Below are 131,352 nucleotides of genomic sequence, written 5' to 3' on the forward strand. Positions count from 1 at the left end.
GTCCACCTAAAAATTGATAAAATATTTATTTCCAACTTTAATGGTCCTAAGCCATCCGTTGCTCAAGTGAGCACACGTGCAAAAAATATATAATAACAACAACAATAATAAATAAATAAGTAAAACAAAATAATATTTTACATTTAAGACACATGAGTTGTCTAATCATGATGAAAATGACATTTGTAGGATATAAGATGTTTATGTGAAGTGGGGTCCGACCTGTTGGGTTAGGCCAGGTTGGGCTAAAATCCCTTGAGCCCATGTGTGCTCAAAAATTTGATTGAGCCATGAAAGTTTGGCCAAGCTTATAGGTTTAAACCTAGTCCAAAGCTTAATCAACTTGTGAGACCACTTGGCCCATTGTCACCCTTAACCCATAATATATAACTGAAAAAAAAAATTTCACTAAAATGATGGGGCCCACTTTGTATCAATTATAAACCAAATACATGTGTGATATATAACTCAAATTAATTACTAGAATAATGAGCCCCACCTATAATAAAAGTAGTGAATTGATATTTTAGCGGTAAATTTATGATGCTTTGTGGACGCTGCTTTATTTATATTATAACATCAATATTGGGAGACATTTTTTATACCGCAATTAGTTTCCAATGACAGATAGCCTTGTACGCTTAAGGATGTGAAAAGATATTTTAAATAAAGTTTTGGGCATTTTAAGAATTTGAAAATGTGCATGCTTAACAATGTTTAGTTAAAATTTCAATATCAACTGTTATTCTACTTAGGGAGTGTTTGGCGCATACAAGTAGATGGTCTTAAGTGGGATGAAACTTTAAATCCCTTGGTTTGAAAAATTATCCCTACTTAGTTCATCGTAGTTTTCTAACTTTAGATCATGTGCATGAGTAGGGAGGGTAAGGGAGGGCTTTCCACAATTTAATCGGGATTTACAAAATCTGTGTGATATCCTCCTAAAATCATGAGCTAGTAAGTTCTTACACTGGGAAGGGATGTGAGGCCCACCTTGATATTTGTGAGGAGCTAATCCCATTCATCTGTTTTATAAGATCATTTTAGGGTAAGTGACTAAAAATGAGGTTGATTTAAAACTTAAGTGGGCCACACAAGAGAAAAAAGTGGGAATTAAGTGACTACCATTGAAACATTTATATAACCACAAAAGTTTTGTATCACAATAAAGTTTTCTATGTTGTCAGTTCATTCCGGCGAGAATGAACTTATAAACAGTTGGGATGACATATAAATATTAAGGTAGAGCTCGAGAAGGTTTCAACAGTAGGAAATTCTTTCCCTACTCTTTCCTCTCGTTTGGCCCACTTGAGTTTCAGTTCCGCTTGAATTTTGGTAGCATGTCCTAAAAGATCTCACAGAATGGATGGACAGAGTGGATTACTCACAAACATCAAGGTGGACTCCACTTTACTTCTCACTCTAGTTTTCAAATACGATTTTTGAAATTGGTGGTTATTTTACATGTACAACCAAACGCTAAAATAATCAAAACATGTATTTAAGCCCTACATTCTACATGATCCAAACGCCAAAGTGAATAGCTCACTCCCATGGTATTAATAGAAAATCCACTGACGAGTGCATTTATTGCAAAAAAAACAATTCCATCTCACTAAATACCATTTAATTCCATGTGCTAAACATCCCATTAAGGTTTGTATTTTCTAAAACAACAAAGGCAAAAGCTATTGACACTAGCAAAGACTTTCTCTACAATGCTCAGTTTCCTAAGTGCTTATCATGGTTACTTTTGCAATTAGAAAAGCCACGTGAGTATAACTCTCATAGGATCCACCCTTCCATCAAAGTATGAGGCCCAAAAGTCATGATCATCTAAAACTTAGATGAACCACCCACGATATAAAACAGTTGAAGATGAACAATCACCATTAAGGTTATGGAGGGCCTACCATAGTATTTATGTGCCACCTAATCCATTCATCTGGTGCACCTCATCATGATGTAAGGATGACCCAAAAAAATGGTAGCATTCAAAGACTTGGGTTATACCATTTAAATTTAGAGATTTTAAATATAATTTGTTAGGGTAGCCCACTTAGAAGTTGCATAAGTCTCTTCTAAGAATCAAGGCCAAGCAAGGTGTGATTTACCCAACGGACGCCATAGATATTTTTGTGGATGTTAAGCCATTCTTAGTAAACAAAGGAAACTCCAATAGCTATCTACAGGATACCCGAGCCTTTTTAGATTTCAATCTTTTATCTCTTTCTTCATCATTCTCAAGTACTTCACCTTTAGCATATTTAATTTATATTTCATAATACCATATTATTTTTTAAACAGAGTTTAGAATTATTTTATATAAACATATGCATTTATAAACTGGGTTAATAATTTACGTAGAAGTAAGTTGAGATTTTTACTATAGAATTTCTCACAATTGAGGTAAAAATTTGCATAGAAGTTAAGATTTTTATGACAGAATTCCTCAAGAATTAGGATTTTACCAAATAATGTGCCTTTTTCAGCAGCAAAATTACAATAATACTTGCATAATTAAACTTTATTTTAAAAAAGTAGTAAAGTTAAGAAATGCGGGCTCACATGATATTTTTATAATATCCAACCTGTCTAATAAATATAATCAACCATAATGTTCAAAAGAATAGAAAATTTGGTCAATCTAAATATAAAATAAGTTACCAAATAAAAAGCAATATACACTACTTAAAGTATCAAAATGTATATATTTTGCATCTATGACATCCGTCCATTTTTTCAGATCATTATAGGGCATTATTTTAGAAATGAAGCAGATTTAGTAATCAGGCGGATCACGCCATGGGAAACCATGGTGATTGACTATTAATGGACCACAAAAGTTTTGGATCAAGCTGTGATTTGTCTTTTTTTTTTTTCCTCCCTTCGTCCACCTTATGTGACCTTATCACCATATTGGATGACAAATAAACACTACGGAGAGATTAAGGTGCCCCCTAACAAGTTTTTAATGGTATGATATTCAATCACAACTTTTTCCCAGATTATAGTCTACCCGGGATTTGGATCTTCTTTATTTTTGGGATCTACACCCTAAAATGAACAGGAAAAAAAAGATGGATGGTGTGGATACAGAATACATAAGTCAAGGTGGGCCCCACAGTAAGGGCCGCATGGGGGCCGATTGCGTACCGAGTAACTAAGTGTACTGAGGAAACTCTGTGGGGTCCACCGTGATTTGCATATTTTATGTACTCCATCCAACCATTTTAACAGATAATTTTATGGCTTGATTCAAAAAATGAGATATATCCAAATCTCAAGTAGACCTCACCATGGGAAATAGTGTGAATTGAAATTCCACCGCTGAAAATTTCTTGGGGCCGGCAAAAGTTTTGGATCAAGCTAATATTTGTGTTTTACCTTCACCATGTCTTTGCAATCTTATGAACATGTTGGATGACAAATAAACATCACTGTGGGCCCTAACAAGGTTTCAATGGTGAAAGTCATTATTCACATTGTTTCCTGTAGTGCGGTCCACTTGAACTTTGCGAATACTTATATTTTAGACTCAACCACTAGGGGCCGTTTGGCCGGTCGGATTGGATGGTATTGGAAGGGATTGGAAGTTAAATCCCGGGATTGGCCAGGCATGCCAAAGAGAGTCGGTGATCTGATCCCAATCCCATGGGTCTTAAGACAATCCACTGACAACACCATCATTACCTTTAAATCCCATCCAATACACCCTAATCCGTTCAAATTTGCCTGGGACGTGTTTGGTTCGGGGGATTGGAAAGGAGGGAAAGGTTTAATCCTGGGATTGGCCGGGCGTGCCAACAGACTGGATATAGCAATCCAGGGATATAGCAATCCCATGGATCTCAAGACAATCCACTGACAACACCATCGTTACCTAGAAATCCATGCCATCCACAATACCATTCAATCCCTTACGATCCACCCGGCCAAATGATATGGAAAACGGATGGACGGCGTGGATAACCCACATACATTCATAGTAGGCCCAACTGAGTTTACTCAGTACGATAAAAGCGTAACTCAGTACGCAATCCTATTTCCTTGGGTGAGTCCGGGTCTCATCTAATCCGCTCCAACACTGGCCAGGTAGCTGGTTGAAAAGCTCCGTGGGTCCCACCTTAATATACGTGTTTTATCAACGCAGTCAATCCATTCGGCCCGTTCATTTTATGGCATGAACCCCAAAATTGAGGCAGAAACAAAGCTCAAGTGGACCACACCACAGGAAACAGTGGGGATTAAACGCCGGCCGTTGAAAGCTTCTATGGCCACAGCAAATCAGTATTCGTCTGCCCTCGCAGCAAATCCCAAGTACTTTTCAGCAATAACCAGGGTCATATCTGTAATTTGAGTCGACAAATATAGCCTCGCTTCAAGCAAGTTCTTCTGCGATGGCCTACAGCTGAGAGGAACGGAGTAGAGGAAACAGACCCACCATCTTCACACACTACCCAAACCCTAAGTCTGCTTCCTTTCTTGCACAGATCGTTCGTCTGTGAATCGAAAGTAGTGTTTCTTTCTATGAAATCCAATGTCTCTGGTACGATCTCAGACGATTCGGCATCTGTGCCGTTCCATCCGACTCCGAGAAATCTCATCTCTGTAAGTGGCGGATTGCGACCTTCGTTTATATATATATATATATATAGTTCTGTTCTGCGATCGATTTTCGTTTGAAATGAAGTGGTGTAGGTTAGTAGATACGCTAATGGTGCCCATTTTTGTTGATGTTTCTTAAGCTGCAGTCGTTTGGTTTTCTTTCTTTCGCCATGATGGAGTCGTGGTCTGTGGCCACTTCACTGTATGGGTTGCGCGGTCGGTGAATCCGGACATTTCGCATGGTGGGGCCCACTATGGATGTGCTTTGGTATACAAAAAAAGCTTCGATTGGATATGTCTTATATCTGATCAGTATGAGATGTGGTTGTCAAGAGCTGGGCCCACCAGATGGACAGTTCATATTCACCAAACATGCCATTTTTGGTCCATTGTTTGATGGGTTAGAGTCGGCCGCCGAATAAGGAATTATATGATCCCTGGTGTGAGGATGTGTATGGGTTTTGGTCAGAACTAGTGGAGCCCATGATTTGGTTATCCAGGTGATTGGTCTGGTGGGCCCCATCATGGATTGGGGACAATCTGAACACTTTGATTACTGTTAGCGTATTGATATGGCTGATAAAAAAGTACATCAGCTATCCACATTTAGTGGAGAAAATGGCAAAGACATGATGGGTAGGATCTTCCACGCTTAGATTTTTGAGGGAATACTGTGTAGTCTATCACAGCGGGGCCTATCAGATCAATGGTTTAGATCGCTTAACCATGCACCCCACTTGTACAAATTCAAGGTGGAGGGTCTGAAATCAAATAATTCTGATTTTCTTTTACCATATGGTGTCATTTTATTCATATGGTGGATTTTTAGGTTTGGAAGCTTTGAAAGCTACTCGATTCCAGGTGTGATGGGTGGAAGCTCTCGAAGCTACTTGAGTCCAGGTGTGACGGCTACTCGAACTTCTACATATATATACATATCTTTTGTTCATTTTCTTTTCATTGGTTTTAGTTTTACCTTAGTTTTGTTGACTTCGAGTTAGTGAAAAAGCAATATAATACATCACAAAGCTTGAAAATGAGCCCAAATTGGCAGAAAATAATTTTCAATTTTACGTACCAAATATAGAATTGAGGAATCCACTCCATATAAAAAGAAACCATAGGAAGCTAGGTAAGAAGGAAAAAAGAGAAAGATAGGTTGGGTATTGTGCTAGCTTAAGGAGCATCGAACCTCTCAACATTAACCCATTATGGGTTAAAAAAATTATTTGCTTCAAATGCTAGTTCGACATGTAGGGCCTTGTAGTTGTATACATAGGCTATTGTTTTAAATAGCGGTAGTGTGTTGTGCAGCGTTCAACCCTCTGTAGCATGTAGCGTAAGCTACATGACACTTACATTTTTTAATTTAAAATAGAAAAAATATGATAAATAGTAAGAAAAAACTCTCTCTCTCTCTCTCTCTCTCTCTCTCTCTCTATATATATATATAAAAGATGATTCAATTGTTTTCAAGTATAAGCATATTCAAATAAGTTATTAATTATCATTTATCAAAAGCCAATCCACGTATATAAACCAAATCATATCAACAACTTTTGTAAGCAAACCACTTTAATTAATAATGTCTAATTGAAACCACAACTCACAAGTATGAAAAGAAATTAAAATCCCACAGGTTGAGAGTATTACGTACAAAATACAAAATATAAAATACAATTATCATTTATAAAAGAAAGTAGTGTACACTATGACACTACATACGCTATGTGTATGCTATGACCCCTGTAGCATACGCTACAGGGGTTTTACGCTATTTGCTGATGCTATGCAGCATTGAAGCTACGCTATGGATGCTATTCAAAACACTGATAGAGGCCTTCGTATATCCACTTTCCTAATTAAAGCATAACACAAAATGTTTGCTCACTTAGCAAGTCTTACTGGAAAAGGGAAGTAACTACTAGCCAAGAACAAAATCATGCTCAACCAGGTGTCTTGTCATCTAGGATGGCCACTTCAACCCATGGGCCCCTGCAGGTCAGGCCAATTGGACAACTTAAAAAGGGCATTTGCTTGGTCCTTTGGCTCCTTGTACCATTGGATCATTCATTGACCAACCAGATGCTCCCTTCTCTTGATTTATGGATCAGTGAGCAGGTCAGGCCGTATTTGTGCCTCCTTTGAATTCTTAATGGATATATGGCCTGAATGCATCAGAATACATCTTTTATCTGTTTTTTTTTCAATTCACTATATGAACGTTTGTTTGGATTAGAAAAAAAAAAGTTTGTTCAGTTTGATTGACTTCTTGATGATGTGATATACTCCAGGAATCAGGTGCCGCACAATTCTGACATACTCATGTAGTAAGGGCTATGACCATTTTCCTCCGAAGGTTGGACTTGCAAAGCCACTCCGTTCATCAAAGGTACTTGCTTATTATTGACAACTCCATTGTTTTATCACCTCTAATCTCTCTAGTGAAAGCATCTCTCTCTCTCTCTCTCTCAAGTTTATGCTTTGGGTAAATCTAACTTGTTTAGTGCACAAATTAAATTACTCCACCATCACCACCATCGTCATCATTTTAGTCATTGAAGCATTGTCCCTGCGATTTGGGTTGGCTTTACGAATCTTGTTTTGCCAGTCAACCTGATCTAAGGAAAGTGAACAAGCCTTCATATCCCTTCTCCCACCTTAACTTGAGTCCTTTTGGGTCGTCTTCTCATCATATTTTCAGGCCTTCAAACCTATTCAACATTCCCCTCATTGAAGCCTCCCCTGGTCGTCATTCAAATGATAGACTGTCTCACTATGCTCCCCATCATTCTAATTGCCGCATATGGTACAAAAATGGGTAAGCGGTAGAATATTCTCTGATCTGTATCATTCATCTGGTTGCCGCAGCTGTGAAATGCCCATTACCAGAAAACACAACGATCTACACATCTACAGATTAATTGTGGACAGGAATGTTGGAAACCTACCATTCTGATGGGTTGGATTGTCTATTCCTTGCGATATTTGCACAATGGCCCATCCATGTCATCTTTCACTCAATGATCAGTTTGGATTGCCAGAATATGGTGACATGTACCCTATTTTTGTGCAATGCAGGATATAATTTGTGTGCGACACACAAGGCACAAAAACCTTTTTGTGTGTGAGGTTGGAAGTATGCATATTGTTGCTGTTGTCTTCTTCTTCTTCCTTTTATGAAATCTTCATACTCGTTTTTATCATGGCTATTTCAACTTCCTTTCTGATTCATTTCAGGTTACTGAATTATCAATATTCTTGAATGATATGAGATCAATGTCAACAGTAGTCAAGGCACCTCCTCAAGCACAAGCAGCGGTATGTATCTTTTCCTTTATTTTACAACTATATATTAATAAATATAACAGGTGGGGTTGATCTTTCAAAATAAAGTAACAGGCGGGGTTGGGATTGATAATCCTTAAATCTGGTATGGCTTGGGCCTAGAGAACTTGCTCCTTTCTAGGCTTGAGCTGACCTAACCCTGGCTTGGTCCATTGGCATTCCTGCCTTGAAGGTTTGAATCGCCATTTCGTATTATAGTTAAGCAGTCAACATGTAGGAGAACGGTCACAACTTATGCTATTGTTCTTTTTACATTTAAAGAGTGTTATTTGAGATATTGCTCATGAAGAAAGTCAAGAATAGGTCGAAATGGTTACATTGGATGTAGATCTGATGTAACTTAGGAAAATGAATGAAGAGAAAGAAAGGGAATGTATCCTATGTTCACAAATAGTGTCCTTTTGTGTTCCTTAAGACAGTTTGTTGTTGCAATAAAGAATAAAAAAAGGGTAAGAGGATGTAGATCTGAGGTAGGAGAAAAGCAAAATAGATTAGGGAAGCATAATGAAAAATCTTGTTCTCAGTAATTTCCCGGGATATTTATAAAAAGGTTTTTACATATAGCACCCGCGCTATTGGCCCAAAGACAAATAACACCCTCTCTCATGCATTTGAAAACACCTTTTACTTTTTTAAATATGGTAAAAAACCACCCTGCCATTTATGTGTTGGATGGAAAAACTAATCATTATTAGATTAGGCTGGTTGGCAAAATCTTTTTTAAAAATGACAATATAACTCCTCCCAAACCCCCAAAGCCCAACCCTAACCCCTAAGTTTTTGAGATTTGGAGATTGGCTGAGTTGCTGAAAATTGAAAAAAAAAAACAAAATTTCTCAATTTCTCGCAACTCAGTTGCAGTCTTTGGGTCCAAACATAAAATCAAATATATATATAATCTGATCTAGTGATTCTTCTTTTGCTTTTGAATGTATTGGTTGTGTTTCCACACGTCTTCTTACACATATACATTATATGAATAGACTTTGAATATATTTGCATCAATTTAGTTAGATTACACATATATTAGGACCCCGTACAAAGAAAACCTATTATGCGCAATTGTTTTTTGTAATGTTTTGATTTATAAATGTGTATTGATGCCTTTTTTTAACAATAACTGAAGTTTCATTGAAAAATTTGACCAATTTTGATGCAGAACATGAAAATTAAATATGAAATGCGAGATTTCAGGCTTAGATCACGTTAGTTTAGAAACAATTACACAAATTCCATATCCCACATGAAAGTCCAAACATTCAATTAAGGGGAATCTATGCGGGTCTAGGCCTACACATGATAGGGTTGGATCAATAAAAATTATGAACCAAACGATACTCAAAGATGAGAAATAATCATCCACACATGCATAGTAATCAGTCCATAATCCAAGGGATTCACCAATTTCAAATCGAGGAACCCTAGGGTAATAAAAGGGGCATAAAATTGGAGATTTGAGTAATTTAGGGTTAGGTTTACAGATTTTGGGTAAAAGCGGAGTGAAAGAGACGAACCAGAGAAGTACCGTACGTGTGGACAACAACAATGGCCCAGACTTGATTTATAAATGTGTATTGATGCCTTTTTTTAACAATAACTGAAGTTTCATTGAAAAATTTGACCAATTTTGATGCAGAACATGAAAATTAAATATGAAATGCGAGATTTCAGGCTTAGATCACGTTAGTTCAGAAACAATTACACAAATTCCATATCCCACATGAAAGTCCAAACATTCAATTAAGGGGAATCTATGCGGGTCTAGGCCTACACATGATAGGGTTGGATCAATAAAAATTATGAACCAAACGATACTCAAAGATGAGAAATAATCATCCACACATGCATGGTAATCAGTCCCTAATCCAAGGGATTCACCAATTTCAAATCGAGGAGCCCTAGGGTAATAAAAGGGGCATAAAATTGGAGATTTGAGTAATTTAGGGTTAGGTTTACAAATTTTGGGTAAAAGCGGAGTGAAAGAGAGGAAAGAGACGAACCAGAGAAGTACTGTACGCGTGGACAACAATAATGGCCCAGACGCACATGTGTGTGATCTCGGCCGCACGTGTGTGGGGCCCACTGTTCAGAAAAGGCCACCTTGGCCTTGATCGGACAGGGATAGACTCTAAAACCCCCAAATCTCAACTCGATCCGATGTACGGTTTGTGGGTGGTGCTCCGCCGAAGTTTCAGCCCTCCTGTAGGGCCAGATTCTGAAATTCTGCTGTGGGGAGGAGAATTGCTATAATAGATGATTGATTCAAAGTGTAGATGATGGGGTAAGATGAGAAGAATGGATGGTAGAATATGGGTAGTAGAGATGACAATGGATGGGGGCGAATCGGGATAGATGTGGCTTCGCACCACGGTAGTTAACCCTTCGATGAAGGGAGGGCTTCGCACCCAAATAGGCTTTACAACTCATAGAGTAGGAAAACATAGAATTTTTATTAGTCTTCAATCAATGGAAAAAGCTACAAGAGGTGCCTATTTATAAGAAAACCCTATACCCCAAAAACTCGCACCATATGCGCAACCTATTATTTGGCGATGAAGTAAACTAAAATAAAAACCAAACAGAGAAATCCAAAGCGTTCACGATGTTCTAAATAATAACAATAAGCAAAACTTAAAATATGAAATCAATCCGACAAGTGGGCCATGATCATGAGATCCCATGATGGGCTTTTCTTGATTATCAGGTCCATTTTTTTAAACCAAAACTTGTCTTCTAGTTAGGAGGCCCTCCCTGGACGTCATCATCGAGCCAGATCGATGGTGGGGTCCTCCTGCGTATGTACGTGCGTAGGGGTGGTGGTGTGAGTGCGCGTGTGCGCGTGATGTCCCCATCAATTGTCCCCGGCTGCGAAGATTTCGCCACTGGCGAAATAAAACTCTTGAACCGCTCCAGGATGTCAGGATCAAGTCTCTGAAACTTCTTCTCAATGAGCCACGCGCTGTTTGAAGCTGAGTGTGACTTCCATTTAACCGGGTACTTCTGAAACCCGCCGTCCGACGTTGAAACTATCTGATGGTCAAGGATATCCTCTATTTCCTTTTTGGGTGTGTGAAGGTTAGGTATGGGAGGTAGAGGCTGGGAAAATAGGTTGGGAAGGATAGGTATGGGAGGTAGAGGTTGGGAAGATGGGTCGGGACAGGTAGGTATGGGAGGTAGAGGCTGGAAAAATGGGTTGGGAAGGGTAGGTATGGGATGTAGAGGCTGAGAAAATAGGTCGGGACGGGTGGTATGACAGGTAGAGGCTGGGAAAATGGGTCGGGACGCGTAGGTATGAGACGTAGAGGCTGGGTTGGGAAGGGGCCATGGTTCAAGGGATAAATACGGGAAATGAGGACGGGTAGGCGAAGGGCCAGACAAAGTATTAATGGTCCCCTGAAAAATAATTAGATCCTCTACGTTGAATGTGAAACTAATTCCCATAGAAGGTGAAAGATCTACCTCATACACATTGAGACTGTTTCGTTTTATAATTTTGAAGGGTCTAACGCTACGCTCGTGTAACTTACGAACGACCTCCGGAGGGTATCGTTCGGGCCAGATGCAGACTATCACAGAGTTCCCAATATTGAATTCTTTGAAACGTTTATGTTGGTTTGCATAAAATTTGAAATGTTTATTACTAGTAGTGATCTTTTGCCTGATTTCTTGATGCCATGAATGAATGTGATGCGCAAAAGACTTCGCAGGCTCTGACACCCTATGGGACAGTGACATAGGGACAAGATCAATAGGTTTCCCAGGTTTATAAACAGTAACGACTTCATAAGGACTGAGACCTGTGGACCTATCGACAGAACTATTAGGGCACGTTTGGCCACTTGCATTAAGTGGGAGTAGCTGGGATTGCATTCGTCGGCCTGCCATATCCACCATTCAGTCATGTTTGGAGACGATATTTCAACCCGGGATAATGAGCTTCGAGTCTTCCGCCAATACCGTCTGTCAAAAGGTAGGATTTGGCAATCCTGTGGGTGAGTTTGCCGTAACCCGCTTCGACTTCACCATCGGGTAAACCGCTTCCACTGCTGTCTGTTTGAGTGACGTCCACATGAATGAAGCCATTTGGGTATGACGCTTGATCGTGGGCCCCTTGTGGATATTGTGATTACATCTACTCCGTCCATGCATTTTAGAAGATAAGTTTTTATCATTAGCCTAAAACTGAAAAATTAAAAAAAGCTCAAATCGACCACACCACCGGAGACAGTGTGAATTGAACATCTACCATTGATAATTTCTTGGGGACTACAGAAGTTTTGTATCAATATGATATTTGTGTTTTCAGTTAATCAATGTCTTTGTGATATTATCAACAGGTTTGATGAAAAAAACATACATGTAGGCCATGGAAAGGTTTCAACGGTGGAAATCATTATTCCCTATGGTATGGTCCACTTGAGATTTATATATACCTCATTTTTTGTCTCAACCATTAAAATGATCTGAAAAATAGGATGGACGGAGTGGATAAGACAATACACTGACGGTGGGCCCAACTGAGTGTACTCAGTACGAAAGGTGGGTACTGAGTAAGTCAGTACGATATAAAGTGGGTAGCAATCCGATTTCATGTGGGTTCTGGACCAACGCGTTTAGCAGGATCTACGTGCGAAGGATAGTTAACTGGGGCCCACGGTGATATTTATGAGAAATCCACCACGTTCATCAGTTTTTCCACGGTTTGTTATGACATTGAACCAGAAATTACGAAAATCCTTTTCTCATATGGGCCACACGACTGATGATTGAATGTCCACCATTGAGACATACGTGGGGCCACACAAGATTTGAAACATGATAACTCGTAACTTTCACCAATATGTGTATAAAATTTACTTTGTGAATGGTATAGATGGTATAAAAAAAAACACGGTGGACCCAAGAAGTTTTCAATGGTAAGAATTTACCTACACACGTTTATCTTATGCATGGCGCACATGAGTTTTGGATTTAGATCATTTTCGGGCCCATCACCTAAATTGATATTGTAAACCTGTTGGGCGTGGTGGATTTCCTATATTCATCACGGTGGGTCCCACTGAACTTCACATTGCATGAAGTTCTTGCGAAAGTGGTTCGCGGGAAATCCGCATCCATATCCAGGAGATTTAGAACGATTCAACATGCTAGTACTGTGGCCTGTTTAATAATTGACCAGCCTGATTTTTGCAATCCTCTCTTTCCCAAACAGGATTTGGCTCCAATCCCTCTGGATAGAAGTTAGTCCCATATCTTCCAAACATGCCATTAAAAAGTATGGGATACACCCAATCCAGAGACAATACCTTACACATGCATTTAATGCTACTTTTTCAATTCCATCCAGCTTAATCCCACCTATTGCAGGTGGCCAAACGGGCCCTTAAACGCAAACTCGACTGTAGGTATTACGGTGTCCCATGTTCTGGTGTGCTCTACATCCCTCCTAGGGGGAGACTCATCCGGTAGATCATTAGGAAAGACATCACGTAACTCATCCATTATCGGAATGGCCTTAGTGGGTAACTCTACACTAGCGTCTGGTGCACTCTCTCCAGCCACAAGGCCGCACATGTCGTACCCCTCAAAATAGTGGTCTTGATGTCTCTCATGGGGTGGGTGCACGGATGCACACCCATAATTGATTCCTTCACCAACTCCATTCATTGGTCTATCCACCAGGCCACCTGCCTGAGATGGGACATCTACCCCAATGGTGGGGTTTGTCTTGGCAATGGTTTTTATTCAGGTAATGCGCACATCAAGTTGTTCTTAGTATTGGTCCATTTCCAAGCTCTTGATCATAAACTCCAACATTTGGGACAGCTTGTTTAGTGACTCTTGCAATTGTTCCATGTTTAGTGTAGGGTTCCAACCAAAATTCAGCAATATAGTTGTCAAAATATAAGATTTTATTTTATTTTATTTATTTATTTTTTAATTTTTAAAAGAAACAACCTAGTTTCTAAAAACGAAAAAGGAAAGTTTCTAAGAAAAACAAGTTAGGAAAGTTTCTATAAAAAACAAATTAGGAAAGTTTTTAAAAAAACAAATTAGGAAAGTTTCTAAAGAAAAGCAACCTAGTTTCTAAAAACGAAAAAGGAAAGTTTCTAAAAACAAATTAGGAAAGTTTTTAAAGAAACAAATTAGGAAAGCTTCTACAAAAAAACAAATTAGAAAAGTTTCTAAAAAAACAACCCAGTTTCTAAAGAAAAAGAAAAAGGAAAGTTTCTAAAATAGAAATTAAGTTAGTTTCTAAAAAAGAAAAAGGAAAGTAAACTAGTTTCTGAAAAAGAAAAAGGAAAGGAAATTAGTTTCTAAAAACAAATTAAGAAAGTTTCTAAAAAATTAGTTTTTAAAAAACAGAAAAAGAAAGTTTCTAAACCTAGAAATAGAAAACTAAGTTAATTTCTAAAATAATTCAAATAAGGGGATAACAGAAAATTTCAGCAGCTTATGTTAGGGTTTATGGACCTCTAAACAACCATATATGATGAGAATTGATGCGTAATGGACATAAACAACCAAACCCTACACATGTAATGAATTCCCTTACAAGAACCCTAGGCTTTGATACCAAATTTGATGTAGAACATGAAAATTAAATATGATATGCGAGATTTCAGGCTTAAGATCACGTTAGTTCAGAAACAATTACACAAATTCCATATCCCACATGAAAGTCCAAACATTCAATTAAGGGGAATCTATGCGGGTCTAGGCCTACACATGATAGGGCTGGATCAATAAAAATTATGAACCAAACAATACTCAAAGATGAGAAATAATCATCCACACATGCATAGTAATCAGTCCCTAATCGAAGGGATTCACCAATTTCAAATCGAAGAGCCCTAGGGTATGAAAAGGGGCATAAAATTGGAGATTTGAGTAATTTAGGGTTAGGTTTACAGATTTTGGGTAAAAGTGGAGTGAAAGAGAGGAGAGAGACGAACCAGGGAAGTACCGTACGCGTGGACAACAACAATGGCCCAGACGCACATGCGTGTGATCTCGGCCGCATGTGTGTGGGGCCCACTATTTAGAAAAGGCCACATTGGCCTTGATCGGCTAGGGATGGACTCTAAAACCCCCAAATCTCAACTCGATCGGATGTACGGTTTGTGCGTGGTGTTCCGCCGAAGTTTCAGCCCTCCTGTAGGGCCAGATTATGAAATTTTGCTGTGGGGAGGAGAATTGCTGCAATAGATGATTGATTCAAAGTGTAGATGATGGGGTAAGATGAGAAGAAGGGATGGTAGAATAGGGGTAGTAGAGATGACGATGGATGGGGGCGAATCGGGATAGATGTAGCTTCGCACCACGGTAGTTAACCCTTCGATGAAGGGAGAGCTTCGCACCCAATTAGGCTTTACAACTCAGAGAGTAGGAAAATGCAGAATTTTTATTAATCTTCAATCAATGAAAAAAGCTACAAGGGGTGCCTATTTATAAGAAAACTCTATACCCTAAAAACTCGCACCATATGCGCAACCTATTATTTGGCGATGAAGTAAACTAAAATAAAAACCAAACAGAGAAATCTAAAGCGTTCACGATGTTCTAAATAATAACAATAAGCAAAACCTAAAATATGAAATCAATCCGAAGAGTGGGCCACGATCATGAGATCCCATGATGGGCTTTTCTTGACTATCGGGTCCACTTTTTTTGAACCAAAACTTGTCTTCTAGCTAGGAGGCCCTCCCTGAACATCGTCATCGAGCCAGATCAATGGTGGGGTCCTCCTTCTGCGTATGTACGTGCGTAGGGGTGGTGGTGCGAGTGCGCGTGTGCACGTGATGTCCCCATCAAAATTCCCTATGTTTCCCCATGTTTCCAACAACAGTGATACATTACGCGATACAACCGATATATCCCATCCGATAACCGATACGTATCCGTATCCCAAGGCTGCGATACGTAATGCAAGACCGATATTTCGAACACTGCCCCTAACCTCTCTGCTCTCTCTTTTCCCAAATCCAAATCCTAACTCTACCCTCTCCCAAACCAAGGGTAAAAAGGTATTGTCCGTGGTAAACAGTTAACTATAATGGCTCTGACATGATTTCTACGTTTTGCCGATGGATGTTAACCACATGGTGGTTTTTTTTTACTGAATATGGAAACTGGAAGGTGTTAATTGGGAAAACACATGAGGGAGGGTGTTCTTTGTCTTTGAGCCAAAAGGCAGCAGGTTGCTATATGTCAAAACCTCATGTTTAAATTTTGAGGTTTTTCTCAAGCTATTATCAGCAAAATCTCGCTAAATAAAAATTAAAAATATATATTATAAATTAATAAATAATTTCCGAATGTTAATATATAATTATATAATGAGTTAAACTTTAAATAAATTTTATGTTAATGTCATAATAATTTCATGGAAATTTGAAATGCTGATATTTTGAAAATCTCGTGATATTCTCGTGACAATTTTGTTTAGTTTATTTCTTGCAAAAATATCATGAGATTTTCGAAATCTCAGCAATATTTGTCTTAATGATAAAAAGAAAAGACATTGTGGGAAGAAATGGACTTGATTTTAGAATAGAAGAGTTCAGATTCCCATTGCAGAGGCCTTTTTTTTTTGGAAGGATCCATTGAAGAGACCCCTTCTCTGCCGTATACAAAATTTCAACCTTACTGGAGTTGATATTGTAGGAAGATGAGAAGAGACAGATGGAGTTCAAGCCCAAAGTGATCTTATCATTCTAACATGCAAAAGTTATCTTCTGATCCTTTTATATAATTTATGCTGTTTTAGAAATAATAGGGAGAAAACAATGGAGAAGGAAAGAGATTTATAACTGACAAGCCCAATCAAAGATACTACCAATTCTAAAAGATAAACACCAATATATGGTGTATATAGAGCATGGAGGAACTGTGCACTCTCACGCATACCCACAAGACTGTACTCTAACACTCCCCCTCAAGCTAGTGCATAGATATTATACATGCCAAGCTGGCAATAATATCCTCTAAGCAAAGGAACGAAGTCCCCTTGGTGAGAATATTAGCATATTGCTCTTCTGAACGAACAAATGACACATGTAGAAAGTTTCAAATAGGGCTACTGGCACATCAGAGACTACAGGCGAGGTCTTCTGGTAGGGTTGAGGTTCTGCTGCTTCTTCCAGTGGCTGTTGGAATGGCTGATCACACTTCCAGTGGCTGCAGGATGTACTGGTGGCACTTCTGCTGGCTGCTTTATTATGCGGCAACACTTCCGGTGGCTCTTAACTGCTCTGGCAGCACTTTCGGTGGCTGCAGGACAAGCCAGCAGCACTTTTGGTGGCTCTAGAATATTCCTGCAGCACTTTTAGTGGCTGGAGGACAAATTAACGGCATTTTCGGTGGATTTGGGATGTGCCGACAACACTTCCGATGGCTGGAGGATGTTCTGGTAACACTTTCGGTGGTTCCCATTTTGGGCTTCCAACTAGATCTGTGTAAGCCATCAGATTTTCCAGAACTATGGGCCTCTTATATTGTCATGACAGATTTAAAGGGAAAGGGGTAAGGATAAAAAATGAAGGTGTCAAGGCTCTGAGGGAGGGTGCTTGGTGATTCTGTAGTTGAATATTGTCTTTAATTATCACAGTTGAGTGTGTCCATGATCACATCGGTGTAACTACAATACTAGTTGGTTCCTAGGTCAAACATATTGGCGGTGAACTCTACTTGAGGGGCATGAGTTTCTCATTTTTGTTGAGGGCCTTGAGGCACTTGGTTCTTATTTGCATTGTTTGGATGGCTGGCAAAATACTGATGTTCTACTTTGTCTTTACTGTAGTATAGGTGATCCTCCTGTGCTAATGTTTCCTTATGATTATTATATGTAGGGGGCTTTGAAAGTATCCATGGTGAGCCCTGGAATCGTCTATGAGCCATATGCACAACGTGAACCCATTTCATTCTTGCGAAGGTTTGTTACTTCCATATATTTCCATGTTTTCAATGCTTGGAGATCTTCTGTTTGGCATTGTTTTGAACGATTTATTACGTTTGGCATTTGATGTGTAAAGAAATGTCATTGAAAGCAATGGAACTTGATCGGAGTTTCTTAGCCATTTTTACCAGTCCATATTATGATATTTTTTGTTTAAACATTCATAGGCATGAGTTCTAATTGAATTTTTTTAGAAAGCCAGTAACTATATCAACGTGATGATTTAGTAGGCTCACAATCACTATTTACCTAGATCTCATTGGAACGATATCCCACCCTCAAACAACCAATTTTAGTGCAATTATACCATCACTAGTGCAGATATCCCTTCGAAACTCCTTTGTTAAGTTTGTTTGGGGTGAGAAACATGACGGGTGATCTCTTTGAAAGTCCTAATGTTGACTCTTCAGCGGCCTATTGTTGGAGGTTTAGGTTGTGATATGTTCATTATTTGAATGTTATGCCCTATGGTTTGTGTGTTCTTAATTCGAATGTTGTGCCTTACTGGTCGTTGGCTATCTCTGTGGAGATGCTCTTTTCCTCTCTCTCTCTCTCTCTCTCTCTAGTTTTTTGGAGAATGTTTCTGAACCAGGCAGAGTCCTCTACTCCTCTTTTTGGTTTCATTTATAATCTGTATGGGATGTTTTGTTTCTTCTAAATATTTTAATGATTGAAAGAAATAGTCGCAAAATTCTTCTGTTAAACATATGACAAGTACATTAAAATACCTACATAGAGTAAAAAAATTGCATGAATTTACAAATTATTAAATAAAAAACATCTATTTGTCATCTTTCAAACTTCTTTGGTCTACATTCTATGGATTGGCTCTTTCACAAAGTTATTTGTCTTTCAAGTCTCTCCACCAACAGATCCTATTAGACTTCAGATGGTTTTCTTGTAAAAAACAAGAGGCCAAAAGAGACAAAAAAGGATGCTTTGTCAGATCCGTCCTAGAGAGAGCAAGTCTTTCTACCAACGGTCCTATAAGATCTTAGGTGATTTCCTATACACAAAAAGATGTCCAACTAGAGGAGGCAGAAAGAGAAACCTTTTTCTAAGACAAGACACAATGTCATTCAACAAATATCCTCCAATCCCACATCCATAGCAGAAATTAACTGTCTAGACACACACACATGCACACACGTATGAGCTCCTGCTTTTACTTTACTCTCTTCCTTTGCTTTGGTTTCTTAATTCAGTTCACCTATGGCTATTAGCCTAAATTGTACAAAGCCAGGATGAAGTGTTTGCACACGCAGATGCACACTCACACTTCTTCAAAGCCCACTCAACCGTTGAGGAAGAGTCCCTTTAATGACCAAGAGCTTTGCATGGTTTGAACTGTTGACCACCGGTCTCGAGAAGATTAACTTGACATTTCACAGATCATCCCCTTGAACCACCACATCCTAAAAGCCATCAGATTCCTCAAAGAGTTTCCATCAACATCGAGCTTCCAAGTTCCAACATTCCCAAGGTGTTCCACTGATGGAAATCGTCAATCACTAAGGGTGTCAATGGGCCGGTTTGGCCATAAGGCTTTCGGGCTTGGCCTGGCCTGCCTCGGGCTGGGCTTGGGCTGAAGTATCAGGCTTGAGGGCAAGGCTCGGGCTTAAATTTCAAGCCTATTTTGAAATCGGGTTGGGCTTGGACTATAAGACATCCAAGAGCCTGTCAGCCTGGCCCAACCTGCTAGAGTTTTCAAATTTTGATGGCTTTGATGTTTGTAAAGGAGGGAAAAGTTACTTCACTTACGCAATAGGGGTTGCCGGCTTGAGTGGACCCCAACATGGTGGTATCGGTATCACTACAAGTTTCGTTGGCCAGGGATACAAAAACAATATTGATATTGCTGATAACCGGAAATGCGGGGAAACATGGGGAAAATGTTGGAATTTTCAGCAAAACTTCAGGAGACGTTAAAATGTACATACTTCATATTTAAAAATAAAAAAATTGCAATAGGGGCCTTAAAAGCATGTGTTGTTGTAAGAAATCAATCCAACCATCCCATCCGACCTATTTAACCATCCAACCTTCCATTCAAACATCCATCAATATTGCAAAATATCAACAACACATGATATTTCACCAAGAAATCATCAACAATTGGAAAGGAAATGGAAGATCGCGATTTCAATACTGCGCATGTCGCGATATTGATAATATCAAGATATTATCAATGACAAATTGAACACTACATACAACCATATGCCCATGCAAAAAAAAATGAAATAATTTTTTTTCTAATAAACAAAAGTTTGATGATATCAATATGTTGGCGATGCTATTGAAATATCATCGATACACTTATGATACAAGCATTACCTAGAATTTACATAGTTGAAAATATTGGCGATACATTGGCAATATTGATGCATTGGTAATACAAGTGTCACTTAGAATTTACATATTTGAAAATATTGGCGACTGCATTAGCGATATTGATACGTTGGCGATACTTAGCGATACATTGCTAACACTTGGAATTTCTGATACTACCAACGTTATTGGTATCGCTACCAACGTTATCAGTATTGCTACAAGTGTTATCGGTATCGTTGAGCTGGAGATAAAGATAATATCAGAGATATTTCGATAATATCGGGGATAATTCGAACACTGGTGGTTATAAAATCCACCCCGTCCACCAGGTGTGTCACCCCATGTTAGGCCCATTGCCCAAAAGTAAGTCCCGTCCGTGTTTTCGATGGACCACATGATTGGAAATAGCGTATAAGAAACCTTCACCCCCCAAATTGCTTTCGTCCATATGGTCCACCTGAATAATGGATGGGCTTGATGTTAGGGCCCAAGGCCTAAGTTTTGGTGTGGTATCTAATGGTTGGAGTGGATTTTATATAGCCATCACGGCGGGCCCTGTAAATATCACGGATGGATGTCTTTATCTCTACTGTTTCCCTTGGTGTGGCCCACCTGAATCATAAGTCAGCTTGATTTTTTGTCCATCGATGTAACATAGGATTACATATTTAATGCTCGGGGTAGATCTCACATACACAGCATGCTTGGTCCACTAAAAAATAAAGGGTGGGTCTCAAGAACAGTTATTGCGTATGCACACTTCACGAGGGTGGGTGTCCTATCATTCTTGGAAAACTGGGTCGCGACTTGTGTGGCTCCACCTTGGCATTGACATGAAATCCAACCTGACCATCACGTGTGTCATATCGTGTTAGTTCCACGGCCCAAAAATCAGCCCCATTCATAATTCCAGTGGGCCACATGATTATAAACAATATACATGAAAATGCTCACCCTCTGAACTACTTCCCTTGCGCCCCCCCCCCCCAAGATCACGGATGGGCCAAGTTTTTGGGCCCCATCCCTAAATATTGGCATCACATTTAATGGATTAAGTGGAGTTTATATAATCATCACGGTGGTTCCTGTAAGAATCAAGGGTAAACCCGAAATTGCGGTAAAGGGCCACAATGTGTTTAAGTGCGGAATATGGCGGAGCTATAGAATGTAGATTAAGTCCTAGAGGGGGAGTGATTAGGACCAATTAAAAATTATGACAATTAAAAACTTAATTGCCTAGTTTAAACTAGTTGCCAATTAAACTAAATTAAGCAATGTAATTCTAAGGCTTCCAAGCCAATAAGGGTCCAATCACATAGGTTACAATAGATATGCAAGTTAAGCAACTAGCCTATAACATAGTGTACATGTGTGTGTGAGATATGCTACCTATCAATCATAGCATTCATCTAATCATGCATACATAATTAAGCATTTAAACACATAAGCATAATTAAACAGATGCGCAAATGACAATCCCAAACACAACCATGTATAGTGGTTCGGTTACGTGCCTACTCTACTCCCGGCGGACTCACTCTCTCCTAGAGTTTATCAGATTTCACTATGAGAGGTTTTAAATCAGGCTCACCTCAAACCTTTACGGCCCTACACAAGGACTCTAAAGTTTATGCCCTACGTAAGAGCAATGGTCCTACTCAAGCACCCAAGTTTATGTCATACACAAGGACAAGGGTTCTACTAAAGCACCCAACTCTTTATGCCCTACACGAGCAAAGGTCCTACACGAGAATCTAAGTTTATGTCCTACACAAGGACAAGGGTCCTACCAAAGCACCTAACTCTTTATGCCCTACACAAGAGCAAAGATCCTACATAAGAACTTAAGTTTGTGTCTTACACGAGGACAATGGTCATACCAAAGCACCCAACTCTTTAGGCCCTACACAAGAGCCAAGGTCCTACACAAGAATTTAGGAATTTATGCCATACACAAGAGCAAAGGTCCTACATAAGAACCCGACATGTATTCTCCCGCCGAAGGCCTACATAAGGGCTTGAGTTGGTTTTTCTTTCGGCTAACTAACAACCTAGGTCCTACATAAGAACCATGGATTTAGGCCACACAGGACAAGGTTCTACAAAAGAACCTAGGTGAGTTTGAACACAAACTCTTGTACTCCAACCTACACAAGGAAGGAGCACAACAATGGACTCTAAAAATGACAACTCACTTGTCTGATTGAGCCCCGCTTGTTGCGCCTCTTGAGTTGCTTGATCTCTGCTCTCCCGTGTTTCAATCAACTCCCCAATACTCCCCCGATCATGTTGCTACAACTTTGCCATTGCTTCAGCTCCATGATCAATCTCCTTGCATTTGATGCTTCTTCAAGATGACTAAGGTGATGGGAGTGGGTTGAATCTCCTACAACTAGTGGCTAGTTGTTTATCATAGGGGATTCAACGAGATAGGTCTCCTAGATGATTTGGACAAAGGTTTACCAAGATTGCTTAAGTCCAAGATCTAGAAAATGGATGAGTTTAAGTATATCTCAATGTTGAGGTTGGAATCCTCATTAAAGTTGTAATTTCAAAGGAGATGATTTAGAACTCAATGGAATAGAAGCAATGAATGAGGGATATGCATATGGAAACACCATACCTTCTATTGCTCCAAAAACCCATGAAAATGCCCAAGAACCGAATGCCCTTTATAAAAAGTTCGAGCTCCAATGGAAAAACGGGTAGAAAATGGCTCTATCGATGTCATCGAATGCCTTTGATGTCATCGAAGAAACCAAACAAATATGGTATTTTCTTGCTGGACAGATCTGGACCAGTTTTTGATGTCATCGAGAATTTCAGGGAGAAATCCAGTTTAATTGATGGACATTCCTGACTCTCGATCGATGTCATCGAACACCTATCGAATTCTGTTGCTTGGGCTTATCTTGCACACAACAGATTCGCACCTCTTCCAGCCTTGTTTATCATTTTTTTCTTAGTCTCCTAAGGCTAAGGGATGATCAATTGTTTATTCCTATTGGGTCAAGATCATCTAAAGGTGAGAGAGTTGTTTTGGGTCAGGGTTAAGGTCACCAAGGTCACCTGTTTACCTGTTCTTGCTGCCTTGATGCTTCCGCTTCGCTTGTGTCTTCGGTCTTCGCTTTCCAAAGGCTCAACTGACTTCACGACCATGGTATGCCAAATCGGTTACGTATCGGCCGTATCGGCCGATACGTAACGGTAACGGTGCGAACCGTTACCCGTTTCGGGGCCGAAACGGCCGATTCGATTTTTTGTACCCGTATCGGCCGATACGGGACCGATACGGGCGTAACGGGCCGTTACGGGCCCGAAACGGTAACTTTTTTTTTTTTTTTTTAAGCTCTGTTTTTGCTGTTTTTTTGAAACCTCTTGCTTCCAAACTGTTTCTAACTCCTTCTACTACTAATTTCGACCAACCTTAGCTAGGTATTTGATAGAAAAACACATTATATTATAGATTTTTTTGAATCAAAGCTCGGTGGGCCATTTTTCAGAAATTCGTCAAAAATAGGTATTTATACTTTTTTAATATATTTTGTTGTTTTAATCATGTCATATGATGTGTTAATCATAGTAGAACATGTTAATGTGCATTTTACCGATTTGGGGTGCCATTTAATAATTTTTTAATATTTTTTTCTATTTACGCATGAATTTTGGCCCCTTTTTTTAAAATTCGAAAAATCAGTTTTTAATGGTTGTTTTGCTGTTTTAATCATGCCATTTGATGTATTAATTATAGTAGAACATGTTAATGTGCATTTTACAGATTTCGGGTGCCATTTTATATTTTTTTAATATTTTTTTCTATTTACGCATTTATTTTGGCCCTTTTTTTGAAAATTCGAAAAACCATTTTTAAATGATTCTTTTACTATTTTAATGATGTCATATGATGTGTTAATCATAGTAGAACATGTTAATGTGCATTTTACAGATTTGGGGTTCCATTTTATATATTTTTTATATTTTTTTCTATTTACGCATTTATTTTGGCCCTTTTTTTGAAAATTCGAAAAATCATTTTTTAATGATTCTTTTGCTGTTTTAATGATGCCATATGATGTGTTAATCATAGTAGAACATGTTAATATGCATTTTACAGATTTGGGGTGCCATTTTATATTTTTTTTATATTTTTTTCTATTTACGCATTTATTTCGGCCCTTTTTTTGAAAATTCGAAAAATCATTTTTTAATGATTCTTTTGCTGTTTTAATGATGCCATATGATGTGTTAATCATAGTAGAATATGTTAATGTGCATTTTACATATTTGGGGTGCCATTTTATATTTTTTTTTATTTTTTTCTATTTACGCATTTATTTATGAACTTTTTTTTAAAATTAGAAAAATAATTTTTTAATGATTCTTTTGCTGTTTTAATGATGCCATATGATGTGTTAATCATAGTAGAACATGTTAATGTGCATTTTACATATTTGGGGTGCCATTTTATATTTTTTTTCTATTTACGCATGAATTTTGGCCCTCAAAAATAATTGCAAACACCTAAATGTAAGATATTTTCATATTACATTCATTCTAATATATCTATCATTGATAGTAGATAGTTAGAAAATTAAATATATGAAATTTGTAGTCAAATTCAGGTTATCTGGTTCATAAATTCATCAGACAGTCTGATACAACTTCTCACTAAAGAGTGGACCGTTACACCACCATAAACATGTTCCAATTTATAAATGAATGCATATTTGGAATGCTTAGAATATTCCGGATTTAATCCATATTTTTTCATATTTTTTTGGCAAAAAAAATTTTTGCGCCGTTACGGGCCGTTACGCCCCCGTATCCGTATCCGTTTTGGAGGTCACCGTTACGCCAACCAATACCGATACGGGACACCTTGTTCACGACACAACGACTCACGTGATTGACAAACTAGGGTGCATAAATGTGCATCAACAAAACCTACCTTCGATTTTTATTTATTTTATTTTATTTTATTATTTTTTTTTTATGGTCTCCTTGTAATGTGGTAGGTAAAATCCCCACTCTGACCAGTAGATGTGTAAACCTACATTGTGCCCATGGCAAAAAAGAAAAAAGGCTGACTCATGATTCAGGTGGGCCACACCAAAGGAAACATTTGGGAGAGAGATGCCCACCCTTGTCTAGCAAGCGTTTAGACATGGGATTGTAAATAATACTTTATCGTTATCTTGTGATAGCATGGCTATCGAGACACATTTACCAACTACCATCATTCTTTCGCGCCAATAGTGCAAGCACCACCAAAGGGCAAAGGCTTTCACGAACGAAGCCTTTTGCCAATAATTCAACTAGACAAAGGCGAGTTCTTCCAAAATGTGGGAGTTAATGCAATCGGGCCTTGTTTATGAGGGAATTGCAAAAGGTCCCAAGTGGGCCCACCTGATCACACCTCACATGTGTGGACCCTACTTGGCAACACATGTGGATCTTATAATCGTATGGTTGATAGAGTTAGTACTTCTATTGTTTTGCTTTATAATACATGATTAATAGTTCTGTTCTTTTGCTTGTGTGGTATATTAAACAATTAGAGATGATGAAAATATCCTACTTATGGTGTGAATTAATAATATCAATGGCATTTTTGTCCTTTCACTAGCTTTTGGGCATCTCTTTTGTTTTTAGCCTACAAAGGCTAATATTACACGTGATATAATTATGCTATTTGGAGATTAAAGGATACAATTTGTGCTTTGTACCTTTATTTGGGAGAAAAGATAAGTGTTGCAACTTGTCAGTAATCTCTCGTGTTGATGGAGGATTGTTGGAATGCTCCTTTCATTTGATCAAAGAGAGGATTGTTAAAATCGATCTAATTTGCATTTAACTACCCTTTCTTAATTGTCGGTCGGGTGTACTATTCAATGAAATGTCCATGGGTTGTTTCTTTAGACTGGGGGAATTTGAATGCTCGAGTATTCTAATACTCACTACCCTTACAATTATGGTGTTTTGAGGATGATGGGATAAAAAAATCCCATCTATTTAAATTCCCACCGAACATTGCAATGCTATAAAAAATGGGTCCCTTTGATTTCTAAAAAGATATCGAATTTCACTCCAATACCCACCAAGGATTCCCCAAATCTTGCCTTAGAGTTATTGGACCAAAGTTGTTTTTTTGAGAGGGGGTGGGCAATGACATTGTGGGGCCCACATAATGGAGGTTCTGAATCCATGATGGCATTGTTTGTGGTATGGTCAATATATACCGTCCATTTCCCTTACTATTGATTGGAGGGCTAGGAGCACCAATCTAAAGTGATTTTTTTAAGAGGAATGGGCAATCAAAGGTGGGCCCCATTTGATGGACGTCTAGATCAATGATTGGATCGTTTTTAGGATGTCCAATATAGGCCATTCATTTTATTAGGCATTGAGTTGATTTTAGTATCATCCAACCAAAGTGATTTCTCGAGAGGGTGGGCAATCAAGCAAGGGACCCACATGATGGATGTCATAGATTAATGATTGAAACGTATGTAGCATAATTGATATGGACCATCAATTTCCTAAGCAAACCAACATGGTGGATGTCTAGATCAATGATTGGACCATTTTTAGTATGACCGAAATGGACCGATCATTTTACTAGACATTGATTGGACCTTAGGATCATCCAACCAAAATGATTTTTTGAGAGGGTGAGCAATCAAGGGTGGGACCTACATGGTGAATGTCATAGAGTAATGATCAAAACATTTATAGCATGATCGATATGGGCCATCAATTTCCCTAGGCATTAATTAGAAGATTGGGATCATTCTACCAAAATGATTTCTGAGAGAGGTGGGTAATCAAGGGTGGGAACCACATTATGGATGGTCTAGATCAATGATCAGACCATATGTAGTATGATCAATATGGACTGTTCATTTTCCTAGGCATTGATTGGAGATTATGATCATCCAACCAAACTGATTTTTGAGAGGGATGGGCAATCAAGGGCGGGAATCACATGATGGATGTCATAGATCAATCATTGGAACTTCCATAGCATGATCAATATGGAATATCAATTTCCCGAGGCATTAATCCAAAGTGATTTTTTGAGAGGGGTGGGGAGTTAAGGTTGGGACCCACATGATGGATGTCTAGACCAATGATTGGACCATTTTAGTATGATTAATATGGATCCTTCCATGTTCACATTGATTGGAGGTTAGGATCATTTGAATTGATTGGGACTCACATTTTGGATATCAAAGATTAATTATAGGAACATTTGTAGCATGATCAATATGGACCATCAATTTTCCTAGGCATGATTAGAAGATTAGTATCAGTCAACCAAGGTGATTTTTTGAGAGGGGTGGGCAATTAAGGGTGGGACCACATGCTGGATAGTCTAGATCAATGATAAGACCATTGTATTATGATTAGTGTGTTTTCAGTAATGCTCATAGCATGGCTAAAACCCCATGCAACGTATGCATGTAGCGCATTTCCCCAGTAGCGTATGCTACAGGTCATGTAGCGTAATGTGTAGCGCAGGTAGCGTATGCCACGTGAAATTTCCTTTTTAAAATTGTTTCTTCTATCTAAGTTCAACACCTATTTGAAAATGGTGGTGACTCATTCCCATCATACGTGGCACTACATTAGATCAATCTGGACCATCCAAACTATGGTCAATATTGTGGATAGAGCATATCTCTATTATCACACCATATAACATTTTTAGCCATTTGTATTTGCCCATGAAAATGTATGATTGAGGAGTTTTTCTTTGTTTTGAATGGTGTCAAACTCACACAAACATAACATGACAATAAAACTCATCCTTTGAAAGAGGGGTTTTCATTTCAAAACCTTACATCTGGCATTGACTCTTCCCCCTTAAAAATTCGTCCACTCGATTCTCCCAGCCCACTCAACCATGAGGGAAATTTTTTTAGGGGTTTGATCGGACCTGTGAGAGGATTATGTGGCTAGAATTTTACTAGCGGTGAACCCCAACAAAGGAGAAATCAGAATTCCCCCATTTCACGTCCGTATGACTGTGGAGCTTGAGATTTGCGATTTTGCTTGATTTGGAAGAGAAGTAAAGATACATTTCTAACTCTTAACCTCAAGTAATCAAATTTTATTTTATTTTGATTGATTTAGAGTATATATTGTCTTTTTTTCTTTTTCTTTTTTCCACTTTGTGATGTTGTTTTGTCTTTCCATTTTTTCCTCTTTGGGATGCCAGTTCTATGTTACGTTGTAGAATAAGCTTGTTTTATAAACATTTGTCGTGTGCAGCCTACTTTGGTGTGTGTGTGACATCGCATCCAACTTGTATGGCCTAGTTGCGGACCTATGTGTGCCACCTATTTTTTTCTTTTTGTTTTTGCTCTTTATATATATATATATATTATTTATCATATTTTCCTATTATTTTAATTTAAAATATTAAGTATCGTGTAGCTCAAGCTACACGCTATGGAGGGGTAAGGCTACACTACACTATTTAAAACACTAATGATGATTAATATGGACTATCCATTTCCTTACGAATTGAACGGACGGTTAGGATCATCTAATGGAGCAATTTTTTTGTGAGGGATGGGCAATAAAAAAGGGTGGGACCCACATAATGGACACTCTAGGTAAATGGCCGGATCATTTGCAATATGATCAATTTGGATCGTCCATTTCCTTAACCATTGAATGGGCAGTTAATCATTCGAGAAAAAAGTGATTTTTGACAATGATGGGTAATCAAAGGTGGATGATGGATAGTCTAGATCAATCATCAGACCATTTGTAGTTTGATCGATATGGGTGCACATTTCACTAACGATTGAATTGAATATTAGGATCTTCCAACAAAAGTGATTTTTTACAGTGTGGGTGATGAAGGGTGAGAACCACATGATGGACGGTCCAGATCAATGATCTAACCACGGTATAATCAATATGGGCCTTTCATTTCCCTAACCATTGTGGATCATACTTGTAAATTTGCTCAATTGGGCAACATCCAATCCACTTGTCGATTTGATCGCATGATATACAATTTATATATGAGAGTGTAGTTGATCAAGTGATAGAGTGGGCAAAACTTTGTTAATTTAATTTGAACACTTAATAAACAATACACCACACACAATTCCAAACTTGTAAGCCAACCGAACATGGGCATTATAGTTTCCAAGGAGCACAATGCCTCCTACAAGAGGTTGCTCAGACAAAGAAATTATAATTCGTAGCAATTACAATAACCAGGCATTGCAATACTTGGCAATTGAAATATTCAAGGTATCCAAATGCCCCCAGTCCAAACAAGGTATTCTGTAATGGTAACGGTGGCTGTAATAGCTACCACTGTTACCTTTACAATACAGGGTGTAATGGCCATTACGGGGGCTGTAACAGTTGTTACGGTTTCTTTTTTTATTGAAAAAAAACTCAAAAAACCTATATCGACCCTGTAACAGACTGTTACGGGGCCATTACAGCCTTTACAGGGGGCATGATGGGCCGTTACGGGGAATGTAACGGCCTTTACAGGTCATTTTTTCTGTAACGGACATTATGGACTTTACAACCCCATAACGTGTAACGGTTGCCACCGTTACCTTTATGTAACAGCCTTTATGGCCTCATAACGGCCTTTACGGTATACCAAGAGTCCAAATGACCCCTATGAGTTTGTTTTTGTTGATAAACATTGAAATTTTTTCATACTAGTTGTTCAACTTCCCCCACTTTCTTGTAGGAGATGAATTTTTGTAGCACTGAAAAGACGTTGAGATCAGAAGCCCAGGACAGATGATACCTCATATGCCATCTAAAGTATGATGTGCCTTCTAACATAAGGTTAAGCAAATGGTACGAGTTCCAGATTTTTGTGGTCAGTTCATCCTCGCAATTTGATGAAGAGTCTTGCACTCACATTTAAAAGTGTAGTTAAGCAATTTGCTAGATGAACCCAAGTCCTACTCTTATAACTTCAGTTCTAGTTGTTTGTTTGGGGTATAGCTGAATGCAAAATGCAGACTGCAAAAGGTAGAAGAGGGAAGGGAGCTCTGGAGATTGTTGAGACTGATATTGAGATGCTGTGCATTCTGAATTTCCTATGAATTGCAATAGCTATACTTCTTATTTTTCTAGTTTTAATCCATGCATAATGCAATACCTGGTAATTGCAGTAGCTTACTTCTTATTCTTTGGGTCATTTGGTTAGAAAGGAATAGTCTTTGTTTTGATAACAAGAAAGATTCTATCAGTGGGATCCTTTGTAAAATTTTTCAGTTTATCAAGGACTGGGCTCCTTTATTTCCTCTGGGTTCGGTCTTGAGGTTCAGGGGCTTTTTTGTTTCTACTTTCTTTTAGTTTTTTGTAGTTAGCTTTGTCTCTCATTCTTTGGATTTGCCTTTCAATAATATTCATCTTTCAAAAAAAAAATAAAAATCCATTACACATGTTCATGTGCATCTTGGTTTGTAGATAGATCTTACTTTCTATATTCTTTGCCTTGTGAACAGTTAACTTCATTCTCTGTACCTTACCATCAGTTCAATTTGTTGTGATTAGATGGTTCACTCGAAGTGGTTGGAGAAGAACAAAGGAGGACATCATTATGGAGGTATTATTTTTTCTCTTGCTGGTGTGAAACTAGTCCTTCCAAATTTCTTAGCTAAGATGATTCATGTACTTGAAATTTTCACCTTTTGTATGCTTTTTCTTTGCTAAGATAATTTATCTACTTGGATTTTTTTCATGCTTTAGATATATTATCAATAGTGTAGAAGTAAATGCATCAAAGAGCTTACGCGTTGAGAGATTTTGGCTTTGTTGTTCATGTGAATGGGATTTGTGTTTGGTTCATGCAGCCGCTCATAGCTTGTAATTTTTTTTTATATATATTTTGTTTTCTTTTATATCAAGGTATTCAACTGTAATTACTGCTATGATACAGGCTGTAATGGCCGTTACGCCCCCGGCCCCACCACCCCCCTTTTTTTTGAAAAAAATTTGTATCGGCCCCGTAACGGCCATTACAGGCCACTTTTTCTGTAATGGCCATTATGGCCCCCGTAACAGTTGCCACCACATACATGGGATGTAGCCGACGATTTCTCATTTCTCTACATGCATTTGTGGTGTGTGTATGCGTATTGCTATACTATGATTTGTGTGTGTGTATCAGTAACATTTTATTTTGTTTCCTTTCTCACAGCTCAAGAATGCTTACGCAATTGCCAAATTAAGGAAAAAATCTGGGTATTCAAAACACAAGTTCTATGAAGAGGCAGTGCAATTATACAAGGAGGTGTGCACCTTTTGTTAATCATTCTACCTTTAATGATAAGATTTAATGCATTTAATAGTAATACCATCTAATTCTGCCTTGTTTTTTTTCCAGATAAACATTCTCATGGCAAACGGGGATAAGACAGCATTAAGGAAAGCAGTTACAGAGAATATGTACTCTGTAAGTTGTTTTATAACTGGATTTTTTGTCTCTTTAATTTTCATCAATTCCCGTCCTGTCTTGCTTACGTTTCATGAATAAATTCAGTATTCAATGGCAGCTATTTGATGTTTATGTTGTAATATTTTGGTTCGATACTTGTAGGCCCTCAAGAACGAAATCAAACAAAGACAATCTGTATGGAGTTCTGTTTACTGGGAATTGGTTGAGCCGATTGTTAAAATACGAACATTGCGAGCTCGAATGGTAAGTGGGAGATTTGGGTCTTTTGATGATTGAATTGCATTCCGTGGACAAATAGTAGTAGTACTCCAGTGTCATAGGAAGCATTATGTTGAAAATGAAACATAGGTGTAGGCTACTGAGTAACCAGAGATTTTTTTTTTTTTTTGAAGAGCAACCAAACATGATAAATGTTTTGGCAGAGAACTCTCTCTCACATCATCAAGGTCGATGGGACATGCTTTATTGTTTCTTTTCTTTTTTGATAGTTAACTGAAACTCCATTATGTTAGTAATATCAAACTAAGTAGGAAGGATCCCTGATACAAGAACCAGTCTTAAAACGCACCTGGATTGTGTCACCTCTTTCATTCTTGTGTTGTCCATTTCCACCAAGCAAGGTTTTGGAGGCCATATTGGCCTGGCTTGAAACCGAAATGATACAGGGCTTCCCAATAAGCCTTTGCTGGCCCTTGGGCTCTTGTATCTCCCTCTTTTGTTTTAATGAAGTCTCAGTTATTCGTTAAAAAAAACTTATTTGTTAACTCCAGCCAGTTGGATATTAGCATTCCTCCTATGTGTGTGTCTATATATTTAGACACATGTGAGAAACGCTTTATAGTGCTCCTAGTTGCATTGTTCCCTTCCATGACTAAGCTTCTGTAGATGACGATTATCATGCACATCCCTTTCCCAATAAGCTTCACTTCTGCCTCATTGGCATTTCATAACTGGCTAGTAAGGAGAATGTTACTTGATTCATCCTTTGTCATCTCTAAGACGTGCTTTGTGTTTTGCAGATTGGGATTGATAAAAATGACCTCAATAAAGCATTCATACAGCTTACGATAGAGTTCCTAGCTAAGCAGGTTCGATGATTGCACTTGAATTTTCTATGCTTGTCTCTATCCCGAACAGTTATTTCTAAGCTAGTGTTTTGGAACTCTGCATATCTGATTTACAGCCACATAATTTAATTGTTGTATATGGTATTTACATGTGCTTGCCTTGTCCTTACGAAAACATCGTTTTGAAAAGAAAAAAAAACGGTGCTAGATTTTTATCATTTGTCACATCTTATGAGAGCTCATCACAATTATTACGTCCATGATGTTGCAGAAGTTTGAGGCATATGATTCGAAAGGTAAAGTTGTCTCTGGAGATAAAACAAAGGAGGTATGAGGCCTTAATTATTCTATGAATGGTTCCTCTATGCTTGTTCTAGCTCTATATTTTATTCTTCGTTTTATGTTCACAAGAAACAAATTTAGCTGCACCATGACCTCTGCAAAACTGAGGACGATATGTATTGCCTTCAGTTTTACGAGGCCAGAAATCAGTCATTTTTGTTTCCTCTGAAATTTGGCTTAAAGATAAGGGAGAAATAATGCTCGACCCTAATGATGTAATTTGATACATCGTTATCATCATCTTAACCTTTCTCCCAATTAATTGGGGTTGCCTTTTAAAGGTAGATTGGCCGAAGTTTTATGACTGCCAGACATCAACCTTCCTCTTTTACCTGGTTTCTAGAATCGACCATGGTTCCTAATCATTTTCTTGGACCTTATTTTGTTCTACACCTATAGATCATAATCTTTTTGAATGACCTGATTCTCATTCTAATTTCTTTAGGAGCCCCCTCGAAGTGCCAAACAAATTCCGTTGTCAACAGCTGACCTTTTTAACACCACCCACATTATTTCGTCTAACTATTGAAATGGCCCTATTCTTTTTTTTTTTTTTTGAAGAGCTATGAATGGTGATTTTTATTAATATATGGTCCAGCAACTAGCCAGCCAGAAACAAATAACAGAAGATTAAAGATACAAAATAGAGTGAGCTACATTCATGTCAATATGAAGTATAACCACAGCCCATTCTATGATGTCTCTCTCAATCTTCCAAAACTTCTGCTCCCACAACTTGGAGATATTGTCAAAGCAACGAGCATTGTGCTCTCCCCATATATTCCACGGGCATGCTAGCAGGCTCAACCTCCAAAGGGATAGCCTGTCCTTTGAGAGATGCACTTCCTGCTACACCCATAATAGTTGCTGCACTGACTTAGGGCTGCACCATTGCACTTCGAAAGCTCCCAATATCTGGGCCCAAATCTGACTTGTATAGGGATAGTGCATTAGAAGGTGATCTACCGGTTCGGCGTCATGCATGCAAAGGAGGCATATGTTGGGGAGGTACATTCCTCTCTTTTGAAGATTGTCCAAGGTTAGGATTTGTTTCCTTCCCGCCAACCATGTGAACGCTGCAATTTTAGAGGGAGCTCCATGAAGCCAGAAATCAATTGTGATCGGATTATTTGCCGCATTTCGAGAGGGGCGAGTTGTTGGAACATTTATTTGTTATGTAGGGGTTTGGCTGTAAATATGCAAACTAGTCTTATGTGTAATTTTATATTTATTAGGGGGTTATGATGTAATTTGTAAACAGGGGAAACCCTATATATAAACAGAATAAGAAAAAGAGGAGGCTCACGTTTTTTGAGCTCTCTCAACTTTTCCTTCTCTCTCATCTCTCTCTGTAACCTCTACAAAAGCTACTTGGTATCAGAGATTTGTTCGATCAGTTCTACGTGAGATTGAGGCTCTATACACAAGGAGCGTCGAAACCCGAAGGATTTCTGACGTAGGGGGCTGCTGACATTAGCCGTACAACCCCGTACGGATCGATTTGGGTCGAGATCCACACCACCAGGTGTGGCTACACATGAGAGGAATTATGGGCATTTATTTTCATAATTTTCTGGATTTGGTTGCTATTTATTATTATTATTATTATTTTTTTTTTAATGGATTTTACCTTCTTATTTTTCCCTTCCCCCCCTTAAAAACAGCTCTAAATCGTCAATTTCTCGGATTTCTTCTAAATCAATGGTTTTTAATCCTTAGGATCCACTCATTATGGACCATTTTTTGATGATCTATCAAGGAATGCTGCCCTTGTGCATATTCGCGACGTTTTTATGCATTTTTCTAAGCAAAAAGGTGGGCCGGTAGGACCCTTTTTTTTTAGGTCCAACATACACTGGATCTATGTGTATCTACCTATTGCTAGTTTTGCTCATACTACTTCAGTTTCTGATCTTTGTCCACTCTTCTTCACATATCCATAGAATCCAAGTCATCTGGATATAGCTCAGAGGGCCCCCTCTCAATTACCTCCACAAAATTTAATGGGAACAATTTTCTTTTGTGGTCTCGAGATGTCCGCATGTATGTTATTGGCAGGTAGTAACTTGGATTTCTTACTGGCACATCCAAGGGGTCGTCTACTTATCAGTCTGGTGATTCGTCACAATTGTCACAAATTGACGCATGAGATTCCTCAAATGCTATTGTTATATGTTAGATCCTCAACTCTATGGAACTGGGTATTGCCTCTTCCTATTTTTTCTATGATTCTGCTGTCAATCTGTAGAAATCCCTTAATGAGACATATGGGACCATATTTAACAAGCCTCGTATTTTTCAGTTGACCACTAAACTCTATTCTCTCACCTAAGAGAATTTGTTAGTTACTGAATATTTTGGTGCACTAAAGAGTCGTTGGGAAGAATTGAGTCATGTGCAACCCTTGAGTGAGCTTCCAAATAGCCGCAATGCAGAGATTGTGAGGATATGATGCAGGACATGAAATTCAATTATGATGTGCGAGATTTTTAGGCTTTAGATCACACTAGTTCAAAAACAATTACACAAAATTCCACATCTCACACAAAAGTTCAAACACTCAATCAAGGGGAATCTTATGCTGATCTAGGCCTACACATGCTAGAGCTGGATCAATTAAAATTATAGACCAAACAATAATCAAAGGAGGGTAAATTCATCCACACATGCAAAGAAATAATTCCCCAATCCAAGGGGTTCACAGATTTCAATTCGGGGAACCCTAAGGTTGAAGACAGGGCGTAAAATTGGAGATTTGAATAATTTAAGGTTAGGGTTAGGGATTTGGGGTGAAAGAGGGGTGAAAGAGAGGAGAGAGACAAACCAGAGAAGTACTGTATGTGTGGACAGCAACAATGGCCCAGACGCACGTGTGTGATCCCGGCTGCACATGTGTGGGGCCCACTATTAAGAAAAAGGCCACCTTGGCCCTAATCGGCCAAGGATGGACTCCAAAACCCCTAAATCTCAGCTCGATCCGATCTACGGTTTGTGCGTGGTGCTCTGTCGAAGTTTTAGCCATCCTGTAGGGCCAGATTCTTGAAGTCTGCTATAGATGGAGAAACACCTGCAAATATTGATGGATTTGCAGATGGAATGCTTGTAGGAGAAGAGAAATATGGATGGGAGGTGGGGGCGAATCGAGATAGGTGTGGCTTCGCACCACGGTAGTCAGCCCTTCGAGGAAGGGAGGGTTTCATACTCAATTGAAACTCCACAACTTAGAAATTTAGAACCAAAAAACACAACAATTTTATTAATCTTCATTGAGGAAAAAAAATACTATAAGGGGTGCCTATTTATAATAAAACCTTATACCCCAAAACTCGCGCCATGTGCACAACCTATTACTTAGAAACGAAGTAATAAAAAATAACAACTAATCAAAACAATCTAAACTGTCTATGATATTCCTAATAACAATAATAAGCAAAACCCAAAGTACTAGATCAATTAGAATAGTGGGCCATGATCATGAGAACCGATGATGGGATTCACATGACTATCGGGTTCGTTCTAACGAACCAAAACGCAGTCCTCCAACTAAGAGGCCCTCCCTGGACGTTGTCATCGATCCAGATCAATGGTGGGGCCCTCCTCCTTGCGTACGTGCGTAGGGGGGCATCCGTATGCGCGTGATGTCCCAATCAGGATACAAGAAGATGAAGCACTTTCCTATTTTTATTTTTTTTTTGCTAGATTGAATAGTGAATATGAGACCCTCCGGACCCAACTTGTTGTTACAACTCCATTTCCTTCTCTTTGGGCAGCATATTCCATTGTTCATACTGAGGAGGCCCGCAGGCGGGTCATGTTAGCACCCCGCTGCTACTCAGGAAAGGACTGCATTTACCTCCACCATTGTCCCATTTGGTGACCGAAGTGGTAGTTCAGATCCTCGAGAAGGTTTTATTAGAGGACAAGGCCGTAGTCATGGCAGGTTTATGTGCACCTTCTGTAATCAGTTCGGACACACTCGAGATCGGTGCTTCAAATTACATGGACGTCCTACTGCTCATGTTGCTACTTCTGATGAGATCGGGACCATATACGACTCTTCTGGTGGTCGTCCTCTTGACATCTTTTGTCTCCGATCAGTTGGATCAATTACCATGACTAGAGCCAATGTTATTGATCTTCAGCGCCTTCAGATGCTTCATACCCAGTTCGTGCCTCCTGCCTCTTCTGCTTCACAACCATCTGCCTCCTCCTTAATTGCGACCATAGATACTACACTCCATGACTCTTCCACTCCTGCAACTTGGATTATTGATTCGGGGGCATCAGATCATATGACTGGTGAGCACACTTGTCTCATTCCATCTAGTTCTTCTACTTGTAGCCGTCTAGTCTGTCTAACTGATGAGACTTCTGCTCCTGTAGAATCCATTGGCTCTGTCTCTTTTTGTCTTAATCTCACCTTGTCCAATGTTATCTATGTTCCTAAATTTCGTGTAAATTTGATCTCTATTCATAGCCTTACAAAAGTCCCAACCGTGTGATTTTCTTCACTTCTCATTGCATCTTTCAGGAGTTGAATCCGAAGAGGACTATTGGTGTGGGCCATGAGTGCGGTGGTCTCTACTTTCTGCATCAAGGGGAGCTGTCTGCTAGGGGTGATGCTTCATCGAGTTCTTTTACTTGCGCTTCTCATTGTTTTGAGTCGAGTTAGAGTCGATTGCCTTATGGCATGCACGACTTGGTCACATTCTTTCAAGAGTTTCCAATTTTTCTTCCTAAGTTTAATAAGTTGAATAGTGTTTCTTTCCAATGTGAAACGCGTCCGTTTAGCAAGCATGTTCGAACCTCATTTCCTGCACTTTCACATCGTTCTAATAAAAAGTTTACTTTAATACATTATGATATTTGGGGTCCTAGCCCTGTTACTTCGATTGATGGTTTTTCATACTTGTGTGACTTTCATTGATAATTTTTCTCGTGTTACTTGGGTTTATTTGATGAAACGGCGTCACGAATTGCCGCACTTGTTTAAGTCATTTCATCAACTGATTAAGACTAAGTATGATTGCAATATTCAGTCCATTCGGTCTGATAATGGTGATGAGTATATATCTCAAAGTTCCACATCTTATCTTCAAGAAAATGGCATTCGTCATTAGTTCTCATGTGCTTACACTCCGCAACAAAATGGACTGGCTGAGCGCAAGAATCGCCATCTTCTAGAAGTTACTCGCCCTCTTCTGATTGGAATGAAAGTTCCTAAATCATACTAGTTTGTTGCTTTGTTGACTTCTTGTTATTTAATTAATCGTATGCCTTCTCGTGTCTTAAATGGCAAGACTCCTTTTCATACACTTAAGCCTGGTTGTGCTCTTTTTGGTATTCCTCCCAAGGTTTTTGGGTGCATTTGTTTTATTCACTCTCTGGGTCCATCCCGAGACAAGTTTGCCAATCATTCCATCAAATGCATCTTCCTTGGGTACTCTCTTCAACACAAAGGCTAAGTGTTATGATCCATGCATTAAAAGGTATTTTGTGGCCATGGATGTCACATTCTTTGAAGATCGTCCTTTTTTTCTCTACCATGTCTAATCTTCCAGAATTAGTTGCCCCGCATGCTCCTTATGCTTGTGGTTAGTGACCAGTCTGTTCCTCCTCCTAAGGCGCCTAAGTAGATTCTCACCTCTGTTCATAGAAAGTCGAGACAACCAACAATGCTTCCAATAACCCCTCTTCCTACATCAAGTAATTCTCTCAGTCCTACTTCCATTACTCATCCCCCCTCTCATGTTGCTTCCCGTAATCATAGCCATCATCCAACCTTGCATTTTATTTCTAACTTTGTTTCTTATGACTCTGTCTCTCCTACATATCATGCTTTCCTTGCTGCCATCTCTTCCTCTATTCCCAAATCAGTTGTTGAGGCACTTGTAGTTCCTGCATGGAAGCAAGCGATGGAGGCAGAAATGGCTGCCCTTGATAAGAATGGCACGTGGGATCTTGTTTCCTTATCTGTGGGTAAGCACACTGTGGGGTGCAAGTGGGTGTATTCTATCAAGTATTGGGCTGATGGATCTAGTGAACGTTACAAGGCATGTCTAGTTGCTAAAGGGCAATGTTTTAAATATCGTTATCGCATAATTTATCACACCCTTTGGATACAGATACATATTGGTTATTGCATGGGGATATATCAATTGTATCACATAATGTATCGTTGTTGTTGGGAAACATGGGAACGTTGGGAAATTGGTCGATTTTTTCATTGGAACTTCAGGAATTGTTGAAAAAGACATCAATACACACTTCCATCAAAAAAAAAAAAGGTGCACATAATATGAGTTCCTTTGTATGGGGTCCTAATATATGCACTTTCTAATTGAACTGATGCAAGTATATTCAAAGTCTATTCATATAATTTATATACATAAGAAGACATGTATGGAAACACAAGCAATACATTCAAAAGCAAAAAAAGAATCACTAGATCAGGTTACATACATGTTTAATTTTGTGTTTGGATACAAAGATTGCAACTAATTTGTGAGAAATTGAGAAATTTCGATTTTTCTCAATTTTTCACAACTTGAGACATCTCCCCCAAATCTTGAAATCGAAGTTCCAAATCCATGATTTTTCATGGAAAACATGAAGAATCATAAATTTATAACCATTTGAAACTGGTTTAACGTGATTTACAATAAAAACATGGATTGAAGATCGAAAAAAAAAAAAAAAAAAAATGCTCACAAGATCAAATAGGTGGGATATATCGACATTACATGTGTGTTTCGTATCTCACAGGTGGGATACAAGATATATCGTTGGATATATTGGCTGATTTTGTCGATATTTAAAACACTGCTAAATGATACATGCAAAATTATGGTCTTGATTATAACAAGACCTTCTCTCCTGTTGCCTAATTGAACTTAGTTTGCTTGATCATCTCCTTAACAACCAATCTTTCTTGGCCATTATATCAATTGGATGTTAAGAATGCCTTCCTTCATGGGGATCTAATTGAAGAAGTTTATATGGATCTTTCCCCTGGGTTTCAACTTAAGGGGGAGACTGGGAAAGTGTGTAAGCTGAAAAAGGCTCTGATGCAGGACAATTAACCACTTGCTCTAAAAGCTCGAACTATTAGAGCATGGCGAATCAATCCCTTTATCTCATAGCCCAGGCCCCACATCTCATGGGTTAGGACCTCGATCGAACCCCCCTCGTGGGCCTCAAATCACATGGGTACTGCCTCACACGGGCCGCCCACCCCGAGTGTGCCCTTGCATCCCACAAGCAACCCCACTCAAGCCCGGTGTGAAAATGCCCTTGCATTAATCACCCCCGGTGAGGAGTCTCGAACACGAGACCTCCCGCTTTGATACCAATTTGATGCAGGACAATTAACCACTTGCTCTAAAAGCTTGAACTGTTATAAAATGGCGAATCAATCCCTTCATCTCATAGTCCAGGCCCCACATCTTATGGGTTAGGACCTCGGCCGAACCCCCCTCGTAGGCCCCAAATCACATGAGTATCGCCTCACACGAGCCACCTGCTTCACACGGGCCGCCCACCCTGAGTGTGCCCTTGCATCTCACAAGTAACCCCACTCGAGCCCAGTGTGAAAATGCCCCTACATTAGGCTCTTTATGGCCTTAAACAATCTCCAAGAGTGTGGTTTGCCCGGTTTAGTTATGCACTTCTCTCATTTTGCTTTAGGCGATGCCAGTCGAATCATATTGTGTTCATTCGCACTCGGCAAGAGAGCCAAACCATTATACACGTTTGTGGATGATATAATCGTCACCGAAGATGATTTGGACTTTATAAAACATGTCAAACAGATGCTGAGCATGGAGTTTGAAAAAGGATCTTGGTCCTTTTCGATACATCTTAGGGTTTGAAGTTGCCCGTTCATCCAAGGGTATCTTTATATCTCAGAGAAAATACACTCTAGACTTGCTAAATGAGATTGTTAAGCTTGGTACTCGCCCTGCCTCATCTCCTATGGATCAAAAGCACTCTTTATATGAATCTGAGGGTGATAGTCTAACAGACCATGGCATGTATCAAAGATTGGTTGTGAAGCTGATCTACTTAACTATTACAAGGCTAGATATCACTCAGGATGTGGGTGTTGTTAGCGGGTTCATGCATTCACCGAAATCGTCACATCTTGATCTTGTATATTGTATACTGAGATACTCGAAGTCTTTTCAAGGACGCGGTATTCTCTATGCTAATCATGGACATGTTCATATTACTGGATATTCTGATGTTGATTGGGTAGGGTGTCCAACTGACAGAAAGTCAACTTCTGGCTATTGTACCTTTGTAGGAGGTAATCTGGTGACTTGGAGAAGTAAAAAACAGTCAATGGTGTCTAGATCCAGTACGGAAACTGAATATCAGGCTATGGCTCAGGGAACTTGTGAGATTCTATGGTTGAGATCTATTATGGTAGAGCTTAGTTTCCCTGTCAACTTTGCTACTCCTCTCTACTGTGATAACCAATCTACCATCCACATTGCATCTGATTCAGTCTTCCATAAAAGGACGAAACATATTGAAGTAGATCTCCATTTCATTTGAAAGAAGATTTCCTCCGGAACGCCGTGCACTCCATTTGTTAAATCAACTGAGAATTTAGCTGACATTTTCACAAATGCGCTCAATTCTCTTATGTTGCAAGAGATTTCGAGCAAGTTGGATATGATAGATATTCATACACCAACTTGAGGGGGAGTGTTGGAACATTTATTTGTTATGTAGGGGTTTAGTTGTAAATATGCTATGTGTAATTTTATATTTATTAAGGGGTTATGATGTAATTTGTAAATAGGGAAAAGCTTACATATAAACATAATAAGAAAATGAGGAGGCTCATGATTTTTTAGCTCCCTCTCAACTTCTCCTCCTTTCTCATCTCTCTACAACTTCTACAAAAACTACTCAAGAGTCTTGTTATAAAATGATTTTACAGAGAAAGACCCAGACGACGTTGCTGGCCACATTAAAGAATCTGCTTCTTCCAGGGAGGGAGCGTAGAGATGAATACACATAAGCATCCTTGCATATTCTTTAGCTTCAACGTCTGAGAGACCCCTCCTACATGAAGGGCACCAAGCACCCTCACACCCTCATATGAAACTCATCTATCTACTGTTATGTTCTTTGCTGCTAAAACAGACACCAAAGAGGGGAAGGATTCTACCAACGTTTTGCCTCTGCATCATCGGTCCTCCCAATAACGAATTCGAGATCCATTCCCAAGGTTGAAGGAGGAAGAGGCTACAACTAAGGGAAATAGTGACAGGATTGCTTTCCATTTGCTCAATGCACGGTGGTGAGATGACTTGTTAATTTACCACCCCCTCTATTCCAAGCCTTATTTTTGAGCAGTTACTTTCCTCCAAAGCTTGTTTTCTTCTACTCCAAATCTCCATTGCCACATGCCAAGCAATGCCGCATTTGTCCGAAAAAGATCCCTTAAACCCACTCCCCCTTCGGCCAAAGGTGCACATACTTCTTACTATTTCATAAGATGGAATTTGTGTTTGGTTTCGGCCCCTTGCCACAAGAAATCCCTTTGCAATATTTCAAGTTTGTCTAATACTGATTTGGGGCATTTATATAAAGACATGAAATATAAGGGTAAATTGGAAAGTTCCACTTTTATGTGAGTGATGTGCCCCGCAAGAGATAGATGTTTTCCTTTCCACATAGATAATTTCCATCAGAACCTCTCAATCACCTTGCTCCACAAGTGTTTTGGTGGCTTTCCCAAACAAAGTGGTAGACCCACATCTGAATATCCTTGCATAGGTTGCTAGTCCTTCTTTTGACAGGCTGATCCTGAGCATCTCACTCTTGGCTGCATTATCTTCAATCCTGATATCTCTTCAAAGCAATCCAGTATTTTCCTCAAATTGTCTACGTTAGTCGATTCTGCATCACAAAAAGGCAGTGTCTTCCGCAAACTCCAAGTGAAATATGGAGGGCCAAATGTTTGACGTATGAAACCCCGATATTAAACCCACCTGCTCCCCTATGGATAACATGTTGCTCAGCACCTCTGCCACCATTCTAAATAAATAAGGGTGATAGTGGGTCACCTTGCTTGAGGCCCCTTGATGCCTTGAAGTGACCTTTGAGCGATCCGTTAACCAATACCGAGAAGGATGCATATGAGACGCATTCCATTGTCCATCTAATCCATTTATTGCCGCACCCGATCCGCCTCAACATGTATTCCAAGAATCCCCAGTCTACTTGATTATATGCCTTTTCAATGTCTAGCTTGCACACCGCACCACTTTTCCTTTCCTTGTGTCTGGACTCTGGAGTCAATGCATTCGTGGGCCAGAAGAGCAATATCTAAGATTTGCCTTTCCGCAACAAAAGCACCCTGATTTTCCAATGTGACCGAAGGTAAGATCTTCTTAAATCTGCTTGCCATCACCTTGGCTAAGATTTTATATGGGTTGCCAATTAGGCTAATGGGCCTGAAGTCGAGTAGAGATTCTGCCCCTTCTTTTTTGGGAATGATAACGATAAATGTGGTCCCCATGCCTCTAGGAATGTGCCTCCTGACATAAAATTCTTGCAGGAACTCCTCCATATCTTTCTTCACCGTCTCCCAGAATACTTGAAAGAAACAGATAGGAAATGGTCCTGGCACCTTGCCACCCCCCAAAGCATCTATTGCTTCCTTTATTTCTTCCTCTGAAATCTGACTTTCTAGATATTCTATCTGATTGTGAATTTTTTTCTGAAATGTAAGTTATCTAGTGTGGGTCTAGGCCAATCTTCTCTAGATAGCAACTTGGAGAAAAACTCTACAATGGCTGAACTTACCCCTTCCTTGTCTTCCATCCTAATTTCATCAACTGATATGCTGCTGATGTGATTGTTCCTCGCCTTCGCGCTGGCTATGCCATGAAAGAAGGCTGTGTCTGTCACCTCCTTAAGCCATGTGGCTCTAGATCTTTACCTCCACATGATTTCTTCTTGCTTCAGTAATTTGGGATATTCCGCCGATAGATTTAATCGCCTCAGCTGGTCCTCTGTCGATAGTGATTCAGCTTCTTCTCTGGTTTCTAGATCATCAATTTCCCTGATTATGTTGTCGGTCTTTTCCATTCTTTTGCTGAAAGTTTCCTTTTTTCCACGCTGCCAGATTTGATTTGAGTAATTAAAGTTTTTGGGCCAATCTGTTACCAGCCGAGCCAGATACTTCGAATGATTGCCACCATCCTCTCACCATATCTGCAAAATTCTCTTCTTCCAGCCACGCGAGGTTGAACCTAAATGGCTTAGGACCCCAGGAGTCTTCCCTTGTAGGAGAATTGGGCGATGATCTGCCACCTGTTTTGGGAAGAGCTTGAAGGAAAGTCATTGGGAACTTGTCTGCCCATTCTGGAGACATCATAAATCTGTCGAGTCTAGCCAATACTGGACTCTCCCTACCATTCAACCTGGTGAATTTTGCTCCTCCAATAGGGATGCTAATCATTTCATTCTGTCTGACCCACTCTTCAAAGTCTTTAATACTTCTCGTACGTCATCCTGCAGGAGACTTTTTTTGTACAAATCCGATGACGTTGAAGTCTCCCCCAACACAGCATGGGAGATTATACCTGGCTTTGACTTGATTTAATTCAGCCCAAAAGAGACTCCTACAATTTGGAATGCACAGGCTATATACCGCCATAAACAACCATCTGAATTGGGATGCTTTTTCCCTATTATTATTGATCATCATCATTCAAAATTGAGGCCAACTTAAGAGTAAGGGTAATAATAGGTCATAATTGATAAATAGTGATTAAATGAGTTATGATTGCCTACAACTGATTGCATGTGCATGCAACTGAGCTGAGGTGCCAACATGTCAAGCGTGTAGGAAATCGGAGCCATGCACAAGGTGAGTCCCCACCATGAAGATCATCTAGCACAAAAATAGGCTTGTCCACTCATCAGCAGGCCACCTTGTATGAAACAACGGATGGTTTAACCAGACCTGCCAACTATCTGATTCAACATGCATGTGTGGCTTATGTCATGAATGGACCAACCTCATTTTTTCACCATGTAATCTTGATGGCTGGGTCCACCTTGTTTTCACGGACTCGCCGACTCCTTGGCTTTGACGCCTGTGCGACACTTGTGTAACGCTGTAACACTACTTGAGTCGGCCCTCCTACCACTTACCCTACTAAGAACTTTGTAAGAAATAGAATGCAAGAGATTATTGCTAAGGGAACACAAGTGAGAGTGAAGGTGAACTTGTAATGCACCAAAAGAGAACAAGCTTACAATGCTTGAGTGATCTACAAATTAAGTGGTCTCCCCCTCATATAGCCCTAAGAGGAATCTGTTATTTCTAATCCGAGGCTAAGATTGTGCCAAGTGGCACTCATCCAATGTCTAGAAAGAGTCAAGGTTGTAGAGAATTCCACATAAAAATAGCTCAAGATACTTCTAGGGATTTCTAGAACCTTACAGAAATCTTTACACAACTTCACTTCACTCTAGAATACAATATATGTACAAGTAGTGTTTTCAGTATCGATATCAACAGATATATCGCACCCTTGGGATACAGAAACATATCGGGTATTGCATGGAAAATATCGGATGTATTGCGTAATTTAATCACTGATTTTGGGAAACATTGGGAAATTGATCGAAATTTTCAATGAAACTTCAGGAGATGTTTTTTTTTAAAAAAAAAATGAAAATAAAAATAAAAATAAAAAATCACATAACAAGTGCACAACATTTTTTTTTTGGTGATTTTTCTTCATAGCTACTATGCATCTGAAATTAAAAGGATAAAAAATTACAAAATATATTAAATAGAATTATCTAAGGTGTGCATTTGTATATTAAAATCATCCTACATGTATTCCAACCATCCACACTCAATATTAAAGGAAAAACAACATTTTTTGGTGATTTTTATTCACAGGCACTATTCATCCGAAATTCAGTCGAAATTGAAAAAAAATAAAAAGAGTGATCTAGGGCATTCATTTGTAGATTTAATTATTCTACATGTTTTCCAACCATCCTCACTCAATATTTAAATAAATAAATAAATAAATAAAAAGAAGAATAAGAAGAAGGGAGTTTTGGTGATTTTTCTTCACAGTCACTATTCAACCGAAATTCAGCTGATATTGAAAATTTTTCAAAAAAAAAAAAAACGATTAGAAAGAGTGATCGGCATGCATTTGTAGATCTGTTCATTGTACATGTATCATAACAATCCACATTCAAAATATTTATAAAAAAAATGATTTTTTGCTGATTTTTATGTAAAAAAAAAAAAAAAAAAAACAGCTACGTTATTAAAAAGGGGGGGAAGTTATAAAAACAACACCAAATCGGCCACAAATCTAGCAAGATATGGTTGATCTAGTGTTGTAATTTTGAAGTAATTGTTTCGAGCAAGATTTTAAAAATATATATGAAGACTTACCTCTTTTTTCTTTTCTTTGTTGTTCTGAAAATGGTCCACCAGAGCTTTGATTCGTGCAAAATCACATCAATCTTGTGTTTTAATCCATAGAATGCACAAGGTGCGTTGAAATTGGCTTAGGATCACTCCAAAAAACAAAAAATAGTGAAACTCGGAAGAATAGTGGAAAAAGAGCTCATTTGTGCTAGTTAAAAAAAGAAGAAGAAGCCAATCTATGACTATTTAGGGGTGGACCATGATGCCTGTATCGCATGACAGGTACCCTAGATGCTGTTACGTAAAGGCTGTTATGGCCCATTCGCAACAGTTTTGGGATACCTCGCCCACATGCACAAAGTTTGCCCCAAAGCAGCCCTCTCAGGGCACAGCTCACCTCCACTTTTCAAAATCTTCACATTTCAGTTATCTAATGTTTTTGAAGTCATGTGTTTAACAGTTTAAAAGAAGTCAGTGTCACCCTTTTATCAGACTGTTAAGTTCTCACAGAATTCTAACAATGTTGCTAATTGTCCTTGTACTGTTATGACTATACCTGTGCACCAAAAGGGGTCCTAATGTATTTGGTTGAATTCATGAGCCAGCATTTTTATTTTTATTTCCCTTTTATCATGAGGTGACATAATGACTACTAAATGGTAGCAGTAACTAGGGCTGAAACTTGTGTTTGGGTTGACCTGAACCTGACCGACCCAACCCGAGTTCAGGTCGTGTTTTCAGGGTCCTCGGGTTCAGTGCAGGTTGAAAAACCCCGACCTGATTTCAGCTGGCATGGGTTTGGGTTAAGTCAGGTTGTGAATAATCACATTTATTTGGGTTGGGTTGAGTTGAGTTGAGCACAGGGGAGTTAGGGTTGGAATCTTAGTCGGGCCCTCTGACTTGGGCTTGGGTTGACCTTCAACACGACCTGATCCAACCCACCCAAGTTGCACCCCTACCAGTAATGTTGTTAAGGTGTGCGGTTATGTCAAAAGCACCAAAAATGCAGATATTTGGCAGATCCATGATTTTTGGATGTGGTGCTTTATATTATTCTTCCTTTTTTTAGATGGTAATTATATTACTCATATTACTCTTCTTTCTCCTGAAGCATTCATGCCGCTGTTTCCTAATATATATTTAGGTACTTGTACGTGACATCTGGGTCTTCGAAAGATCTCTTTTTCACCCCGGAGCATACTGGCGGCTTTGTGGGCGAATATCGTTGTAGGGAAGTCTTTCAACCTTACATCCTCTCATATTTGGGCTGATTACATTTCACTTCTGTTACCCAAACTGGTAAGCTTTACATATCCATAAACGTCAGTTAAATAACTTCAAATTTCTGAGGTTTGCTGGCCACTAAGGGCCGTGCCATCATGGCATGCATGTGGAACATCTGAGTGGTGCATAACATGCACCTCATGAGGAAAATTATCTGGTCCAAAAGTCGGGCTCATCAGCATGCCGCACATGTTGGCCATTATCTAAAGCCACCCTTTGTTTTTGTGCAGGGATGGTCTGCCTTATTAAGTGGGTGGGCATGATTTTTGCACCAGTTCATCTTCACAGTGCAGCCTGCATTATGTGGGTCAGACATCACCATGCTCACTAGGTTGGCACACCATGCCTGCCATGGGAGGAGTGGTGGGTGGGACAAGCAAGGCTTAGTTATTCATTTCAACCAATTCTTTCTTTTTTAATTGCTTCCAAATGTTGTACCTGAAATTCATTTTCATAATGAATCAAGAGGATAAATGATTCTTGGATCTTCTCTTTTCAGGCTCCAAATGCGAGATCCTGATTACCATTTCAGTGGATGCAATTTTGTTTAAGCAGTGCTATAGCACAGAATTTATGGATGAGAATAACCGGAAACAGGAAAATGCAGTCCTAAAATAGAATCTAAGAATACACGCACCAGACCCAAAGAACTGAAATGTGGGGTTCTCTACATTCAAGGAATTTAGCGTTGATGCTTAAAGATGAGATATTCTCTGAGGTGTAGTTTTTCATTTACATCACCTGTTTTTGGACAGGGTAATGTAGTTTTAAGTACAGGAAAAATGAGGCTCTTTCAGCATGTTTTCCTTTTTCTTTTCTTTTTTTTCTTTTTTTTTTTTTTTAAATAAATATATTTATATCTACACTTAACCATAATGGATTTAGCTCCATGCCCTAGCATCATCTCAGTATTTTGTAAATATTAATGTCAGATGCTAGATGATCAACGGTAGTTTATAAGAACAGAATGCGAAATGGGAATAGCTGATAGTGGCTGATAGTGGAAGCAGCTTTCTTCAAGAGCCTAGCCCATGCAGATCTGGATTGCGTTCAATGTTTCACCGTTGCAGTATCTACTGGACATTTATGTCAGGAATAGTATGGTCTTGATGCATTAAGATCGTTTTCTATGGCCATGTCAGTGCCTGTACTAGTGGGTCAGGGGCTTGGTGATCCAGATAATTATGCAATTTGGAACCCTTGTGGATGGGAATGCCACCAACATCTCCCAGATTTGAAGATCGTAGCCATTGTATCTTTGCCCTCGTTTAAGACCAGTGCTAGCTGAAGCACGATTACTAGTCTGATTGACTGTAACAACTAATTTGTAAATTTCCTTTGCATTCAAAAATCATTTCAGCCACCATGTGAAATTTGGCGGTTTTGTAGTAGTTATCCACTGCTTGCTGTGTTACTCGCCTTCTGATTTGATCTACCTGATTTTTGAAATTCATGTTTTGGTCTTACCTTTTCTTTTCACACTTTTCACACTTACCAAACAGCATGTGGTCGCCACTTCTCAAAATGTCATTTGTGTAGAGTCCTCTACTCTTGAACTAACATCAGGGGTTGTAAAAATGGGGCTTAAATGCAAAACACCTTATAAATTGGACTTCTTAACGCCTTAAAACCACATCTTTAAACAATGTCGCAGCCAAAATCAGGATTCAGGCATGATTCAGAGAGGCAGAGCAGCAGCAGTTCCATCCAGTTGAAAAGGCCCCGTTGATTTCGTTGCTCAGTTATGGATTACCATAACCTGAAAATCCTCTCAATAATGATGTAAATAGATGGTCAAGAAAAGGTTGACCCAGCTGTCCGCTTCAATGGCAAAGTGAGACCTGGCTGTAGAATACATGGCTAAGAATGGCTGACCAGCAGTTGCAGATTCAACGGACTTGTACATACATTTGCGAGCTATGGGCCATGGTTTGGTGATCCAAACGTGGATGGACCATTGATTTTTTGGCCTCAAACGTAGATTGACCATAACCCAACAATCCTCTCAAAAAGGAAAGATACCTTCAAGATAGTTGTCCTGCAAAGAGCAATTCCGGATTTTATAAATAAAATTAGGTCAGAAAGGGAACTCAAAAAAAAAAAAAAAAAAAGTTGTCCTGCAAAGAGAACAATAAGAGTCTAGCAATCCAAGTTGAATGCAGAGAGAAGCCAAAGATTTGATGGCCAGGATCTCCAATTTGGAGCTTTTGAGGGGTACAGTCCATCCGAGGTGAGGGCCATCAGATCAGTACGGTACAAAAAGTTTGTTAACTAGCTGTACATTTTCTCTGTGGACCAAGGAGAAGGGGTGCTCAGTTCAAGAGGATTGTACCATGAGAGAACCTGTTTCAAATATATAAGTAAATCTTTGCCTGCTATGCAAAAGGATGGCAAGTTGCAAATTTTATCTCGGTAAGACATGTATTTTTATTACTCAATGGGAGAGAAGCCAAAGATTTGATGGCTAGGATCTCTAATTTCGAGCCTTTTGGGTGTGTGGTCCATTGTAGGTGAGGGCCATCACATCAGTATTGTACAAAAAATTCATCTGCGGTAAGGAAGTTCCCTACTACTCGTCACCAATTGAGAACTCTTACCTCAGTAATAATAATCAGCATTAGTGTAGGTAAAATCTCAAGTTAAATCAGCATTCCATGAGGCATAAGTAGATAGTTTTAACACCGAATAGAAATCCTCACCTTGTGCGGCTTTTGCATTTAGCCGCACACACAAGCTCATAAATGGAAATCAATGTGAAATTAGGATTTAATGCTGAGGAGATAAGATAAACTATACATTATAAATAGATAAAAGACAGCTAACGGGCAGCGCGTGACATGTGTGAGATTCTTCTGATTTCCTTGATAATTAGATCTTTTTCCTCTTCAAACTGGTCATCCTCGGAACCTGCAAAGAATCGGCAAATAATGCATAAACATCATAAGGCATAGGTTACTCTCCCTATCAATTACTTGCATGAAAAACCTGTAGCAGACTTCAGTAGGGTGAAGGAATTGCAGTCCAATCTATAGAACAGATGTTGATGAAAAGTGACCACACATTACTTTCGAGGTATAGATCAAGTGTGGCCCACTTCCCATTGCATCTAATCATGATCAGACTGTAAGATACACCTTTGGGGTTTCATACTAGATTCTCATCCTCTTAAATTATCAATAAATAAATAAATGAACAAGTTTCACCTTTTCCGACATGAAGGTTTTCTAGCAGTGTCTGCAATTTCTCATGGTTGTTTGTAAGGATCAAAATAATTTCTGGTGGCTTACTAGGATTAGCAACAAAAACCTGAAAAATAAAATAAATTCCATTGAGAAAAAATATATTCATAAGCCATGATTTCAAACAGAAAACTAGTGGATTCAGAAAGCTAACAATGATTATTAAAAATTGAAGAAAAAGTGTAATAAAAGATCTAGAAGGAGAGGAAAAGTTATAAAAAGATTGCGCTACAAGGAGACTGAAAGTCACATTTGAATCCCTACGAAATGTATCATGCAACTAATTTGAAGATTTTAGCCTCTTTCAGTGAAGGTATTCAATTACAGTATGGTGGCTGTAATGGCCACCGCCATTACCGTCACAGCCCCTGTAGCAGCCATTGCAGTCCTCCTCCCTCTTCTTCTTCTTCTTTAAGGGAAAAACCTGTATCAGTCCTGTAACGACAGGCCATTATTTCCCTCTTTTGTTTTTTCTGTTATGGCCACAACTGCCCCATAATGCGTAATGGTTCCCCCGTTACCATTACGTAATGGTTTTTTAATACCTTCCTTTCAGCAAATCTCTAATTTCCTCAATTACCACAGCAAGATGCCGAGGTTTAGTGTCACCCTTCATGGCCCAAGATATATTGTTAGCTTGGTCACCTCCGACAGATGGGTGAATCAAAAAATACTATTTGACCAACTCTTGTCCTAGAAGAAGAGGATGCACTAATGATAAGTAGTACCATTCCTAGGCCTCTCAATATAAGAACTGATCCTAGAATTATACTAAGTCTCTCTCTCTCTCTCTCTCTCTTGTGAATAGATGATTCTTTAAAGGAAATCCTTTCTTTGCTCCTTGACGACCAAATGATTGGATCTCTCATAACTACCCTATTTCTCTCTTGGATTACCACCATTTTGGATTTCATCATCAATATATTTATTTAGAAATATTCCCTCAATTGTTCCTGGGGTGTCAGCAGTGTTACCTGGACACTTCTACTTCTGGGTTTTTGCTGTGCCAATCCTAGACACGCACAACACTTTCGTGAGACGTCCATACAAATTCTCTGTTAAGTTCTGCGTGTTGGACATTTTGAGTGAGGCTTCCAAATTCTCCGTACATTTTTCTTTTTCTTTTTCTTCTTCCTTCTTTTTCTTTTTCTTTTCTTTTTTAAATATATTTTTTTTGAAATTTAAACTTATTTGTCAAGGCGAAGATTCCTCACTCGTAGCCCTCAAGCTTGCCTCCGTTTTCTTGTTGTTGATGAAACTTTTCGTAAGGACTCCCTCACAAACTCACAGATTTTAGTTCATTTTTCATTATAGGCACCATGAACCATATAACAAAATATCATAGTTGTTGCTTTTGCTTTTTTGTTCTTTTGTTGGGGTTTTCTAATTTTTTAAGAGGAAGTGATGTTTATACAAAGTCACACGCATCTCATGTTCTGTCAATCAATTATTGAGAGTTTAAACTACTAGTAATAGGTTTTTATTGGGATTATGTGAATGTCCTCTAATTTCTTTTGTTTTCTTTGTTCACTGTTTTCTTTTATTTCTTACTTTGTTCATTTATTTATTAATTAAAAATATTTTATTTGTGAACGGAAGTGTCCTGTTCAAGAAATATTAGTTCCAGGCTGCATCAACCCTGAGGTCTGATTTTCTAGTGGACCGGGAAAAGAAAGAATTATTATCCTATTATGCTCCCACCAAGCCACTGGTTCCAGCTGGGCACAGGTGTAAGGTCCCCCAAGGAGCAACCATCAAGCTTCATCCTACATTCTCCATCGAGTATGCCAGACATGTGTGATCAAAATGGACAGTTAATATTAATTGACCAATGATCTGTAATCTTTATACAAGTGTAGCCGCAGACCAGACCGATATTTTGGGCCAAGGCATGTCTTGAACAGGTACCATACTTCCATGTGTACAGTAAGAGATTTCTTGATCCGCCTAGGGGGAAAGATGGATGCGGGAAAGTAACCTGGAATCCTCAGGAAATGAAAAATCATTATTAAGATTTTCCTTTTGTTGTTTGTTTTTGGATTCCAATTTTTTTATGGATTCATTCCACGTTTATAACAAATGTCTGACTTACAATAAATTCTTGTAATGTTTGATTATTAACTCCACTGCAGACGATATGCGCCCAAATAAGCCTTGTCGAGAGGCTTTTATTGATATGGGAAACAAAGTAAATTTCAAGTTGCGATTTTGTACAAGCCAACCCCTGATTAAAGATGAGAGAGAGATGGTATAATAAAGAAAGTTGAATGCAAATGATGCATAAAAGTCCTAATCTATGGACCTTCGCCTTCAAAGTGTTTAGATTATTGATCAGTCTAAGGTACAAGTGATAGTCTTTGGCATTTAGGCATCTCGTATAGCCAGCTGGGTGTCGGGATGCTAGCCAATGATCCGTGTTATGTATCTTGAGAGGCATCAACTTCAAATACCCCTGTAGCCTTGTAGCATACATAGAGGTGTACATGAGTCGAACCGAGTCGAGCTGGGCACAGCTCGACTCGGCTCAGCCACTTGCTGACCCCAACTCAAACTCCGCTCGGCTCAGTCCTTGAGCTTGACTAGCCAGCTTGGCTCGGTTCGGTCAGCAACTCTGGCCAGTTCAAGCCGAGTTCGAGCCAAGATCGAGCCGAGTTCGCCTGTGCAGCATTTTTACAAACACATGGACTGCACCTTCAAAATCTCACAGTATGTAAAACAGCAACAGTGATTTTACAGGTATTTCATCAAACACCTTCTAAGCAACATAAAAATCAAAGAAAAAAAAAAAGGTATTTGTTTCATATACATACCTTCCTTGCCACCAGCCACACTTCGTGGAGTCATTTCATCAAACACTTGGTGAGCAACATCAATATCAAAGTAACCGAGTCACCAAACTAGTTCGATCTGAGTTCGATTCGAGTTGGGTTCAATCCAAGTCGAGTCGAGCTCAGGCTTTTCGAGCTCAAAAAATCAGCTCAACTCGGCTCGAACTTAGTTTCGAACCAAGTCAAATCGAGCTTTTTCGAGTCGAGTCGAGCGAGCTAACTGGGTTCGTGTACAACCCTAAGCATACACAAGTATGATTATTCCAGCATTGCCTAGGTCTCACATGACAGAGATGAGGAAAGATGTATGAAACTGCATGTTAGTGTCTGCATCTCTTAACAGGTGATACAGGACACGTGATTTAATGCTAGCATGCAACGTGGAGATTATGAAAGAGTCCATAAAGTAATTCAATTAACAAAAGATGCTAACCTACCAATTAATTAAGAGTAAACAATAGGAAATAAAATATGATTTAATCTAAATCACATGCCCGCATGCTAAGAAATCACATAAATCACTTAAAACTAAGACCGATGGAAGGATAGAACTTCAAATTTAGCATAGGCACGTTCCACACCCAATGGACAGATTTTTAGGTTTTATGATTAGGGTTAGGAAAGGGAAAAATATGAAATTAGGAAAATTAAGGTTCATGGGAATTGGGGATTTTGGAATTTGGATTTTTAGAAATTGGGGAAAATTGAAAATTGAAAATCTAGGATTTAGAAGGTTGTAATGCGAAGGAAAAGAGGAAGACAGAAGAAGAAGAAGAAGAATAATACATTTCGAAGAAGAGAGAGGAATGATGTAAGAAGAAGAATATCTTTCAAAGATGAGGAAGAGGAAGGATGTACCTTGGAAAATCCACCACCAAACAAGTTTGTACTCTTCCACAATTCAATTGGACTGGAGGTTTTTTTTCAAAAAAAACTCTAGAAAACAATGAAGAAAATTCCTTCATACAAGAGAGCTTCTCTCTTCTTCTTTTTTCTTCTCAAATCTCCACTAGGGTTGGAACTCCACTTCCCTTGTGATTTTATAACTAAAAAATTCAGAAATAAAATTCAGCATAATTATAACTATGTCACTCACTTAAGTGGCCCACCATCCACAATCTCAACCATCAAATAACTCCTAAAAATAACAAAAAACATAAATAAAGCAAGATCAGACTCCAAGGGGCCCAAATCTAAAAGATATGGTGGCCCGATGGCCTGATCGACAAGATCCAACGGTCAGATCAACATGAAATAGAAATCTTATGACGAAAATGATCTCCTAAGCAGCCCACATGCATCATCCCAAAGTGGGGTCTTCTTGATGTACGTTCAATGCATGTGGGGTCTTCAAAATGGCCCGGTGGGCCCCATCTAAAACTCGTCTCCCATCCACAAAGAAAGATGCGCTGATGTGGGTGGTCATCTACACCTGAGTAGGTCCTCTTATATCCCCATCAACAGGCCCCTTAGCACCTTGCACTCAAGGGTCTATGCATGATGTAGAAAAGTTTAGCTGAGATAGATATGTAGTGCCTCTTGCCCTTAGACAATGGTTGTAAGGATGGTGCTCTACACCCTGTGTAGATGTTGTAATCCGTCTATGCCTAGCGTAGAGCCCTTCCTAGCAGGAAGGGAGGTTTAGACCAGTGAGGCTCACCTTTGAGAGATGAACATCGGTGTCTAAAGTCCTAGAAGCAATTGAGGAGTCAAATTGTTAGAAGAAGTTCCATGAAGGATGCTTGAAGGGTATTTATACTCTTGGGGGTCTTGATTTCCCTCTAAAAGTTTGTTAATCAGTTATACACAAAAATAATCATTCTAGTATTGCCTAGGGTGTCACATGCCAGAGATGAGAAAGATGAATTAAACTGCATGTTAGTTCCTACCATCTGGTGATAAGCCATTTGGTGCCTAGACCCTAAGGGTTTGCACCTAGCGCAGGAAGTCTAGCTAAGAAATATTTGGCCCATTGCCCTTAGAGAATGGTTACAAAGATGTTGCTCTACGCCTGACGCAGTCTACACCTAGCATAGAGCCCTTCCCAACAGGAGTGGGAGTGTTTTAACTGGTGAAGCTCACCTTTGAGAAATGAATGTGTATCTCTGAAGTCCTGCAAGCAATTGAGGGCTTCAACTGTTGGAAAACGTGTCGTGAAAGATGCTTGAAGGAGAATTTATACTCTTGGGGTTCTTTATGTTCCTCTAAAAATTTGTTAATTGATTACAGACACATTTAACCCTTCTACTGGACGAGAGAGAGCTGCTTTCCATAGAATGTTGGGAACCAAATAGACTGGCACCTTCTTAAGAAAGGGCTAAGCGCCTGGCACTTGGGCTTGGCGCTTGTGCCTTGGCGGACTATTGCAAGGAGCTTTGTGCTTGGCACAAAGTATGTTTTGGGGACCCATGATATTCTGAGGCATAGAAGGTCAATTTTAGGCATAGAGCATCTAGATTGGAGTTGGATAGGCGCAATGTATTCATAAGATGTATCGTGGCTCATTTCATCAAGCTGCATACAATGCCAACACATGGATGGTCACCTACAGTTACCTCATGTCTTCTTTGCCTTGGAAATTGATTTAACATCTTTTTAGGAGAAATTTCGGTCTACTGTTTTTGAAGGAAATCTGGGAAATGGATATTTGTTTCATTGCTAATCTTTTTTTCTTTTTTTTTCTCATATGGTGAAAAAAATGAGTTTTCCGCAAAAAAAATAATTTCACCACATTCCCAAACAACCCTATGCTCCAAAGGTCTCTATTCATGTACCTCTAATGAACTGGTAGAAACCAAATTCCAAACAAACTGCGAATAAGGACTCTAAGCTCTTTCTAAGAAAGTTCCTCAGCAATATTTGTATCATGAATACTAAGAAACGCCTTCTGATATTCCGTACTAGGACTGGCTAAATTTAGGAATTTTTACTGTGCAAATAACAGCATATAGACATCAGAGTATATTTATGAAATACAGATCTGGAAATTGTTTGGACAAAAGGTGTGTGAGAATGATATGGACTTTCTCATTCAAGATCAACAAAACAAATTCTGACTGAACACTAGGTATTGTCCAAAAGCATTATACACTAGATACAGTAGATTTTGCAATTTAAAGGGAATAAGTTGACCAATGAATAAAGAAAAATAAGTACTGCACCTTGAAAATGTGGAAGGCAGATATCTGGATGTTTTTCCTGGAATCCTGCATGATTTACCGTTTATTAGAGTACAGATACAATGATCAGTGTAGGCGGAAGAACTTCTAAAACTCTGTGGGTTTCAATATTTTGGAGAGAAGGGTTTTCTGCTATGCTCACCTAGATACTGCCACCCATGATGGTTCGGTGTGTTACATCCAAGTGGTGCATTATCAGGTGTGCCCCACCACATTAATGCCATGGCCCAAAAACCAGGCTGGTCCAATAATCAGGTGGGGCCACACATGCAAGGACCACATGAGAGTTTTTTTCTTGACCGTCCATTCTTTAGTAAGAGTAACCCAAAAGGGCCAAGGCACAGGACAGGAGAGAGATAAAAGTTTAGTAGTGTAGGGAACTGCTTAATAATAAGTCAGCATTGTGAATACAGAATCACAAACGGAAGCAGAAGAATAGCTGAACAAAGTATATTTCAGTGTTGTCTTGCATTCAACCAAGTTCATTGTTTAGAATCATGGTCTCTCCAGATGGAAACCTGTCCATTGAACTCTTAAGCCTATGATGCAAGGAATCCTGCCATGATCCTAGGGACAGAAAGAAATGGCATTTTTAGCACCCCTACCACATGAAACCAATTGGCTAAATTTTTGCTTCCCTTTCTATACCATGTACCATACATGCAGGAGGAATTATATGATCCTCGAAAAAAGGATAAGCACAGTATTCTCAGGTCTTCAGTCACAACAATGGAGCCGCCCAGGGTGTAGCAATCCAGGCCATCAACCTGATAGGCCCCAACCATGGATGGATCAATGCACAAACATGTTCCAAATTGGAACATCCTATCCATTCAATCACGGGCATCTTATCCATTAAATATGGATCGGTGCTGCAGTTTTTCTCAACCATCCTTTTTGGTCTAAACTGTCTATTTGCAGGCCACCAGTCAGAGGTTATGAGGGATGGATCTAATATAAATCCTCCATTCATAGAGGTCCAATCAGATCAATGACCAAGATCACCAAACAATGGGACCCACGTGTACAGAACAAGGACTCGATCATATCAAGGTAATAACAGTAACGGTGGCAGTAATAGCCAACCTTATGGCCGCCCGTAATGGTCATTACAAAATGGGCTGTAACGGCCCTTTAATGGTCTTTTTTTTCGAGGAAAAAATTTATCACCCTATGTCAGTCTGTTACACCCCCATATCAGCCCATTACAGGCCCATAATGGCAGTTGGCCATTTACTCCAAATCCGGTGTTATGGCCCCATAGTGCAGCACGACTGTTACCATTACATAACCATTTTGAATATCTTGATTCATATCCTCAGGTTGAGGATCATATAATTCCTCCAAGCAATAATCCGTTGGCATAAATAATGTCTTTCATGCTTGTTATTCATTTTATATCTTCACATTTGCTCCATTTGCATGCTTCCACATTTACTCGGTCTTCACATGATATTTCACAGCAGTAGCAAACAATCGTAAGTGAATCCAAACATGAAATTAAAGGGCAATACAGTTATACAGCAAGTTAATAATAATTCTACAAGCATTTATTTTATTTTATTTTTTTCTAGATGGATAACAATATTTTCAAATAAGAAAGAAAGAGCAACATCAAAGGGAAGAATTCTGAACACAAATTGAAATCTGCTTCAACTCCTCTTTTGCAAGAATAAATGCTTGTGCCACAAGCATTTCTACTTAATAATCAAACAGATGAACATAATGTGCATAACTGTGCATATTTTTTAGTACAATAAACACGATAGGGCCTTTTTTTTCTTCGAAAGGTATGACGAGGCCAAAATGAATCATAGATTAAAGAAAAGGCATCAATACCTGTAGTAATGTCATCATGACTTTGAAATATCGGACTTCTGAGATGTAGCGCTTCATTGTCTGGGAATTTGGGGACTCCAAAAGGAATTCCGAAAGAAGCTAAAAGGTGTCCCAGGAAGTGTCATCTAGTTTCTAAATAAAAACTGCAAGTGAAACTACAAGCAAGTTATGGTGACAACTAACCTTCAAAGACTGTCTTCTTGTTACATAGTTCGTAGATGTCAAGAGCGTTTCATAAAGCTCGAAAAACTATAGAAAAAATCATTAATCAGATGAGAGAGAGAGAGAAAGAGAACACATTTACGATATGGAAATAAAGGGTGCTAGGCCTCAGAAAACATGCAGTTGCTGATTATTCCAATTTGATATATATGGTCCTGTGGTTCAGACCATTGATCTGATGGACCCATCATGGATAGGGGATGCCTCAAAATATCTTAGATCAGAAGATCATAAACCATTGCCAGTGGCCTATAAATAGATGCTTTTGAAGGGAAAAAAAAAAAAGCCCATGGTCCACATATAACAATAAAAATGTCAAAGTTAGAAGAGTTAGAATATTCATATCTGGAATATTATCCGGGGCATCCCCTAACAATGGTGGACCATCAGATTAATTGTATGAACAACCAAACCATGGTGTAACACATGAAGAGCTAAAATCATAAACAAAATCAACAAACTGTATATTTGTGGAGCTCAGGACACTGTAAGCCCTCTTGATACTAGTATATCTCCTTTCAAAGGCAATCCAGCACAAACCAAATAGTTTAGAGCAGAATTGCATTAAACAAGCCCAATAAGTGATACTGCAGTCAATAAGAACCATACAACTAGTCTAGATGCAGTAGAAAACAGAATGAACTAGCTAACCTGTTCGTAATTGGCACTTAGGAATTCAGCAACAGCAAGCTCATGTTTAGTAAGCAAATCCTGCCAAACGTTTATTTCAGAAAATACTACAGAAGAAACAGCATGGACTGAGCCTTTCAGGTTTGATATTAGGCATCTAAGGGCCTGTTAGGATATGCTGGGAAATAGTATTTTGGTTTCACTTCTTTGGCAGAATAGTGCCCTGAGCATTTAGGTTGATGGGAATACAGAAACTGCATTAAACAGGATTCAGTTTCCATTGCCAATCAACACTGGGTCTGAACGGAAGCTGATTCTAATTTGGCAGGACACACAACTCATCTGCCAAAGGAAGCCAATTACCTAAACAGGTCCCAAACATCAAATTTGACAGTTCGATACAGAACTGACCTTAAATGTAGAAAAAGCATCTGAAGCAACATCAAAGTTTGGGAGCTCCACATATTTGAAAAATAACTCAAAGCTTCTTGATTTTAATATATATCTGAAAGAACACTACAAATATTTAAATGCGTGAAAGATTAAAACTTACTTGCCTAAAAATCTGGATGAAGGCTAATCATCCAAAGAATGGAAAACAAGAAAATGTTAACTGTAACATAGTGGTAAATCAACAATGAATAAAAACAATTAGAGCATTGAGATAAATTAATAATTTCTATTGACCTCTGATATAGAAACACGGCTCGGACCAGTCTTCCATGTAATGATACTATAGGCCAATACTATCAGTCTTGCACTTGATTGATAGAAGATGCAGGGGTAATTAAAAAATTCCCTTGTATTGCATGAAATATTGATGATATCATGCGATATTCTAGGATATCGCATGATGTTGCAAAATATCACACAGGAACAGTTATACAAGTCCCTCACGTCAGAGTTACACATTCTCTGTATCATCGACACTACAGCAGCACGTCTCATCATCATCATCTAAACCTTATCCCAAATGTGGGGTCGGCAACATGAGTCCTATTCAGCCATTCCACTCTATCAAGAGTCAGACCTTCAGTTAGGTCATAAGTCATCAAATCTTTTCTTACTACCTCCATCCATGTCCTTTTGGACCTTCCCCTTGCTCTTTTAGAGCCTTCAACTTGTACCAACTCACTCCTAAGTCCTAACCAGCGTGGTTCTTGGTCTCCGTTGCACATGACCAAACCATTTAAGACTACTTTCCCTCATCTTACTACCCATTGGTACTAATCCTAAGTTCCCTTGAATGCATTCATTTCTAATTTTATCCTTTCTCATCTTGCCACCCATCCATCTCAACATCCATGACGGCAACACGTCTCCCTTTCAAAAAAAAAAACCACAAAGGAGGCGGTGGGAGGAGTGGATTTGCTCATGGGAGCATTTAGGCAACTCTTGAGTTGTTTGGGAGAAACCTCATTGATGGTAATGAATTGTGATCCAAGGGCAGAAATGGGCTGCAACCCATTTGGTGAGAAATCTTCCATTTTTAGTTTATATTCATTTCGTTTCTTTTCTATAGATAGACCAAAAACAAGTTAGAAATCATGTCTATGCATGTTTTGCATGCATTGACATGGATTTTAGACAATTCTTTTCGAATTTAAGGGTGTAAAACTGAGCATTTACAACTCCCCTCAAGTTGTTTGGGAGAAACCTCATTGTTTCATTTCTTTCCAAGAGATTGGCCAGAAACAAGTTAGAAACCCATACCTATGCATGTTTTGCATGCATTGACATGGATTTTAGATGATTACCTTTTAAATAGGGTGGAAAAAGGAAGAAATTGGGAGATCCAAACATCTACTGTTTTCACCCTATTAAAATGCAAGTAGAGTGTGGAAAATTTACATGGAACTACTTGTAAGCCGATCTACAGATAGGCAATACTTTTTTTAATTTCAAGAATTACAATTTTTAATTAAAAATTACGAAAAATGATTAAAATTTCCTACAGCACATAGATTGGACCCCTATCCAATAGAAAAATGTTATGCATACTTCCTTCTTGTAATGCTTCGAGTTCTTAGTGTAATCGTGTCTCATTTAACATCCACTAAAGTTTCATCTTAAAAAATTCCATAAAATTTCCCTCAGATTGTGATACATTTCCCAATACATGTGATATATCCCATGCAATACCAATATGTTTCTGTATCCCAACAGTGCGCTACAAGCATGATACTAACACGTCAAACATTGGCTCAGGCATTTCCAGAAAAAGTTTTGCAAGATATGAGATAATACAAGGCCACAAAAAGAATCAACATTACAAGGAGATAAGAAAGCATGGAAAGTTCTTCATTGATGATTGAACAAATTTAAACAGTAGATAAAGTATTCACAAAAATCCAATCATGGATTTCAATGTTTTGATAGTTGAAACCATGAAAATGCTTGAAAAGCATTTCTGTCTATGTTGATGGCGTACTTATCCTGGAAGGAGGTATATATACACAAATATAAATGATCAAATGACCACAATGCTATTGGTCTAAATCAGATAGTGACCATATCCATTCTGCACAACTGTACAGACAACTATAACAGTAAGAACCACAATTCTCCTACATATTCATGTACAAGCACAATGAGTGTTTACATGTCCAAAACACAAACAAGGGGCACAGAGCTTTCAAATACACAACACACGCACATTTGCATACACATCCTAGAGCATTCTCTGCTATTCATATTGTCCTCTAGAATATGACCAATCTAGAAGGAACATAAATGTAACAATAAATAAATAATATTGATAGACAACAAGTTAAGATATCTTACTCTGCAAGAGTTGGGTATTTGATGCATTCCCTTAACATATTTCCACAATTCAAGGCAATGTCTTTGTTATCATAGCTGCTTACAAAAGGCGATGACAGGTCATATTTGTAACTATATTCATGAATCATAGCAGATAGATATAGTTGTAAAAGTAATCATTTTAATAATAAAATGAATGATGCAAATGCATAGACAATATGAGTGTTCAGCTACATGAAGATTGCAAATAAGACAGTAGATCATTTGAAGGTTGATGCCATCAAGGAAGGTTAGCTTCTTATAAGATTTTCATTAAGCAGCACTAGACAACAAAGATGTGAAGGATATTGACCCCCCCCAAAAAAAAAGACTATTGCAATCAAGAAGTAAACCCTCAACTGAGTGCAAGATTCAACGAATGTGGTATCTAATACTGACATCCCATGCCTTTCACACCTGGGCTCAAGTGGTCCCCTAAACCCTAACCCTGCCCCTAACCCCAAAAAAACTTTTAGCAGGGATTTACTCGGGGAAAACAGAGTAAATTTCCAGACTTAATTTTCCCTAAACCCTAAAACTCCAGGAGGATAAAACAGAAACCCTAAAGCTTTGTCGGTCATGCCGCAATGAGTCGGACGTATTATCCTCAGGAAGTGTGGCCGATGACCTCGTATACACTGACCCAATCTATTACCAAGGTGGCTTTGGCAACCTTTGGTCGATTGATGGACAGAACCAGGAGTGGATCAATAAAATATTCTCCTTATGGGAGTTGTGGCCTATCACCTCATTGTGCAAGGATCCATTGGAACTCTAAGATGTTGGTGGGAGTAGTTTCCAGGGAAAGGAAAAGAGCAGCTCAAGTCATTCATAAGAGTCGACAAAAATGGAATGCTAGAGTTGAACAGCTAGGGGAATGAAATCCCAATTCAGAGAGAGAGAGAGAGAGAGAGAGAGAGAGAGAGAGAGAGAGAGAGAGAGATTAGGGTTACACGCCCCCACTCCCTCTAATTTATATTTTAAGTGATAAAAAGCAATTATGACAAAACTACCCCTAATACAAATATCACTATGTCTAACATATCCCAAGACCAAAAAGACTAGCAACAAGTGGGCCGTAGGCCCATAATCATATCCCAATGGACCATAGACCCATACCCACTTCAAGCAATTAGAGGCATTTAGAAAGGTTATAGAGAAATACAGGATGGCTATTAATCCAAAGAAGATGAAGCAATTCCAGACTGGTAAAATTTTTGGGGCAGACCATTAATGGACGAAAGATCAAAGTCCAATATCACTTGACGGAGTTTGCTGATAAACTCCCCAACCGAATTCCCGAAAAGTGACCCTACTCCAAAGGTTTTCGAGATGTCTGAATTCTCTCTCTAATTACTGTAAGGATCTGGCGAAAGACAGAAAGGTCCTTAGTGATTGGCTGAAGAAAAAATAAAAACTCATCTGAGTGGAACGAGTCTCACACCTAGGCAGCACAGCGAATAAAGGAGGAGGTTCGAAAGCTTATGATACTGCATATCGCTGATGACAACCTACCAAAGGTAATTCGAATTGATGCATCCAGCATAGGATGGGGCGGAGTTCCAAATAGATCCACAACGACAAGGAAGAGATTGTAATATTCACATCAAGGGTATAGAATGATACCTAGGGAAGATACCCGGTAGTGAAGAGAGAGGTGCTCGTTGCTCTGAAATCAATTCTTAAAGGTCTTTATTCTAAATCAGCATTTTATCCTAAGAACAAACTATATGCCACTTAAAGAAATACCTGAGATCTAGTGGCCAGGTGGGGTTTTTATGTAAAACCAGCAGAATTGAAAGTTTTTGTAAAACTCTCTCTAAGAGAAGTTGGATGGCTGAGGATTTGATCCAAATCTAGGATACCCTGATACCTGTTTATGCTTGGGGTACTGGTATGTATTGTGTTGATACTAAATATGGTACTGAATACTTGTGAATATTGTAGCATACCACTTAAGTTTTCTATTCTATTGTTTATATTTTGCAGTCTTCGCAATTTCCTTGAGGTAAAGCATTTGATGTACGAGGTAAGGCATCTGATGGATACCCACACGCATGTCCAAGATTCCAGAAATGTAGCATCTCCACTTTCTCTATTTGCATCCATGACCTGGCATCATGAGCCCTATTAAGCATCTTGAATTTGTCTGAAGAACCATTAACATGTCTCAAAAGCATCCCCATAACCACAAAAACTTCACAACTCATGCATCCCGAACTTCCATTACCACTGCATTGAATCTTGCAAGTTAGAACAACTAAGGATGATTTGTCACAAAGAAAAGGTTCATATTGACTCTGAGGGCTGACCCAAGTCCATACTTCATAACATAATTCTCCATGGTTACTGTATCTAGGGGACAAAGGTAACAAAGCATCTTACTTGATTTTTTACTCCACAACCGCATGGCAGTAAAACGTAAATAAAGACCAACAAATTAAAGAAAAATGTGCAATCATAATCATGCAGGCAACAAAACATCTTACTTATTTTTTAGTCTTACTTTATAACCGCATGGCAGTTAGTCATAAATAAAGACCAACAAATTAAAGAAAAATGTGTGATCATAATTACATAACAAAAGAAGGTCCAACTCTGTGGTGCTGCATGACATGGTAATGGAGGTAAAGGACCCGTTTGGATTCATTCAAACATAAATTGAGGAAACGCTATTTCCATGGAAACGGATGTCTCTGTTGTTTGTTTTTGTAAATTTCTTGGAAACACCATTTCCTGGAAAATGCCACCTATTCATCCTTAGCAAGTAATTCCATAACAGTAATGGTGGCCGTAACCGCCATCACCATTACCATTACAATATAGGCTGCAATGGTCATTATGGCCTTTTTTTCCTTTTTGGGAAAAACCTGTTTTGGACCCGTTACGGCTGTTACATGGCTGTTATGATCCATTTTTTCTGTTACAGCCATTATGTAACCGTTTTTTAATACCTTGTTCCTTACCCATACTTAAGAAACGCCATTTCCAATAAATTAGGGGAAATGAGTATAAATGACCCCTCTTTATAAAGTGTCCCATATGGTGGTCCCATATGCTGCCACCCATCTTCTAGGGGCTCTACATGTGCAACCATTCATCTTCAAGTGCCCCGCATGTCCCACCATCCATCATAAAGTGCCATACATTCGCCAACGTGCCACATGTGCAACATGTGCCACTGCCCATCTTTTAGTGCCCCATGTAGCAAGGTGCCACACACCCAATGTGCCCCCGTCATTTTCAAATGCCCCCACACATGCTAATGTGCTACATTTTCTTTTGAGCCACATGTGCCACATGGCCATCATCCATCCTTAACGCTTCACATTTGCTACATGTGCCAATGTGCGACATGTGCAACATGTGCCACCAACCATTTTGAAGTGCCCCACATATCCAAATGTCCCTCATCAAGCGCCAAACGTGCCAAAGTGCCATATGTGCCACCATCCATTTTAAAGCATCATACATGTGCCAACATACCACATGCACAATATGTACCACCGCTCACCTTCCACCACCAATCTTCAAGTGCCCCATGTGTCAATGTACCACATGCTCAACATGTGCCACCACTCAAACTTCAAGCAACCCCAATTGTTCTATTGGACCACATTTGCCAACGTCCATCTTTGACCACTCATGCGCTACACTTGCCAATATGTGCAATATGTGCTGCCATCCAACTTCAAACAGCCTACATGTGCCAATGTGTCACACGTGACACGTGTGCTAGATCCATCTTACACATATGTCTCCAAGCAAATTTTTCATGAAAAATTCTTTTTTCCAAGCAACAAATTGGAAATGGAATTAAATCTTGTTGAAAACCAATCAAGAGAAATAACTTTTCCTTGGTCACTATTTCCTGAGAAAAACAATTTCCTCATTTTTTTTCAGGAATCCAAACAGGCCCTAGAGAGAGAGCCTTCACCATAAGAAAACTAAAATACTAATGCTGCAAATGCATAGAACCTTACCACACAACAAGGAAATCTAGTAGCTCCATGTGATTCTCAATATAATCCACGCAACAATAACTAGAGCCAACCTCTTGCCTCAACAAAATGCCCCAGGAATGCACTAAATCTTTTCTTGCCTGTTCAAAAGCATCATAATCAGTAGAAAGAAATCATGGTGAGCTAAACATGTCCGAAGAATAGGCAAACTTACTTCCCACCCAAATATTGGTAACATGTGAACAAAAAGGCTAAGAACATCCTCTTTGCAGATTTCAAGAGTAAATTGCGAAACCTGATCTTCATTTGGTTCAGCTTCCCCATCTCCAGAAAGCATGAGTCTCATTGCAAGGAAATTCTTTTCAACTTCTTCAAGGGCCTGTTCAAATGGAATATGACTGCATTTCAAGACCCGAAATTTTCAAATGAATGATACAAAGCCTACTTGTTTCAATTAGTACAAGGGAGGACTTATCCTCATAACATCACCCAAAGAGTTCTGCAGAAATTGATATAAAGGCAAATCAATGCCACACTGTTACTGTCACCATCTAAGAGATTAGTGTCTAATTTATGTACATGCCAATCTGTAGTGATCCTCCATTTGTGAAAATAGAAAATAAAAAGATGGGTGCAGTTCTTTAGTATACCTTCTTGTAAATTGTAATTAACATAGCATATTTGGGAATAACCTTAACCTTTTGTAATTGCTTCTTCTTGATTAGTTCTAATAAAATTCACCGTTTATGAATTCAAAAAAAGAGAGAGAGAGAGAGAGAGAGAGAGAAGCAATTCTTATTTCAAGAGCAAGAAAATCAATATGCCAACTAGCTCAGCAAGGCAGCAAGGCCGTTTGGGTTATACGGACACATCCCAGGGTTTAAGACCCAATGGCATCCCCACTGAGCTTGAATTAACCGTAGTCTACCCACCTAGAAAAAGAAGAGACAGAGACAAAGTTCAACCGATACTCTACTCTTAAGGAGAAATTAATGCAAAAAAAACTGATTTATCAACCAGCATTTCTATGAAAATTTAATCCACAACCAAAAATATTGTTGAAATATGTTTTCAGTTGTCCATACTAAAAAATAGTTGTGGAATGCTCAAACTCAAAAGGGTAAAACCATAAATAGCTTCACAATAGGCTACAGGAAAATACATGAACTTTGTATAGAAAAAATAAAACAATGAACCATTTTAATGTCCAAAGTAGCAAATAGAATAAAGAATTAACTACACAATTTTGAGCAACTAATGAAGCATATGATTTATATGCGTATATAACATCTCAAGTTTGACAGAGGAGATTGATGAGTAACATCTTGCCAAGTGATTCTGTTAAGATGTCAGCAGGTTAGTAATTGTTTTCCAATAGCAAATTCTAGAAGATATTGAGTTCCCTCCTACATGAAATGATGGTCAATAGCTATGCACATCACGCGTTGTAGGAGCACAAATAAACCCACATAAATAGTTGTAAGAAATTAATTATTAACCTTCCCAGCCGTATTACCATGTGATGCATTTCAAGAGCACAAATAAAGCCCATCTATCATATAAATAACTTGAGAAGCTTCAAGACATTTTTCCGCTATAATTAGTCCTTCAGGCTCTTGAAGAAATTGATTAATGGCATGGATCATGTCTTGGTGACGCTTTAACAGTCTGGATCATTCAGGTCCACCTTGTTTATCATTTGAGAACTTTCAGGTCTGACAAGTCTATTTTGGGCCCACAACTTCATGATTGGTCACTTGGAGAAGGTTTTGGATGTTGTTGATCGCATTCTGGCAAAAAGTATAGGTCCATTTGAAGTACTGGCGGCAACCAAGGTGCCTTCGGCTGATGTCACATGTCATTTTCACCTACCGCGGGCCTTAAAGCCAATCCCGCAGGAGCGGGGTTAAAATGTACAGATCGTCACATCCCTCCAATCCAACGGTCTGGATCACTCCATAAAGCAGCCCATCTGCATCTTCCCAATGTGGGGTCTTCCAGATGCTCGTACATGCACATGGGGTCTTCAGCATGATCACGGGTACTCGCCTAGCCACAGGGAAATTGGTGCGGCCCGCCTCCTCCTCTGATACATACAGAAAGGTGTACGTGAAGTGATGTCCTCATCAATGGCCCACTCCAAAACCATAGATTGCTAATGGAACCAAGGAGGTGAATCTCTCTCCAAAGATCCTCAAATTTCTCTCAGATTCCCCATAAAGTTGCACCAAGAAACTCTTTCACAAAGAAACTCTCCTTTTGGAGGAAATGGGTCTTTGTTCCCAAAAGCACATTTGGAGTGGAATCATTAAGGACCCATGAGATGCCGAAGAGATTAAAGAAATGGTGCCAAATTCACCTCGCAATATCATAATGCAAGAAGAGATGACTTAAAGACTCCTTTGCCTTGCTGCAGATAAAGCACATACTCATGCATCATGATCATAATGTTCCTCTTCTTTAGATTGTAAATCATGAGAATCTTATTTGTGAGGGAAATCCATAAAAAAGCTTGCACACTTGGAGAAATGAAAGACTTCCACACCTTCGCCAACAGGGAAGAGACTACTGCCCATCATGGATCTCTGAAGTGATCTTCAGAATTTGCCATTTTTTTAAGCAAGACAGAACTCCCCTACCTTCCTTAAATTGATTGAAGTGTTAAAAAGCATCTCCAGGAGGTTAGTGAAATGTTTTGTCTCTTCTTCCCTGAGATTCTGCGAGTGATTACATTCCTAGTCATGATTCCTCTGTCAAACTTGCAAAACCACCTTTGCCTCTTTGCACACAAACATGTTAAAAACGGAGTGAAATAACACTTCGTGAGAGACATCGATAACCCACATGTATTTCTGAAAGCTCGCCTCGTCTCCCTTGCCGACCAAGAAGCAAATGCTCTTCATGAAGGATTTACTAGCCATGTCAAAAGGATTTTGGTCACCTTCGTTGGAAGGTCAGACGAAGACATGACTTGTTGGATGTGGAGTTGGACAACTTTATCCATCTATTGGTGCAGCTCCAAGGAATTGACCCCTAATTGGTGTGGAGTAGAGATATATTGGGAAGTTTTTGCTCTGCTCCTATCATTTGCTCTCTCAGTCCTTAAGGGAAGTGTAGTGTCGCCATACTAGCTTCGTGTGGCACTACGGTGCTCTACCAAGGTTATGGCCTTCACCTAGCTGGTGGGAAGAAATAGGGTGCTCACAATTGACAACCTTTGGAAGCGGTCAATATTTATTATCAACAGTTGTAGTTTATGCTTGCAAGAAGCTGAATTGGTGATCATTAATTCATTCACCACCATTCACTAGGATAGTGTGGGAGGGATTCTTTGGCCTCTTCAAAGTCTCTAGGGTTTTGTTGGGAGCCATCGAGGCTTTGTTTCTTGCATGGCAGACAGGGAGGTCCAGGAGGAGTAGAAAAGTGAAGGTTAGCCTTGTTGGTCGGCCTTTGGTTTCTTTGGGGTGAATGGAATAACCGATGTTTCGGAATTTTTGTGGGTCGACTTTGGAAGTCTTGAGAAGAGCGAAGCCAGCCGTTTTGGAATGGGCTGCTTAAACTGGGGTTTTGCTGGGTGTTGGGGTTGTAGGGTGTTGTTTTCCTTTTTTGCTTAGGTTGAGCTCTTTGTTTAGCCTCCTTCGGGCTTGCCTTAATAAAAGTTTATTACCTTTCTAAAAAGAAAACATTTCTAAACTTCTGAACACCCATTTCTAAAAGGGAGACCGAGAGACCAGTTGCCATCAGATTCACTGTATTTGTGACAAATGATCTTTCTCAAAAGCACCTCGAATTCTTGCCCAAACCTCCACAACCACTTTCCAAGCACAATGATAGTCCTGTCTTCTCTCAATCACGATACCTCCTCCCCTCTTGGCTTTTGGGCATCATCCCACTTGACAAGGAGGAATGTGTGCCCTTCTCCCTTGTCATTCCACAAAAATCTCTCTAAAGTTTCTCAATTCTCCCAACAACTCTAGTTAACATCTTAAACGAGAGCATGAAGTAGATAGGAAGATTACCAAGCTCCAATTTGATAAGAGTGATTGTCCCATCCAAAGAAAGATGATATTTCTTCCAACCAACTAGTATTTTCTCAATTCTTTCAACAATAAGATCCCAAAAGGAGGGGGCTAAGGCTTTGCCTCCTAAGGGGAGACTAGCTTATTTCATTGGAACTGAACCCTGACACATCCCATCCAGTTAGCAAGAGATTGAATGTCTTCCTCACGAATGCCACACTCAGCATAGCACTTTTCTTGACATCAACTCTAACGGCAAACAATGCTTCAAAACATCTACGGACCACTTTTAGATTTTTCACCTAATTAATGAGTATCATCGGCAAACTGGAGATGATTAAGCACAACCTTAGGCTGGCCTACTGCGAATCCCTTGATAAGAACAATCTTGGAAGCCCTTCCCAACAAGAAGCTTAGACTTTCTACCAAGATGTTCCGTACCCGTTACGATATGCCCGTAAAGGCCGATACATATAGGTAACGGCCATGACCGTTACATGATACAGGGGTGAAATGGGACAATTGATTTTTTAAGACCATATCCACCGTTACAGTGGTCGTAAAGGTTGTTACGGGACATAACAACAGTTACTCCCGTAAAGGTCGAAAAGCTACCACTTTTTTTTTTCTATCTAAATACAAATTTCTCATTTTTCGCTTTTCTCATTCCAAAAACTCTCCTAGGTCATTTTACTTACTATAGTTTTTAATATTAAAACTGTAGAATGAAGTGATTTGAGCGAATAAAACCTCCAAGGGCCTTTTTTTTAAAAAAAAAAATTTGAAAAAGTAGTATTTATGCATTTTTCTGATTTCTAGTTCTAGTGGATGATTGTGATGTGTAAACATTAGAAACTTATAATCATGTTCACAAATTCACTAAACAGCCCGATACAACACTCTCACGAAAGAGTGGACCGTTACACTACCATAAACATGTTCAAAACAAAAAATGAATACATATTTGGAATATTTACATTATTCTTGATTTTTTAGATATTTTTTCAGAAATTTTCAGACAAATCTAAATTTCCAACCGTTACAGGGTCTTAACAGCCGTTATGCCCCCGTATCGGCCGTTACAACCGATACACGTATCAATAATGGTGGTGACCGTTACGGCTACCGTTACCGATACAAAATACCTTGCTTTCTGCTGCTACATAGAAGAGAAAAGGAAATAAGGGATCTCCTTGTCTCAACCCTCAACAGCTCGGAAATAAGCCTCAGGCAGGCCCGTTAATGAGCATGAAGAAAGAAGTGAGGATATGCACCCTTCAATCCACCTTTTGTCCCCAAATCCCATCCACTTGAGAGAAAACAAAGAAAAATTCCCAATCAACATGACCATAGACCTTTCCATGTCAATCTTATGAAGAAGACCGGCTTCCCCTCATTTATTTCTTAAATCAGTGCATTCATTAGCTACAAATATGCAATCCAAGATTTGGATTTCCTTAACAAGTGAACCTTGAGTTGTCGAGATTAATTGATTCATAGCCTCCCTATGCCGAAGACTTGGGCATGACTCTGTGCGTAGATATAACACTGGAGATGGACCCACAATTAAACCACTAGTAGCATTCACAACAATTGAAACATGTCTATTATACTACATGATGGTTTAGGCATTTTGCATGTTATCGCCTTATACGTATTATATAATCTTTGTTGTTCATTGTTTCAGGAGTATTCCAGTTATATAACCATGGATGTTCTCTATGAAAATTGTTTGATGTTAACAAAAAGTTATGGGGTTAATCAAATAATTCCTAATTGTGGGATTAATCAAATAATTTCAGTCCCAATCTTCTTTATGGAAAGAGCACGGCAAAAATATGGCTTTTTGGAACCAATTGACTTGGCTCTAGCTCTCAAATTTTCATTACCAAACCCAATTTGGATAAAACATTAAGATTATAATTCCAATTTACATGTTAGACCGAAGTTCATATAATCTATGTAGAAAAACTCAAAAAGATTGCAATCCAGACATGTGCAGTTTATATTAGGGCTGAAAGTCGGGCAGGTTGGGTCGAGTTGGTGCTCAACCCTAGCCCAACCCAAGGTTCTTGTACCTCAACCCTAACCCAACCCAACCCAACCTCGGGTTGGGAATTCTCAACCCAAGCCCAACCCAAGCGGGTTCGGTCGGGTTGATCGGGTGGATACATGCTAATATTTTAATGATTGCATTAGTTTATTATATTTCAATACACGTCTTATATATATATATATATATATATATATATAATTTTATTAATTATATATGTAGTTATTTATCGTAAAGAACTTCATTTATTCTAAACAAACAAGCTAAAATATAGGACAACTACTCATTTAAAGGTTGTATTGTGTAGCACACAATCTATTTGGGAGAGAGAAATCCTGCATTTCTTGTTAGCTTGAGTCATTGGAAATGATGTGGACAAATGAGACCCGACAGCACCAGAATTTCCCATGTCTTCAACAAATACGATCCACACTTAATTATAATTTATAAGTAACTTATGTATTGATCGGGTTCAAGTTGGGTCAGGTAACCCAAGACCTCAACCCGAGCCCGACCCAAGTTTTATTGGGTTGGTGTTTGTATAGCCCAAGCCTGAGATCGGACTCGATACATCTTGCCCAAGCCCAACCCAATGTCGGGTCGGTCACGAGTCGGTCGGGTTCAACCCGCCCAACTTTCAGCCCTAGTTTATGTATGTTGGTGCTGGTTTATGTTCCACACAACATTTAATTGAATCATTGTAACCAGTTTCATCAAGAACATTCATGATATACAAACAATCTTCTCATTCTAACAAGACCAAGTTTGGATAAAAACCTGAACGCTTTGTCTAATATAGCTTCAAACCTAGAATGAAATTCCATTGAATTTCATTTGACTTAACAGGAAATTATGGGAGCTTGTAAAACATGTGACCGACTAGCATTTTCCAACACTGAACTAGAAAATAATCAAGTCATGTTGTTGTCCATCATAAGCCCCAACAATAATTCCATAGAAAAAGACATGACAAGACAGTGATAAACACAACTGACCATTCATAGAATGGCACTTAGCATGTTTCCCTTAATCTATATCTGGCCAACCAAATAAGAGTATGTGTTTATGTGCCTTTAGCTACACAACTAGCTGGGTGCCCAAGCAAGTCGTTCATCAAGAACATTCATGATATACAAACAATCTTCTCATTCTAACAAGACCAAGTTTGGATAAAAACCTGAACGCTTTGTCTAATATAGCTTCAAACCTAGAATGAAATTCCACTGAATTTCATTTGACTTAACAGGAAATTATGGGAGCTTGTAAAACATGTGACCGACTAGCATTTTCCAACACTGAACTAGAAAATAATCAAGTCATGTTGTTGTCCATCATAAGCCCCAACAATAATTCCATAGAAAAAGACATGACAAGACAGTGATAAACACAACTGACCATTCATAGAATGGCACTTAGCATGTTTCCCTTAATCTATATCTGGCCAACCAAATAAGAGTATGTGTTTATGTGCCTTTAGCTACACAACTAGCTGGGTGCCCAAGCAAGTCGCATTCATTTGATTTGGTTGGTTTCTTCCATTTGTCACTTTTAGTACTGACTGTTTGAGCTTGAGTCTTTCATTTTTTAATCTAGACGAACTAGCTTGCAGATAATGAGCCCAGTAAATTCGCAAAATACATGGCTTGTGTCACCTCCAAGCCTCCCACACACACCACATCAAACCTCAATATGCCATTTGAGGCTTCCCATAGCCAGACCCCTGCATTGCATGGTCTTCTTCTCAGGAGACCCTTATTTAGATTGAGCTTCATTTTGCATCCTCCAGCAGTACAGGAATCGATGATCAAAATGTTAAGAAGCAAACCCAATAAAAGGAACCCTAAACAAAAACTGGTAATTAGAAACCCAAGTCAATGAAATTTATGTCACAAGATTTCAACTTGAAAATGAACCCAATGGCACCTCAAATGTTATGGATGTAAACCTCCGGATTAAAAGGGAAATGGCACAACACCAATATCATTCAAAAATTCGCCACTTCATCTAAAGAAACAACACAAAAATGAGAGCATTCATGCTGTTACTACCTTCATCAGCCAATACACACCAAAGTTGGTTAAAAAGATTAACTGAAACATGGGGGAAATGGGGGGAAAAAGCATAGCTAACAAAGAAATCGTGATCAAAGAACAGGCCTCAAACATCCATGTAAAGGAATATCATTTCACCTCAGATTCAACTAATAGCAATCAATTTTTATTTTTATTTTGAAAGGCAGTGATAAAGGTATTTTTTAAGAAAGCACAGAGGTAGCACAATGAAAACCAATATTTAGGACCTCAAAAGAGAAGAAAAAAATTACAATCCTCAAACTTCGTTAACAAGGAAACCCATTCCACCACTAATCATTTTGCTTTGGTAGCCACATCCCCTTCCAAACCACAAATAAAACGCATGTGATTCCTTTCCCCCCATATTGCCCATAAACCAGCAAGCAAAGCCAATGTCCACATGACTTTCCTTTCCTTAGCAAGACCAACACCATTCCAATGCCATCAACTGATCACCTATTGAATTTGGTAGCACCCAAGGGGACCTCAAATGAGCCAAAGAAGCTTTCTCAGATTTCCAGGGCGAAAGGGCACTCGACAAAGAGATATCAACCATTTCTGCATTAGCCATACACATGATACAAATGTTTGGGATTGGCGTTGATCTTTTTTGCAGGTTGTCTATATGGTAAGGACTCTCATTCTTCCCGCAACCCATGCAATGCCACTACTTTTGGTGGTGCCCCATAGAACCAGAGCCTTGTCGTATGAACACATCTTTCACCCGGCATCGAGGGCAGAAGCATTTTGTAGAAAGACCGGACTGAAAACTGACCAGATCATCCCTTTTCCATATCATCCTATCACCAACCTCCTCCAACAGTGAACGCCTTAAGGGGTCATTTGGCACGATGGATTTGGAGGGGTTTGAGGGTGTTTGAGGGGATTTCAAATCCTCTTATATGTTTGGCACCATAAAGTAACTGAGTGCTTCAAATCCGAGGGGTTTCAAATCCACGGTGAAAGCTTGGATTACATCTAAAATCCTTCCAAGAGTTGCATGTGTAACATGTGTGTCACTAGACTATTAATCTATTGGGCACATGGTCCACTGATGATATACCAAAACAATTAGATTATCAATTGCATCACTATAATTACTTTAATACAATGATCTGTGCCGTCCAAACATTATCCATGTAAACCAATGGTTAAAAATCGTTGGTTAGTCACTCGGATGTGATCTCGTGCTTGTGGCCCATCCGAGACTTGGAATTTCATCATTTTCAGGCAAAGTATATATTTCAACGGGCTTGTTACAACCAGTGTTTTAAATATCGACGATATCAGCTGATACATCCCACCTGTGCAATACGAAACACATAGGTAGTGCCGATATATCCCACCTATTCAATCCAATGAGCATTTTCAATTTTCGATCCATGTTATTGTTGTAAATCACGTTAAAACCAGTGTCAAATGGTTACAAATCTATGATTCTTCAAGTTTTCTATGAAAAATTATGGATTTGGAACTTTAATTTAGAGATTTGGGGGAGATGGGTCAAGTTGCGGAACATTGAGAAAAAACAAATTTTCTCAATTTCTCACAAATCAATTGCAATCTTTGCATCCAAACACAATTAAACATGTATGTAACCCGATCTAGTGATTCTTCTTTTGCTTTTGAATGTATTGCTTGTGTTTCCATACATGTCTTCTTACAGTTATAAATTATATGAATAGACTTTGAATATACTTCCATCAATTCAGTTGGAAAGCACATATATTACAACCCCATACAAAGGAAACCCCTATTATGTGCACTTTTTTTTGTAATGTTTTGATTTCTAAGTGTGTATTGATGCCTTTTTCAACAATCCCTGAAGTTTCATTGAAACATTCAACCAATTTGCCAATGTTGCCATGTTTACCAGCAACAGCGATACATTACGCGATACAATTGATATATCCCACGCGATAACCGATATTTATCCATATCCCAAGGGTGCAATACATTATGCGATAATGATATTTAAAACATCAGTTACAACCATTGTGTCAAAAATTACATACATACACTAATTAGAGATATTAAAGTTGATTTAGTAATTAAATTCAAACCCCTGTAAATATATTATGCATAGCTACTTTTGAATTAAAGGGGATTCTAAATTCCGGGTGCCAAACACAATGGGAGGATTCCAAATCCAGGGGGTTCTGAATCCAAGGGGTTCCAAGTCCACACTCCCAAACAGGCCCTAAGAGAAACTTTTGCAGCTCCATAAACATTTCCATTTCCCCATTAAGCATATTCCTACAGCATAGATACCACACCACCACTCCACTTCTTGAATAGCAATCAACAACCAAAATATTCTGATTCATAGATAAGTTAGCCACCTACTAGAATTGAACTTTCAAAAGAAGTTCCCCAACCCAAACAACCTCCCAAAATCGGACTCTTTTCCCATTGCCTACATCAAAACATGTCCCTTGACTAAATTTTCCTTTCAAACTAGCGACTGCTTTCCAAATGCTTAAGGCTCTATAAAGCGATGCCTCTCTAACCCACCAACCACTATCCTAGTACCCATATTGCTTGCTATGACCTCCCTCCCTAAGGCCCCTTCCTCTGACCCAAACCTCCATAGACACTTCCCCAATAGAGCAAGGTTCAATTTTTCTAGGTCCGTTAACCCAGTTGCTCCCTCCCCATACGACCTACACACCTCTTCCCATTTAAAAAGATGAAAGTTATTTCCTTCCAATCCTTCCCAAAGACATCACGTCTCAATTTCACCAACCTATGCAACATCGTTTTTGGGCACTAAATAAAGACAAAGTATATGAGCATATTCAACATTGCCACTTTAAGGAGAGTTATTCATCCTCCTAGAGACAAATACCAATGCTTCCAACTTGCCAACTTTCACTCAACCTTCTCCACTACCTTGTTCCGAAGAAGCTTCGCCGCTTTGCTGGTCTCCCTATACAAAGTGAGAGTCCAAGATAAGTAGACGGAAACAATCCCACCATACACCCAAATACCTCCACCATCCGAGTGATCTCTTCTTTGGGCATCTGAATCCCAAGCATTTCACTTTTAGCGATGTTAACCTGTTGCCGAGAAACCACCTCAAAGCATTGAATGATCTTCTTTAGGTTGTCTACCAAGGTGGGACTAGCAGTCACATGGGAGTAACTACTTGTCATCCGCAAATTGGAGATGGGAGATTTGGGCAGCTGATTTCTTCATCCTGAAACCCTAAATGAAACCTTATTCTGTCCTTTTTCTAGCATCTTGTCAAGCACCTCTGGCACCAGACTAGGAACAGAAAGGGACATAGTGGGTCCCCCTATTGTATCCCTCTATGTCCCCCCTATTGTATCCCTCTGGAGCTTTTGAAGTAGCCTTCTTGGGAGCCATTGATTGGTACTAAAAAAGTCGCCAACCACAGACATGCATCCAGCCCCTCCACTTTGATCTACATCCCAACCACCCCAACATGTAGTTCAAAAAGTCCCATTGAATGTGGTCATATGCCTTCTTTAAGTCAAAGTTACGTACTATTCCTCGAGACACATAAGTTCGAATCTAAAAGCCTTGGGCCCGAAATTTCCTCTTCAACATCCAAAAATATTGAGCAATGGTCAGACACTGGTCTTGGCAATCTCCTTTGTTGTATTAATGGAAAATGCTCTATCCACTCCAATGACACAATAAATCCGTCTACTCTGGACATAATTGCCACTTCTTGCCCATTCGACCAAGCATACTTAACTCCGTTGAATGGGAGATCCACCATTTCATGGTTGCCTATCCATTCCAAGAAGTCCTTTATGTTGCATGCAATCTTCCCCATGTTTAATTTTCCGTAGGAAAATTTGATCACATGGAAATCCCCTCCTATGCACCACAACCCATCAAATCTCCTTCGTGTTGAGTTTAGCTCCTCCCAAAACTCTTACCCCCCTTGCTACCTAATTTGGTTCGTAAATAGTTGTAAGAAACCATCAAAATCTCGACTTCGAGTCCTCTAGCACAACCGAAACCGAGAACACACCACACCAGGAATCCTCTCTAACCCATAGCTGAGAATCCCATGCAACCAGAACCCCCTTGCTGCACCTATTACATCCAGAGATACCCACTCCTTCGCCTTTATGATCCATACAGAATCCATCAGCTTTCAGTCCACTGTATAGAGTTTTATTTCTTGCAGCACAATCACTTCAGCCTTCGATCTAGAGCACATATCCTTGACCTACCCTCATTTCTATCAACACCACAAGCCGCTAACATTCCAACTTAGTATCTTCATTTCAACACCAATCTTGCCCTCCTTTTCTTTCTTACCACCTCTTACAAGCTCCCCGACTTATAATTGATAATAGAATTCAAACTCACTTCTTCGAAGCCTTTGTAATGCAGGGGCATTTTCACACCGGGCTCAAGTGGGGTGGCTTGTGGGATGTAGGGGCACACTCAGGGTGGGCGGCCCATGTGAGGCGGGTGGCTCATGTGAAGCGGAACCCATGTGAAGTGGGGCCCACGAGGAAGGTTCAGCCGAGATCCTAACCCATGGGATGTGGGACCTGGGCTATGAGATAAAGGGATTGATTCGCTATACTCTATCAGTTTGAGCTTTTAGAGCAAGTGGTTAATTGTCCTGCATCAAAGTGATATCAAAGCGAGAGGTCTCGCGTTCGAGACTCCTCATCGGGGGTGATTAATGCAGGGGCGTTTTCACACTGAGCTCAAGTGGAGTGGCATGTGGGATGCAAGGGCACACTCGGGGTGGGTGGCCCGTGTGAGGCGGGCCCCACTTATGTGAGGCGGGTGGCTCGTGTGAAGCGAAACCCATATAAAGTAGGGCCCACGAGGGGAGTTTGGCTGAGATCCTAACCCATGGGATGTGGGGCCTGTGCTATGAGATAAAGGGATTGATTCGCCATACTCTATTAGCTCGAGCTTTTAGAGCAAGTGGTTAATTGTCCTGCATCACTTTGGGAGATCTTTGGATCCTTCTTTGTTACACCAGCTACATCTTCTTTATCCCTCGTTCTTCTGCAAACTAAAATAGTGCCACATAGTCTTCCTCCCCTTCTCTTTTCTTCTTTTTTCACCTCGGTCTTTTCTTTTTTACCAACTAGTGTGAGTTTGTGAATCTTTACTTGGTATCTGAGCAAGGTTCTCCAGATTTTTTTTTCCCATGATCGCAATTGAAGGGCCTTGCTGACTTCAACAACTGTACCGTCTGTACGAACAGAGTGGACCGAGAAGGGTATGATCTAATCAATCTCATCTGGCAATGGCAAGAAGAGACTCAGATTATGCATTATCTCTTTGGACTTCTGAATATTAAGTTGTTCATGATCATATTGCTATTATGGAACCATCTCCATCCGTTCTTGTTGTTTATGCTCCTGTTCAGTGGGTTGCTACTTCGTCTTTTGCTTCTCTTATAGCATCAAATAGATCTGCTTACTTGGCATGGGATCATTCTACTCATAGTTCACTAGAGTCCCAAGTTCATGGACCCATGGTAGTGGCCGTGGTGGTCGAGGCAGGGGCCGTAATATTGATAGAGGTGATCGTGGCAGTGGTGTCAGTGGCCATGGTTGTGATAGTTAACTTGTGTTTGTACTCACTATGGTGGAACGAATCATATTGTTTACTGATGTTGGGATATTGGTTGCCTTTCACAAGCAGGAGCCTATCAGGCGAGTGTTACTCCTTCCGATTCTGAGTCTTCTCCTCCTACTTAGGCCACTTCCGCAGTGCTTCAAGTGTTGCCTACCACAGGTGTTTCTATCGCTATATCTCAAAAGACATATGATGCCTTGATGCAACTTCACGATTGTGACGTTGCATCTACCTCCAAAGCTTTTATCGTCCAATCAAGTATTGCACTTCATGTGTCACTCGTCCTCGGTCATTGACTCCAAAGCCACTTCTCTTATGACTATTAAGTTTCATATTTTCAAATCTTATCAATCTTCCACCCAACCGCGTTTTGTTATTGTAGTTGATGGTAAATAGTCTCTCATCTCTAGAACTAGTTCCATCGCCCTTTCTCCCACTATGGAGCTATCATCTATTCTCCATGCACCTAACTTTCCACTTAATTTATTGTCTGTTAACTCTCTTACCAAGTCCCTAAATTGCTCCGTAAGATTTGTTCCCTTCTCACTGAATTTTTCAGGACCTCTACACGAAGCAGATATTGGTGGGGGGGGCCATGACATGAGCATGGAGGGATTTAGTTTTTGGATGGTGTCACTATAGGAGTTATTAATGTTTTGTCTTTAAATAGAGAGTTTGTATCCAAATGGCATTGTCATTTAGTACATCCATCATTGTCTAGGTTAAAGCATATGTTTCATTCCATTTATGCTATTAAGCCATTATATTGCAATACTAGTGAGTTTTCAAAACATTATATTCTCTCCAAGTTCATTTGAGCAGAAGTACAGGCCTTTTAAGTTACATTCTGATGTTTGGGGTTCTGCACTAGTGAACTCCACTTCTAGCTATAAGCACTTTGTTTCTTTTATTGATGATCATTCTAAGATGACATGAATTTATCTTATGAAATCTAAGAATGAGGTTTTTGATATGTTCAAGGTTTTTCACAATGAAGTCTCTACTCGACTCCAATGTTCTATTGAAGTACTACATTCTGATAATGATGGTGAAATACTCAACAAGAAGATTGCCAAAAATCTGGCAAAATCTTCACCCCCTCCTTGTGTTACTAAGTCCCTTTTGATAGACTCCCTCCGTGAGTCTCCCCCCCCCCCCCAAAAAAAAAAAAAAACTTTGTACCACATCATGATAAGATCTTGCTCCCCTCATCCTCGATTCTCTGCAATACCTATCAGTATACCATCTTCGAAACCCCTTCCCTCTCTCTTTTGTCGCTTCAGTTTCTTCCCCTACCTCCTCTATTTTCCCACACACAAGCATATTAATGGTTTCTAGTCCATGGTGGACTCTCTGCACCAGCATCTTCCTTCCCTTGTAGATCCCGCCATTGTAAGCTCAAAGGCTCACTTTGCCTCCTCAGCCGTTGACATCCTCATAAAGGCGAAACCCCTAAGGTTTTTTGTGTTCCCCATAAGATGCAAACTCAAAAGTCCAAATCAAAACTCAAGAAGACACCAATTCTATTCAGTTCATCTAAGAAGCAACAGTCAAGAGAGCACAATAGATGAAAAAATCCTTGTTGAATTTTGAAAATAAACATCAACTAATGCATCAAAAAAATGAAACTTAAAACCATAGAATTGGTAAAAGGTTCAAGGAAACCCATCTCAAAGAATGTCTGCAATGTCCTCAAATTCAACTAAAATCACAACCAAATTATAACTTAAGCAAACACAAAACCAAAGATCCGATTGAAAAATAAAATAAAATCGACAACAATCTCATTCAAATGGCAATTGATTCTTCTAAGAAGCAATAATGAGTTGAGAGCAAACTATGAAAACTATCTAAAGTTGTCAATGAATGCATAGTGAAATCTAACTAACAGAAACATGTGCATACATTGGGTAAAGAGAAACCAATTGCAAAGAATATCATTTTACTCTCGACTCATATGACAACCAAATTAAACCCCGACTAACACAAATTCAAATGACAAACATTCTAAGACTGATCAGGAGCTACACATGAAACTGCGTGTCAGAGTTGTAAAAGCAACCATCAGCCTCTGTTTCAAGACTGAGGTCTTGGGTTCAAGCCCAGTTTTACCTTCTAAAAATACATTGCATAAAAAGAGTAAAAATAACTCATAGATCCAGCCTTTAACAAGGAGTGTAAAGTCACTCAGATTCATTCAACTCCAACTTAAACTAAATTATACCCCAAATGATAACAACTTTTTCTTCAAATGATCCCAATGATACGAATTCAAAGATCAAAACAGCAATGATAAACGTGTCATTGATGTCGCTCAAATGCATAATCATTTCATCGAAGAAACGAAACTTAATTGAGATCATTACATGAAAACCATGTCAGAAATTCGAAAATTAAAATTAAAATTAAAAATCAACCAAAACATTTTTAAAAAATGATATTTAATTAGCAGAAACACATGAAGAATGGGATGGGAGAAAATCCATGTCAAGGAATATTATATCACTCAAATTCAATATAAATGATAATCAAATTGCACTAAAAAAATGATACCAATTCAAATATCGGTCAATTTATCTAAGCAATAACAATCAATTGAGAGCAATAAAAACCATACATGCCAGTTTACACACAGAACATGCCGAACCAGCACACTTGTGGGAGATTTTAGACTCCATTATGAAAATTAAAATATATCTGTTTTTGAATTGAAAATATTCTCGTGTATTTTGAGTTTGTTGTGTTCCAAATATATGGAGTTACAGGGATGATCGGGAAGAAGATTTTGCCAGATTTTTTGCAATTTTCTCTTCGTACATTATCCAGGTTTCCATGAATCTTGTGTAGAAGATTGTCTAATACCCTCCCACAAACTGATGGGGCAATCATGGACCATTAGTTTGGTTCGCAAGTTTTGGAACTGTGATGAAGACAGAATTTGATCTTGAGAGGAGATGAAATGAATCACACGACCTTTTCTTGAACAAAATGGTAATCGACCTCAATGTGTTAAACCAGGCTCTCGGGGATTGTTTGACTCAGTAGATGGATTTGTGTAGACAACAAACATGGTTTGGGAGTTAAGAATCCACGAATCCAAGAGGTTGGTGCACATAACTTCTTCCTGAAGAATGTCGTGTAAAAACGCATTTTGTACATCCAATTGTCAGATGGGCCATCAGAATTAACTGTGAGCGTGAAAACAACTCTAATTGTTGTAGGTTTGGCAACTACGCTTAATATTTTTGTAAAATCAATTCCAGGTTACTGATGATACCCCTTGGCAACTAATCGTACCTTATAGCGTTCAAGTGACCCATCGAATGGGTTTTGATATGATAAACTCATTTGCAGCCTACTATATTCTTTGCTGCAGATAATGGAACTAACGACTAAGATCCCTGTTTTTTTAGTGCAATAAATTCTTCACCCATAGCAACCCGCCACTCAGGATGTTTGGGTATGGCGGTGGGGGTTGCCGGATCTGAGAATGAGGATGACAATGGTGACAGTAGAGACGAGACAGGAGTGAGGCAGTTATATTGATGATGGTGTGGCAGGTGTGCGTGACAGGGGATGAGGATGATGGAGATGCAGTAGGGAATTTGGGGGCCGAGGGCAGGCACTAGCAATGGGTTTTATAATTGGGGATGGGGACCGATGGAGATTTTTGATGGCATTGGGCTGCAAGATCTGGGGGATGGCAACGGTGAAGGGTTGTAGGAGGTGGGTTGCAACAGGAACAGGAGCAACAGAAAATGGCAAGAAATTGTGACGAGGGTTTGGTGGTGATAATGGATGGGATGCGGGTACTGGAGCTGATGGGGTGTTGGTGCTGGTGTTGGCGCAACAGGGGTGTTGGTGATGGTTGTGGACGGCAACAGGGATACTGCACTGATGGAGGTTTGGGTTTTAGGCGATGACCGGGGCTGCGGACGTCAACAAAGGTTGCGGATGGATGATGGGCGTGAGTGGCAATGGCAATAGCAGCGGATAAGTTTTTGGATGCTCACAGGGCAAAGATGGGTATCAACAGAGATAGGTTGGAGGGCTAGTGGGTAGGTTTTGACTGGCAACGACAATAGACGGTTCAGATGCCCCAAATCAGTGGCTTTGATACTATAAAGAATACTCTTTTTTTAATTGAAAATTTCCTTACGTATTTTGAGTTTGTTGTATTCCAAATATATAAAGTTACATCCTTACAGGGATTATCTTTACAATAAAGGGGAGAAGATTTTGCCACATATGTGGCAATCTTCTTGCCATACATTATCCAGGTTTCTATGAATGGGAGGATTTGCTTGTGCTGTGAATTTGAGAAGAGCCAGATGGATATCGTGTAGAAAATTGTCTAATAAAAATGACATGGAGAAAAAATATTCAGGTCCACTCATGAGCAGGCCAGACGTGCACGTGGAATGTAGACCATTGGCAAGTTTATACACTGTTCATTCTCTTCGTATATGGTGAGTTTTGTGGCAGATCATCTTCACAGTGGTGGTGACCTTTTACACCACTCAGATGTCGACATAGTTGCCAGGATGGCACGTGTTCAGCATGTGGGGGAGGTTGGAGGGCTAAAAGAAACCTATGTCAAGGAATGTAAATTCACTAAATTTTAACTTCAATTGCAACAACAACAAAAATAAAAATAAAAAAATCAAGACGATACAAAAACCCAATTCTAAAAAAGCACACTCACTGAACTAATTATATCCAGATGCAAATCTATTTGTAAAAAAAAAGCAGCAAATTGAAAGTAAAGTTCATGTCCAATATCCACAAAACCATCAAGCAAAATGCATGGAGAAATATGTTGCACCCAAACCTCGACCAGATTACATGCATAATCATACAAATTCAAATTGTCAGGGCCTGTTTGAGTGCCACTTTAAAATGAGTGCATACCGTTTTAGTTCATTGCAATTACATCTTAGAGATCATGATTGTTGGCTATCAATATTATTTTTAATTCTTACCAAAAATAAATATGATCTTTAAAACATAATTACAATTAACTAAAATGGGATGAACTCATTTTAAAGTTGCACCCGAACAGGCCAAAAGCAATTCACCTGACAAGAACAAAACTGTATTAAGAGCAAAAATTGATGACTACCCAATTCGCAATTTCAACAAAAAATTAACCAAATCTATACAAAAAAAAAAAAAAAAAGTGAAATTAACATAAACAGAGAAAGGTACGGGAAAGTATTAGGAAAACAAAAACCATGTTAGGAAATGCCATTTCACTACAATTTCAACTCAAATTTCAACTCCACCCCAATCAAAAAAAAATAAAAATAAATAATCAAATGTTAATCAATGCATCTGAAGAGAACAAAGCTGAATTAAGAGAAAAATCGCTGAAAACCCAACTCACAATTTCAATAAAAAATAAAAATCAACCAAATGCATAAATAAGTGAAATTTATATAAACAGAGCCACGTAGGGAAGTATTAGGAGAACAAAGACAAAAAAAAAAAAAAAAAAACACTAAAAATTCAACTCAAATTTCAACCAAATGATAAAACACAAATGCGAATCGATTCATCTGAAGAGAACAAAGCTGAATTGAGAGCAATGAATGAAACCCAATACACAATTTCAACAAAAACATCAATCAATACATCAAATGAAAAGGAAAAGAAAGAGAGAGAGTTAGAGATGTGGGGCCCACCATTTTGAGGGCCTTTACTTCAGCAACGGTCTGTGTGTCGAGGGCAGTCAGGCTCTCCCTGATGGCTTTCACGAGCTCTGATGGGGTTTTAGGTCTTGAGGGCTTGAAGAACGAGAATGACATGGTATCCGATGCTATGTATTGTACGCTATGGTATGGATGGATGGATAATAGCTGCGGCTGCCTGCCTACTCCTCCTCCTCCTCCTCCTCCTCTCTCTCTCTCTCTCTCTCTCTTCTGCTTCTCCTCCCTCCCTCCCCCTCTCTCAAAAGCATGCAACGTTGAGGAATTGAAGGGTCCTGATCATAATGACATGAATACACAATCTCTTAATGCGCCAATTCATACAAGTGGGGCCCACGGTTCAGTCATGGCGGCTGCTGATGGATGGGCGATCCCACGAATGTCTCTAGGATTTGAAGCTCCTAACCCTTTGATCAGTGGCCTAGGAATCTACGGTTGAGAGAAAATTGCAAGAGAATATTGGATACTCTGGCAAGTGTGATGGATGATACGCAGGTACTTGGAAAGTGCACACACGACATACAATTTGTCAAAATAAACCGTCCGATTTATGGTACAAGGTATCGATACGTTATGAACCAAAAACTACAATTATTTGGGACGCGGATTTCCTGCTAAAGCCGAGGTTCCTGCGCAAGGATGCTGGGTGGGGCCAACTCCATGTGTGTGAGGAATCTACCCCGTTCGTCCTTTTTTAGAGGTCATTTTAGAAAATTCGACCAGAAATGAGGTGGACCCAAAACTCAAGTGGGCCACACCAGATGAAAAAGTGGGGATCTAATGAGAACCGTTGAAACATTTTTGTGGCCATAAAAGCCTTGTGTAAGGCTAAATTTTTTATATTTTCACTTCATCATTTTGATAATGAATGACCTTATAAACGGTTTGAATGGCACGTAAACATTAAGGTGGAGCCCAAGAAGGTTTCAACCGTAGGTATTTCTTTCCTCCATTTTACCTCTCGTGTGGCTATTTGATTTCTTGGCTGTTGGATTGATGGACATTTATTGTCTTGTTAAAAATGAAATATATTAAACGGTTCTAATTCAACACAGAAAAGTGTCCAAGAATCAGAGGTTAGAATCGTCCCACCAATCTTACATTGGGATTGTCGTGGGTTGCACAATCTGGTCCGTTTGTTTGACTAAAATATACCACGTATACAATTTCTGAGTGCCTGATCATCAAGAGTCACACTCGGCTCTTGGTGCAATCCAATACTCTGGTCTTGGTTGTTTTCGCCTTTACATAAGCCCTTGTAATGGTTTACCCGAGGGACTTGACTTAGCTCCCCCACCGTATTTCTCCAAGATGAAAGAAAAGATTGCAGTTTGTCTACCATGCGTTGCCACTCCAAATCAAGATACTGAATTTGTACTTGTCAATCGGTTCATAACCTTTCGGGTACAATTAATATATAATTGAACCCCTTTAATTTATAAGAGCATGAACCGCTCTGTTCTTTTATAGATGCAACTATCATGAAACATCTTATTAGCAAATTAATAAATATGTCCTTAAGACAGTAGCTTATTTCTTAAGTTTATAAGAAATAAGATTGACTTAAGAAGACACGAAATCCCGATATTCCATATATGATCTGAATGGGACAGCTCAGCTGAAAAAACCATAACCATACTTAATAATGAAATACTGAGAAAAGCCCACATTTAACCGAAACGAGCAGAAGTCCCCATCGTATGTTGACATATTAACTGGAAGTGGAATGAAAGATATGGTCCATACATATTGCTATGTATGTTCCATAAGAAAATCATTTTTTTTTTCTTATTAATTGTTTCTGATTCACCTGTTATTCTCTCTTTCAAAAGTAAAATAAGTAAATAAAAATCAAGATAGAAAAGAACTCAAACATTTAATTTTACAAAAATCAAATCAAGAAGTTACGATTGTCCAAATGGCCAAGTCACTGGTTAAAACTGGCCATTTAGTTATTAACTAAGATGGAATTGGAATTAATGAAGAAATAAGATTTTAGTGATAAGGAATAAATAATAGATAAATCTTTCACCGAGACGGTGCCCATATCGTTACATCTTTTGTGCGGGTCGAAACTTACATGCCAAGAAATTTCACTAGCCCAGTGACAAATAAACCTGATTTGAATAAATCCCATCCATGTCTGCCTGTAATTTAGACGGTTTGGATGGGTATTAAGTCCATGAGCTTATACAATGGCCTCGTGCATTCCTATTCACGGTCGCACAGTGGGCCTATGGGGGTAGAGGAGATGGGACAAAATGACAAAATAGAATTGCCTTTTAGTGAACATTTCCCTGGATTTCTTGTTTTGACTTTCCATCATATGGACACTAAATAGACAATCATGATCATTCAATCCATGTGACTTTCCATGATCTGGACGGTTTGGATTGGAAAAAGGCATGCCACGTGTACAACGGCGGTGCGAGTGAATATGGATGATCGTTCTCTTGCAGCGTATCAAACAGCTTTTCTTTATTTATTACAATTCCGTCTTCCGAGTTCGAGACTTCGAGAGTTCGAGTTCTGACTTCTGATTCGGGAAAAGGACTGGTAAGATGAAGGAGTACCTGTATCTCTTAGAGCCTCGCGTACATGGGGCCCACCAGGATGATTTTCATCCTGGTCGAAGAAGCTAAACCAGAGCGTGGCATCTTTTTAACCGTCGACGTCGTGTACATGCACGCTATCTATCTGAATTCTGAGCCCTGTTGCATGGTCCAATAAATCAATAAATCACATTGATTGGTGATGCTAACCGTCCATTTTGTTGGGCATCGAATGGACAGTCTAAAGTAGATCTGTCAGCGGTCTAACTTCCACCGGAGATCTGATAGTAAGATTTTATCCAACGTCTGTATTTAAGAGTTATGCTCTATCTTGATGGGGCCCGTAAATCGAAAATGGCAGGTAACTCCTAACTTCCCAGATTGTTGTCCTCTAACTCTCTTTGGTAGCCTTTGCTAATGTTTTAAGTAAGACTTTGCTAATATTTTAAGTCGTTCCATATCAGTCATAACTATTATTGAATTATATATCTTATATCCCACTTTTGGGATACGAAATGCACAAACTGTGGGATATATTTCACATGTTCAATTTCGTGAGTATTTTCGGTTTGTAATTTTTTTATATATAAATTATATGTTTAATTAATGTCAAATTGTTACGAATTCATAATTTTCATATTTTGCATGAATAATTATGGATTGAGAGCTTTGATTTCGAGATTTGGAAGAGATGAACTGAATTATAGAAAATTGAAAAATAAAAAATAAAAATTTTTTCAATTGTTCACAAATAAATTACAATTTTTGTGTTCAAAAATAAAATCAAACATGCATATAACCTAACATAGTGATTCTTATTTTGCTTTTAAGTATATTGTTTATGTTTTCACACGTCTTCTTATGTTTATAAATTATATGAATAGACTTTAAATATATTTACATGAATTTAGTTAGACAATGAATAGATTAAGATCCATACAAAGAAAACCTATTATATGCACTTATTTTTTATAATGTTTTGATTTATAAGTATGTATTAATGTTTGTTTTAATAATAACCGAAGTTTCATTGAAAATTTTGACTAATTTCTCCATGTTTCGAACAATAAGGATACATTACGCAATATAGACGATATATTCGATACGCATTCGTATCCTAAAAGTGTGATACATAATGTGATACCGATATTTTAAACATTGACTGAGCCATTGTTGAAGATCTGAATCGTTCGTATGATTGGCCCATTGTGAATTAACCGATGTTAAAACCTCACTTATTTTATGATTAGGTGGACCCCAAAATATCCTGCAAACTGATGGTTCCCATTAAATATGCAAAAATTCGATTGAATGGTTAAGATCGTCTAATTGGTGCAATTTTATGCCACATGCTATGAACGGGTCATTTCAATATCACGCTTTTATATCTAGTGAACCCCGCTATAATGTTTGGCTTTCTTTTTCAACATAGCTTATACTTCTACTTAAGAATAATTACACAAGGCTTCTTCCTTCTCCCTATGTTATTTGTACAATCGTTAGACTCATATGATCGGGCCCACATAACGGTCTACAAGTCCATATATGTCACTTCTTTGATCCACAAATCATAGGTGGGCCATAGAGATAGCTGATTTAATCTTTGTCATTGATCCTTCTTATTCTTAATGAGCTATATTGAAAATAAATGGCTTATTTGACAAATGTTGAAGCCGAATAGTAGATCAATGGTTCAATTGAACCAGTAGAAAATGAACAGTCCAAATATATTTAAATTGGAATGAGTGATCCAATTATGCTAATAAATAAAATCAATGGCATTGATGTTGAAGATGGTCCGATTCAAACAATAAAATTCAATGGCCAATTAGTCAACTTAGAAAATGAAAATCAATGTTTGATAAATAAAATCAGTGGCATTGATGTTGAAGATAAATGTTCTAATTCAAATGATAAAAAAGATTAATGGCCAATTGGACTATTACTGGTTAACTTAGAAATTGAAAATCAATGGTTGATAAATAAAATCAATGGCATTGATGTTGAAGATAAAATGGTCTAATTCAAACAATAATAAAGATTAATAGCCAATTAAACTAATCCAGGTTAACTTATAAAATGAAAATCAATAGTCTAAATTATGCCAATGATGAAGATGAACGAGCCAATCGTATTAAGATTGGAGTTGAGAAGTGTGATTGGGCCAATGTTGAAAATGAGCGGCATGATGGGACTAATGTCAAATTTGGATAGTGTAATTCAAACGAAATCAAAGATGAATAATTAGATTGGACTAATATCAAAGACGAGCGGTGTGATCAAACCAAAATTAATAATTAATTATCCAATTAGGTCAGATATTGTAGATAGATGGTTTGACTAAATCATTTTTAAATACTTTTAGTCTAACTTGGTTGATGCTCATTATTAACAATTTGATATAGAAGTTGAACAATTCCATTAGATCTAATTGATTATTTATTTTCACTAGCAAACCTTTGATCATTGATTTCGGACTAATTAGTCATTTGATCATCCATTCAATCATATCAGTCATTTATATTTTTGACTAAAGTAGACCACCTATCCTTGACATCACTCTCATTTAATTATTGATCTTTAATATCAACCCAATAGAATATTGAACTTCCATAGCATGCCAATTAGATCATTCAACTCCAATTTTATCCCAATATGACTACTTTTCTTCAATATTGACACAATTAAACTATTGATCTTTAATATCCACATGATCAAACCGTTTATCTTCAATATCGACCCAATCAAACTATTGGCATCGATCTAATCAAGCCGTTGATATTAAATATTTACTAACTGGACAATTCATCTCCAATTTTGTGACAATCTCATTATTCGTCTTTACTATTAGTCCAATTAGACCATTGATATTCAATTCTAGGCTAATACTCTATTCATATTTAATATTGGTCCAATCAGGCTATTCATCTTTAGTATCATTCAAATATCATGTTGTTTGGCTTTGACACTGGTTTAATCGAGTTAGTAATTTTTAATTAGCTCGATTAAACCATTTATTTCCAATTTCATCACAATTATACCATTCATCTTCAATATCAATATCTGCCTAATTATATTGTCCAATATTTAATTTTGGACTAATCAGGTCATTCATCTTTAATATTAGTTTAATTGGGTCATTCATCTTTTGTACCATTCAAATTAAACCATTTGACTTCAACATTGGTCCAATCTAGCTATTGATTTTAAATTCCAGCACAATTAGCCCATTCATCTCTAATTTCAACACAATTATTCTATTCATCTTCAATACTAATCAAATCAATCCGTTGATATTCAATTGGACTAATTAGACCATCCATATTTAATAATGATCCAATTGGACCGTTCATCTTAGAATCATTTGAAGTCTACCATTTATATTCAACACCAATGCAATTGAATTGTTGAGTTGTAAAATTAACCCTATTGAATCAATCATCTCCAATTTCAATACAATTGAACTTCTAATTTTCATTATCAATCTAGCTGGGTTATTAATATTCAATTTTGAACTAATTAAATATTTGCCTTTGATATGTTCAATCTGATCGTTCATCTTTAGCATTGTTCAAATCCAACCATTCAGATTTGACATTGGCTCAAATGACCGTTGATTTTCAATATCATTCTAATCAAACCAATCAATGACAACTAGACCAAACATCCTATGGCCCCACTTATGATTATGGATTAAAAGTGTGGTCCATTTCAACTTAAACTATTCACAAGGTGTACCCAAGACTAGTGAGAGAGAGACTGAGCTTGCGATAAATAAATAGGTCCCTCTTACTTTTCTATAAAGCACTTTAAAGCAATTTTTCATTTCCAAGAGAATGATCTCATAAGGAATGTTTGAACAAATATTTATACTATAGAATCACCTCTATTTTGAATGAGAAGTTGCCAAAAGCAGCTTCTAATTGTGTTAAGACACCCTAAATAGTGTCCAAACAAGCATCTCTTTGTTCTTTTTTCAAGCAGATTGGTTACTTCAAGTTCTAAGGCAGGAAGGTTTACAAGTGAAGAAAACTACAAATTGAGATTGGGTCACTGACTCGAGAAAAAGGGATAGCCAAGTGGAGATGTTGTAGATGATTCATTCTAAGATGCATGCGCATCATCCATCACAATCTATCAGAGTATTAAAGTTTTTTCCTCTTTACTCTATGACGCTAAGGCTTGAAGGGGACAATTTTTTTAACTATGAAATCCCCCCAAAATGGCCCTACTGTGGAAAGTTATAAAATTATATGATGAGATGTGGGGGTTTTAGCTTACAATTGCAAAACTTGAAAAGAGAAATTGACATAAGATAAGGATGACATAATGGAGCACCTGGATCACACAAATTTGAGCTATAGGAGCCTTGATTGGGTAAAAAGGGCCTAAACATTCACTATAATTTTCAAATGCCATAACTTTGTGATTAGTTGTCCATTGCATATGTATAATATGTATTATGCGCTATTGGAAAGCTATCAACGAGTTTTGCATTCTAACTATGCTAAACCTATAAGCCCTTAGTGTTTTTTTTTTTTTTTTCAGAATGCACTCATTTTATTTTTTAATTGTGAGTTTTAAGTCAATTTTTATTATTTTTAGTAATTTATGTTTTTTGTTATTTTTAATTGCTTTAAAGTTTGATTATTATTATTATTTTCCATCCCATAAGAATTTGTGTTGAGCTATCATGACAATTTGGATAGAATTAGACATTTTTACTATTTTTAGTAAGGTTATTATTTCATAGATGTTCACTATTTTGAAAAAGTTATGAATTTAGAATTGTATTATAAGCTATATGTGTAGGAGGGCTTTGTTTAGTTATTCTCAATGACATTTATCCTTTTAGATTTTTATTTTTTTAATTTATCATGTGGATTATAAGTTTTTTTATGGCCTTAGGTTTATCATAAACAAAAAAAGATGAGATCTCTTTTCTTCTTGTTATGCTCACATTCAACTAATTAGATAATAGTTACTATCCACCCAGCTAATAACCTCTAAATATCATGTCCATGCGACATCCATACCCCTTCATAAGGATCATCTTTTGCAAAAATCAGACACGTCCACTCATCAAGAGGACAACAATTGTATTTTGTTATACTTTTCATTCGTTATACATTATTTTCCAAAGTGTGGCTCACTTGATGAATGGATGGAGCCGATGTTTGCAAAAAGTGATCCTCACGGTGGGCCAGCTTATTGGACTAGGTGGATGAAGCACTCACATGACAAGTGGAAAGTTATTTGTTGGGTTTTGAAGGTTGGATGTGAGCATTTCCCCATAACTTGGTGTTAGACAGATTGTGTTTCAACACTAAAATCAGGAGATCGAGTACCCATGTGGTGTGGGTTGATGAGAGTGTGTGTGTGTGTGTGTATCTCACTTGTGCACCTATGGACATCCGCACCTTTGCACACGTATCATGGGCCTCTAATCTGAATGGTCCATGTGATGCGGCATCCCATGAAACCCCTATGGACCAAATTTCACCCTGATCTAAAACTCTAGTGGGTCATAGCAAAGAGAGACACAAATCAAGGGAAGAAATTGCTTTCTTTTTCCATGGCTCACCAAAGTTTTGAATCAAAGTTGGGCCCCAAGGGTTTAATGGGGTTCTGCATCACATGGACCATTAAGATTTTGGACTCAAATCACATATGATGAGTTCTCAAAAAGTTAACACGAGAACTCGTGAGAGGATATATGTGTGTGTGTGTGCGCGCGCGCGCGAGCGCGTGCGTGTCCATGTGTGTGGGGTCTCCTAGTACAAAAATACCAAAGAGAGATATTATCTTTGATTTGAAGAATTTTCTAATAAGATGTGTGAATTTGTATAACAATGAGTTCATAATTGTGCTAAGATCTCTGCTAATCCGCACCCTTAATTTAATGGGCCATGTGATTATTAGAATGGGCCCAAGACCAATCTGAAGCCGAAACTGGCCAACTTTTCATATGGACAAGATATTAAAAGTTTGCAAACCCTCATGGTGTAAGAAATTCCATGTGTACATTAATGGGATATGAAAAATAGAGAAATATATGGTTTGAATTGTGATTGGGTCAGTGAAGTCTTTACATTGTGATTTAGCATAGAAAAATAGGGTTTGAATTACATCATCCATTGAGATCCCAAAATGACAACATATGTGTTTGAATCACCACTGGGCACCGGCTATAATCATGACCCACTACTTGCAAAGCGACATTCCTTCCATGGTTTTATGACTTGGACGAATTTGATGAGGCAAGTCTTGCCCGAGTTAACTTGGACTTGGTTGGACCCAATATGGTTCAATATCCAAAGCCACCCGACTGAGACCCTAATGCGACTACATGCATGTCTAACCACCACTGGCACTAGCTCTAATCATGACCCACTACTTGCAAAGCGAGATTCCTTCCATGGTTTTAGGACATGGATGAATTAATTGATGAGGCAAGTCTTGTCTGAGTTGACTTGGACTTGGTTGGACCCAATATGGTTCAATAACCTAAGCTACCTGACTGAGACCCTAACACGACTACATGTGTGTCTAAACCACCACTGGGCACTGGCTCTAATAATGACCCACTACTTGCAAAGCGGCATTCCTTCCTTGGATTTAGGACTGAGACGAATTTGATGAGGCAAGTCTTGCCCGAGTTGACTTGGACTTGGTTGGACCCAATATGGTTCAATATCCTAGGTCACCCGATTGAGACCCTAACGTGACTACATGTGTGTCTGAACCACCACTAGGCACTGGCTCTAATAATGACCCATTACTTGCAAAGCGACATCCCTTCCATGGTTTTAGGACTCGGACAGATTTGATGAGGCAAGTCTTGCCCGAGTTGACTTGGACTGGTTTGGACCCAATATGGTTCAATATCCTAAGCCACCCGACTGAGACCCTAACACGACTACATGTGTGTCTGAATCACCACTAGGCACTAGCTCTAATCATGACCCACTACTTGCAAAGCGAGATTCCTTCCATGGTTTTAGGACATGGACGAAATTGATGAGGTAAGTCTTGTCCAAGTTGACTTGGACTTGGTTGGACCCAATATGGTTCAGTAACCTAAGCTACCCGTCTGAGACCCTAACACGACTATATGTGTGTCTGAACCACCGCTGAGCACTGGCTCTAATGATGACCCGCTACTTGCAAAACGACATTCCTTCCATGGTTTTAGGACTTAGACGAATTTGATGAGACAAGTCTTGCCTGAGTTGACTTGGACTTGGTTGGACCCAATATGGTTCAGTATCCTAAGCCACCCGACTAAGACCCAGAACCACCACTAGGCACTGGCTCTAATAATGACCCGCCACTTGCAAAGCGACATTCCTTCCATGGTTTTATGACTCAGACAAATTTGATAAGGCAAGTCTTGCCCGAGTTGTCTTGGACTTGGTTCCCAATCTGGTTCAATATCCTAAGCCACCCGATTGAGACCCTAACACGACTACATATGTGTCTGAAGCATTGGGCATAGGGTCTAGCCGTGATCCCATTCCTTGCAAAGCGACATTCCTTTCCATGTTTTTAGGACTCAGACTTGGTTGGACCCAATTTGGTTCAATACCTTGAGTCACCCAACTGAGACCCCAACACGGTTATGTGTTTCTGAACCACTGGGCACAAGGTCTAGCCCTGACCCACACCTTGCGAAGCGACATCTCTTTCCATGGTTTAGGGCTCGAGCGAGTCCCAGACAAGTCTAATGGAACTCGCCCCAATCAACTCAAACTTAGCTGGACCCAATGTAGTTTGATAGCCCGAGTCACCTTATTCAGGCTAACTGGGCCTGTTTAGCATTGACTCAGATGAATCCCAACTCGACTTGGGATCGAACGAGTCAGTACAAGACACCGAATCTTTTAACCATGTTCCTTGCACTTCCTCTTTAACCATAGTTTAATATTTTACTCGCAACATGGAAGAATGTAATGTTGTTGAAGAAATGTATATCCAAAATCTCCTATGCAATGCATGGCATTAGATTAATCAAACTTGTAATTTCTCTTTCACTCATCTCTCTTTACAAAAGACAACTAACCCCAGCAAGGAAGGGTACCACAAGTTATATTGTATGGTACTATCATTCCCACCAACATTCCTCTTGTGGAGAACATCAGTATCATGAAAACGGTAGGCCCCAACATGAAGATTGCCTGAGATAAAACTCAGGTTGTTCCGTTCATCAGGTGGGACACACCATCAGAATCCATAGACTACTGGTGGCGTGACTCAACATAGAGGTGTAGCCCACCTAGTGAGCCGATTAGCCTGATTCAAAAGAGGAGTGGTCTTCATGGTCCGGCCTACCATTTCAATTGTACTGATTTTATAGTTAAGCAGCATGTTGGTGGGAAAGATGGTACAATGTCACAGTAGCTTCTTTGCCTGTATGGGATTAATTCTTTTTTAAAGAAGTGGGTAGGGATTAGGGAGATAGACCCAACATTTATAGGACCTATTTGGGTGCCACAATAAAATCATTTTAATTTTAAATCTAAGGTGCAACACGTGCAAGCGGATGCTTATTGTCCTGTGATGATTGTGAGAAATCCACTCCGTCCATCCATTTTGCCACAACGTCTTAGAACATGAGCCAAAAATGAGGTAGATCCAAAACTCATGTAGGCCGCAGGACAGGAAAATTTGTGTATGGAAATGCTTACCGTCAGGGGTGTACACGAACCGAGCTAGCTCCGTTAGCTCGCTTGACTCGACTTGGTTCGAAGCTGAGTTTGAGCTGAGTCGAGCTGATTTTTTGAGCTCAAAAATGAGTTCAAGCCGAGCCGAGCTGATTTTTTGAGCTCGAAAATGAGTTCGAGCCAAGTTTGAGCAGGCCCTTGCTCGAATCGAACCAGATCAGTGACTCGGTTACTTTGCCATTGATGTTGGTCACTAAGTGTTTGATAGAATGACTCAACGAAGTGTGGTTGGTGGCAAGGAAGGTATGTACATGACACAAATACCCTTTTTTTTTCTTGGTTTTTCTTAGTTTTTATATTGCTTAGAAGGTATTTGATATAACACCATTACTTCTCCTTCACATACCAGGGGATTTTGAAGGTGTAGTCTAGGTATTTGTGGAAATACCTCAATGGAAAACTCAACTCAATCTTGGCTCGAACTCGGCCCGAGCTGCCCTGAGTTGCTGACTAAACCGAGTTGAGCTGGCCAGTCAAGCTCGAGGACCGAGCCAAGCCGAGTTCGAGTTGAGGTCAGCCAATAGGCGAGCCGAGTCGAGTTGAGGCCAGCTCGACTCTGTTCAACTCGCTAAACACTCCTACTTACTTTTGAAACCTCCCTGTGGTCCACCATGATGTTTATGTGTCATTCATATCATAAGGTCATTCCTACTAGGATGAATTCGAAACACAAAACTATCAGCCTAATCAAAAACATTTATGGCTTCATGAATGTTACGACAGTGGAGGTTCAATCCTCACTATTTCCTGTTGCGCAGTCCACTTGAGTTATAGAACCGTCTCATTTTTAGATTCATGTCCTGACATGATCCGGCAAAATTAATGGATGGTTAGAATTTCTCACAAACACCGTGCGGCCCCACCTGGCTTTTGATAGCAAGAACTTGCTTCAACAAGTGTAGCGTCCTATTGTGTTTGAAACCCAATTTGAGGTTGCACCCAAATGCTACTTTAGCTTTTGAGGTGAAAAATGAGCAGATGTATCATGACATTGCTCGGAAAGGTTGTCCAACATGGTCCACACGTTTAAGTTAGTATTTGTTTTATCCAGGCCACCCATTCATTTTGCAAGCACATTTTAGGGTATGAATCCAAAGATGGGACAGATCCAAAGCTCAACTGGAGCACATCAAAGGAAGCTGTGGGAATAGTACCACACGCTATTGAAACCTTCCTAAGGTCTACTGTAATGTCAGGATAACATATTAGTGGGTGTTATCTATTTTGGCAAATCATTTAAGGGCATTAACTCAAAATTAAGGTAGATCCAAATCTAATAAAGTGGACCACACCACATAAAGTAATTAAATTGGATGCCAAAGGTTGAAAACTTTTTAAGAGTCATAGAAGTTCCTATATTTGTATTTTTCGTGTCCATGACATTATAAACAAGTTAGATGGCAAACAAACATGATGGTGAGGCCTAGTAAAGTATCAACGTTGGGTATTATTACACCATACTCCTTGTGGTGTGGTCCACTTAAGTTTTGGATTTGCCTCCTTTAATTTTAAGCCCATGTCCTGTAATAAATCTAAAATGGATGGACATGGCCCACATAACTTGGTGACGTCACAAATAGAGAACTTGGTGGCGTCACAAATAGAACCATGGGTCCCACTTCTGCCCATCAAAGGGAACGGGTTGATGTTTCCTAGGTCACACATTAGTAGGTGTTAGCTGATTGTGTGGGGCCCATCTTGATAATTTTTTTAATATCCAGGCCACTCATCCGTATTTCCAGCTCATTTTAGGAGTTTATCCCCAAATCTTAAGCAGATCCCAATCTCAGGTGGACCACACAACTAGAAACATTAGAGATTGACCATTAAAAAATTTTATAAGCCAAAGAAGTGTTGGATCAAGCTAGAAACATTTGAATTTTCCCTTCATCCAGGTTATTTTGATCTTATGAACAGGTTGGATGGCAAATAAACATCATGGTGGGCCCTAGTAAGGTTTCCATGGTGGTTGTCATTCTCTTCACTGCTTTCTGTGATGTGGTCTACTTGAGAATTGGATTTGCTTAATTTTTTTGGACCACCCACTAAAATGAGATATAAAAACAGATTGACGGCATGGATATACAACACATTCATCAAGGTGGGCCCCACGGTAAGCATAACACCATCTAACATGTTACTCGGAAGACACCTAATCTGCTCCCCAAATAGAATACCCAGATGGTACTCTTACCTCAAATTACGAAAGGAATGTTTGCTAAAAGTTACAATGTTACTTGCACCCTTCTCTCTACTCGATTTCCAAGCCACCTTTTCACCCCAAGCAAGAATCACCTAGCAATCTACGGTACCTCTTCTAATAAAAACTCTTACACCTTAGCCTCATTTCATCAACCCACACCAAAAACCCTCTTACACCTTAGCCTCATTTCATCAACCCACACCAAAAGCTTGGAGCCATCTCTCTCTCTCTCTCTCTCTGCTTGTCTTAAGAGATGGAAAGAGAGAACAAACCAAGGCTTCCAAGCATTTGGCGCAGGCTTTTGAACCTTATCAGGGGCCACCTTGCTTTCAAACATCTCAAGAAGATAATCCAGGGGCGGCCAGCGGACAATCCTAACGGTCGGCTTCTGTCTATCGACTATATCCAACCAAATGGGCCTGGTCGTAATGAAGATGGTCGCATCGAAATCACCAATCTTGCTCAAGGGGTCGATTTGGGCCACCCTGAGGTTGATGAATTGGACAATGTAGGTCATCCTCAGCCACCCATCATCGATTCAACCCATGTTTCTACGATTGGTGGGGCAACCGTAGGTGGGAGTGGGACCCCTGAGCTGGGTCCCACTAACACCATCCTAGTGGAAAGTCCCACCGGTTTAAAGGTGATTATAACAGCTCAGGATCTTAGTCCAGTGACAGACACAAGAGCGAGTGAACATGGACAAATTCAAGAGAAGTCACCCGAAGAACGGGTCCCTTCTGCGACGACCGGAGATCAAGGTAGCAATCCAACGAAGCCCGAACGGGTCCCTCCTGCGATGACCGGAGATCAACATAGTGGTCTAATGAAGCCCGAACAGGTCCCTCCTACGACGATCGAAAATCAAGGTAGCGGTCCAACAAAGCTCGAACGGGTCCCTCCTACAATGACAGGAGATCAAGGCAGTGGTCCAACGAAGCCTGAACGGGTCTCTCCTTTTACAAGCAGAGATCAACGTAGTGGTCCAACAAAGCCCGAATTGGTCCCTCCTATTGTAGATCAAAGTAGTGGTCCAACGAAGTCCAAATGGGTCCCTACTGCAATGACAGGAGATCAAGGTAGCGGTCCATCAAAGCCCGAACAGGTCCCTCCTGCGACAACTGGATATCAAGGTAGCAGTCCAACAAAACCTGAACGGGTCCCTCCCGCAATGACTGGATATCAAGGTAGCGGTCTAACAAAGCCCAAATGGGTCCCTCCTTTTATGAGTAGAGATCAAGATAGCGGTCCAACAAAGGCCGAATTGGTCCCTCCTATTGTAGATCAAAGTAGTGGCCCAACGAAGTCCAAATGGGTCCCTACTGCAATGATCGGAGATCAAGGTAGCGGTCCAACAAAGCCCGAACGGGTCCCTCCTGTGACGACCGGATATGAAGGTAGTGGTCCAAGAAGGCCCGAACGGGTCCCTCCTGTGACGACCATATATCAAGGTAGTGTTCCAGCCAATGCACCAAACCCGAACAATTTAGAGAAGAAAAAGAACAATGCCATCGACAAAGATCCACCGTCCTTAGATCCTGTCCAGCTCTTAGATAGAAGTTTGAGTATAAATACAAAATCCGAGGCATACATAAGGCGTAAGAAGAGCGAAAGATCCAGCAACGGTGCCTCTAATAACAAACTGCCACCGCTGCTGCCGCCGCCACCACGACGTTTTTAGGCTCTTCTATAAAATGCATGTAACAAGCTACATCTAATCATGTATAAGTATATATATACTTATCCTTGCATTGAAGGTTTCAAGCAGCTTTTCTATGTGAACAACTCGTTCAGTACTGAGTTGAGTCAGGACTCGATCGAGTCAATGGTGAGTTGGCCGAGTCTGTCGTATTTTCAGTGCTGATTGTGGTGGAAAAATGGATTGAATTCGACCTGAGTCTTGAGTTGGTTAGACAAGTAGTCAATCCATGTGTTCATGTCTATAGAATAAAAGGTGGTTGTCTGTTGAAGGCATAAGATTGTTGGGTGTGAAAATCGTGTTTGGCTAGTGATGCTACCACCGGCAGGTGGCTAGTGGTCGGTGCTATATGGACCCCACCATGATTTATGTGTTTTATCCACGCCGCCCATCCATTTTGAAAGATAATTTTACGTCATGGATGAAACACATACATCATGGTGGAGCCCATAGAGCACCGACCACTAGCCATTGGCAAGTGGCAGGGTCAATGGCCAATTCGTTTTCGTGAAAATCAGACCAAACCATGCTCAGATCCGCTGTTTTCGACCGTATGAACTAAAAAGAAAGTGATCATGTGGTTCACATTGATGTTGCATGTGGACAGACAAGGAAGGTTTTCTTTAAGGACGAGAGGTCCAAGCTCAAAGAAAACCACATCTCTGCTCCTGACGAGCTTCTTCTCGGTCGGATTCTATAATCTGTAACTGAATTTTTCATTGCCGTACCATAAGAACACACACTGCCTGATCTTCCTATCGAGCTTGGACCTCTCGTCCTTTAGTACGTGAATGGATGCCCTGCATCCAAACACCCTGAGATGACTATACAATGGATCATATCCAGTTCACACCTTCTCAGGCACTTCTCCATTCAACGGGGCTGATGGAGACCCGTTTATCAAATATACTGTCGTGTGCATTGCTTCTCCCCAGAACATCTTGGGTAATTTCGCATGGGATAACATGCATCTGATTCTCTCTACAATGGTGCAATTCATTTACTCAGCTACACCATTATGCTGGGGGGTCTTGGGAACTGTCTGTTCATGCCGTATACCCAGGGACTTACAATACTCATGAAAGTCACCGATGTATTCACCACCATTGTCAGTGCAGATGCACTTTAATGATCTACCTGTCTCTCTCTCTCGACCATAGCATGAAACAATTTAAACACACCAAAGACCTTGTCCTTGGATTTCAAAGCATAAACTCAAACCCTCCTAGATGCATCATCTATAAAAGTGACAAAATACAATGCTCCACCCAAGGTTTTTGTCCTCATAGGACCACAAACATCAGAATAAACCAAATCTAATGCATGCACTTTATTAACACGAGAAACTGATTTAATAAATGAAACTCTATGTTGTTTCCCTGATAAACAATCAAGACAGGTTTTGAGAGGTATACCTGTCATGTTTGGAAGGAGCCGCTTCCTCGCTAGTGGCTGAAGCCCTTTTTCACTCATGTGGCCTAGATGCTTGTGCCACATGTTAATAGCTGAATCTTCCGCCACGTTCAACCCACCCTTGCACATACTGACACTTTCCTTGTAAAGGGTGCAACACTTCTTTCCTCTAGCTGTGATCAACAAACCCTTAATGAGCTTCCAGCGCCCACCAGCAAACCGGCTTTCATAACCATCATCATCCAGCCTTCCCATCGATATCAAGTTGAGGCGAAGGTCTGGAATATGCCTCACATCCGTAAGAACCAATGTGTAACCCACATCGGTATTCACAGAAATATCACCAACCCCTACGATCTTTAATACGCTAGAATTTTCCATCTTCACGGTCCTATAGTCACCTGACTTGTAGGTTGTGAAGAAGTCCTTGCGTGGAGTCGCATGAAAAGAGGCTCCCGAGTCAATCACCCAATCAGTGTCCTGACTCGTAGCTGTGAGACATACATCGTAATCTGTTGAAAGAATAACTACAATGTCGCCATCTGAAGCGATCATAGTGGAATCTGATTCATCTTCCTTCTCCTTTCCTTTTCATTTGTTGTCCTTCTTCTTACCACGACATTCATGCTTGTAGTGACCCTTCTTGCCATAATTCTAACATCCAACATCCTTCTTGGTACTCGACTTATCTCTTGATTTATCTCGGGCCTTCCCACCCTTTCTGTTTTTTCTTCTCCTCCGTTCATGTGTCACAAGGGCCTTTTGCTGAGTAAACCCTTGAGACTTCCTCATTGTCTCCTCATTGAAGAGACAGCTAGTTACATGTTCCATGGATATCTTTTCGTCTGGCACGGAGTTACTTAGAGACACCACCAATGTCTCCCAACTGTCAGGTAATGAACTAAGCAATAGCAAAGCCTGTAATTCATCATCCAAGACCATCTTCATAGCGGAGAGCTGATTCACTATATTGCTGACCTCATTCATGTGCTCGGCCACAGAACTACCATCTTTGAAATTGAGATTCACAAGTCGTCTTATCAGGAAGATTTTATTACCAGCTATCTTCTTCTCATACAACCCTTCCAATTCAGCCATAGGCTAGCAACTGAGGTCTCCGTAGACACATGGTGGAACACAGAATCATCTAACCATTGTCTAATAAACCCCACCGCCTTCCGGTCTAACTCTTCCAATCATCATCAAACATATCCTTGAATTTTGTTGATATGCCTAAAATTGAAGAATATAAGTCTTTGCAATAAAGAAAGTCCTACATCTTAGCCTTCCACATGGTCCAGTTAGAACCGTTGAGGCTGATCATCCCTGATGAGCCACCTTCCATAATTCAAAACCGATCACATTCCGTTCAATGAACCTAGCTCTGATACCACTTTATTGAGGGCCTTGCACAAAACCTTAGGATCTAGCCTCCCAGAACAAACCAGAATTATGGGATAATAAAGCAAAGAAAAACAATCAAAGCATAAACCACACCACACAAGAGATTTTTACGTAAAAAATCCTTCAAGAAGTAAAAAACTACGGGACCTAGTCCAGATCAACAATCCACTATGAAGTAAAACGTTACAACCTTCTTCACTCATGCAGGAGTGGATAAACAATGAGAGAATAAAAGAAAAACGGAGAGATCTCATCGATTACGAAGACGTGAAAGCGCTGAGATATAGTAGATCACCTCTATGAGCATAACCTTCCTTCCACAAGCTTCCTCTCTCTCTCTTTCTCTCTCTCTCTCTCACACCTTTGATAGCCTTAAACCCTTTAACAAACCCTTGTAAAGCTTTAGAAAACCCTCTTACATTACCTAGAAAAGCCCTAGGCACCCCTATTTATAGTTTAGGAAACTCATTTCCGAACCTTGTTGCGAAAGGCCTCAGATTTTCGCAGTCTGCACAAGATCCAGACTCAAATCTGCGTAAGCTCGATTGGTCGAGCCGAGTCCTCGACCGGTCGAGCAGCCCACTCGACCGGTCGAACACCTCCCTCGACTGGTCGAGCACCTCTAAGGAAAAACATTGGATGGTCGCTGGACTTTGAGTCGAGCCCCACTCGACCGGTCGAGCAGCCCACGACTGGTCGAGCAACGCGGTGAATTACTTCGATTTTTCACCCGCTACTCCATCTCTCCTCTGAACTGAGGAGGAAAAACCCCATCACACACAATCATGGATGAATGGAAAAAAATAAATATGAAATCCATACAAAACTTCTATTGCCCCAAGAAAATTTTTTAACCATATTCATTCAATTCAAACTTTTTCCTGTGGTGCGTTCCACTTGAGCTTTGGACATGCTTGAACTATGGGACATTACCATAAAATTATCTGGTAAAATGAATGGACAGAGTGAATAAAATACATAAATCACGGTGGGCCCCACAGAGTTTACTCAGTAGGCTAAACGTAATGAGTTATATGAAAAATCAATGGGAATCAGATTCTCATTGGCTGTCTACATGGCTAATCTCGAATCATGAGGCCTCCCTCGACTATTGTGTGCTCAGTATAATTAATTTTGAAGGTTGATGGGAAATTGATTCCCATTGTCATACAAAGCTTTCTTTTTGATGTTCATTTGCCACAATAGCAACCTAAGGTCCACTGGCTAGGCTTTGATTGAGGGGTGGTGGCATGCAGAAATTGGATTCCCAAGGCACCATCCCCCTTAATTTTCCTTCAAACTTGACTATTGTGAAGGGGATTCCCAATTGATTGGATTGAGTTTTCAAGTGTCCTATTGTAACGTCTCGGAAAAATCCGTACAAAGACCCGAGTACCACCTCAGGCAGAAATCACTAAAGACCAAATCCTTTAGAAATTAGATGAGAATTATTTAGTGCTAAACTAAATTACCTGTGAAATTAGCACTGATCACTATAAACATGAACTGCAAGACTCAAAACGTGTAGAATCATTAACGCTTTATTACCCTGAAATCTAGGATCAATCCCTAAACCCAGTTGCTCTCGGGAGCACCTTGAAACTCCGTATCGGACATGAACCACACGTCGAAAGTCCGATTACTACAAAACTATACGGTTATGACCGCAGTACTGGACTTGACAACCACCTCAGAAATCAAGTCCTAATAGTGCCCAGAAACGCACAACTTGAGCCCGGAGCGAAGTGTGTGAGAAACGCGAATATCTTTAGAAAGCGAACTGAAACTTAAGTAAATTGAGTCGTTCGCTTGCGGGCCAAATCTAAGGATTCAGACCGTCAGAATCTGACCCAAGTACACCCTCAGATCAGGGAAAATTTTCAACTCATGTTAGTGCACTTGTGGCCCTAATCGAGTACCGGTGACCGTCGAACTGAAACTGGTCCGCACCGGTCGATCTGTAAATTTGATCGGACTAAAAACTCAGCTTGACTTAGATCCAATGTCAGGAAGTTTAAGTCCGACCGCATGCAGAAAAGGAGCCTCCAGATGTGCTCCGTTGGACTGAAACAGACGCCCTTTGGATATAACCTAAGTATACCCTAGCTCTGGGGCCATTTCCATCAGTCCTGGGCCTATATAAAGGCTTAAAACCCCCTCTCTCTCACTCCATACGAATTTCTAAACCCTAGGGGAGAGAAAAGAGAAAAAGAGAAGGCAAAAGAGAGAAAGCTGGAGTTTGTTCCTGGGATTCAATCCCCTTACTCCACGGGCTGAATCAACCCTTCTGCATCGCTATACCGGCGATCCCGACTCCATTCTTAGGTAAGAAAACTTAACCTTAATCTATTTTAGGGTTTCAAGTAGTGTAAGTGATGATATAGCTAACCTATTTCATGTTATAGGTGGCTGTCGTGCCGTAAACGAATACTTGGCATACAAACTGAGTTCGATACTTGTTTATCGACAAAAGGTGCGGATTATAAATGTTTAGGTTATGGTTTTCAAGGCTTTCAATGTCAGTAATGATTTATGACTGACTTGATTGCTGTCACATGTGTGTAGATGCGACGTTTTCCACATATTGCATGTATATGTAGATTATGTGAATTTTAATGCATTTCATGTGTTTGTTGAAATGTGCGAATGTGTATGGAATTATGATTTATGCTTGCCATGCTCATTGACTAATAATACATGCTTGGTGTATGCACGGTGAACCCCTTGTAAAGGGATTTGCTATAATACCTGTTATAACTACCGTATTACATGTATATGATATGTGTAGCCTAAGTGTTGGATGAAATGCCTGAATGTGAAAATGCTTGTTTAAATGCTTATAACGAGGGTGTTGAGATGAGATTTTCAACTCCTTTATCTATGGTTATAGAATCCTTCATATAACCTATTTTACTACTATGTGAATTAAGGAAGAAATGTTATTGTCTGATGCATGTGTAGTATGTGGTTTGTTGAATTATCATTTTTCAAACAATGATCCATTCTAGTGTTGTCAGTCCTAGCTAGTCTCATACGATGTTGCAGTTCTAGGTCAGTACAAAGGGCTCGTCACCTCGATGCAGGCCTAGCTTATACTCTAGTTACTACGGAAAGGCCCATCGCCTCAACGCAGGCTCAGAGTATGCTCGAGGTCACTACGAGTGGCTCATCACCTAGTCATAGGCCGACAGCTCGAATACAGTGTCTCATACCACCGTATTCAGCTCATGAGCTTAGGTTGCTCACTGGTCACTACGGGTGGCCTCGTCACCTCGGCGTAAACCGACAGCTCAACCACGGTGTCCCATACCACCATGTCCAGCTCATGAGTCTTAGCGAATTGAGGTACCAGGGTTAACGGGGCTTCTTACTGGTGAGTTTGGTACCTTAGATTCAAGCAGTAGCGTCCATACATGGTGAACATACATCAGGTCAATCGGGTTACTTGACGAGCTCGACTGGTACAAGCGCACCTCGAGTTGATCGACATGAAGTGCGTAAGCACTTCGTGTGGCCTAACCACTGTCGACAACCAAAGTACGACTCGGATTCATCACCCACGTCTCGTGTGGCGAAGCAACCTCAGCCACCAAACCAAGGCCAGTTATCAATTGCCTAGACTATATCATAGTCCTAACCACGCTCAATTCCAATAAGTAATCATATGAGATAGTCAAAGCAGTAATGATCAAGTAATTCAAATCCTACAACCATTTGGGTATTTTATGAAATACAGCATAAACATGAATTCACACATATGCATTGCATAAGGAAAACAGACAATATAATATAAGTTGCATGGAGGGAATCATACACATAGTTAAGGTAGTTGAGAATCTTATCTCAACACCCCTATAAAGTACAATTTACCAACTACTTGCTCGTTCAGACATTTGCACAAACACTTAGGCTGCACATTCCAACATACATGATGTATGTTAATTTCAACATATAATAGGACAAATCCTTTCACTGAGGAGTTGTCTAATACACATCAATTATGTTCTTACATTTAATACACATGGTAGGCACAAATCATAAATTCATATTCATACAGTCATTTCAACAAACACTTAGACTACACACTATAACATACATGACGTATGTTGGCCATAACATGTATTAGGACAAGTCTTTTCACTAAGGGGTTGTCACACCTACAACAACCTTATATCCACGACGGATAATCATGTCAAGCACGAATCCAGATTCTATACGCATGCAATCGTTTCCACTAACACATGGGATACACTATATTCAACATAGTTCATATATATCTGTAAAGCAAAGGAAACATAGCATTTAGCATGTGAAATAGCACCTAAATCAGTTATATATCATTAACCGACATTGAAAGCCTTGAAAACCATAACCTAAACGTTTATATTCCGCACCATACGCCGGTAGACATGCAATGAATTCAGTTTAGACACTAAGTCTTTGTCAACAATAGAATGACAACCTATATCATGAATTAGGTTAACTATTTCATCATTTCCACTATTTAAATCTCCAAAACCGGTTAGTGTTAGGATTTCTTACCCAAGTACGGAGTCGAAATCGCTGGATTAGCAACACAAACGTGGTGGTTAAGCACGTGGAGCAGCAGGGATCGAATCCCAGGAGCAACTCCAACTCTCTCTCACACTTTCTCTCTCTAGGGTTTAGAAATTCGTATGTGAAGGGAGAGAGAGAGTTTAAGACCCTTATATAGGTCCATAACTGATGGGAATGGCCCTAGGGCCATGGTATACTTAGGTTATATCCAAAGGGTGCCTGTTTCCGTCCAACGAGACACTTCTGGAGGCCTTTTTTCTGCGTGTGGTTGGACTTAAGCTCCCTGACATTGGATCTAGGTCCAGTTAAATTTTCGCTCCGATCGGATTTACAGATCGACTGCGGCGGACCAGTTTCAGTTCAACGGTCACCGGTACTCGATCAGAGTCACCAGTGCACTGAGATGTGTTGGACATTTTCCCTGATCCGAGGGTGTAATTGGGTCAGATTCTGATGGTCTGAAACCTTAGATTTGGCCTGCAAGTGAAACGACTCAATTCACTTAAGTTTCAGTTCTCTTTCTAAAGGTATTCGAGTTTCTCACACACTTTGCTCCGAGCTCAAGTTGTGCATTTTTGGATACAATTAAGACTTGATTTTTGAGGTGGTAGTCAAGTCCAGCAAAGCGGTCATAACCGTATGGTTTTGTAGCAATTGGACTTTCGACACGCGGTCCAGGTCTGATACGGAGTTTCGGTGTGCTCCCGAGAGCAACTGGGATTAGAGATTGATCCTAAGTTTTAAGGTAATGTAGCGTTAATGATTTTGTATGGTTTGGGTCTTACAGATCATATTTGAAGCGATTAGTGCTAATTTCACAGATACTTTAGTTTAGCACTAGCTAATTCTCGCCTAATTTCTAAAAGATTTGGTCCGAAGTGATTTCTGCCTGAGGTGATACTCGGGCTTTTGTACGGATTTTTTTGAGACGTTACAATCTACCTCCCTTAAAGAAAAATTTCATCCTTGAAATTAGTACCTTTTCGTATTCCTCGAGAATCTGAAGGTAGTTCTTACGGACCTCGGCTTCAGTTTCCCAAGTAGCCTCTTTTTCCGTGTGATGTGTCCACAGTGCCTTCACAAGTGGGATAACCTTGCTACGTAATACCTGCTCCTTCCTGTCCAGGATATGCATCGGTCGCAGTACGTATGTAGCGTCCTCACTCAACTGTACCTACTCTCATTTGATAATGTGGGAAGGGTCAGGGACGTATTCTTCAGCATGGATGCATGAAATATGTTGTGCACGCCCACGAGTGGTGTGGACAAAACCAGGTGGTACGCTACCACCCCCACTCGATTCAGTATATGAAATGGGCCAATGAATCTAGGCGTGAGCTTTCTCTTCTTCCCAAATCGAAGAACTCCCTTCATGGGAAAAACTTTCAGAAACACATGATCCACAACCTCGAACTCTAGCGGTCGCCGTCTAGTATCGGCGTAGCTCTTCTGTCTGCTGTGCTGTCAGAAGTCGACGCATGATAATGTCGATCTTTTCTGAGGTCTCATGAACTAACTCTGGGCCAATCAGACTCTTCTCGCCAACCTCTACCTAGCAATGCGGTGCTCGACAGGGGCGCCCATATAAGGCCTCATAGGGAGCCATGTCAATGCTCGCCTGAAAACTATTGTTATACGCGAACTCTACATACGAGAGACAATCATCCCAACTGTCCTTGAAATCAAGCACATAAACTTGCAACATATCTTCTAAAATCTGATTCACTCGTTCCATCTGCCCGTCAGTCTGTGGGTGGAACGCGGTACTGAACTTCAGTTTCACACCCATTGCTTCCTGGATGCGAGTCCAGAAGATAGATGTGAATCATGTGTCTTGGTCCGACACGATCTCCAAGGAACTCCATGCAGACGCACAATCTCCTTAATGTACAGTTTGGCTAACTCGTCTACTGAGTTCGAAACTTTAATCGGGAGGAAGTGAGCTGATTTCGTCAACCGATCCACGATCACCCATATGGAATCATAACCCTTCCTCGTCTTTGGTAGTCCCGAGATAAAGTCCATAGAGATGAAATCCCACTTCCATTCAGTTATGGGCATGGGCTGAAGAAGTCCAGGAGGTTGGCGATGCTCTGTCTTGACCTGCTAGCATGTGAGATAACGGGATACGTAATCTGCTATGTGGGCCTTCATGTTGTCCCACCAGTATGATCTCTTCATATCGGGATATATCTTCGTATTTCCAGGGTGCATCGCCATCTTCGAATTATGCGCAGCCTCGAGAACTTCCCGCCTCAGATCGTGAAGATTTGGGATGTATAGGCGGCCACGGTAACGTAAGCCCCCATCCGTACCAACTCTCCACTCGGCGTCCTCATCGTCGCTAGCCTGGTCTCGAAGCTCAGACAATCGTTTACCGCTCTTCTGGGCCTCAATATCCTATCATCAATAAGTGGCTGCACACGAACGTACGCGATGCTCTTGAACGACTCCTCCACGGTGAGCTTCTGCTCAAAGTCTCACATGAACTCTACCATACCCCATTCTACCACCATCAGCGGAGGCGCAAACTTTATGGTCTTCTTGCAGCTCAACGCGTCAACCACAAGGTTAGCCTTGCCCGGATGGTAGGAAACCTTGAACTTGAAGTCCTTCAAAGTTTCCATCCATCGTCGCTGCCTCATATTCAGGTCCCGCGGAGTGAATATGTATCTGAGGATCTTGTGGTCGCAAAAGAGCTCGAACACCTCTCCGTAGAGGTAATGTCTCCATATATTCAAAGCAAAGATGACGGCCGCTAACTCCAAGTCGTGCGTAGGGTAGTTTTCCTCGTGTTTCCTCAACTATTAGGCAATAACCCTGTCCTTCTGTATCAAAACACCACCCAAACCGACGTGAGACGTGTCCGTGTATATCGTATACTTGACCCATTGCTCTGGCAATACTAGCACAGGGGCGGACGCCAACTTATCCTTCAACTCCTAAAATGCTGCCTCTGCCTTTTCATTCCAGACGAATTTAAGATCCTTCTGAGTCAACTGAGACAAAGGTCTAGCTATCTTGGAGAAGTCTCGAATGAATCGTCGATAATAACCTTCCAACCCAAGAAAACTCCTCACCTCAGTAACCGAACCAGGCTGCTCCCAGTCCTGAACTGCAGCTACCTTAGCAAGGTCCACGACTATCCCTTCCTTGGACACCACATGTCCCAGGAACTTGACTTCCTCTTTCTAGAAGTCGCACTTCTTGTACCATGCGAACAACTGGTTCTTCAAAGTATCCAAGACTGATCGCAGGTGTTCCTCATGCTCTTTCCGACTCTTAGTGTATATCAGGATGTCATCAATAAATATGATAACGAATTGGAATAGAAACGACCGAAACACCCTGTTCATCAGGTCCATGAACAAGGTCGGTGTGTTCGTAAGGCCGAACGACATCACGAGAAACTCATAGTGTCCAAAACTGGTCCTGAAGGCCGTCTTCTGCACGTCCTCATCCCTGACGCACAACTGGTGATACCCCGACTGCAAGTCAATCTTCGAGAAATACTATGCCCCCTTCAACTGATCAAACAGGTCATCTATCCTGGGCAAATGATACTTGTTCTTTACCATCACTTGGTTCAATCTGTGATAATCAATACATAATCGCAGAGATCCATCCTTCTTCTTTATGAACAACACAGGTGCTCCTATGGAGACACGCTAGGTCGTATAAAGCCTTCATCCAACAGATCATCGATCTGTTTTCTCAGCTCCTCCATCTCACACGGGGCCATGCGATAGATCGGAAGAGATACAGGTGTGGTACTATGCACTAGATCGATGGTAAAATTGATTTCGCGCTGAGGGGGTAGTCCAGGTATCTTCCTGAACACATCTGAGAACTCTTGGACCACAAGAGTGTCCTCAAGTTTGGATCATGAATATCATCCAGCATGTAAGCGTAACAACTAATGCGATAGGGCCAACTGACCTGCACTGGGAATGTAAAGGTCGTGCCCTCTGGTCCACAGGCTATCACTACTCTAGTATCGCAGTCGATCTCTGCCTTCATCTTTGTGAGCCAATCCATACCGAGAATGACGTCATAATGATGTAACGGGGTGACAATCAAGTCGATGAGCACTGTCTTGCTCCCTTTATCTATCGAACACCCCTTATAGATCCTGGTAGCGTCTGAGAAAGTCCCTGTGGCGGTAAGGATTCTCACCCCAACTATAGGACTAGTTTTCAACCCCAGTCGATTGACTGCTGCGTACGATATTATAGAGATAGTGGACCCGATGTCCACTAATAAGAAGACCGGAGTACCTTGGATATGTGTCGCAACGTCAAAAGCCATAGGTGTTGTAGGTGTTATCTCTGATGTCTCAGCTGTAAGTGAGTGCACACGAGCCTTCTGAGAACGGTTTGACTGAGGTGTCATAGGTCTCTTAGGTGGCCTGAAGCGAGGTGCAGGCGGCCAAAATGATGGATGCGTAGGTGCTGACCATAGAGGTGGTGCTGATATGGCTTGAGGAAGCTGGCGGTTGATCCTCTGAGGCGGTGAGAACCCGCTATCCTTCATCCTACTGAAACAATACCGATCTGTATGACCTGCCTTCCTGCAGTATGTGCATCGCAAGTCTATTCGTCCCAGCTGAGCCGGTGGCGCCTCAAGCCTGGGAGGAGAGTTTGCACGTGGCCTCTTACTAAGAAATGACCTGGTCGAAAAATTAGGTCAGGGCCTAGGGGCCACAGGTGCTCGCATACGGGACTGCCTGTCCCCGTCCTGCTTAGCTCGCATAGACATGCTCACTAGCTCAGCATAGCTGGGTATGCTAGCGCAGCACATCTTCGAGCGGATCTCGGGTCGCAAACCCTCAGAAAATCGCCGCATACGCATCGGCTCATCAGCCAATATCAATGAAGCGTACCTGCCCAGCTTCGTGAATCTGTTCTCATACTCCGCCATGGTCATCCCTCCCTCTCAGAGGCGTAGGAACTCACTCTCCTTCTCGTGGCGATACGTGAGGGGATAGTACTTCTCATGGAAGCAGGTTTCAAAGGCTGCCCACGTCCATACATATCCGACCGCAATGGTGCGGAGGATACTGTCCCACCATAAGCTGGCCTCCTTCTCAAACATGAAGGTGACCAACTCCACCTGCTCTGCCTCAGTGCAGTGCAGCGGCTTAAGCATCTTAGAGATGCGATCAAGCCAATACTCGGCCTCCTCGGGTCGATGAGTACCCGCAAAGGTAGGAGGCCGCAAGCATTGAAATAGCTCGAATGTGCCGCTGGCACTCGTGTTCCCAGCAGGGCACAGAGGTGATGCAGGTGGAGTCACCCCATGCTCTGGGCAAAAATCCTCATCATGGTAGCCAGGAACTACTACTGCTGTACCTGCTGCTGCTGCATCAACAGCATCATCTGCTCCAGCTTATCAGGAGGCGGAGCGGACTGTGGCATGTGAGGCGTCGAGGTAGACGCACGGTTCTGCTCAGGAACCGACGGTGTAACAGGTGGTACCACTGGTGGTGCCACAGGCGGTGTCATACATGTCGGCCCAGCAGTGGGGCTAGGGGTCGGCTGAGAATCCGGCATAGTATCGTGAGTCGGTCCCAAACCAGGGTCTGTCTGGCTATTGCTCAGGGGAGGTGCCCCGTCAGTTGAATCGCCAAAAGTGAGGCGTGTCATACTCCGCGTGGCCTTAGGTGGCATACCCTAGATACAACATAGGGTGCAACCCGTGAGATTCAGCATATTCATAACTCAACAACACAACATTCACCTTATAGCTTAAAGAAAACTCCATGCATTTCATTTACCAAAATTGTCACAATACATGAGGTGCAGTACATGAATCATGATAGAAAATACATGTGAGCTAATTCAAAACAGATTTCAAAGACTAAGACACACAACTAACCCTACCATATAGCTAAGCCTATCAAGGCTATACAAAGTAACAAGAAAAGAAACAAAACAAACCACAAGGCAATTTAAAAGATGACTATATGCACGCCTAGTCGTCAGAATCTGGCGATGGAGGAGGGGCGCCCTTGTCCTGTAGACAACACAGGATGGCTCTCAAGTGCAAGACACCTTGCTAAACTTGCACTTCACGAAGGCCCGGGTTTCGCCAACCTCTTGTCGCAAGGTAGCCTGACCCTCCTCGAGTCCAGCCAAGCGGGCTTGTATAGCAGCCCAGTCATCATTGCGACTCTGTGCAGCAGGAGGAGAGCCCTCATCAGTGTCTTGGGCCTCCTCTTCTTCCTTTTTCTGCTCTTCTTCTGTCTAATCTCTGCCTTCCTCATCACTCTCTTCCTCTTCACTCTCCGTTTCATCCTCACTCTCGTCGAGTCGGGCTTGACGCTGTCATGACCCAATCTCCATGTTGTTGAGAGTAGTGTCGTTGATGTAGTGAATTGGCACAGGAATTTCAGCGCCAAGTCTATAAGCGAACTCGCGCGCAAGCTTGCATATGAGTCGGCCGAATGGGAGTGAAATGGCCATCCTAGTAGAGCGTGCGGTCAGAACTATCTATCGTAATACATACGTAGGCACGCACAACTTCTCTCCCTGCCCAGCCCGGTACAGGAAGTCCACCATTAGGCGCGTGCACTCACTGCGGTTGCTCCACCTGGGATACACGTTGTACATGAAAATGTGATGGAGCAGGCGAAAGTCGTCAGTCATATTGGTCGCCAGGAGGCTATTGTTTGGATTCCAGTGGGCCAATTGGGCACAAAGGAATCGCGTACTACGATCTCCTTCATGCGCGGTCTTGAGGCTCTTCTCACTAGCATGGACCTCACCAAGTGACATTCCCATGACTCAGGCTATCAAGCTAGCATTGACTGTGAGTCCTCGCCTTCTCACGAGAAATTTGAACTGCAAAGGCTCCAACGTAGGCTCCTGTATATGTGCGTAGAAGGCTCAAACAGTGGTCGCATTCGCACGAGATTTTCCCTCAAACACGAGACCCCACCCGGCCTCAGCCAGGCGGTCCATCAACAGATGCTCCCCAAAGAGCCGCTTATCCACGTGCGCTTCAAAGAGAACCATACGGCCCACATATCTTCCATGAGACAACTCTGCCAGCAGAGCCCTTTCAAGGAGGGCCTGGGGATCGAGGTCCCGCTTCGTTCTTATCTCACGATCAACGCTTGTACTTGCTGTAACGCCTCTCAGTCTCCTTGAACGAGTAGGGTGACTAGGCTCGGCTTCATCAACGGGAGTTCTCTTCTTCCCCATGAGGGAAAGAAGCGTGAAAATGGCCATCACAAGCTCGAAAAGAGACATGGAAGTGGAATGATATGGGGAAATAGAATGGGTTGTTGGACTTGGAGATATATGAGATACAAATGGAAGGTTTGTGCACTCAAATCGAAGAAAATGAGAGAGATAGGAGGTGGGTTTTGATGAAAACGGTAGAGGGGTATATGTCTTGAAGGAAAATGAGAAAATGAGAGAATGGAGGGAAGATTTGAGAGAGGAGGAAGGGTTTTTGGATAGAAAGGAAAACTTGGAAGGATGGGAAATGAAGAGGCAAAGTAAATGGAAAGAAAAAAACCCTTTTTACCTGATTTGGTGGGCCACACAGCACCCCACTGCATCGGCCCGACCAACCCGCGCCGGCCCGACAAGCCCGGTCCAGGGAATCAGCGAGGCCTCGCCGATCTAGCAATGTCATCGTCGGTCCCTGGACACTCCGGTGAGGGCTTGCCCTTTGGGCGATGGCATCCCCTCCTCGGGATGCTAGAGTGATGCGGGGTCTACTTTGGATCCCCCCAGATTGCTCCGCTTGGCCCCCCGACTTCGTTTCGAGTCGTTTTGTGTTCCAGCTTGCCACATTCGCGTATTTTTAGTTTTGTTGAGTGTGAGACCAGTTAGATTTTCATCTAAACCCGCCGATTGACGGTCTAGAAGGGCGTTGGGATCATTTCACGTGATCGAGAAAGCTTACGGGTTCAATTTTCTATGGTCGATTTCGGTCAATTTCGCCAATTGGTGAAACTGGGAAGCCTAAGCCCGTTTCTACGTTTTGTCGCCCCCTCCGAAGTCAGAATACGTCAGTGTGTATCGTGTGACCATAACCTAGGTCCAGTTTAATCCAAATCATGCTCTGATACCAACTTGTAATGACCTGAAAATCGGGGGTCGAGCATATACTCAACTCCCGAGTTCCAACGCATCACTTATGCAACATAGAAAATGATGATTTAATTTCGTTCATATTAGTGCATTAAACATGAGTGGGATTAAGCTAAAACAATATGTCATACTCCAAAGGCATTTAAACAACACAAGCAAAAGACTGTGATACATATATAAATAGTATAAGTGAGTGTAAGCCTTCGGAGTATGAATATCACCAAGTTAAATAATTACAAGTGTGTTTCCAAAATAAACAAATTAATGAAGTGTCGTGCCATCTATCCATGCCCCTGTAGCCCTGTCTGCACAAATCCAGGCCTACATAAACCTGCCTACCAACTGCATATAGGAGAACACCTCCTTGTCATCCGCAAAGTCTGTCTCCGTCTCATAAGTCGTGTCATCCTCTGAAACTACAACAGTGTCTAGTTGGTGTTTAAAACACCATCCCAGAATGTGAGAGTGAGTGATCAACTCAGTGGAGCTATAAGGCAAAGGTTAACATGTTATCAATTCAATCAAGCAGTAATGATAAAGTAGTACAACAATTCAATCCTAAATACTCTTGTTAATGCAAGAATAATATGCGATAATGATGCATGCTCTCACCTGTACTCCCTCAGCTCTTCATCTTACGACGCGCATGGCAACCACCCGAAAGTGTTCTTCATCGCTAAAGCACATGCAATGCGATACATGGTCATGTTAGCCAATACTTAATTAGATTTATTCATACAACAGTTTTAGGAAGCTAAGGTACCTCCCTTGTATCATTTCCCAAACAAATGATCTATTTTAGGGTCGTCAGTCCTAGCTAGTCTCATACGATGTTGCGGTTCTAGGTCATTACAAAGGGCTCGTTACCTCGATGCAGGCCTGACTTATACTCTAGTTAGTACGGAAAGGCTCGTCGCCTCAACGCAGGCTCAGAGTATGCTCAAGGTCACTACGAGTAGCTCATCACCTAGTCGTAGGCCGACAGCTCGAATACAATGTCTCATACCACCGTATTCGGCTCATAAGCTTAGGTTGCTCACTGGTCACTACGGGTGGGCTCGTCATCCCGGCGTAGGCCGATAGCTCGACCACGGTGTCCCATACCACCATGTCCTGCTCATGAGTCTTAGTGAATTGAGGTACCAGGGTTAACGGGGCTTCTCACTGGTGAGTTTGGTACCTTAGATTCAAGTAGCAGCATCCATACATGGTGAACATACATCGGGTCAATCGGGTTACTTGATGAGCTCGACTGGTACGAGCGCACCTCGAGTTAATCGACATGAAGTGCGTAAGCACTCCGTGTGGCCTAACCACTGTCGACAACCAAAGTGCGACACGGATTCATCGGCCACGTCTCGTGTGGCGAAGCAACCTCAGCCACCAAACCAAGGCCAGTTACCAATTGCCTAGACTATATCATAGTCCCAACCACGCTCAATTCCAACAAGTAATCATATGAGATAGTCAAAGCAGTAATGATTAAGTAATTCAAATCCTACAACCATTTGGGCATTTTATAAAATACAACATAAACATGAATTCACACATATGCATTGCATAAGTAAAACAGACAATATAATATAAGTTGCATGGAAGGAATCATACACATAGTTAAGGTAGTTGAGAATCTTATCTCAACACCCCTATAAAGTACAATTTACTAACTACTTGCTCGTTTAGACATTTGTACAAACACTTAGGCTACACATTCCAACATACATGAAATATGTTGATTTCAACATACAATAGGGCAAATCCTTTCACCGAGGAGTTGTCTAATATACATCAATCATGTTCTTACATTTAATACACATGGTAGGCACAAATCATAAATCCATATTCATACAGTCATTTCAACAAACACTTAAACTACACATTATAACATACATGACGTATGTTGGCCATAACATGTATTAGGACAAGTCTTTTTGCCAAGGGGTTATTGCACGCACAACAACATTATATCCACGACGGATAATCATCTTAAGCACGAATCCAGATTCCACACACATGCAATCGTTTCCACTAACACCTGGAATACACTATATTCAACATAGTTCATATATATCTGTAAAGCAAGGGAAACATCGCATTTAGTTTGTGAAATAACACCTAAATCAGTTATAAATCATTAACTGACATTGAAAGCCTTGAAAACCATAACCTAAACGTTTATAGTCCGCACCTTACGCCGGTAGACACGCAACGAATTCAGTTTAGACACTAAGTCTTTGTCAACAATAGAATGGCAACCTATAGCATGAATTAGGTTAGCTATTTCATCATTTCCACTATTTAAATCTCTAAAACCGGTTAGGGTTAGGATTTCTTACCCAAGTACGGAGTCGGAATCGCTGGATTAGTGACACAAACGTGGTGGTTAAGCACGTGGAGCGGCAGGGATCGAATCCCAGGAGCAACTCTAACTCTTTCTCACACTTTCTCTCTCTAGGGTTTAGAAATTCGTATGTGAAGGGAGAGAGAGAGTTTAAGACCCTTAAATAGGCCCAGAACTGATGGGAATGGCCCCAGGGCCATGGTATACTTAAGTTATATCCAAAGGGCGCCTGTTTTCGTCCAACGAGGCACTTTTGGAGGCCCTTTTTCTGTGTACGGTTAGATTTAAGCTCCCTGACATTGGATCTAGGTCCAGTTAAGTTTTCACTCCGATCAAATTTATAGATCAACCGCGACGGACCAGTTTCAGTTCAATGGTCACCGGTACTCAATTAGAGTCACCAATCCACTGACATGTTGTTGAGGGTCAAATATTGCATATCAGACCCCAGTTTTTACCTGGATTTACAAACATGATACTGTTTAACGGCCTGGTTTAAATCGTGTTTGTGATGCAGAGTGTACGTATGAGCTTGGACTGGAAAAGGATGATAAAACCATGGATTTACGCTCAGGAATCATTAATCCAACGGTCCAGGTCCGATATGGAGTTTTTGTGTGCTCCCGAGAGCAATTGGGATTAGAGATTGATCCTAAGTTTTAAGGTAATGTAGCGGTAATGATTTTGCACGGTTTAGGTCTTGCAGATCATATTTAAAGTGATTAGTGCTAATTTCACAGATACTCTAGTTTAGCACTAGCTAATTCTCGCCTAATTTCTAAAGGATTTGGTCCTGAGTGATTTCTGCCTGAGGTGATACTCAGGCCTTTATACGGATTTTTCCGAGACGTTATACTTTGTCTAGAAAAACATTATCTGCCGATTCGAAATACCTCGGACCATTATATTGGACAACGGAAAGTAGTTCAATAACAAGCAGTACCGAGAAATGTGCGATAATCTCGGGATCGGAAACGTTTACTCATTGCCCCATCACCCTTAGACTAACGGACAGGTTGAGGCAGTCAACAAAATCATAAAACAGTATCTCCGAACCAAGCTCGACCGAGCTAAAGGAGCATGGGCTGAGGAGCTTCCTAAAATATTATGGGCATACTGAACCACCGCTCGAACATCCACGGGAGAGACTCCCTTCTCCCTCACGTATGGATCGGAGGCTGTCACCCCAGTCAAGATAGGACTGCCTTCAACCCGGGTCAACTCGTTCAATGAGCAAGATAATGAAGAACTCCTGACGCTCGAACTCGATCTCGTAGAAGAATAGAGGGAAAGAGATTGGCTGCGAATGATGGCTCGGCAGCGGCAAATAGCTCGGTTCTACAACGCCCGAGTCAAGGTCAGACGTTTCTGAGTTGGGGACATGGTCCTCTGAAAAACTTTCTTAAACACAAAAGAAGTTGGTGCAGGCACACTGGGACCCAATTGGGAAGGACCTTATGTCGTCTCAAGCACCATACGACCAAGAACGTACCGATTGGAAAACTTAATTGGTCAGTTGTTGCCCCATCTATGGAACGTCAAGCATCTAAAGTTCTATTATCCATAAGTCGGGCGTTGAGCATTCGTGAAGACTCAGTGAAACATAAAACTTGTAAGATGAGTCAAATAAGTAAAAAGACTAAGTACATTCATTCATCAAATGATTTTTGGATTGGATTACATGAGTGTCCACGGTGGAATTACATTGATAAAATCATAAAGATAAAAGCAAAGGGAGTTGGCCACAATGCGGTATGTCTTCTTTTAGCTACAGATGCTCTCGAGCTCACCTTGAAGCTTGGTGTTCTTGAAGTGCTTGACACCATATTAGCCCCAAGGTTCATCAGGAGCTAACACAAAAGGTGGCTCGGATTCAGCTACTGCCGCCGCTCGGAGCAACCTCTGGTGCCGCCTCAGGAGCAGCCTCAGGCTCAACCTCGATACTAGCCGCAGCATCGGCAGACTCGGCAACCTCACCCTCTGGACCCTCAAATCCAGTGGCATCGTCATCGAATCCTGAGAGATTAAGGTCGGGAAAGGATTGCTTCATCATTCGGATACATTCAGCGTACCCTTCCTGATGCAAGCGATCCCTCTCGTCCGAAAACTCTCAGGACTCAAGAAAAGCCTTTATGGCTTGATCCTTGGCCTGGTCTCTGGCCTGCTCAATGGCTGCCCCGGCCTTAGCTTTGACCCGATCAGCCTCTCATCGCAAGAGGCATGAGCCTGACGAAGTCGCCGACTCTCCTTTTGCACCTCTCTCAACAACGAGGCTACATGGGCACACTTGGCCTTGACATAATCGGCAGCCTTCCTGGCAAGCCCCAAGTTGCCCGATAGCAAGCCAACCCGAGCCATGACATCTTCGAGTTGTGCCTCCAATTCCGCTACTCGCTTCTTGATGTCGGCAAGATCCGAACTACCCCTAAGCACGCAAGAGGCAAACTGCAAAAGGAAAACTTTAGGTCAGAACTAAGTCACCGAGACAAGGGCAAGGCTCAAGGCAAAGCACGAGATCAAAGACATTACCTCGAGCAGCACCTTCGCTGTATGAGCAAGAGTCCGCCTTGAGGGGGAGGAGAAGAGGCCAGCAAAGTCTTTCTCACCCCCATGAGAGATGGCCCAAGGGACCATGTTCGTCACAGCCCGCTGGAAGGGCGAAAACTCCTGTTGAGTCATCTGCCCTCCAGAAGTCTCTCCTCTCTGCTCCTCTTTCTGTTCCAAGACCTGCTCTGCAACGGGTCTTGGTTCAAGAGTCACCTGGGCTTCGGTAACTACCGCATTCGCCTCCTCCGCCCTTTCTTCTGAATCGGAGAGTACGACCACGGTTGGGATGATTGGGGCGGCTAACTCCTTGGCCTTTGGAACCGTCTTTAGCTTCTTCGAAGGCTGAGTCTCTGGCAGAAGCGTCGACCTCGGAGGGGCCTTCATTTTGGAAGCAGGTTTTAGCAGGGGCCGAGCCTAAGCCATTTCTGTATCAGTAGAAGCACAAAATTAGATAAAATTCAAGGAAATGCATTAAGACTACAGAAAGTACCTATCACGACTGAGTCCAAACCCGAGAGAAGAAGGCGTTCCAGCTGAAGAAGAACCTTCCAAGATCGATCCTCCGCACTTAGCGTCTTTAAATCCTTGATCCGAGCTAGAGCGCTGACTTTTAGCTTCGGCCTTTTCTTGGGAATATCTATAAGACACATTCAGTCAGGCTCGAAAGTATCATAACGAAGAAAGACAGAGAAGGGACATGCCAAGTCACCTACTTCAGAGAATGCCCGAGGAACGCGAGGCTCGAAGAGCCCTGGCTCGACAGTCTCCTAGCGACCACATGCCCAGCACCATCTCTCTCTCCAGTGCTTATTGGAGATAGGAGGATCGGTTATCAAAGGATCACCCTTGTTCCGCCAAGTGCATAGGAAGTACTAACCAGGCTGTTGTAGGTTTGGCCATACTTGATAAAGATAGAGGAACTTGTCGATAGTTAATGGGGGCTGCTCTGTCTCAGCCCACAACACTGAGCACCCGAACAAGTTCCTCCACCCGTTCGGAACTATCTGCCTGAGAGCGATTTGGAGTTGGGAAAGAAAATCCCGAGCAATGGGTTGGAGAGGTAGATGCAAGCGGCATTGTAAAGCGACTTGAAAAATTGTGACCATCCCAACAGGAGGATGGTCGGGTAATTCACTTGGCAGAGGAAGGCGAAGGATGACCGAGTTCGGGATATGATACCCGACTCTAATCCTGTCCAAGTCCACCTTAGTTAAGATCGAAGGAACCGAACCCCTTTGCTCGTCTCCAGCCTCCCCTTCCTCGGCGACCTCCCCTTCCTCGGCAGACGATTTAACAGCCTGTGCGACCTCCTAGTGAGAACCGACCCAGTGGTTCCCTCAATCTCCTCATCCTCCTCCTCCATGTCATCTCCAGGAGGATGAGGTCTCTTAGAGGCAGTCACCAATGACATACCTCCATGAGAGGACCTGCCGAAGCAGGGCGCTCTGCCAAAGTCCCAGATACTCTTTCCGAATACTAGAAAGCCGCATCAGCACCGCAGACCATCTCCGCCAGCAGCGAGGGTGATTCCGAGACATTCCAAAAACGTCTCGCTTCACCCTTATCACCGGAGGCTCCCTCCCGGGGGCTCTGAGAACCTCGCATTACTGTGAAAATTAAAAATGAAGGGGAGGGAGAGAGTTAAAACTCACCGGAGAGGCGAAAAGTATGCGAACATGGATGCAAAAATGAAAACGAAGATGGAAACGGTGGAGAAAATAGGAACAGGGAAAACAGGATGGGGGAGGAGAGAGCAGGCATGTGAAAATGAGTAAAGGGCGTCCCGCTCCTCATTTTATAACCGTGCCATGTGGCAAAGGCATTTAAGGAGGAGTCGAATCGACGACTGTTTCGACTCCTCCGCCTGACACGTGTCGCACGTCGACTGACGAAACAACCGTACTCGCCACGCATCCAGCGCTTACAAGTCGGAAAGGCGCTCCGAAGGCTGTCCACGTGTGTGGCCTCGGGTAACGAGTCGACGCACGTTATGAATGATGCAAGGAGCATTAAATGTTTCATCATAACGTCGGTCTCCGGTTCGAGCCGACCCAAAATTCTACTCCTTAGCGTTTATGCAATCAACGCAAGGAGTAAGGGGGCTTACTGTTGGGGAAAAATATGACAAGTCCAGAGACCCGGTTATGGAATGGACCAACTCTATTAACACTGCCTGGAATTTCGAGGTAATAAGCCCGACCGAGGTAAAAGGATTAAATGCCTCAAGGAGAGACTTAGCTCGGATGGTGAGGAATGAACCTCGACCGAGACTTACAAAGTCATGAGCTTTAGGCAAAATATATAAGACACATAAAGTTGACTCGGATAACGAGGCAGCAACGTCTAAAGGGACCGATTAAAGCCCGAAGGCTAGAAGTCTCCTGACCGACCATAAAACCACCCCATATTAGGTCAGTTACAACGTTGGCTATCGGATTAAGAAAGGATATTGGTTATAGACTATTTCATCCGATAGAAGGCAAAAAGCCTCATCCTTGCAGCCAGCCGAGACTCATTCATTACCAGGGTCGGTTGAGGCCAAGTCAAGCAAGGAAGAGACGGTGTAAACATAAATACAATCCCGAAAATCTTGTGAAAAGGATTCCCGACCCCGAAGATCTCGGAATCGGGCAGAATCTATAAACATATTACAACAAAATCAAATCTCCGAAATATTCAGAAGAGAATCCCTGCACGACGGGACCCTCCCATTCCTATAAAAACAGGAAATCTCTACGATGAAAGGTACGCAGAAAACTCTCTCAGAACGCTCTTCTCTTGCACGGTCCTAGCGCTGACTTTAGCATCGGAGGTTCTCCGACTTGAGCCAGGGTCTCCCTTGTCTCCTTCTTGTGCAGGTGGCAGGACGTGGGAAGAGGACGCAACAGTTTTTTGCATCAACATCTTCCATTAAATAGTGTCAAATATCTTTTTCTCTCTACATCTCAAAGAACAGAGTCATATTTGCTTTTCTATCGTATTTCTTTTACCTATTTTTTCTAAACCATGATTAAGATTTATGTTGGGAGCTTTGTCTCCGCAATCGTAGTCATAGTCCTTCATATTAGCTTTTTTCTTTACTTATTTTGAAGTTTGGGCTGACATGAGCACTTTATCTTCGTAGTCCCAACCTTAAATTTAATAATTCTTTAGAGCTTAGTTATATAAAAAAATTTCAAAATCCCATAAAGTAGATATCACACAAGTGTACAAGCGGAAAAGAGTGTCTAGCCCATTCATTCTCCTTCACCTAGGTCCTTGCATGAAATTCCTGAACATATACCAACGACATGAGTCACTCAGGTTAGGAAGTCTCTGAGTTCCCAACTTCAAGTGATTCTATGGTGTCTGACTAGCCATAGATTACGAGCTTCATTGGCTGGTAGAGCCTGGAGCTGTCAATGGACTAGGTTGGGGTTGGCATCGGCCTAGATTTTAATTGTTTGGGTCAGCCCTATTCAAAAGTTTGAATTTTAAAGGCTTGAGCCTAGCCCACTCGCAACCCTGACGGCGTCTCTAAGTCAATCATACCATTTCTTGAGTCAATACCACATCCTATGCCACTGACATGGCAAAAAGAGAGGGGGGCACCTCCGAGCATCCACAAATTCCATCTTTCAAATATATTAAACATAGGATCCATTCTCTTTTCGAAATAATATATTGAAAGCGATGTTTTACTTTCCCTTTATAATATACTATATGTTTTACTTTTCCTTTAAATATATTATATGATATGATAATATGTTCACCATTATGCACAACATAAGTGATTCAGGTAAAATTTTCTATTCGAATTTCTTGATGGCTAAACCTTGTACTATAGTAATTATTGGACTCGACATTAGAGGCAATTTTCTAGCCCAAGATACAAGACAACACATGAAATTTAAGATTTTAAGTTGCGCTTCTTTTTAAAGTGGGTAATAAAATGAGAAATCCGACGTGCACTTGCTCTAGTGGATCAGCTAAAGTTCATTTGCCCTTTGTAGGTTTGGACGTCAACCTCTACTTTTTTCGAGAAGTTTACAATAAAATAAAATAAAATAAAATGAAATTTACATTGGGTACCTTTTCAAAAATGTATTCAATATGCTACCCAGATAATTTAAGTAATTATCATGGTGGATGGGGGAGTTGGGTAAGCGATGTGAGCAAAGGGGTCCTCATCTAAGATGGGGCCATTATGATGTTTATGTGAAATCCACCCTAACCACTAGGTGCGTCATCTGATATTAGGCTGTACAAAATTTAGATCTATCCATGAATCAGGTGCACCACACGATCAGAAACAGTGTACAGGACCACAATCACCCTGCAAATTGTTTTGTTTGGTGTGGACCATCTAAATCATGGATAAGACTGATTTTTGTGCCCCCTGCCTAAATTTTAGTGTATTATCTAATGATTGGAGTAGAATTCACATAATCATTTTGGTGGGCTAGTAAAAAATCAAGGATAGATGTCTCTCCCAATTGCTTCCTTTGGTGTGGTCCATCTGAATCACACATCAACTTAAAATATTAGCCCTGGGCCATAAGTGGGGTTACCCTTCTAACGGTCAGAGTGGATTTCACATACACATCACTATAGGCCCCACTAAAAATCAAAGCCAGCATCCTATAAAATTCCTTCAATATACAGGGGGATGGACTCTTAATATTTTTGAGGCCCAGAATTGAAATCTACTCCCACTAGTAGATGGGTAATCCTACCTAAGTCCCACTGAAAATTAAAAAATTAAAAACCTTTGAACAAGTGAGATACACCAAAGGAAGAAGTTGGGAGAAAAATGTCCACCCTTCACCTGTACCATGCCCATCATGATAATTAAACGAGTAACTCCATGACTAAGATGTCATGTCTTGACACCAAAAAATCATGCCAATCCAAAATTCAATTGGGTCATGATTAAGAGAAATAGTTTGAAGGGCCAGCATGTCCTATACTCTGTTTTTTACTGTGTGGTCCACCTGAACCGGAAACGGATTGGCTACTCCCCCTTCCACCAGCCAATGGCTAGAGGCGGGTGTTTTGTGGGCCTCACCATGATGTATGTGTTTCATCCATGCACGTCCATCTATTTTTTTCTAAATCATTTAAGGGTATGAGACCAAAAATGAGGTATATATCAATCTCAAATACCACATTGCAGGAAATAATGTTGAATGAAACGTTGAACGTTAAAAACTTTTTGGGGCCATAAAAGTTTTGGATCAACCTGTTCTTTATTATTATTATTATTTTTCCTCTTCATCTAGGTGTCTGCATGACCTAATCAACAGATTGGATGTCAAATAAACAGTACAGTAGGCCTTAGGAGGATTTTAATGGTGGATATCCAATCACTATTGTTTTCCTATGGTGTGATCCACCTGAGATTTATATCCCTTTCATTTTTTGGGATCAAAGCCTTAAATGATCTGTAAAAAGGGATGAATGGGATGAATGAAACACATACATCATGGTGGGCCCATAAAGCACCGACCGCCAGCCACAGGGCTAGTGCAGCAGGGAGAGTAGCCAATCCGTTTCCACCTGAACCACGGGGCTGATTTTTGGGCCTGTGTCCAAGGGCGAAGAACCTGATGCCTGACATGAGTGAATCACTTGTTGCAGGAATCATTTCAACGTCAACAAGGGGCTGTGGGGCTCATGGAATGTATATTCCATCTCCAGCAGGGACTTTTTTTTTTTTTGTCAGCCACCCTTTTCCTTGAAAGTGGATTGCGTGGTGTGACATCCACGCTGTGTTGACGTCACAAAGTTCTGTGAGCCCCACCATGATGTATGTGTTACATCCCTACCGTTCATTTATTTTTTGATATCATTTTAGAGCATGTGCCAAAAATTTATGTAGATAAAAAGCTAAAGTGGATCACACCACAGAAAGCAGTGGAGACAATGATTTCCACTGTTGAAACCTTCCTAGGACACACCATGATGTTTATTTTCCATCTAACCTGTTCGAAAGTTCAATCAGACATGGATGAAGGGAAAAAACCAACATCAGATTGATCCAGAACTTTTTTGATCTCCAAGAAGTTTTCAATGACAAACGTTAATCACCACTGCTTTCTGTGGTGTGGTCTATTTGAGACTTGTGTCCATCTCAATTTTCGAATTATAACCTAAATTAATCTCACAAAATGGACGGACAGTTTGGATATAACACATACATCATGTTGGAGCCCACAGAACTTGGTGACGTCAACACACCACTGAGGCACACCACAGAATCCGCTTTCCTTTCCCCTGGGGTTCTGCCCATGTACTGGGCTGGGACGAATATCTGCCCATGTACTGGGCTGGGACGAATATCTTAAGTTCAAAACCAAAAAAAAGGAAGAAAAAAGGAAGGAAAATCTCGTACATTCCCTTTTTCTTTGGTTTACCCAACTGACCGTTAATTGTTTAGTTTTTTCACGGTCACTTTAATGGACACAGATCAGATAGATAGGATTGTCCAATGTAAGTTATTTTTGAGACATAGACCATCCATGCTAGGGGCGTGCTTATGAACGGACCTGATTTACAGGTCACCCTGCCACGTGTCTCTGAGAGAGATGGCTCTTCCATGTTACTTTTCTCCAGGCTCCACCGTATCATCTCTTTGGATCTCCTAAAAGATGATTTGGTGGAGCACTAACTTGGAATGATTTGTGTCGTACATTCATTGCACCTGGTCGCAGCACCTTTCATCTAACCCTCTTCTGTAGAGGGTTGGTGGATCCCTGACTAATGGGCCCATTGTGATTTATATGACTTATATCCATGCCGTCCATTCGTTTTTAAAGCTTATTTTAGAGTCTATTTACAAAAATGAAGTAGATCCAATTCTCAGGTTGACCACATCACAGGAAAAAGAGTTATTGACCATTAAAAACTTTTATTGGGCTACAAAAGTTTTGGATGAAGCTGATATTTGTGTGGTTACTTAATCCAGGTCTTCGTGACCTTCTAGAACAGGTTGTATTGTAAATAAATATTTCGGTGGCCCCAAAGAAGTTTTTAATGGTGGGTATTCAATCACCACGATTTCTTGTGGTGTAGTCCACCTGAGATTTGGATCTGCTTAGTTTGTTTCGATCATAGCTTAAAATGAGCTGTAAAAACGTATGGACGGCATGGATGTAAGGCACATACATCACAATGGGCCCAAAATCAGAGATCCACCAAAGCCGCGGCACTGTAGATGGTTCGGTCAAGCACGGATTCGGTGAGTGCGGAGTTACACGGACTTCACGAGGCCGTGACAGTGGGCCCCACCTTGATGCATCTGCTGTATATCCACACCGTCCATTTATTTTTCCATATCATTTTATGGCACGATAGGAAAAATGAAGCAGATCCAAATATCAGGTGGACTGTACCAAGGGAAAAAGTGGAGATTGAATGCTCACCGTTGAAAACTTCCCCACGCCCACAGTAATGTTTATTTTCCATCCAAACTGTTGTCAAGGCACTGTTTATGTGGTGTGGTCCAGCTGAGATTTGGATTGGCTTCATTTTTTTTGTATGTTATAAAATGAGCTGGTAAAATGGATGGACAGCGTGGATATACAACACATGGATCAGATCAAGGTGGCCCCCACAATCACAGCCTCACTGAAAGCCAGTTTTCGGTGGCCTCATCAAATCCACGTTCCAGTGGAAGCTCGGTTGGGCCCACCAACAATATCTGAGTGACATCCACTCCTTTCATCAGTTTCGTGACCTAAGACACGAGAAAAAGTGGGTATTGAACCCTGGCCGTTAGAATCTTCGTGGTCCACCTTGATTTTTAAATGACATCTAAACCATTCATAAGGTTAATCGCGTAATGATAAATGAAAACACAAATATCATCCTGATCTAAAGCTTACTTAACCCAGTGTTTCAATGGCGGGCATTCAATCCCCAATGTTTTCTTTAGAAGGCATGTTTAAGAGGAATGATAGTAAATCCATCGATATATACAAGAATACCTGGGTAAATTTAGTTTTAAACATATCTATAGTAAGGTTCGCCGTTTGAACGGTTTATTTCGACTCAAACATCTCCAGATTAGACAAATTAGCAGCACATGCGTATCAACCATCACACTGCCAGCTAGGGCTGAAAGTCGAGTGGGTTGTTTCGGGTCGGGTTGGTGTTTAACCCTAACCCAACCCAAGATTCTTATACCTCAACCCTAACCCAACCCAACTTAGCCTTGGGTTGGGAATTCTCAACCCAAGCTCAACCCAAGCAGGCTCGGTCAGGTTGATCGGGTTGGTCGGGTGTATATGTGCTAATATTTTCGTTATTACATTAGTTTATTATATTTTAATAGAGGACCTATTTTTTGCATATATGATTTTATTAATTATATATGTGATTATTCATCTTAAAGAACTTCATTTTTATTCTTTTAAAAAAAAGCTAAAATATAGGACAGACAACTACTCATTTAAAAGTCACGTAGCATAACACGCAATCTATTTGAGAGAGACAAATCGGCATATCTCGTTAGCTTGAGTCCTTGAAAATGATGTGGATAAATGAGACCTGACATCACTAGTGTGCCTTCGATGTAAACAATTCACACTCAATTATAATTTATAAATAACTTATATATTAATCGGGTTTAGGTTGGGTTGGGTAACCCGAGACTTAACCCGAGCCCAACCCAAGTTTTATCGGGTTGGTGTTTGTATAGCCCAAGCTTGAGAACGGACCCGATATATTTTGCCCGAACCCAACCCAATGTTAGGTCGGTCACGGGTTGGTCAAGTTGAACCCGCCCAACTTTCAACCCTACGGCCAACCGTATATCAAAAGAAGTCTGTTTTTGGAGGAAAAATCAGCACAGTATATCAAAAGAGACACCCCCTTTTTATGCTCCTTTATTTATTTTTATTGAACGGCTGAAAACTTATGCCACTAAAGTATAATTTTTAGGGTATGGAAGAGAATTTTGAGCAAAAATACAAAGCAGTTAGGAAAAAGTAAGGATAGTTTCATCTTTCTTAGTTTGTCAAAATAGACAAAAGTCTAGATGGATAAGGTAGGTTTTCTTCCGGTCGAATAAAAACAAGGTGGGTGGCCAGTCACACACACACACACGTGTGTGTATATATATATATAACTACCCTTATAAAATGAGGTACAACCACCCCAAAAGTATCCAAATTCATCCGACCGCCCACCTTAAATTGGATCGGTATTTTTTTCCGTGCGTCCATTGGATGATTCTCATGACGGCTTGGCTTTCATACACACACGATTGCGGCCCCCACAAAAGCAGCTAGTTGCACGAAATTCTCCTGTAGAGGAGCAGGCATCAAATCGAATTGCTGTGAATTTACGTGGTTTATCCACACTGTCCATCCGTTTTTCCGGATCATTTTACCAAAGATCAAGGGGACCATACCACAGGAAACAGTGGAAGTAATGATTTCCACTGTTGAAATCTTGCTAGGTCCCACAGTGATGTTTATTTGTCCTCCAAACTTCTAATAACATGGAAGAATGGAAAAAACAAATATAAGATTGATCCAAAACTTCTATGGCCCCCAAGAAAATTTCAACGGTAGGCATTCAATTCACACCGTTTCCCGTGGTGTGTTGCATTTTTGCTTTTTATATGCTCTGTTTTTTAGGTAATGCCCTAAAATCATTTGGTAAAATGTACGGAGGAATTGGATAAAATATATAAATCACAGTGGACCCCACATAGTTTACTCAGCACGCAATCCGCCTCCCTCTTTTAATGATATGAATATTCAACGGCTGAGAAGGACGGTGAATCTGAACCGGGCATGTTTTCGCAACTTACCTTGTGATCCTCGGCCCGAGGATATGCTTGTACAAGTATCCTCGC

At 40.3% G+C, this 131,352-nt stretch overlaps 3 protein-coding genes across 12 annotated transcripts; 2 read left to right on the forward strand and 1 right to left on the reverse strand.

Moving 5' to 3' along the window:
* The first annotated feature begins 4,322 nt into the window (after positions 1-4,322).
* On the forward strand, positions 4,323-48,712 carry LOC131226157 (uncharacterized). 6 transcript variants are annotated; one of them, XR_009161660.1, is made up of 14 exons: positions 4,347-4,611; positions 5,438-5,508; positions 6,903-7,000; positions 7,849-7,929; positions 17,808-17,890; positions 30,797-30,848; positions 31,443-31,535; positions 31,629-31,697; positions 31,842-31,943; positions 32,720-32,788; positions 33,039-33,095; positions 47,683-47,837; positions 48,053-48,185; positions 48,322-48,712. XR_009161660.1 is itself a non-coding variant. In XM_058221875.1 (13 exons), the coding sequence occupies exons 1-13, from the start codon at positions 4,541-4,543 to the stop codon at positions 47,694-47,696; spliced, it is 912 nt and encodes a 303-aa protein (XP_058077858.1). In that variant the 5' UTR covers positions 4,323-4,540; the 3' UTR covers positions 47,697-47,831. The 6 variants fall into 6 exon arrangements, 2 of the variants coding, with proteins under 2 accessions (XP_058077858.1, XP_058077857.1); XM_058221875.1 differs by lacking the exons at positions 48,053-48,185; positions 48,322-48,712 and adding an exon at positions 37,641-37,725 and having other exon boundaries at positions 4,323-4,611; positions 6,903-6,967; positions 47,683-47,831; XM_058221874.1 differs by lacking the exons at positions 48,053-48,185; positions 48,322-48,712 and adding an exon at positions 37,641-37,725 and having other exon boundaries at positions 4,330-4,611; positions 47,683-47,831.
* Positions 48,713-50,424: 1,712 nt separating this feature from the next.
* Positions 50,425-86,371, reverse strand: LOC131226158 (uncharacterized). 5 transcript variants are annotated; one of them, XM_058221879.1, is made up of 12 exons: positions 85,941-86,081; positions 67,352-67,455; positions 66,738-66,902; positions 66,545-66,663; positions 62,544-62,618; positions 60,171-60,264; positions 59,781-59,840; positions 59,091-59,156; positions 58,908-59,006; positions 57,051-57,095; positions 51,026-51,128; positions 50,425-50,729 (listed from the first exon to the last, which is right to left on the reverse strand). In XM_058221879.1, exons 3-12 carry the CDS (start codon positions 66,867-66,869, stop codon positions 50,641-50,643), a joined length of 882 nt encoding a protein of 293 aa, XP_058077862.1. In that variant the 5' UTR covers positions 66,870-66,902; positions 67,352-67,455; positions 85,941-86,081; the 3' UTR covers positions 50,425-50,640. The 5 variants fall into 5 exon arrangements, with proteins under 5 accessions (XP_058077862.1, XP_058077863.1, XP_058077859.1 ...); XM_058221880.1 differs by lacking the exon at positions 85,941-86,081 and adding an exon at positions 83,554-83,571; XM_058221876.1 differs by lacking the exon at positions 67,352-67,455 and having other exon boundaries at positions 85,941-86,371.
* A 13,324-nt stretch (positions 86,372-99,695) lies between these two features.
* Positions 99,696-101,123, forward strand: LOC131225012 (uncharacterized). Its single transcript, XM_058220440.1, has one exon. It carries the CDS (start codon positions 99,696-99,698, stop codon positions 101,121-101,123), a length of 1,428 nt encoding a protein of 475 aa, XP_058076423.1.
* The last annotated feature ends 30,229 nt before the right edge of the window (positions 101,124-131,352 follow it).

Source organism: Magnolia sinica, chromosome 14, assembly GCF_029962835.1.
Source record: "Magnolia sinica isolate HGM2019 chromosome 14, MsV1, whole genome shotgun sequence".
Classification (NCBI taxonomy): domain Eukaryota; kingdom Viridiplantae; phylum Streptophyta; class Magnoliopsida; order Magnoliales; family Magnoliaceae; genus Magnolia; species Magnolia sinica.

Bases quoted from the DNA above. Each gene is read 5' to 3' on its own strand.
- LOC131226157 (XM_058221874.1), top strand. From the start codon at position 4,541: ATGTCTCTGGTACGATCTCAGACGATTCGGCATCTGTGCCGTTCCATC. The intron at 31,698-31,841 runs GTAAGTTGTTTT...CGATACTTGTAG, and splicing joins TTACAGAGAATATGTACTCT to GCCCTCAAGAACGAAATCAA. The intron at 32,789-33,038 runs GTTCGATGATTG...ATGATGTTGCAG, and splicing joins TAGAGTTCCTAGCTAAGCAG to AAGTTTGAGGCATATGATTC.
- LOC131226158 (XM_058221876.1), bottom strand. From the start codon at position 86,063: ATGTCATTCTCGTTCTTCAAGCCCTCAAGACCTAAAACCCCATCAGAG. The intron at 66,664-66,737 runs GTAAGTTTGCCT...GCTTTTGAACAG, and splicing joins TACCAATATTTGGGTGGGAA to GCAAGAAAAGATTTAGTGCA. The intron at 50,730-51,025 runs GTGAAACTTGTT...GATTCTTTGCAG, and splicing joins AAACCTTCATGTCGGAAAAG to GTTCCGAGGATGACCAGTTT.
- LOC131225012 (XM_058220440.1), top strand. From the start codon at position 99,696: ATGGAAAGAGAGAACAAACCAAGGCTTCCAAGCATTTGGCGCAGGCTT.